Source organism: Toxotes jaculatrix, chromosome 1 (assembly GCF_017976425.1).
Source record: "Toxotes jaculatrix isolate fToxJac2 chromosome 1, fToxJac2.pri, whole genome shotgun sequence".
Classification (NCBI taxonomy): Eukaryota; Metazoa; Chordata; class Actinopteri; family Toxotidae; genus Toxotes; species Toxotes jaculatrix.
The window spans coordinates 12133305-12255200 of NC_054394.1; the positions used below are offsets into that span (position 1 = coordinate 12133305).

At 37.4% G+C, this 121896-nt stretch overlaps 4 protein-coding genes across 9 annotated transcripts; all 4 read right to left on the reverse strand.

Moving 5' to 3' along the window:
- Nucleotides 1–39831: 39831 nt before the first annotated feature.
- isl2b (ISL LIM homeobox 2b) lies at nt 39832–44150 on the reverse strand. 5 transcript variants are annotated; one of them, XM_041038717.1, is made up of 6 exons: nt 44031–44150; nt 43373–43562; nt 42771–43033; nt 41217–41500; nt 40304–40471; nt 39832–40017 (listed from the first exon to the last, which is right to left on the reverse strand). In XM_041038717.1, exons 1-6 carry the CDS (start codon nt 44086–44088, stop codon nt 39901–39903), a joined length of 1080 nt encoding a protein of 359 aa, XP_040894651.1. In that variant the 5' UTR covers nt 44089–44150; the 3' UTR covers nt 39832–39900. The 5 variants fall into 5 exon arrangements, with proteins under 5 accessions (XP_040894651.1, XP_040894635.1, XP_040894642.1 ...); XM_041038701.1 differs by having other exon boundaries at nt 41205–41500; XM_041038708.1 differs by having other exon boundaries at nt 41217–41503.
- Nucleotides 44151–58392: 14242 nt separating this feature from the next.
- On the reverse strand, nt 58393–102430 carry LOC121182334 (transmembrane protein 266-like). Its single transcript, XM_041038787.1, has 11 exons — nt 102298–102430; nt 101224–101358; nt 91966–92157; nt 73103–73257; nt 71351–71424; nt 69842–69898; nt 69175–69313; nt 65696–65811; nt 63609–63804; nt 60377–60439; nt 58393–59813 (listed from the first exon to the last, which is right to left on the reverse strand). Exons 2-11 carry the CDS (start codon nt 101235–101237, stop codon nt 59173–59175), a joined length of 1647 nt encoding a protein of 548 aa, XP_040894721.1. The 5' UTR covers nt 101238–101358; nt 102298–102430; the 3' UTR covers nt 58393–59172.
- A 2487-nt stretch (nt 102431–104917) lies between these two features.
- On the reverse strand, nt 104918–110881 carry fbxo22 (F-box protein 22). The gene is made up of 7 exons (XM_041044340.1): nt 110696–110881; nt 110296–110428; nt 109798–109885; nt 107983–108081; nt 106171–106323; nt 105895–106060; nt 104918–105590 (listed from the first exon to the last, which is right to left on the reverse strand). The coding sequence occupies exons 1-7, from the start codon at nt 110824–110826 to the stop codon at nt 105197–105199; spliced, it is 1164 nt and encodes a 387-aa protein (XP_040900274.1). The 5' UTR covers nt 110827–110881; the 3' UTR covers nt 104918–105196.
- Nucleotides 110882–114671: 3790 nt separating this feature from the next.
- LOC121178797 (tropomyosin alpha-1 chain-like) lies at nt 114672–121388 on the reverse strand. 2 transcript variants are annotated; one of them, XM_041033168.1, is made up of 10 exons: nt 121162–121386; nt 120552–120677; nt 118274–118407; nt 117204–117321; nt 116919–116989; nt 116706–116781; nt 116513–116575; nt 116162–116231; nt 115417–115495; nt 114804–115019 (listed from the first exon to the last, which is right to left on the reverse strand). In XM_041033168.1, the coding sequence occupies exons 1-10, from the start codon at nt 121273–121275 to the stop codon at nt 115016–115018; spliced, it is 855 nt and encodes a 284-aa protein (XP_040889102.1). In that variant the 5' UTR covers nt 121276–121386; the 3' UTR covers nt 114804–115015. The 2 variants fall into 2 exon arrangements, with proteins under 2 accessions (XP_040889111.1, XP_040889102.1); XM_041033177.1 differs by lacking the exon at nt 115417–115495 and having other exon boundaries at nt 114672–115019; nt 121162–121388.
- Between the last annotated feature and the right edge of the window lie 508 nt (nt 121389–121896).

Below are 121896 nucleotides of genomic sequence, written 5' to 3' on the forward strand. Positions count from 1 at the left end.
ACGTCATAGTATAGTAAGGCGTTTTTTTCGGCCAAAAAAAGTCAAAATTTTTTTTGATCTCAAAATGTCATAAAAAACGTCATAGTATAGTAAGGCGTTTTTTTCGGCCAAAAAAAGTCCAAATTTTTTTTGACCTCAAAATGTCATAAACAACGTCATAGTATAGTAAGGCGTCAAAATCGGCCAAAAAAAGTCAAAAAATTTTTGGACCTCAAAATGTCATAAAAAACGTCATAGTATAGTAAGGCGTCAAAATCGGCCAAAAAAAGTCCAAATTTTTTTTGACCTCAAAATGTCATAAAAAACGTCATAGTATAGTAAGGCGTCAAAATCGGCCAAAAAAAGTCACAAATTTTTTTGACCTCAAAATATCATAAAAAACGTCATAGTATAGTAAGGCGTTTTTTTCGGCCAAAAAAAGTCAAAAATTTTTTTGACCTCAAAATGTCATAAAAAACGTCATAGTATAGTAAGGCGTCAAAATCGGCCAAAAAAAGTCAAAAATTTTTTTGACCACAAAATGTCATAAAAAACGTCATAGTATAGTAAGGCGTCAAAATCGGCCAAAAAAAGTCAAAAAATTTTTTGACCTCAAAATGTCATAAAAAACGTCATAGTATAGTAAGGCGTCAAAATCGGCCAAAAAAAGTCAAAAATTTTTTTCACTTAAAAATGTCATAAAAAACGTCATAGTATAGTAAGGCGTTTTTTTCGGCCAAAAAAAGTCAAGATTTTTTTTGACCTCAAAATGTCATAAAAAACGTCATAGTATAGTAAGGCGTCAAAATCGGCCAAAAAAAGTCCAAATTTTTTTTGACCTCAAAATGTCATAAAAAACGTCATAGTATAGTAAGGCGTCAAAATCGGCCAAAAAAAGTCAAAAATTTTTTGGACCTCAAAATGTCATAAAAAACGTCATAGTATAGTAAGGCGTCAAAATCGGCCAAAAAAAGTCCAAATTTTTTTTGACCTCAAAATGTCATAAAAAACGTCATAGTATAGTAAGGCGTCTTTTTCGGCCAAAAAAAGTCAAAAATTTTTTTGACCTCAAAATGTCATAAAAAACGTCATAGTATAGTAAGGCGTTTTTTTCGGCCAAAAAAAGTCAAAAATTTTTTTGACCTCAAAATGTCATAAAAAACGTCATAGTATAGTAAGGCGTTTTTTTCGGCCAAAAAAAGTCAAAATTTTTTTTGACCTCAAAATGTCAAAATTTTTTTTGACCTCAAAATGTCATAAAAAACGTCATAGTATAGTAAGGCGTCAAAATCGGCCAAAGAAAGTCAAAAAAATTTTTGACCTCAAAATATCATAAAAAACGTCATAGTATAGTAAGGCGTCAAAATCGGCCAAAAAAAGTCAAAATTTTTTTTGACCTCAAAATGTCATAAAAAACGTCATAGTATAGTAAGGCGTCAAAATCGGCCAAAAAAAGTCAAAAATTTTTTTGACCTCAAAATGTCATAAAAAACGTCATAGTATAGTAAGGCGTCAAAATCGGCCAAAAAAAGTCAAAAATTTTTTTGACCTCAAAATGTCATAAAAAACGTCATAGTATAGTAAGGCGTCAAAATCGGCCAAAAAAAGTCAAAAATTTTTTTGACCTCAAAATATCATAAAAAACGTCATAGTATAGTAAGGCGTTTTTTTCGGCCAAAAATAGTCAAAAATTTTTTTGACCTCAAAATGTCAAAATTTTTTTTGACCTCAAAATGTCATAAAAAACGTCATAGTATAGTAAGGCGTCAAAATCGGCCAAAGAAAGTCAAAAAAATTTTTGACCTCAAAATATCATAAAAAACGTCATAGTATAGTAAGGCGTCAAAATCGGCCAAAAAAAGTCAAAATTTTTTTTGACCTCAAAATGTCATAAAAAACGTCATAGTATAGTAAGGCGTCAAAATCGGCCAAAAAAAGTCAAAAATTTTTTTGACCTCAAAATGTCATAAAAAACGTCATAGTATAGTAAGGCGTCAAAATCGGCCAAAAAAAGTCAAAAATTTTTTTGACCTCAAAATGTCATAAAAAACATCATAGTATAGTAAGGCGTCAAAATCGGCCAAAAAAAGTCAAAAATTTTTTTGACCTCAAAATATCATAAAAAACGTCATAGTATAGTAAGGCGTTTTTTTCGGCCAAAAATAGTCAAAAATTTTTTTGACCTCAAAATGTCAAAATTTTTTTTGACCTCAAAATGTCATAAAAAACGTCATAGTATAGTAAGGCGTCAAAATCGGCCGAAAAAAGTCAAAAAAATTTTTGACCACAAAATGTCATAAAAAACGTCATAGTATAGTAAGGCGTCTTCTTGGCCAAATAAAGTCAAAATTTTTTTGGACCTCAAAATGTCATAAAAAACGTCATAGTATAGTAAGGCGTTTTTTTCGGCCAAAAAAAGTCAAAATTTTTTTGGACCTCAAAATGTCATAAAAAACGTCATAGTATAGTAAGGCGTCAAAATCGGCCAAAAAAAGTCAACATTTTTTTTGACCTCAAAATATCATGAAAAACGTCATAGTATAGTAAGGCGTTTTTTCGGCCAAAAAAAGTCAACATTTTTTTTGACCTCAAAATGTCATAAAAAATGTCATAGTATAGTAAGGCGTTTTTTTCGGACAAAAAAAATCAAAAATTTTTTTGACCTCAAAATGTCATAAAAAACGTCATAGTATAGTAAGGCGTTTTTTTCGGCCAAAAAAAGTCAAAATTTTTTTTTACCTCAAAATGTCAAAATTTTTTTTGACCTCAAAATGTCATAAAAAACGTCATAGTATAGTAAGGCGTCTTTTTCGGCCAAAAAAAGTCCAAATTTTTTTTGACCTCAAAATGTCATAAAAAACGTCATAGTATAGTAAGGCGTCAAAATCGGCCAAAAAAAGTCAAAATTTTTTTTGACCTCAAAATGTCATAAAAAACGTCATAGTATAGTAAGGCGTCAAAATCGGTCAAAAAAAGTCAAAAAAATTTTTGACCTCAAAATGTCATAAAAAACGTCATAGTATAGTTAAGGCTTCTTTTTGGCCAAAAAGAGTCAAAAATTTTTTTGACCTCAAAATGTCATAAAAAACGTCATAGTATAGTAAGGTGTCTTTTTGGCCAAAAAAAGTCAAAATTTTTTTTGACCTCAAAATGTCATAAAAAACGTCATAGTATAGTAAGGCGTTTTTTTCGGCCAAAAAAAGTCAACATTTTTTTTGACCTCAAAATGTCATAAAAAACGTCATAGTATAGTAAGGCGTTTTTTTTCGGACAAAAAAAATCAAAAATTTTTTTGACCTCAAAATGTCATAAAAAACGTCATAGTATAGTAAGGCGTTTTTTTCGGCCAAAAAAAGTCAAAATTTTTTTGGACCTCAAAATGTCAAAATTTTTTTTGACCTCAAAATGTCATAAAAAACGTCATAGTATAGTAAGGCGTCAAAATCGGCCAAAGAAAGTCAAAAAAATTTTTGACCTCAAAATATCATAAAAAACGTCATAGTATAGTAAGTCGTCAAAATCGGCCAAAAAAAGTCAAAAAATTTTTTCACTTAAAAATGTCATAAAAAACGTCATAGTATAGTAAGGCGTTTTTTTCGGCCAAAAAAAGTCAAAATTTTTTTTGATCTCAAAATGTCATAAAAAACGTCATAGTATAGTAAGGCGTTTTTTTCGGCCAAAAAAAGTCAAAATTTTTTTTGATCTCAAAATGTCATAAAAAACGTCATAGTATAGTAAGGCGTCAAAATCGGTCAAAAAAAGTCAAAAAATTTTTTGACCTCAAAATGTCATAAAAAACGTCATAGTATAGTAAGGCGTTTTTTTCGGCCAAAAAAAGTCAAAATTTTTTTTGACCTCAAAATGTCATAAACAACATCATAATATAGTAAGGCGTCAAAATCGGCCAAAAAAAGTCAAAATTTTTTTGGACCTCAAAATGTCATAAAAAACGTCATAGTATAGTAAGGCGTCAAAATCGGCCAAAAAAAGTCAAAAAATTTTTTGACCTCAAAATGTCATAAAAAACATCATAGTATAGTAAGGCGTTTTTTTCGGCCAAAAAAAGTCAAAATTTTTTTGGACCTCAAAATGTCATAAAAAACGTCATAGTATAGTAAGGCGTCAAAATAAGCCAAAAAAAGTCAAAAAATTTTTTGACCTCAAAATGTCATAAAAAACGTCATAGTATAGTAAGGCGTCAAAATCGGCCAAAAAAAGTCAAAAAATTTTTTGACCTCAAAATGTCATAAAAAACGTCATAGTATAGTAAGGCGTCAAAATCGGCCAAAAAAAGTCAAAATTTTTTTGGACCTCAAAATGTCATAAAAAACGTCATAGTATAGTAAGGCGTCAAAATCGGCCAAAAAAAGTCAAAAAATTTTTTGACCTCAAAATGTCATAAAAAACATCATAGTATAGTAAGGCGTTTTTTTCGGCCAAAAAAAGTCAAAATTTTTTTTGACCTCAAAATGTCATAAAAAACGTCATAGTATAGTAAGGCGTTTTTTTCGGCCAAAAAAAGTCAAAATTTTTTTTGACTTCAAAATGTCATAAAAAACGTCATAGTATAGTAAGGCGTCAAAATCGGCCAAAAAAAGTCAAAATTTTTTTTGACCTCAAAATGTCATAAAAAACGTCATAGTATAGTAAGGCGTCAAAATCGGTCAAAAAAAGTCAAAAAATTTTTTGACCTCAAAATGTCATAAAAAACGTCATAGTATAGTTAAGGCTTCTTTTTGGTCAAAAAGAGTCAAAAATTTTTTTGACCTCAAAATGTCATAAAAAACGTCATAGTATAGTAAGGCGTCTTTTTGGCCAAAAAAAGTCAAAATTTTTTTTGACCTCAAAATGTCATAAAAAACGTCATAGTATAGTAAGGCGTCAAAATCGGCCAAAAAAAGTCAACATTTTTTTTGACCTCAAAATGTCATAAAAAACGTCATAGTATAGTAAGGCGTTTTTTTTCGGACAAAAAAAATCAAAAATTTTTTTGACCTCAAAATGTCATAAAAAACGTCATAGTATAGTAAGGCGTTTTTTTCGGCCAAAAAAAGTCAAAATTTTTTTTGACCTCAAAATGTCAAAAATTTTTTTGACCTCAAAATGTCATAAAAAACGTCATAGTATAGTAAGGCGTTTTTTTCGGCCAAAAAAAGTCCAAATTTTTTTGGACCTCAAAATGTCATAAAAAACGTCATAGTATAGTAAGGCGTCAAAATCGGTCAAAAAAAGTCAAAAAATTTTTTGACCTCAAAATGTCATAAAAAACGTCATAGTATAGTTAAGGCTTCTTTTTGGCCAAAAAAAGTCAAAAAATTTTTTGACCTCAAAATGTCATAAAAAACGTCATAGTATAGTAAGGCGTCTTTTTGGCCAAAAAAAGTCAAAATTTTTTTGGACCTCAAAATGTCATAAAAAACGTCATAGTATAGTAAGGCGTTTTTTTCGGCCAAAAAAAGTCAAAATTTTTTTGGACCTCAAAATGTCATAAAAAACGTCATAGTATAGTAAGGCGTCAAAATCGGCCAAAAAAAGTCAACATTTTTTTTGACCTCAAAATATCATGAAAAACGTCATAGTATAGTAAGGCGTTTTTTTCGGCCAAAAAAAGTCAACATTTTTTTTGACCTCAAAATGTCATAAAAAATGTCATAGTATAGTAAGGCGTTTTTTTCGGACAAAAAAAATCAAAAATTTTTTTGACCTCAAAATGTCATAAAAAACGTCATAGTATAGTAAGGCGTTTTTTTCGGCCAAAAAAAGTCAAAATTTTTTTTTACCTCAAAATGTCAAAATTTTTTTTGACCTCAAAATGTCATAAAAAACGTCATAGTATAGTAAGGCGTCTTTTTCGGCCAAAAAAAGTCCAAATTTTTTTTTACCTCAAAATGTCATAAAAAACGTCATAGTATAGTAAGGCGTCAAAATCGGCCAAAAAAAGTCAAAAATTTTTTTGACCTCAAAATGTCATAAAAAACGTCATAGTATAGTAAGGCGTCAAAATCGGCCAAAAAAAGTCAAAAAATTTTTTGACCTCAAAATGTCATAAAAAACATCATAGTATAGTAAGGCGTCAAAATCGGCCAAAAAAAGTCAAAATTTTTTTTGACCTCAAAATGTCATAAACAACATCATAGTATAGTAAGGCGTCAAAATCGGCCAAAAAAAGTCAAAATTTTTTTTGACCTCAAAATGTCATAAACAACATCATAATATAGTAAGGCGTCAAAATCGGCCAAAAAAAGTCAAAATTTTTTTGGACCTCAAAATGTCATAAAAAACGTCATAGTATAGTAAGGCGTCAAAATCGGCCAAAAAAAGTCAAAAAATTTTTTGACCTCAAAATGTCATAAAAAACATCATAGTATAGTAAGGCGTTTTTTTCGGCCAAAAAAAGTCAAAATTTTTTTTGACCTCAAAATGTCAAAATTTTTTTTGACCTCAAAATGTCATAAAAAACGTCATAGTATAGTAAGGCGTTTTTTTCGGCCAAAAAAAGTCCAAATTTTTTTGGACCTCAAAATGTCATAAAAAACGTCATAGTATAGTAAGGCGTCAAAATCGGCCAAAAAAAGTCAAAAAATTTTTTGACCTCAAAATGTCATAAAAAACATCATAGTATAGTAAGGCGTTTTTTTCGGCCAAAAAAAGTCAACATTTTTTTTGACCTCAAAATGTCATAAAAAACGTCATAGTATAGTAAGGCGTTTTTTTTCGGACAAAAAAAATCAAAAATTTTTTTGACCTCAAAATGTCATAAAAAACGTCATAGTATAGTAAGGCGTTTTTTTCGGCCAAAAAAAGTCAAAATTTTTTTTGACCTCAAAATGTCAAAATTTTTTTTGACCTCAAAATGTCATAAAAAACGTCATAGTATAGTAAGGCGTTTTTTTCGGCCAAAAAAAGTCCAAATTTTTTTGGACCTCAAAATGTCATAAAAAACGTCATAGTATAGTAAGGCGTCAAAATCGGCCAAAAAAAGTCAAAAAATTTTTTGACCTCAAAATGTCATAAAAAACATCATAGTATAGTAAGGCGTTTTTTTCGGCCAAAAAAAGTCAAAATTTTTTTTGACCTCAAAATGTCATAAAAAACGTCATAGTATAGTAAGGCGTTTTTTTCGGCCAAAAAAAGTCCAAATTTTTTTTGACCTCAAAATGTCATAAAAAACGTCATAGTATAGTAAGGCGTCAAAATCGGCCAAAAAAAGTCAAAATTTTTTTTGACCTCAAAATGTCATAAAAAACGTCATAGTATAGTAAGGCGTCAAAATCGGTCAAAAAAAGTCAAAAAAATTTTTGACCTCAAAATGTCATAAAAAACGTCATAGTATAGTTAAGGCTTCTTTTTGGCCAAAAAGAGTCAAAAATTTTTTTGACCTCAAAATGTCATAAAAAACGTCATAGTATAGTAAGGTGTCTTTTTGGCCAAAAAAAGTCAAAATTTTTTTTGACCTCAAAATGTCATAAAAAACGTCATAGTATAGTAAGGCGTTTTTTTCGGCCAAAAAAAGTCAACATTTTTTTTGACCTCAAAATGTCATAAAAAACGTCATAGTATAGTAAGGCGTTTTTTTTTCGGACAAAAAAAATCAAAAATTTTTTTGACCTCAAAATGTCATAAAAAACGTCATAGTATAGTAAGGCGTTTTTTTCGGCCAAAAAAAGTCAAAAATTTTTTTGACCTCAAAATGTCAAAATTTTTTTTGACCTCAAAATGTCATAAAAAACGTCATAGTATAGTAAGGCGTCAAAATCGGCCAAAAAAAGTCAACATTTTTTTTGACCTCAAAATATCATGAAAAACGTCATAGTATAGTAAGGCGTTTTTTTCGGCCAAAAAAAGTCAACATTTTTTTTGACCTCAAAATGTCATAAAAAATGTCATAGTATAGTAAGGCGTTTTTTTCGGACAAAAAAAATCAAAAATTTTTTTGACCTCAAAATGTCATAAAAAACGTCATAGTATAGTAAGGCGTTTTTTTCGGCCAAAAAAAGTCAAAATTTTTTTTTACCTCAAAATGTCAAAATTTTTTTTGACCTCAAAATGTCATAAAAAACGTCATAGTATAGTAAGGCGTCTTTTTCGGCCAAAAAAAGTCCAAATTTTTTTTTACCTCAAAATGTCATAAAAAACGTCATAGTATAGTAAGGCGTCAAAATCGGCCAAAAAAAGTCAAAAATTTTTTTGACCTCAAAATGTCATAAAAAACGTCATAGTATAGTAAGGCGTCAAAATCGGCCAAAAAAAGTCAAAATTTTTTTTGACCTCAAAATGTCATAAAAAACGTCATAGTATAGTAAGGCGTTTTTTTCGGCCAAAAAAAGTCCAAATTTTTTTTGACCTCAAAATGTCATAAAAAACGTCATAGTATAGTAAGGCGTCAAAATCGGCCAAAAAAAGTCAAAATTTTTTTTGACCTCAAAATGTCATAAAAAACGTCATAGTATAGTAAGGCGTCAAAATCGGTCAAAAAAAGTCAAAAAAATTTTTGACCTCAAAATGTCATAAAAAACGTCATAGTATAGTTAAGGCTTCTTTTTGGCCAAAAAGAGTCAAAAATTTTTTTGACCTCAAAATGTCATAAAAAACGTCATAGTATAGTAAGGCGTCTTTTTGGCCAAAAAAAGTCAAAATTTTTTTTGACCTCAAAATGTCATAAAAAACGTCATAGTATAGTAAGGCGTTTTTTTCGGCCAAAAAAAGTCAACATTTTTTTTGACCTCAAAATGTCATAAAAAACGTCATAGTATAGTAAGGCGTTTTTTTTCGGACAAAAAAAATCAAAAATTTTTTTGACCTCAAAATGTCATAAAAAACGTCATAGTATAGTAAGGCGTTTTTTTCGGCCAAAAAAAGTCAAAAATTTTTTTGACCTCAAAATGTCAAAATTTTTTTTGACCTCAAAATGTCATAAAAAACGTCATAGTATAGTAAGGCGTCAAAATCGGCCAAAAAAAGTCAACATTTTTTTTGACCTCAAAATATCATGAAAAACGTCATAGTATAGTAAGGCGTTTTTTTCGGCCAAAAAAAGTCAACATTTTTTTTGACCTCAAAATGTCATAAAAAATGTCATAGTATAGTAAGGCGTTTTTTTCGGACAAAAAAAATCAAAAATTTTTTTGACCTCAAAATGTCATAAAAAACGTCATAGTATAGTAAGGCGTTTTTTTCGGCCAAAAAAAGTCAAAATTTTTTTTTACCTCAAAATGTCAAAATTTTTTTTGACCTCAAAATGTCATAAAAAACGTCATAGTATAGTAAGGCGTCTTTTTCGGCCAAAAAAAGTCCAAATTTTTTTTTACCTCAAAATGTCATAAAAAACGTCATAGTATAGTAAGGCGTCAAAATCGGCCAAAAAAAGTCAAAAATTTTTTTGACCTCAAAATGTCATAAAAAACGTCATAGTATAGTAAGGCGTCAAAATCGGCCAAAAAAAGTCAAAAATTTTTTTGACCTCAAAATGTCATAAAAAACATCATAGTATAGTAAGGCGTCAAAATCGGCCAAAAAAAGTCAAAATTTTTTTTGACCTCAAAATGTCATAAACAACATCATAGTATAGTAAGGCGTCAAAATCGGCCAAAAAAAGTCAAAATTTTTTTGGACCTCAAAATGTCATAAAAAACGTCATAGTATAGTAAGGCGTCAAAATCGGCCAAAAAAAGTCAAAAAATTTTTTGACCTCAAAATGTCATAAAAAACATCATAGTATAGTAAGGCGTTTTTTTCGGCCAAAAAAAGTCAAAATTTTTTTTGACCTCAAAATGTCAAAATTTTTTTTGACCTCAAAATGTCATAAAAAACGTCATAGTATAGTAAGGCGTTTTTTTTCGGCCAAAAAAAGTCCAAATTTTTTTGGACCTCAAAATGTCATAAAAAACGTCATAGTATAGTAAGGCGTCAAAATCGGCCAAAAAAAGTCAAAAAATTTTTTGACCTCAAAATGTCATAAAAAACATCATAGTATAGTAAGGCGTTTTTTTCGGCCAAAAAAAGTCAACATTTTTTTTGACCTCAAAATGTCATAAAAAACGTCATAGTATAGTAAGGCGTTTTTTTTCGGACAAAAAAAATCAAAAATTTTTTTGACCTCAAAATGTCATAAAAAACGTCATAGTATAGTAAGGCGTTTTTTTCGGCCAAAAAAAGTCAAAATTTTTTTTGACCTCAAAATGTCAAAATTTTTTTTGACCTCAAAATGTCATAAAAAACGTCATAGTATAGTAAGGCGTTTTTTTCGGCCAAAAAAAGTCCAAATTTTTTTGGACCTCAAAATGTCATAAAAAACGTCATAGTATAGTAAGGCGTTTTTTTCGGCCAAAAAAAGTCAAAATTTTTTTTGACCTCAAAATGTCAAAATTTTTTTTGACCTCAAAATGTCATAAAAAACGTCATAGTATAGTAAGGCGTTTTTTTCGGCCAAAAAAAGTCCAAATTTTTTTGGACTTTAAAATGTCATAAAAAACGTCATAGTATAGTAAGGCGTCAAAATCGGCCAAAAAAAGTCAAAAAATTTTTTGACCTCAAAATGTCATAAAAAACATCATAGTATAGTAAGGCGTTTTTTTCGGCCAAAAAAAGTCAAAATTTTTTTTGACCTCAAAATGTCATAAAAAACGTCATAGTATAGTAAGGCGTTTTTTTCGGCCAAAAAAAGTCAAAATTTTTTTTGACCTCAAAATGTCATAAAAAACGTCATAGTATAGTAAGGCGTCAAAATCGGCCAAAAAAAGTCAAAATTTTTTTTGACCTCAAAATGTCATAAAAAACGTCATAGTATAGTAAGGCGTCAAAATCGGTCAAAAAAAGTCAAAAAAATTTTTGACCTCAAAATGTCATAAAAAACGTCATAGTATAGTTAAGGCTTCTTTTTGGCCAAAAAGAGTCAAAAATTTTTTTGACCTCAAAATGTCATAAAAAACGTCATAGTATAGTAAGGTGTCTTTTTGGCCAAAAAAAGTCAAAATTTTTTTTGACCTCAAAATGTCATAAAAAACGTCATAGTATAGTAAGGCGTTTTTTTCGGCCAAAAAAAGTCAACATTTTTTTTGACCTCAAAATGTCATAAAAAACGTCATAGTATAGTAAGGCGTTTTTTTTCGGACAAAAAAAATCAAAAATTTTTTTGACCTCAAAATGTCATAAAAAACGTCATAGTATAGTAAGGCGTTTTTTTCGGCCAAAAAAAGTCAAAATTTTTTTTGACCTCAAAATGTCAAAATTTTTTTTGACCTCAAAATGTCATAAAAAACGTCATAGTATAGTAAGGCGTCAAAATCGGCCAAAGAAAGTCAAAAAAATTTTTGACCTCAAAATATCATAAAAAACGTCATAGTATAGTAAGTCGTCAAAATCGGCCAAAAAAAGTCAAAAAATTTTTTCACTTAAAAATGTCATAAAAAACGTCATAGTATAGTAAGGCGTTTTTTTCGGCCAAAAAAAGTCAAAATTTTTTTTGATCTCAAAATGTCATAAAAAACGTCATAGTATAGTAAGGCGTTTTTTTCGGCCAAAAAAAGTCAAAATTTTTTTTGATCTCAAAATGTCATAAAAAACGTCATAGTATAGTAAGGCGTCAAAATCGGTCAAAAAAAGTCAAAAAATTTTTTGACCTCAAAATGTCATAAAAAACGTCATAGTATAGTAAGGCGTTTTTTTCGGCCAAAAAAAGTCAAAATTTTTTTTGACCTCAAAATGTCAAAATTTTTTTTGACCTCAAAATGTCATAAAAAACGTCATAGTATAGTAAGGCGTCAAAATCGGCCAAAGAAAGTCAAAAAAATTTTTGACCTCAAAATATCATAAAAAACGTCATAGTATAGTAAGGCGTCAAAATCGGCCAAAAAAAGTCAAAATTTTTTTTGACCTCAAAATGTCATAAAAAACATCATAGTATAGTAAGGCGTCAAAATCGGCCAAAAAAAGTCAAAAAATTTTTTGACCTCAAAATATCATAAAAAACGTCATAGTATAGTAAGGCGTTTTTTTCGGCCAAAAATAGTCAAAAATTTTTTTGACCTCAAAATGTCAAAATTTTTTTGGACCTCAAAATGTCATAAAAAACGTCATAGTATAGTAAGGCGTCAAAATCGGCCAAAGAAAGTCAAAAAAATTTTTGACCTCAAAATATCATAAAAAACGTCATAGTATAGTAAGGCGTCAAAATCGGCCAAAAAAAGTCAAAAATTTTTTTGACCTCAAAATGTCATAAAAAACGTCATAGTATAGTAAGGCGTCAAAATCGGCCAAAAAAAGTCAAAAAATTTTTTGACCTCAAAATGTCATAAAAAACATCATAGTATAGTAAGGCGTTTTTTTCGGCCAAAAAAAGTCAAAATTTTTTTGGACCTCAAAATGTCATAAAAAACGTCATAGTATAGTAAGGCGTCAAAATCGGCCAAAAAAAGTCAAAAATTTTTTTGACCTCAAAATGTCATAAAAAACGTCATAGTATAGTAAGGCGTTTTTTTCGGCCAAAAAAAGTCAAAAAAATTTTTGACCTCAAAATGTCATAAAAAACGTCATAGTATAGTAAGGCGTTTTTTTCGGCCAAAAAAAGTCACATTTTTTTTTGACCTCAAAATGTCATAAAAAACGTCATAGTATAGTAAGGCGTTTTTTTCGGCCAAAAAAAGTCAAAATTTTTTTTGACCTCAAAATGTCATAAAAAACGTCATAGTATAGTAAGGCGTTTTTTTCGGCCAAAAAAAGTCAAAAATTTTTTGGACCTCAAAATGTCATAAAAAACGTCATAGTATAGTAAGGCGTTTTTTTCGGACAAAAAAAATCAAAAATTTTTTTGACCTCAAAATGTCATAAAAAACGTCATAGTATAGTAAGGCGTTTTTTTCGGACAAAAAAAGTCAAAAATTTTTTTGACCTCAAAATGTCAAAATTTTTTTTGACCTCAAAATGTCATAAAAAACGTCATAGTATAGTAAGGCGTCTTTTTCGGCCAAAAAAAGTCCAAATTTTTTTTTACCTCAAAATGTCATAAAAAACGTCATAGTATAGTAAGGCGTCAAAATCGGCCAAAAAAAGTCAAAAATTTTTTTGACCTCAAAATGTCATAAAAAACATCATAGTATAGTAAGGCGTTTTTTTCGGCCAAAAAAAGTCAAAATTTTTTTTGACCTCAAAATGTCAAAATTTTTTTTGACCTCAAAATGTCATAAAAAACGTCATAGTATAGTAAGGCGTTTTTTTCGGCCAAAAAAAGTCAAAATTTTTTTGGACCTCAAAATGTCATAAAAAACGTCATAGTATAGTAAGGCGTCAAAATCGGCCAAAAAAAGTCAAAAAATTTTTTGACCTCAAAATGTCATAAAAAACATCATAGTATAGTAAGGCGTTTTTTTCGGCCAAAAAAAGTCAACATTTTTTTTGACCTCAAAATGTCATAAAAAACGTCATAGTATAGTAAGGCGTTTTTTTTCGGACAAAAAAAATCAAAAATTTTTTTGACCTCAAAATGTCATAAAAAACGTCATAGTATAGTAAGGCGTTTTTTTCGGCCAAAAAAAGTCAAAATTTTTTTTGACCTCAAAATGTCAAAATTTTTTTTGACCTCAAAATGTCATAAAAAACGTCATAGTATAGTAAGGCGTTTTTTTCGGCCAAAAAAAGTCCAAATTTTTTTGGACCTCAAAATGTCATAAAAAACGTCATAGTATAGTAAGGCGTCAAAATCGGCCAAAAAAAGTCAAAAAATTTTTTGACCTCAAAATGTCATAAAAAACATCATAGTATAGTAAGGCGTTTTTTTCGGCCAAAAAAAGTCAAAATTTTTTTTGACCTCAAAATGTCATAAAAAACGTCATAGTATAGTAAGGCGTTTTTTTCGGCCAAAAAAAGTCAAAATTTTTTTTGACCTCAAAATGTCATAAAAAACGTCATAGTATAGTAAGGCGTCAAAATCGGCCAAAAAAAGTCAAAATTTTTTTTGACCTCAAAATGTCATAAAAAACGTCATAGTATAGTAAGGCGTCAAAATCGGTCAAAAAAAGTCAAAAAATTTTTTGACCTCAAAATGTCATAAAAAACGTCATAGTATAGTTAAGGCTTCTTTTTGGCCAAAAAGAGTCAAAAATTTTTTTGACCTCAAAATGTCATAAAAAACGTCATAGTATAGTAAGGTGTCTTTTTGGCCAAAAAAAGTCAAAATTTTTTTTGACCTCAAAATGTCATAAAAAACGTCATAGTATAGTAAGGCGTTTTTTTCGGCCAAAAAAAGTCAACATTTTTTTTGACCTCAAAATGTCATAAAAAACGTCATAGTATAGTAAGGCGTTTTTTTTTTCGGACAAAAAAAATCAAAAATTTTTTTGACCTCAAAATGTCATAAAAAACGTCATAGTATAGTAAGGCGTTTTTTTCGGCCAAAAAAAGTCAAAATTTTTTTTGACCTCAAAATGTCAAAATTTTTTTGGACCTCAAAATGTCATAAAAAACGTCATAGTATAGTAAGGCGTCAAAATCGGCCAAAAAAAGTCAAAAATTTTTTTGACCTCAAAAAGTCATAAAAAACGTCATAGTATAGTAAGGCGTCAAAATCGGCCAAAAAAAGTCAAAACATTTTTTGACCTCAAAATGTCATAAAAAACGTCATAGTATAGTAAGGCGTTTTTTTCGGCCAAAAAAAGTCAAAAATTTTTTTGACCTCAAAATGTCATAAAAAACGTCATAGTATAGTAAGGCGTTTTTTTTTCGGCCAAAAAAAGTCAAAATTTTTTTGGACCTCAAAATGTCATAAAAAACGTCATAGTATAGTAAGGCGTCAAAATCGGCCAAAAAAAGTCAAAATTTTTTTGGACCTCAAAATGTCATAAAAAACGTCATAGTATAGTAAGGCGTTTTTTTCGGCCAAAAAAAGTCAAAAATTTTTTTGACCTCAAAATGTCATAAAAAACGTCATAGTATAGTAAGGCGTCTTTTTCGGCCAAAAAAAGTCAAAAATTTTTTTGACCTCAAAATGTCATAAAAAACGTCATAGTATAGTAAGGCGTTTTTTTCGGCCAAAAAAAGTCAAAAATTTTTTGGACCTCAAAATGTCATAAAAAACGTCATAGTATAGTAAGGCGTCAAAATCGGCCAAAAAAAGTCAAAAATTTTTTTGACCTCAAAATGTCATAAAAAACGTCATAGTATAGTAAGGCGTTTTTTTCGGCCAAAAAAAGTCAAAAATTTTTTTGACCTCAAAATGTCATAAAAAACGTCATAGTATAGTAAGGCGTTTTTTTCGGCCAAAAAAAGTCAAAATTTTTTTGGACCTCAAAATGTCATAAAAAACGTCATAGTATAGTAAGGCCTCAAAATCGGCCAAAAAAAGTCAAAAATTTTTTTGACCTCAAAATGTCATAAAAAACGTCATAGTATAGTAAGGCGTTTTTTTCGGCCAAAAAAAGTCAAAAAATTTTTTGACCTCAAAATGTCATAAAAGACGTCATAGTATAGTAAGGCGTTTTTTTTTCGGCCAAAAAAAGTCAAAATTTTTTTGGACCTCAAAAAGTCATAAAAAACGTCATAGTATAGTAAGGCGTCAAAATCGGCCAAAAAAAGTCAACATTTTTTTGGACCTCAAAATGTCATAAAAAACGTCATAGTATAGTAAGGCGTTTTTTTCGGCCAAAAAAAGTCAAAATTTTTTTTGACCTCAAAATGTCATAAAAAACGTCATAGTATAGTAAGGCGTCTTTTTCGGCCAAAAAAAGTCAAAAATTTTTTTGACCTCAAAATGTCATAAAAAACGTCATAGTATAGTAAGGCGTCAAAATCGGCCAAAAAAAGTCAAAACATTTTTTGACCTCAAAATGTCATAAAAAACGTCATAGTATAGTAAGGCGTTTTTTTCGGCCAAAAAAAGTCAAAAATTTTTTTGACCTCAAAATGTCATAAAAAACGTCATAGTATAGTAAGGCATTTTTTTCGGCCAAAAAAAGTCAACATTTTTTTTGACCTCAAAATGTCATAAAAAACGTCATAGTATAGTAAGGCGTCTTTTTCGGCCAAAAAAAGTCAAAATTTTTTTGGACCTCAAAATGTCATAAAAAACGTCATAGTATAGTAAGGCGTCAAAATCGGCCAAAAAAAGTCAAAAATTTTTTTGACCTCAAAATGTCATAAAAAACGTCATAGTATAGTAAGGCGTTTTTTTCGGCCAAAAAAAGTCAAAAATTTTTTTGACCTCAAAATGTCATAAAAAACGTCATAGTATAGTAAGGCGTTTTTTTCGGCCAAAAAAAGTCACATTTTTTTTGGACCTCAAAATGTCATAAAAAACGTCATAGTATAGTAAGGCGTTTTTTTCGGCCAAAAAAAGTCAAAATTTTTTTGGACCTCAAAATGTCATAAAAAACGTCATAGTATAGTAAGGCGTTTTTTTCGGCCAAAAAAAGTCAACATTTTTTGGACCTCAAAATGTCATAAAAAACGTCATAGTATAGTAAGGCGTTTTTTTCGGCCAAAAAAAGTCCAAATTTTTTTGGACCTCAAAATGTCATAAAAAACGTCATAGTATAGTAAGGCGTCAAAATCGGCCAAAAAAAGTCAAAAAATTTTTTGACCTCAAAATGTCATAAAAAACATCATAGTATAGTAAGGCGTTTTTTTCGGCCAAAAAAAGTCAAAATTTTTTTTGACCTCAAAATGTCATAAAAAACGTCATAGTATAGTAAGGCGTTTTTTTCGGCCAAAAAAAGTCAAAATTTTTTTTGACCTCAAAATGTCATAAAAAACGTCATAGTATAGTAAGGCGTCAAAATCGGCCAAAAAAAGTCAAAATTTTTTTTGACCTCAAAATGTCATAAAAAACGTCATAGTATAGTAAGGCGTCAAAATCGGTCAAAAAAAGTCAAAAAAATTTTTGACCTCAAAATGTCATAAAAAACGTCATAGTATAGTTAAGGCTTCTTTTTGGCCAAAAAGAGTCAAAAATTTTTTTGACCTCAAAATGTCATAAAAAACGTCATAGTATAGTAAGGTGTCTTTTTGGCCAAAAAAAGTCAAAATTTTTTTTGACCTCAAAATGTCATAAAAAACGTCATAGTATAGTAAGGCGTTTTTTTCGGCCAAAAAAAGTCAACATTTTTTTTGACCTCAAAATGTCATAAAAAACGTCATAGTATAGTAAGGCGTTTTTTTTCGGACAAAAAAAATCAAAAATTTTTTTGACCTCAAAATGTCATAAAAAACGTCATAGTATAGTAAGGCGTTTTTTTCGGCCAAAAAAAGTCAAAATTTTTTTTGACCTCAAAATGTCAAAATTTTTTTTGACCTCAAAATGTCATAAAAAACGTCATAGTATAGTAAGGCGTCAAAATCGGCCAAAGAAAGTCAAAAAAATTTTTGACCTCAAAATATCATAAAAAACGTCATAGTATAGTAAGTCGTCAAAATCGGCCAAAAAAAGTCAAAAAATTTTTTCACTTAAAAATGTCATAAAAAACGTCATAGTATAGTAAGGCGTTTTTTTCGGCCAAAAAAAGTCAAAATTTTTTTTGATCTCAAAATGTCATAAAAAACGTCATAGTATAGTAAGGCGTTTTTTTTCGGCCAAAAAAAGTCAAAATTTTTTTTGATCTCAAAATGTCATAAAAAACGTCATAGTATAGTAAGGCGTCAAAATCGGTCAAAAAAAGTCAAAAAATTTTTTGACCTCAAAATGTCATAAAAAACGTCATAGTATAGTAAGGCGTTTTTTTCGGCCAAAAAAAGTCAAAATTTTTTTTGACCTCAAAATGTCAAAATTTTTTTTGACCTCAAAATGTCATAAAAAACGTCATAGTATAGTAAGGCGTCAAAATCGGCCAAAGAAAGTCAAAAAAATTTTTGACCTCAAAATATCATAAAAAACGTCATAGTATAGTAAGGCGTCAAAATCGGCCAAAAAAAGTCAAAATTTTTTTTGACCTCAAAATGTCATAAAAAACATCATAGTATAGTAAGGCGTCAAAATCGGCCAAAAAAAGTCAAAAAATTTTTTGACCTCAAAATATCATAAAAAACGTCATAGTATAGTAAGGCGTTTTTTTCGGCCAAAAATAGTCAAAAATTTTTTTGACCTCAAAATGTCAAAATTTTTTTGGACCTCAAAATGTCATAAAAAACGTCATAGTATAGTAAGGCGTCAAAATCGGCCGAAAAAAGTCAAAAAAAATTTTGACCACAAAATGTCATAAAAAACGTCATAGTATAGTAAGGCGTTTTTTTCGGCCAAAAAAAGTCAAAAAATTTTTTGACCTCAAAATGTCATAAAAAACGTCATAGTATAGTAAGGCGTCAAAATCGGCCAAAAAAAGTCAAAAATTTTTTTCACTTAAAAATGTTATAAAAAAAGTCATAGTATAGTAAGGCGTTTTTTTCGGCCAAAAAAAGTCAAGATTTTTTTGGACCTCAAAATGTCATAAAAAACGTCATAGTATAGTAAGGCGTCAAAATCGGCCAAAAAAAGTCAAAATTTTTTTTGACCTCAAAATGTCATAAAAAACGTCATAGTATAGTAAGGCGTCAAAATCGGCCAAAAAAAGTCAAAAATTTTTTGGACCTCAAAATGTCATAAAAAACGTCATAGTATAGTAAGGCGTCTTTTTCGGCCAAAAAAAGTCAAACATTTTTTTGACCTCAAAATGTCATAAAAAACGTCATAGTATAGTAAGGCGTTTTTTTTCGGCCAAAAAAAGTCAAAATTTTTTTTGACCTCAAAATGTCAAAATTTTTTTTGACCTCAAAATGTCATAAAAAACGTCATAGTATAGTAAGGCGTCAAAATCGGCCAAAGAAAGTCAAAAAAATTTTTGACCTCAAAATATCATAAAAAACGTCATAGTATAGTAAGGCGTTTTTTTCGGCCAAAAAAAGTCAAAATTTTTTTTGACCTCAAAATGTCATAAAAAACGTCATAGTATAGTAAGGCGTCAAAATCGGCCAAAAAAAGTCAAAAAATTTTTTGACCTCAAAATGTCATAAAAAACGTCATAGTATAGTAAGGCGTCAAAATCGGCCGAAAAAAGTCAAAAAAATTTTTGACCACAAAATGTCATAAAAAACGTCATAGTATAGTAAGGCGTCAAAATCGGCCAAAAAAAGTCAAAATTTTTTTCACTTAAAAATGTCATAAAAAACGTCATAGTATAGTAAGGCATTTTTTTCGGCCAAAAAAAGTCAAAAATTTTTTTGACCTCAAAATGTCATAAAAAACGTCATAGTATAGTAAGGCGTCAAAGTCGGCCAAAGAAAGTCAAAAAAATTTTTGACCTCAAAATATTAAAAAACGTCATAGTATAGTAAGGCGTTTTTTTCGGCCAAAAAAAGTCAAAATTTTTTTGGACCTCAAAATGTCTTAAAAAACGTCATAGTATAGTAAGGCGTCTTTTTCGGCCAAAAAAAGTCCAAATTTTTTTTGACCTCAAAATGTCATAAAAAACGTCATAGTATAGTAAGGCGTCAAAATCGGCCAAAAAAGGTCAAACATTTTTTTGACCTCAAAATGTCATAAAAAACGTCATAGTATAGTAAGGCGTTTTTTTTCGGCCAAAAAAAGTCAAAATTTTTTTGGACCTCAAAATGTCATAAAAAACGTCATAGTATAGTAAGGCGTCAAAGTCGGCCAAAAAAAGTCAAAATTTTTTTTGACCTCAAAATGTCATAAAAAACGTCATAGTATAGTAAGGCGTCAAAATCGGCCAAAGAAAGTCAAAAAAATTTTTGACCTCAAAATATCATAAAAAACGTCATAGTATAGTAAGGCGTCAAAATCGGCCAAAAAAAGTCAAAAATTTTTTTGACCTCAAAATGTCATAAAAAACGTCATAGTATAGTAAGGCGTCAAAATCGGCCAAAAAAAGTCAAAAAATTTTTTGACCTCAAAATGTCATAAAAAACATCATAGTATAGTAAGGCGTTTTTTTCGGCCAAAAAAAGTCAAAATTTTTTTGGACCTCAAAATGTCATAAAAAACGTCATAGTATAGTAAGGCGTCAAAATCGGCCAAAAAAAGTCAAAAATTTTTTTGACCTCAAAATGTCATAAAAAACGTCATAGTATAGTAAGGCGTTTTTTTCGGCCAAAAAAAGTCAAAAAAATTTTTGACCTCAAAATGTCATAAAAAACGTCATAGTATAGTAAGGCGTTTTTTTCGGCCAAAAAAAGTCACATTTTTTTTTGACCTCAAAATGTCATAAAAAACGTCATAGTATAGTAAGGCGTTTTTTTTCGGCCAAAAAAAGTCAAAAATTTTTTTGACCTCAAAATGTCATAAAAAACATCATAGTATAGTAAGGCGTTTTTTTCGGCCAAAAAAAGTCAAAAATTTTTTTGACCTCAAAATGTCAAAATTTTTTTTGACCTCAAAATGTCATAAAAAACGTCATAGTATAGTAAGGCGTTTTTTTCGGCCAAAAAAAGTCAAAATTTTTTTGGACCTCAAAATGTCATAAAAAACGTCATAGTATAGTAAGGCGTCAAAATCGGCCAAAAAAAGTCAAAAAATTTTTTGACCTCAAAATGTCATAAAAAACATCATAGTATAGTAAGGCGTTTTTTTCGGCAAAAAAAAGTCAACATTTTTTTTGACCTCAAAATGTCATAAAAAACGTCATAGTATAGTAAGGCGTTTTTTTTCGGACAAAAAAAATCAAAAATTTTTTTGACCTCAAAATGTCATAAAAAACGTCATAGTATAGTAAGGCGTTTTTTTCGGCCAAAAAAAGTCAAAATTTTTTTTGACCTCAAAATGTCAAAATTTTTTTTGACCTCAAAATGTAATAAAAAACGTCATAGTATAGTAAGGCGTTTTTTTCGGCCAAAAAAAGTCAAACATTTTTTTGACCTCAAAATGTCATAAAAAACGTCATAGTATAGTAAGGCGTCAAAATCGGCCAAAAAAAGTCAAAAATTTTTTTGACCTCAAAAAGTCATAAAAAACGTCATAGTATAGTAAGGCGTCAAAATCGGCCAAAAAAAGTCAAAACATTTTTTGACCTCAAAATGTCATAAAAAACGTCATAGTATAGTAAGGCGTTTTTTTCGGCCAAAAAAAGTCAAAAATTTTTTTGACCTCAAAATGTCATAAAAAACGTCATAGTATAGTAAGGCGTTTTTTTTTCGGCCAAAAAAAGTCAAAATTTTTTTGGACCTCAAAATGTCATAAAAAACGTCATAGTATAGTAAGGCGTCAAAATCGGCCAAAAAAAGTCAAAATTTTTTTGGACCTCAAAATGTCATAAAAAACGTCATAGTATAGTAAGGCGTTTTTTTCGGCCAAAAAAAGTCAAAAATTTTTTTGACCTCAAAATGTCATAAAAAACGTCATAGTATAGTAAGGCGTCTTTTTCGGCCAAAAAAAGTCAAAAATTTTTTTGACCTCAAAATGTCATAAAAAACGTCATAGTATAGTAAGGCGTTTTTTTCGGCCAAAAAAAGTCAAAAATTTTTTGGACCTCAAAATGTCATAAAAAACGTCATAGTATAGTAAGGCGTCAAAATCGGCCAAAAAAAGTCAAAAATTTTTTTGACCTCAAAATGTCATAAAAAACGTCATAGTATAGTAAGGCGTTTTTTTCGGCCAAAAAAAGTCAAACATTTTTTTGACCTCAAAATGTCATAAAAAACGTCATAGTATAGTAAGGCGTTTTTTTCGGCCAAAAAAAGTCAAAATTTTTTTGGACCTCAAAATGTCATAAAAAACGTCATAGTATAGTAAGGCCTCAAAATCGGCCAAAAAAAGTCAAAAATTTTTTTGACCTCAAAATGTCATAAAAAACGTCATAGTATAGTAAGGCGTTTTTTTCGGCCAAAAAAAGTCAAAAATTTTTTTGACCTCAAAATGTCATAAAAAACGTCATAGTATAGTAAGGCGTCAAAATCGGCCAAAAAAAGTCAAACATTTTTTTGACCTCAAAAAGTCATAAAAAACGTCATAGTATAGTAAGGCGTCAAAATCGGCCAAAAAAAGTCAAAACATTTTTTGACCTCAAAATGTCATAAAAAACGTCATAGTATAGTAAGGCGTTTTTTTTCGGCCAAAAAAAGTCAAAAAATTTTTTGACCTCAAAATGTCATAAAAAACGTCATAGTATAGTAAGGCGTTTTTTTTTCGGCCAAAAAAAGTCAAAATTTTTTTGGACCTCAAAAAGTCATAAAAAACGTCATAGTATAGTAAGGCGTCAAAATTGGCCAAAAAAAGTCAACATTTTTTTGGACCTCAAAATGTCATAAAAAACGTCATAGTATAGTAAGGCGTTTTTTTCGGCCAAAAAAAGTCAAAATTTTTTTTGACCTCAAAATGTCATAAAAAACGTCATAGTATAGTAAGGCGTCTTTTTCGGCCAAAAAAAGTCAAAAATTTTTTTGACCTCAAAATGTCATAAAAAACGTCATAGTATAGTAAGGCGTCAAAATCGGCCAAAAAAAGTCAAAACATTTTTTGACCTCAAAATGTCATAAAAAACGTCATAGTATAGTAAGGCGTTTTTTTCGGCCAAAAAAAGTCAAAAATTTTTTTGACCTCAAAATGTCATAAAAAACGTCATAGTATAGTAAGGCATTTTTTTCGGCCAAAAAAAGTCAAAATTTTTTTTGACCTCAAAATGTCATAAAAAACGTCATAGTATAGTAAGGCGTTTTTTTCGGCCAAAAAAAGTCAAAATTTTTTTGGACCTCAAAATGTCATAAAAAACGTCATAGTATAGTAAGGCCTCAAAATCGGCCAAAAAAAGTCAAAAATTTTTTTGACCTCAAAATGTCATAAAAAACGTCATAGTATAGTAAGGCGTTTTTTTCGGCCAAAAAAAGTCAAAAATTTTTTTGACCTCAAAATGTCATAAAAAACGTCATAGTATAGTAAGGCGTCAAAATCGGCCAAAAAAAGTCAAACATTTTTTTGACCTCAAAAAGTCATAAAAAACGTCATAGTATAGTAAGGCGTCAAAATCGGCCAAAAAAAGTCAAAACATTTTTTGACCTCAAAATGTCATAAAAAACGTCATAGTATAGTAAGGCGTTTTTTTTCGGCCAAAAAAAGTCAAAAAATTTTTTGACCTCAAAATGTCATAAAAAACGTCATAGTATAGTAAGGCGTTTTTTTTTCGGCCAAAAAAAGTCAAAATTTTTTTGGACCTCAAAAAGTCATAAAAAACGTCATAGTATAGTAAGGCGTCAAAATCGGCCAAAAAAAGTCAACATTTTTTTGGACCTCAAAATGTCATAAAAAACGTCATAGTATAGTAAGGCGTTTTTTTCGGCCAAAAAAAGTCAAAATTTTTTTTGACCTCAAAATGTCATAAAAAACGTCATAGTATAGTAAGGCGTCTTTTTCGGCCAAAAAAAGTCAAAAATTTTTTTGACCTCAAAATGTCATAAAAAACGTCATAGTATAGTAAGGCGTCAAAATCGGCCAAAAAAAGTCAAAACATTTTTTGACCTCAAAATGTCATAAAAAACGTCATAGTATAGTAAGGCGTTTTTTTCGGCCAAAAAAAGTCAAAAATTTTTTTGACCTCAAAATGTCATAAAAAACGTCATAGTATAGTAAGGCATTTTTTTCGGCCAAAAAAAGTCAAAATTTTTTTTGACCTCAAAATGTCATAAAAAACGTCATAGTATAGTAAGGCGTCTTTTTCGGCCAAAAAAAGTCAAAATTTTTTTGGACCTCAAAATGTCATAAAAAACGTCATAGTATAGTAAGGCGTCAAAATCGGCCAAAAAAAGTCAAAAATTTTTTTGACCTCAAAATGTCATAAAAAACGTCATAGTATAGTAAGGCGTTTTTTTCGGCCAAAAAAAGTCAAAAATTTTTTTGACCTCAAAATGTCATAAAAAACGTCATAGTATAGTAAGGCGTTTTTTTCGGCCAAAAAAAGTCACATTTTTTTTGGACCTCAAAATGTCATAAAAAACGTCATAGTATAGTAAGGCGTTTTTTTCGGCCAAAAAAAGTCAAAATTTTTTTGGACCTCAAAATGTCATAAAAAACGTCATAGTATAGTAAGGCGTCAAAATCGGCCAAAAAAAGTCAAAAATTTTTTGGACCTCAAAATGTCATAAAAAACGTCATAGTATAGTAAGGCGTTTTTTTCGGCCAAAAAAAGTCAAAAATTTTTTTGACCTCAAAATGTCATAAAAAACGTCATAGTATAGTAAGGCGTCAAAATCGGCCAAAAAAAGTCAAAAATTTTTTTGACCTCAAAATGTCATAAAAAACGTCATAGTATAGTAAGGCGTTTTTTTCGGCCAAAAAAAGTCAAACATTTTTTTGACCTCAAAATGTCATAAAAAACGTCATAGTATAGTAAGGCGTTTTTTTCGGCCAAAAAAAGTCAAAATTTTTTTGGACCTCAAAATGTCATAAAAAACGTCATAGTATAGTAAGGCCTCAAAATCGGCCAAAAAAAGTCAAAAATTTTTTTGACCTCAAAATGTCATAAAAAACGTCATAGTATAGTAAGGCGTTTTTTTTCGGCCAAAAAAAGTCAAAAATTTTTTTGACCTCAAAATGTCATAAAAAACGTCATAGTATAGTAAGGCGTCAAAATCGGCCAAAAAAAGTCAAACATTTTTTTGACCTCAAAAAGTCATAAAAAACGTCATAGTATAGTAAGGCGTCAAAATCGGCCAAAAAAAGTCAAAACATTTTTTGACCTCAAAATGTCATAAAAAACGTCATAGTATAGTAAGGCGTTTTTTTCGGCCAAAAAAAGTCAAAAAATTTTTTGACCTCAAAATGTCATAAAAAACGTCATAGTATAGTAAGGCGTTTTTTTTTCGGCCAAAAAAAGTCAAAATTTTTTTGGACCTCAAAAAGTCATAAAAAACGTCATAGTATAGTAAGGCGTCAAAATCGGCCAAAAAAAGTCAACATTTTTTTGGACCTCAAAATGTCATAAAAAACGTCATAGTATAGTAAGGCGTTTTTTTCGGCCAAAAAAAGTCAAAATTTTTTTTGACCTCAAAATGTCATAAAAAACGTCATAGTATAGTAAGGCGTCTTTTTCGGCCAAAAAAAGTCAAAAATTTTTTTGACCTCAAAATGTCATAAAAAACGTCATAGTATAGTAAGGCGTCAAAATCGGCCAAAAAAAGTCAAAACATTTTTTGACCTCAAAATGTCATAAAAAACGTCATAGTATAGTAAGGCGTTTTTTTCGGCCAAAAAAAGTCAAAAATTTTTTTGACCTCAAAATGTCATAAAAAACGTCATAGTATAGTAAGGCATTTTTTTCGGCCAAAAAAAGTCAAAATTTTTTTTGACCTCAAAATGTCATAAAAAACGTCATAGTATAGTAAGGCGTTTTTTTCGGCCAAAAAAAGTCAAAATTTTTTTGGACCTCAAAATGTCATAAAAAACGTCATAGTATAGTAAGGCCTCAAAATCGGCCAAAAAAAGTCAAAAATTTTTTTGACCTCAAAATGTCATAAAAAACGTCATAGTATAGTAAGGCGTTTTTTTCGGCCAAAAAAAGTCAAAAATTTTTTTGACCTCAAAATGTCATAAAAAACGTCATAGTATAGTAAGGCGTCAAAATCGGCCAAAAAAAGTCAAACATTTTTTTGACCTCAAAAAGTCATAAAAAACGTCATAGTATAGTAAGGCGTCAAAATCGGCCAAAAAAAGTCAAAACATTTTTTGACCTCAAAATGTCATAAAAAACGTCATAGTATAGTAAGGCGTTTTTTTCGGCCAAAAAAAGTCAAAAAATTTTTTGACCTCAAAATGTCATAAAAAACGTCATAGTATAGTAAGGCGTTTTTTTTTTTGGCCAAAAAAAGTCAAAATTTTTTTGGACCTCAAAAAGTCATAAAAAACGTCATAGTATAGTAAGGCGTCAAAATCGGCCAAAAAAAGTCAACATTTTTTTGGACCTCAAAATGTCATAAAAAACGTCATAGTATAGTAAGGCGTTTTTTTCGGCCAAAAAAAGTCAACATTTTTTTTGACCTCAAAATGTCATAAAAAACGTCATAGTATAGTAAGGCGTCTTTTTCGGCAAAAAAAAGTCAAAAATTTTTTTGACCTCAAAATGTCATAAAAAACGTCATAGTATAGTAAGGCGTCAAAATCGGCCAAAAAAAGTCAAAACATTTTTTGACCTCAAAATGTCATAAAAAACGTCATAGTATAGTAAGGCGTTTTTTTCGGCCAAAAAAAGTCAAAAATTTTTTTGACCTCAAAATGTCATAAAAAACGTCATAGTATAGTAAGGCATTTTTTTCGGCCAAAAAAAGTCAAAATTTTTTTTGACCTCAAAATGTCATAAAAAACGTCATAGTATAGTAAGGCGTCTTTTTCGGCCAAAAAAAGTCAAAATTTTTTTGGACCTCAAAATGTCATAAAAAACGTCATAGTATAGTAAGGCGTCAAAATCGGCCAAAAAAAGTCAAAAATTTTTTTGACCTCAAAATGTCATAAAAAACGTCATAGTATAGTAAGGCGTTTTTTTCGGCCAAAAAAAGTCAAAAATTTTTTTGACCTCAAAATGTCATAAAAAACGTCATAGTATAGTAAGGCGTTTTTTTCGGCCAAAAAAAGTCACATTTTTTTTGGACCTCAAAATGTCATAAAAAACGTCATAGTATAGTAAGGCGTTTTTTTTCGGCCAAAAAAAGTCAAAATTTTTTTGGACCTCAAAATGTCATAAAAAACGTCATAGTATAGTAAGGCGTCAAAATCGGCCAAAAAAAGTCAAAAATTTTTTGGACCTCAAAATGTCATAAAAAACGTCATAGTATAGTAAGGCGTTTTTTTCGGCCAAAAAAAGTCAAAAATTTTTTTGACCTCAAAATGTCATAAAAAACGTCATAGTATAGTAAGGCGTTTTTTTCGGCCAAAAAAAGTCAAAATTTTTTTTGACCTCAAAATGTCATAAAAAACGTCATAGTATAGTAAGGCGTTTTTTTCGGCCAAAAAAAGTCAACATTTTTTGGACCTCAAAATGTCATAAAAAACGTCATAGTATAGTAAGGCGTCAAAATCGGCCAAAAAAAGTCAAAACATTTTTTGACCTCAAAATGTCATAAAAAACGTCATAGTATAGTAAGGCGTTTTTTTCGGCCAAAAAAAGTCAAAAATTTTTTTGACCTCAAAATGTCATAAAAAACGTCATAGTATAGTAAGGCGTTTTTTTTTCGGCCAAAAAAAGTCAAAATTTTTTTGGACCTCAAAAAGTCATAAAAAACGTCATAGTATAGTAAGGCGTCAAAATCGGCCAAAAAAAGTCAACATTTTTTTGGACCTCAAAATGTCATAAAAAACGTCATAGTATAGTAAGGCGTTTTTTTCGGCCAAAAAAAGTCAAAATTTTTTTTGACCTCAAAATGTCATAAAAAACGTCATAGTATAGTAAGGCGTCTTTTTCGGCCAAAAAAAGTCAAAAATTTTTTTGACCTCAAAATGTCATAAAAAACGTCATAGTATAGTAAGGCGTCAAAATCGGCCAAAAAAAGTCAAAACATTTTTTGACCTCAAAATGTCATAAAAAACGTCATAGTATAGTAAGGCGTTTTTTTCGGCCAAAAAAAGTCAAAAATTTTTTTGACCTCAAAATGTCATAAAAAACGTCATAGTATAGTAAGGCTTTTTTTCGGCCAAAAAAAGTCAAAATTTTTTTTGACCTCAAAATGTCATAAAAAACGTCATAGTATAGTAAGGCGTTTTTTTCGGCCAAAAAAAGTCAAAATTTTTTTGGACCTCAAAATGTCATAAAAAACGTCATAGTATAGTAAGGCCTCAAAATCGGCCAAAAAAAGTCAAAAATTTTTTTGACCTCAAAATGTCATAAAAAACGTCATAGTATAGTAAGGCGTTTTTTTCGGCCAAAAAAAGTCAAAAATTTTTTTGACCTCAAAATGTCATAAAAAACGTCATAGTATAGTAAGGCGTCAAAATCGGCCAAAAAAAGTCAAACATTTTTTTGACCTCAAAAAGTCATAAAAAACGTCATAGTATAGTAAGGCGTCAAAATCGGCCAAAAAAAGTCAAAACATTTTTTGACCTCAAAATGTCATAAAAAACGTCATAGTATAGTAAGGCGTTTTTTTCGGCCAAAAAAAGTCAAAAAATTTTTTGACCTCAAAATGTCATAAAAAACGTCATAGTATAGTAAGGCGTTTTTTTTTTTCGGCCAAAAAAAGTCAAAATTTTTTTGGACCTCAAAAAGTCATAAAAAACGTCATAGTATAGTAAGGCGTCAAAATCGGCCAAAAAAAGTCAACATTTTTTTGGACCTCAAAATGTCATAAAAAACGTCATAGTATAGTAAGGCGTTTTTTTCGGCCAAAAAAAGTCAAAATTTTTTTTGACCTCAAAATGTCATAAAAAACGTCATAGTATAGTAAGGCGTCTTTTTCGGCCAAAAAAAGTCAAAAATTTTTTTGACCTCAAAATGTCATAAAAAACGTCATAGTATAGTAAGGCGTCAAAATCGGCCAAAAAAAGTCAAAACATTTTTTGACCTCAAAATGTCATAAAAAACGTCATAGTATAGTAAGGCGTTTTTTTCGGCCAAAAAAAGTCAAAAATTTTTTTGACCTCAAAATGTCATAAAAAACGTCATAGTATAGTAAGGCATTTTTTTCGGCCAAAAAAAGTCAAAATTTTTTTTGACCTCAAAATGTCATAAAAAACGTCATAGTATAGTAAGGCGTCTTTTTCGGCCAAAAAAAGTCAAAATTTTTTTGGACCTCAAAATGTCATAAAAAACGTCATAGTATAGTAAGGCGTCAAAATCGGCCAAAAAAAGTCAAAAATTTTTTTGACCTCAAAATGTCATAAAAAACGTCATAGTATAGTAAGGCGTTTTTTTCGGCCAAAAAAAGTCAAAAATTTTTTTGACCTCAAAATGTCATAAAAAACGTCATAGTATAGTAAGGCGTTTTTTTCGGCCAAAAAAAGTCACATTTTTTTTGGACCTCAAAATGTCATAAAAAACGTCATAGTATAGTAAGGCGTTTTTTTCGGCCAAAAAAAGTCAAAATTTTTTTGGACCTCAAAATGTCATAAAAAACGTCATAGTATAGTAAGGCGTCAAAATCGGCCAAAAAAAGTCAAAAATTTTTTGGACCTCAAAATGTCATAAAAAACGTCATAGTATAGTAAGGCGTTTTTTTCGGCCAAAAAAAGTCAAAAATTTTTTTGACCTCAAAATGTCATAAAAAACGTCATAGTATAGTAAGGCGTTTTTTTCGGCCAAAAAAAGTCAAAATTTTTTTTGACCTCAAAATGTCATAAAAAACGTCATAGTATAGTAAGGCGTTTTTTTCGGCCAAAAAAAGTCAACATTTTTTGGACCTCAAAATGTCATAAAAAACGTCATAGTATAGTAAGGCGTCAAAATCGGCCAAAAAAAGTCAAAACATTTTTTGACCTCAAAATGTCATAAAAAACGTCATAGTATAGTAAGGCGTTTTTTTCGGCCAAAAAAAGTCAAAAATTTTTTTGACCTCAAAATGTCATAAAAAACGTCATAGTATAGTAAGGCGTTTTTTTTTTCGGCCAAAAAAAGTCAAAATTTTTTTGGACCTCAAAAAGTCATAAAAAACGTCATAGTATAGTAAGGCGTTTTTTTTTCGGCCAAAAAAAGTCAACATTTTTTTGGACCTCAAAATGTCATAAAAAACGTCATAGTATAGTAAGGCGTTTTTTTCGGCCAAAAAAAGTCAAAATTTTTTTTGACCTCAAAATGTCATAAAAAACGTCATAGTATAGTAAGGCGTTTTTTTTCGGCCAAAAAAAGTCAAAAATTTTTTTGGACCTCAAAATGTCATAAAAAACGTCATAGTATAGTAAGGCGTCTTTTTCGGCCAAAAAAAGTCAAAATTTTTTTGGACCTCAAAATGTCATAAAAAACGTCATAGTATAGTAAGGCGTTTTTTTTCGGCCAAAAAAAGTCAAAAATTTTTTTGACCTCAAAATGTCATAAAAAACGTCATAGTATAGTAAGGCGTCAAAATCGGCCAAAAAAAGTCAAAAATTTTTTTGACCTCAAAATGTCATAAAAAACGTCATAGTATAGTAAGGCGTCTTTTTCGGCCAAAAAAAGTCAAAATTTTTTTTGACCTCAAAATGTCATAAAAAACGTCATAGTATAGTAAGGCGTTTTTTTCGGCCAAAAAAAGTCAAAATTTTTTTGGACCTCAAAATGTCATAAAAAACGTCATAGTATAGTAAGGCGTCAAAATCGGCCAAAAAAAGTCAAAAATTTTTTGGACCTCAAAATGTCATAAAAAACGTCATAGTATAGTAAGGCGTTTTTTTCGGCCAAAAAAAGTCAAAAAATTTTTTGACCTCAAAATGTCATAAAAAACGTCATAGTATAGTAAGGCGTCAAAATCGGCCAAAAAAAGTCAAAAAATTTTTTGACCTCAAAATGTCATAAAAAACGTCATAGTATAGTAAGGCGTTTTTTTCGGCCAAAAAAAGTCAAAAAATTTTTTGACCTCAAAATGTCATAAAAAACGTCATAGTATAGTAAGGCGTTTTTTTTTTCGGCCAAAAAAAGTCAAAATTTTTTTGGACCTCAAAAAGTCATAAAAAACGTCATAGTATAGTAAGGCGTTTTTTTTTTTCGGCCAAAAAAAGTCAAAATTTTTTTGGACCTCAAAAAGTCATAAAAAACGTCATAGTATAGTAAGGCGTCTTTTTCGGCCAAAAAAAGTCAAAATTTTTTTTGACCTCAAAATGTCATAAAAAACGTCATAGTATAGTAAGGCGTTTTTTTCGGCCAAAAAAAGTCAAAATTTTTTTGGACCTCAAAATGTCATAAAAAACGTCATAGTATAGTAAGGCGTCAAAATCGGCCAAAAAAAGTCAAAAATTTTTTGGACCTCAAAATGTCATAAAAAACGTCATAGTATAGTAAGGCGTTTTTTTCGGCCAAAAAAAGTCAAAAATTTTTTTGACCTCAAAATGTCATAAAAAACGTCATAGTATAGTAAGGCGTTTTTTTCGGCCAAAAAAAGTCAAAAATTTTTTTGACCTCAAAATGTCATAAAAAACGTCATAGTATAGTAAGGCGTCAAAATCGGCCAAAAAAAGTCAAAAAATTTTTTGACCTCAAAATGTCATAAAAAACGTCATAGGATAGTAAGGCGTTTTTTTCGGCCAAAAAAAGTCAAAAAATTTTTTGACCTCAAAATGTCATAAAAAACGTCATAGTATAGTAAGGCGTTTTTTTTTTTTCGGCCAAAAAAAGTCAAAATTTTTTTGGACCTCAAAAAGTCATAAAAAACGTCATAGTATAGTAAGGCGTCAAAATCGGCCAAAAAAAGTCAACATTTTTTTGGACCTCAAAATGTCATAAAAAACGTCATAGTATAGTAAGGCGTTTTTTTCGGCCAAAAAAAGTCAAAATTTTTTTTGACCTCAAAATATCATAAAAAACGTCATAGTATAGTAAGGCGTTTTTTTCGGCCAAAAAAAGTCAAAATTTTTTTTGACCTCAAAATATCATAAAAAACGTCATAGTATAGTAAGGCGTTTTTTTCGGCCAAAAAAAGTCAAAATTTTTTTGGACCTCAAAATATCATAAAAAACGTCATAGTATAGTAAGGCGTTTTTTTCGGCCAAAAAAAGTCCAAATTTTTTTGGACCTCAAAATGTCATAAAAAACGTCATAGTATAGTAAGGCGTCAAAATCGGCCAAAAAAAGTCAAAAATTTTTTTGACCTCAAAATGTCATACAAAACGTCATAGTATAGTAAGGCGTCAAAATCGGCCAAAAAAAGTCAAAAATTTTTTTGACCTCAAAATGTCATAAGATTTTGGCCAAAAAAAGTCATACTTTGGAACGGCCTCAAAATACTTAAAAACACACACATTTCTCCCACATTCTTACATAGATTATGTTTCCTGTAGTTTGGTGAAGGGTCAATTTCATGGCGGCGCCACAGTCACACCGTGTAACTTTGATAAAAGCTTTTGATAACGTTTACTCATCAGTGTATTCTGAACCATGAGACAACATTTCAAATGTATCATATTATGTCCCTAAGAGGACTTCATTAAAATACAATGTGTGGAATGTGGAAAATAGGGCTAAAAATTATGCATACGGCCAGTAGGTGGCGCTATGACTGTATCATCACTTTAGCATATCAATCTGTTCAGAATCACATGGTCATCATGCCTGTTTTTTTTCATCCACATTGGATGAAGTATGTGGGAGATACATCCACAATTATATCCATTTCCTGTGTGTAGGCGAAGGGTCAAGTTTGTGGCGGCGCCATGGGTAGACCGTTTGGCCACGCCCGGTTTCACGGATAGTGTCAAACAAGAATTTTCGTCGGGGGACAATTTTGGGCAAAGTTTGGTGACTTTTTGAGCATGTTCAGGGGGTCAAATTAGCCGACAAAGCGGCAGAAGAAAAATAAAAGAGGAGAATAATAATAATCCCTTCAGTTACAATAGGGCTTCACATGAATTTTGTGCTCAGGCCCTAAATATTTTTAATGCTTAAGCGGTGACCAGGCCTTGTCTGGGTCCTGCCTAGGGACCAGAAACCTTCTCCAGCCTCTGGGGACTCCTGGGCATAGGCAACAATGGGTCAGAGCTCCTTCTTTGTGCGGTTGCCCTCCTTAATCAAACTAGGCAGAGGAGTGATTGGATTTTAATACTGCTGGGCCCTTCGTAATGGTGTGATGGAAGGGGACTGGTGAATTGGAGCAGGATGTCAGCCCTCGGAGGCCTCCATTAATGATATTGCTTCATTTCTTAAAGTGGCAGGAACGCCTTGGGATGAGGGGATAGCTCCATTTGGCAGACAGAGCCCCCCCCCCCCCCCCCCCCCCCCCCCCCCTTTCTTTACGCTCCTTTTCTTTTTTTTATTTTACTCTCTTTTATCTCTCTGTGACTCGGGACGATTTGTGTCGCTCTGTCTGTCTGTAGTGCTGTGGGTAGTGCTTTGTTTTTCAACCTAAACTTTGTACATGTAACAGACAGAAACAGATTTATAATGTACATGTGGATAAATGCATACGCTCACCTTTTTGACAGTACGTGTTTAAGAGTGCATGACATGTTTCTGACAGCCTACTGATTTCACATGTCCCATCTCGTATGAAGCTTATCGATACAAACTCAAAGCGATGTTCTTTGACTGTGTGAAAAGATGACTCTTGACACACAGTGTTTTCATCTGACAGGAGCAGTATATCAGTAACATTTACATTTCAGTTTCTTCTCTGTATGCTATAATTAAAGTTTGTCTCTGCTCTATCCCAACTCACAAGTCGGAAGGTTAATTGAACTTTAGCACTAAATCTAAAACACAAAGACTTCCTGAAAACATTCTTGAACTCCTGAACTGACACTGATATGACCCTGATAAACGCCAGAGTGTCTCCCTGAAACCTTTTGATGCCATTTCTCATCTTAAGTGACTCACACTCGTTGCTTCATTGTTTGCTTCCAGTGACACGTGTTTGTCTTCTTCGTTCGGCTAATGACAGTTTGGTCTTGTCAAAGTGGGGGAAGTAAGTACAGGTGAACCCTCACTGTGTTTTATAGCAAGTCATTGTCGAGTGGGGCGGCTCCAACCTTCCTCTCTCCTCCTAATGGGCGTTCGTGTGTTGTTTTTGCCGTAGATTTATGCGTGGGTGGGGCACTGTGATTTACAGAGCTCTGACACTGTCTCAGCAGCAGGACCAGAGAGGCTGATTGTGGTTCTCTGTGTGTGTTCCAGGTGAGCCTGAGGTCTGCTCACCATCCCCACACACACACGCACGCACACGCATGCACGCACGCGCACACGCACAGTGTGAGCAACGTGTACCGAGAAACTCTTGTCTGCACAGATGAGAACACTTATACTTTAATGCACATACGCACTCAGCTTTTGTGTCGTAATACAGCAAGCAAGCTGCTACTGTTGCAATTTCCTCCTGAAAGGTTCACCTGAAGTACAGCAGGATAAGAGGGCATGTTTGGCTGTCCTGCAGGTACTGAACACTGAATAAGTTTAAGCACCACATCAGCTGCACAGCTCTGCAACAGGTCTTGCTCTCTTTGTTAAAATCCAGAAAAAATGTGGCTTTAAAAATGTACAAGCTGATGCACAAGTACACCGGATGTCAACACCATACATAACAGAGTCTGGTTTAAAAAAAAAAAAATCAATATTTATTTGTTTGATGCAGCTTTTTAAAATGCCTCTTCCCCTGTTTGCCCCAACGCTTTTAAAAGTTTGAAGGATAATATGTGGATATTTACTCATTGTGTCACTTTCCCATAAAAGCAGCATTCATTCCCCAGGATCGATAGTACACAAGTAGCCTGGTGCTACACATAAATGTTGACGCTGCCCTTTCATTATCAGTGTAACCTAAGAGTAGAGATGATTAAATTCTTGTCACCAGATGTCAAATTGGCCATTACCCATTTGAGATAAATTGGTCCTTAAATTTCCTGTTAAAAACACCTGACAAGAAGTGGAGGAAACACTGCATACACAGTACACAATTTAATGATGTTGACACAGGAATTAAAGCTACATTTGGCTGAGTTGGGTGGGTTATATGTGATACATAAGATTATGGAATAAAGAGATCTTTGTTGTCTCACTCTGGTACTTCGTGTTTTGTAATAAGTAACTGATTTTGTAATTCAGAAATAAATTTAGGTGAGGGACCAGCGTGCAGGGATATGCTAAATCTCCCAGACAGATTTATTTTTCATGTCCGTGTCACATCGCATGATTTAATTTTTACACAAGCTATTGAGACCTTCCGCCCACTCGTTGTTTCACCACTCAAGTGTGATACCTTCTCTCACTCCCCCCTCCCCCTCCCTTTTTCTCTCGCAGAACAAAAAAAAAAGAAAAAAAACCCTCCCAGTTCAGTCTCTGCATTAAGTCAGCCTGTCAGAACGCTTCCCTCGAGAGTTTCGGATTTGAAGTTCGTCCCGGCAGTTTCTCTGCTGGTGGCCCCCACTGGAGGAGCAAGGTCACACTGGGCCTGAGTGTTGAAATTTTCACACAGCCTCAACAGAAATCACACACACTTATTTTTACACAATGTTTGTCAGTAAAGGCTAATTCAATAGTCTAAGGACAATTTCTTCGAGTGAAACAAGGGGGTACAGAAGGGAATGTAGACAAAATGTCAAGTAGACAATAAACCTATTGAAAACATGTTGCTGTTTTTGTTTTTGTAGATTTGTTTCTAATGAAAAATACCTTTGTATAAATAAAAATGAACAAACCCTTTGTCTGGGCATACATTTCCATTTTAGAAAGTCTAAAATAATATAATAAACATGTGGATGAAAGTCAGTGTGAGAGGTTAATAATAATAATGTGAAGTTATTTATGAATGTACACTGTCAGTTGTACACAACATAAACACAGCATGCTGGAAGCCATGGTCTTGACAGGCTGTCTCTCATAATGTCACAGTAATGCAGTTGTGTTTGTGTTGGTTTATTTATGTAAAATTCACTATCAAGATTAAAATATATGATGAATTGTCCCATTTTGAGCCTAGATGACAGAGCTGCAAGATAAGACAAGGTTTCACTATTGTTACCTCAAAATCTGTAAGACATTTATTGATAATTTCCCACGAAGAACCTCTAAACACTAAGAAAAAATAATATGTAGATGTCTTGTCATATTTCCTAACTATGTTGAATGTAGTGTTATCATTAGTTAACTGCAAACCTCACAGCTCCATGGCTCACTTTACCAAAACTGATTTGTGTGGTCGTTTTTTACTTTGCAAAACTTTATGTATATATTCATGTTTGGTGGAGAATGTGGTGGGTGACACTTTAAATAATCTTTGAAACACCAAACAATGAAGCACATATGGAATAGAAAGGTGAAATGGTTGCCATGTAACCACCACACAGCTAAAACTCATTGAGAAAAAAAATGATCTGCCACTCCCAGACTCTGTAAGTTATAAATTTCTTACAGTCACACCTTTGGAAACTACTTTTGAGAAAGTGTATATCTAACCTACTTAATATTTAGTCTGCCATCCTTTCTATGAATGGGGCAGACAAAATAAACAGCTTCTCACAATGCAATAACTAAAAAGCTAAATCAGCTCCTCTCTAAAACTGAACATTATAACCTTCATGAAGGAAGGATTTGTTTGCAGGACTGTTGCGTTAGACTGCACAGTATCCACTTCATCTTTAACACTGAAGGACAGTAGCTATTCATCACACCTTCTATAGCTGCCACCTCGTGTACCACTGTACAGTATTTACTCTTACAAAGGAATTAAGGGTTGAAATGAAAACCTGGGTATGGCCTGAAAAGTATGCACAAGAAACCTGAAAAAGACCCTGAAAAAATATATTATTAAAAAAAAAGTTTTCCAGTTAAATTAAGCTCTGAATACAATTCTGCCCAGCTTCAAGCCCACAAAATGAGTGGACATATAGGCCTATGACTGATATAAAATTATGGAAAACAGTAAAATCCCTGTTTTTGTAAATATATATATATATATATATATATATATATATATTTTTTTTTTTTTTTTTTTTTAAGTACAGCAAGCCCCAGATGTGATAATGTCACTCATATTTTCATGTTTCCCGAAAATTAACACTTTCAGAAAAGAAACTAACAAAAAATAAATCAATAGAAAAACATATATATGTTAAGAAAGAATATATGAAGAATATATGAGTGCTCCTTGTGTGAAAGGTGCCGTTCAGCTGTGTGTGTCTGTCTGTCTGTCACTGACCGTTTAGTGACTCGTGGTGGCATGGGCGGCGCTGAAAGTCCTCCCGAGCACGCCGGGTGATCTAATTACGCCCACATCTCTACCAATTAGAGAATTACATCACACCTCTAAATGGACTCGTCCTCTTAATCATTAATGATACGGTGTCATTCCCTCTGACAGCGTCTGGTTGCATCGTGGCAACTTGACACATGCAGACTCGTTTTCAGTGCTGCAGGACTGACACAGTTGGGACTTAATCAAATAATGTGTGTGTGTGTGTTGGGGATTTGGTGAGGTGTGTGTGTGTGTGTGTGTGTGTGTGTGTGTGTGTGTGTGTGTGTGTGTGTGTGTGTGTGTGTGTGTGGTCAAAATAAACACATTTATTATCATTTAATATTTTCATCTCTGCGTGCGAGTCAGTGGCGCACTATTGTAAATATATTGCACTGTAACGACGGATCCCAATGAGTGGAGAAGATACTGTAAGGGAAGCTGTGTGTGTGTGTGTGTGTATGTGTATGTGAATGTTTATGTGTATGTGTGTGCGCGCGCGCGCTCTGGACAGGGATCACCGGCGTTTATTTTGGTTCTTGTTTAACGCACAGAGGGGAAACGCCCATTGATAGACTCAGTAGAAGATCATATCGCATGGCCTACAGGTACTCAGGCATCATTTTATGGGTGTCAGAGGACGTGATCTCTGATCCGTTTGAGAGCTACACAGACTACCAGGAATGACTGAAGCGGAAAACATAAAACGGAAAATAAACTTTAACTGCGCCGGTTAATGTTGCAGCCTAATGAATTTTTTGGTGAATCTAATTGTGCATTTAAAGTTTCATTTGTCGTTTTTCAGTCAGTCAATTTTATAATACTTACCTCTCACTTTTCACTGAAATAGTGCCAAATTTTGAAACACATTTTAAGATCCTCTGCTGACCCCAAAAAATTTTTACCATATATGTTTGGTTTTTTGTTTGTTTGTTTTTTTTTTTTTGCATGTACAAGAGGAAATTTAAAGTATTTTTTTTCTCTATTTTTAATTTCTAAAAAAATATCCTTTTTTTATTTGACTGGTTAAACGCTGACATTTGGGATAAATTTTATAACGGAATGAGAAAGACATAAGTTCGTTTTCATGGGACCTACTTTATGTGAGCCTTCGGGGATCAATTATGTACAGCATCCATTCTGGAAATGGGCTGTGTTGCGAGGCCCCATGATGGTTTTCTGCTGGAGAAAAGTTAATACGCCTGCATTCTTGTCTGTAAACGCCATTGTTATTCTTCACTTATCTCTGTTATCTTAATCTGCTTGCATTGTTCACCTATCTTGTTTGAAATAGCTCAATTACAAATCTATTATCATTCTTTTGTCATTCAAACTTCCGATGGCGTCCGTGCACGAAGAACGAAAAAAGAATATATATATATATATATATATATATATATATATATATATATAGAGAGAGAGAGAGAGAGAGAGAGAGAGATAGATATAGAAAGCCTTTGAAAATACAATTTCAGAGGATATACATTTTAAGACTAAATTCGGGAAAAATAGGAGTACACACTCTTACCTATACACACTTAAAATCAGACAAAACAGGTTTATCCACAGGGTTTCCGTGCATATTCAGCTTTGTTTTGTTCTGCACACAGTGTAAAGGAGGTCAGTTCATTTAGTCTGAGCTGTCATCTTGGCTGACCCGTGCGCAATAACGCAATTCACTGAAGGAAAATAAACCAAAGAGGAGAAGTGACCCTTTACGAGCTGCTCTCTGCTCCCCTCACTTACTGGGGGCTTTAGGGGGGGTGCGTGCATGCGTGTGTGTGTGTGTGTGTGTGTGTGTGTGTGTTGGGGTGGGGGTGGGGGGGGGGGGGGGGGGGGGTTGGTTAGTTTGTTGTGGCTTCAGTCAGTGTATCGTTTGCAGGTGATGCCAGGACTAGATAAGAGGTCGCCGATCCCTGCGCGCTGTCTAGACCAGCTTGTGACTCAACCAGAGTAACTGGACTGAGCACAATTTACAGCAGATTTTTGCCCCCAAGATAGTAAATGACCACTGGCCGATTCCTGCTACATAACCGAAGGGGAAAACGCCACAAGATGGAGGGGGGCGATAAGACAACAGAGCCTTCAGGCTTCGATTCAGGCAGACCCACTTAATATAGGCTGAACAGGACAAACAACATATTCGGCGCAACTGAAATGGATATTTGTTTTACTTTTTAACGCAGTGAATCTATTCCTCAAATCGAGTACGGCTCTAGAAGCGTTGTATTTGTTGCACATTTCCCAAATCAGAGTTTACTCGCTGTAATGAGGAGTTTGAGTTGACAGTGAATTTGACTTTGTCACCATTACAACATTAAAAAAAAGTAAATTAATAATTAGGTCTGTGCAATCAATTTGCTTCATTACATTTGCGTTACATTTGCAGTGAAATATCGACAGTTGTTTCTAATTTCAGAGCTAAATTTTCAAATAAATAAAATTATTTTGATATTTGTTTGCAAATGCATAAGTGACAGTAGATTGATAGGTTAAAAAAAACTGCGCCTGTGCAAAGATTGGTCACGAAGACACTTTATGTATTCAGCTTTTTATTTTTTTTTTTTATCAGTTAATAATCCCTTTACGAATCGCTTTCCTAACAATAAATAATATAACAATAATTTACTTTTTGTTCGAGAAGCTCAAACAACCTGTATCCTGCCCTTAACATAAAGTATTTTACAACACGAATAATTTGCAGATTATCATGCTCTGACCTTAAGACAAAGAGTCAACTGGACTCGACAACGCAATAAACGTATCAAAAAAAATTCTCATGGTTGAAGAAACAAGACACAATATGATCACAATGAAATGGCAGAATGTTCTTCGGTTTCGATATGGAAATGTTTCCAATTTTTGTTTCTGATGAAAGGGTTGTAGTAGTATATCCATCGGGAGGTCTTCTGTACATCTTCTGTCTCCGTATCAAGTCATGCAACAAATGTTCTGCTTAGTCTTTGTCAATTAAATCTCCAAAAGAAAGAAAGGGAAAAACTCGGAGTCAGTCGGTGGTTTCTTTGTTCCATCTCCTCCATGTCAAAAAACAAAACAAAAACAAAACATTGTCCTCTCTGAAGTTTGGGCGATGTGATGAGATGGTCACATGCAGGGGATCCGGGATCATGCTGCAATTGTCTTTGCAGGAGTTGGGGGGTGGAGGGCGACCGACAGGTCTGAAGGGGCCCCGTTTCACGTCTCCACCGGGCTGGGTACCATACTGTTGGGGGTGTCCGGTAACTGAGAGGACAAAGAAGTCACGTCGCTGCCCGAGGAGTTCCCGAGAGAGCCCGACTCAGAGAAAGACACCTGAAGAGAGGGAAACAAAGCGTCTGAAAGAGCATCATATTCAGACTTTTATTTTGAAACCTTGTGTGTAAAAGCGTGGCACAGAGTTGCCATGCATGTGACTGCAAGTGTGTGTGTGCATGTGAGATTTGTACATGCAACAAATTTCGAATTGCTGTTTGTGTTCATCTTTGTGGAGAGCATCAGTATATGTTTGCAGATCCATGTCTGTATGTCTGTATCATGCTGTCTGCATCATCGTGTCTGTGTGTGCACATCTAACTCCGTCTGTCCTGAACACACACACCAGTTGTTGGAAGGCTGGCTGGTCCAGGTCGCTCTGCAAGGCGAACTCACTCAGGGCCTTCCATGGAGGCTGGTAGGTCTGAACCTCCACTGGGTTTCCCTGCACGGTGCTCTCATGCCGAATAGGACTCCCGGCCACAAGAGGCGTCCCTGTGAGTCCCTGCAAGTTCTGACAAAATAAAATAAAAACAGCATGAACATCATTTATCTCTATCTTTCCCTGCATGGTTTCATTTTCTCATGTCACTTATGATGATTTCTAATTTTGTAATAACTGAGAGAGGAAGTTTTTTTTTTTTCACAAAGTTCCCTTTCTGGGGTGGAGCAGAGATGGATCTATGGTCTAAACAAAGCAAGAGATGTTTCTTAGATGCAGAACAAGCCTGTTTGCAGAGGATACTTTTATCTTTCCGGTCAAGCAACTGAAGCCAAAGCAGTTGATTCATTATTCATTGACTTAAAGTTTGAATACAGATTTCTGTTTCAGTACAGGGACTGGAGAGGTTGTACTGTGTTTCAGTTTAAACAAAGTAAAAAGTAGAAACAAGAGTTAAATCATAGGATTAGTAACTGCTGGTGATTTACACTGCTGGTGAGACACTAATGTGCAGCTAGTGACAATCACAGGGCATCAACTATCTATGTAAACAAAAACAGAATGATATTTCATGAAAACATTATTAAGCAGTGAGGTTATGTTCATATGGTTTGCATCTGTTTCCCTTTTTCTTTTCTTTAGGAAACTGCATTTCAGAGGGATTTATGTCAGCATCAGAGAGACATAAACTGGGTAGAGTGAGTCCACATCAATCATGATTTTAAATAAGTCCTACAACAAAACAGTAAATGAATAAATACATTTTAAAATAAATCGTTGATAGTAATCAAGTGGTCAAACTTACGAAGATGCTTACAGTCTTATCACTGTGCTGCTGCTGCTGGAGCTGCTTCATGAGGATGGATTTCTTTTTGTCTTTGCAGCGCTTGTTCTGGAACCAGACCCGGATCACCCTGGGGCTGAGGCCGGTCATCTCCACCAGCTGCTCCTTCATCAGCGCGTCCGGTCTCGGGTTGGCGTTGTAGCAGGTCCGCAACGTGTGGAGCTGCTTCTCGTTCAGCACCGTCCTGACCCGCGTCGTCTTCTCCGACTGCTTGTGGACGTGATTCCGATGCGGGGCCTGCCGCACAGTGACCGGGTCTGCTGAGGACGGAGGAAGGAGAACGACTGTCAGAAACTGTTTTAGGCCCCAGAAAGCCTTTAAAATTTCTGTACAACTACTCTCCAGCTTATTTTGCCTTTTGCGTCCTCTTTGGTTGTTTTGCCTTATGGCCCAATAATATTTATCTGACAGGGAGTTTTACGTGATGAAATAAATTAAATTAGGGTTAGAACAAGTAGAATAAAGCCTTTTTAAAAAAAATAATAATAATTTTGGGATGCTGATAGCGCTTTGCCTTTAGATGACAAAAAACCTTTTGGTTTGATATTTACATCTTCTTGCATAAAAAAAAAATCTGGTCTATAACAGAGTAATTTTCCCCAATTTTCTTTAGACTATTATTAAATCATTTTAAGGGCTGCACTTTGAAACCTAACCACACGTCTTGCATTATTGTCTGATGTCAGCCTGCAGTAATGCTCAGCCTGAAAGGGGAGTATATTCTTTTCATCAAATCTATTTTCTAAACTCAATCAAACCTGAAAACCCCAGTTGAAATATGAAATCCTGTTGGTGTCACGGTCGGAGGTCTTTGTTATAGGACAGAGCTGTGTGAGCTACTTTTAAAATAAGCGCTGTAAGCTGGAAGTTGAATATTATTCACACATTTGCTTTGTTCTCTTTCTGTTTGGCAGGCGCCGCCAGGATGACAGTTCTACACACACACACACACACACAAACACACAAACACACAAACACACACACACACACACACACACACACACACGCACACACACACACACACGCATACAGCCACAGCCGCGACTCAAATACCAGATTATTCAGATAATGGCAACAGAGCAGGTTAGTGCTAATGAGATCAATTATGAAATTAGCCTAAGGAAAGGTCGCAGCACAAACTTTACACACACAGACACACACACACACACACACACACACACACACTAAGCCCGACCCACAGCCCAATTATCAAGATGTTAAAGAAGGACAAAGGAAAAACACAAATACTTGACAATTTTATATTGATTTTTCAGTTAGTTTTCATGAATTCATGTGGCCAGATTTATTTAATTTTTAAAGGTTTTTATTTCCAAAGTTTACGTCTAATGTGTTTAATTTGATTTAAAATATAAAAAACATGCTTCTCTTTAAAGTGAGAGCCTTTTATTTGGGATAAGTTTTCTATATTTCAATAGCAGGAATTTGTAATAATAATAATAATAATAATAATAATAATAATAATAATAATAATAATAATAATAATAATAATAATAATAATAATCTGACCTGCCAGGTGCAGCGGTCTGTTGGAGTGGATGTGTCCGGGGCTGATGGGACTTCCTGCGGAGCTCCTCTCCAGCAGCAGGCTGTGGTCCGCCCGGCAGAGCAGCTCTTCTTCCCGCAAAGAGAACTCGTCTCCCGGCAGCAGCTGCCTGCTGCACACCGAGCACCGAAAACACTCGATGTGGTACACGTTATCCCGGGCTCTCATCACCAAATCGCTGCTGCTGAATCCCAGGTTGCATTTTGCACATTTTATTCCAAACAATCTGAAAATTTGAATTTTTTTTTAGAGAATTATAAATCTAGAAGATAAGATGTAAGAAATATCACCGAAGAAAACTTTCGGCTGATAAGTCAGAGCTGTGACATGTAGCTCATTAAATACTCTTATGCAGTTTTTAAAAACGGCATTGAAAACAAAATAGTGTGGAGAGTTATTTTTGTGTTAAACTGTATATTAAACTGGGCAGTTAACTTCTGTCACATGCACATTTCTTTTTATGTCAAAAATAGCATTTTATAAAATTAGGTCTGGCCTAACTTTACATTTAAAAAAGACTAAATGATTCAGACAATAAGAAAAATATTTCCGACAAAACTCCTACCTTACATAATCTCTTTTGCAATAGGTTTTTCCGTCCCGGACGAAACAAGTGCAGGTCTCATCCAAGTATTGGCTGCACTCTGCACACTTCAGGCAGGCTGCGTGCCACTCCAGGTCGGGAGAGACTCTCAGTATGTACTGGTCATGGATCTGACTTCCACATCCTACACACATCGCGAATCCTGGCTTCTCTGTAAAAAGCCCACAGCATTGTAACCACAGACTGAAAACGCAGCCAAATAAAATTCAACCACAAGCAAACGCAGCGTTTGTTAAATGTTTAGATTTTTAAGTCCAGCTTGTATGTCTCGGTTTTGCAGTGAATTCCTATTATTTTGCAGACTGGACAACTGTTGATGTTATGTAACAGATGGAGACTTTTGCCAGTGCTCGCAAAGCAAAATCAATGAATTGTTTCATTTCTTTAAAAATAAAAATAAAAAAATAAATAAATGAAATGAAATAAAAAAAAAAAAAACTCCAAACTGGGCAGCCTGAGAAATAATACTACTCTGTGCTGCATTATTGGGAAAATGACTTCAGTAATCGGTGCTGAATATATCATGTAGTCCGTAAAGCCACTGCGACGAAAAAGCAATCTGCCACTTAAAAAAGAAAAAAAAAAAAAAACTCCAACGAGCAGTTAAGCTCATACTTACTTTTGGAATGATCCCCCATATCACCCAAGAAAGAAGAGCTGAAAATAATATCCACCATACAGGAAGGATAAAGGGGATTGTGGTAGATGCAGAAAAGATGTGAGGAGATGACTGGCCCTTCGTTTGCCTCCCTGATAACTTGTGTCTGTCCGGGCTGGAGGGGGGCGAGGAGGCTGCAGGGTCCCATGCGCTGCTCCTCTGACGTCATGACGTCCGCACCAGACTCTCCAATCGCTCCGCTGCATCTCCTTCAACCTGCAGAAAAAAATCTAGTGTGTATTTATGGATGACAGAAGCCTAAAATGCAGATATTTATATTTAGTGTCTTCTAACAAAAATTCAAAAAAAAAAAAAAAAATCCTAAATATTTTTTAACAAAAAACATTTCAATCCAGTTTTTTTCCTGCACATAAATTTCATGATGATAATGAACATCATCAGCAGCATCGGTTTACTTGAAAATGTGGCAAAGCTTCTGCATCTAAAAATATTTTTCTTGGTCACACAGTGAGGCCATGACTTATTATCGATATATACTATTAGGGTACTGTTTTGGTCCATATTACAATTAATTGCATGTAAAGGTCGTTAACCTGTCCTGCACAGATTCACACAGGTAAGAGAGGACTTTTTGCCTTGTTCTCCCTTTCCATATTTCTTCCAGTAAATTTCTGACTATTTTGATTTCAGGAAGTTCGGTATCTCCTGCAAAATCATTTCCCATGTAATGATGACAAAAGATACCGGGGGGTTGGTATTTGACATGGAGACAAAAACAATGTATTTAACTGGCTTGATTTAAAAAAATGTTCTAAAAATGCGAAACAAAACGATAAATTCTTGCAGTAATTTTTTTGGGGGGCGGGGGCATAAATTCAGTGGACAAAATCCTCTGCTCTGTCCGGTTTGCTCATCTACTCGAGAATAAGGCCATCTACTGGAGGAAAACCAGAACTGCATTCCTTAGAGAAGGGTGGATGTGTCCTTAGGAATGCATTGAACACCCTGAACTGATATTAACTCAGTCTATGAATCCATCTGTCTACCTATGTATAGAACATGAAAACTAAAGCTCTGCTCATAAGTAATGTATGTGTTTATATTTTTCCACAGGTCCACATTAGAGAGGCCTTTTAAAACATCCGGTGACACTCAGATGCAAACAAACATTTCAGTCTTTTCGTTTTTATATTCAGGTTTACCTTTTTTCCAAAACAGATTAAAGTAAAACAGCTTTTCACAAATCCAAATATTCTTGAAGTATTTCTGGACATCTGTATTCCACATCACATAGAAAAAAGTGATTGTTATGAAATATAACTGTAACAGCAGATCTTTTTTTTTTACTCAATAATTATATTCACAACCAACCATGGTTTAAAGAAAAAAAATTCGTCGGCGCTTGTGTATTTGAATACTGAAAAGAACATGCAACGCAAACAGTTGCACAATGCCTTTGTTTACCTCTGTACAAATACATGTTTACATCCCCTCTCTGTAGAGCAGAGTTAGTTAAACCAACAAAGGCTGTGGAGTAGAAAAAATCAGACAAAATAGAATTCCAAAATAGATATATTTTTCCAATGGTGGCTCTTATTTTGAAAGCCACACACCAGATGTGCTCCCCTTGTTTGGACACAGTGACTTGGTAAATTCAGGGCAGCTCCTAACGAACTTCGGTGTGCTCACGGGGTGACTCGGCAGTCATGTGCACGTGCATCAGAATCAAACAGGAGAAGTTTGGGTGGAGTGGGAGAAGTTGGTGAGTAGAAATATGTATGTAGTCACTGTCGTGTCTGTTTATGTTAAAGTGTAAAGTGAAGTTAATCACCAGCGTGGCTGCGTCATGGTGCGTCAGGGTCGAATCGTGGTTAGATCAGGACAGATGTTTGAGGAGTTAATCCCTCAGCTTTGTCTTACAGGTGAGTTAGGGAGCAAAATATGGTTATTGTGTATAAAAAAAAACAAAAAAAAAACATGCCATTTGTGGTTATCAGTATTGTAGCCCAATAACAGCAAATTGCATTACTGCCTACTAATATCACTCATAGGTTTTTGATTGGTTTCCTACCTTCACATAGCGGACTTCAGTTTTGTTTTTTGTTATCCATGAGGACATTACTGCAGATCACTGATATATACATTAGTCTACCACGTGTCAAGAATAATTTTAAATAAAACTTTCCTTAACTGATTCACTTCTCTGTTAATTCTATGAACATTTTTTCATCACACACACTCACACTCTTGTTTGTATAATGAACGTTCTTTGGTTACTTTGTTTGGTTTAAGCTAAATCAGCTGTTTTTTTTTTTTTTGTTTTTGTTTTGTTTTTGTTTGTTTGTTTGTTTGTTTGTTTGGTTGGTTTTATTTGTTGCTGTACATGTATGTTTGAGGACAGGACCACTATAAGCAGCTGTTGCACAGCTTGGTATTTCTGCCAGTACATCAGCTATACACACTGCCTTTGGATTTTGACACAGATGGATTTACTGACTCTTAATTGTTGATTAAACCATTTTCACTGACATGAAAGAATGACCAAAGGCTTCAATGTAGGTTGCTGAGTGTCATGCTGACTAGCTCAAGCACTGAAAGTTACTTGCTCAACAACAACAAACTGACCAGAAAGGTGGGAGAAGTACTGCATCATGCCTGATCACTGGTACCAGCTGTGTAAAGGTGGGTTTGCATTATTTTAATAGGATCAAAAACTAACAGCAAAAATTCAAGGACTACCTGCAACTGTCTGCACAAACTGGTCCATGCTTACTCAAGGGCACTGCTGATTTACAGAGAGACACTTGCGGTACATCCTGTGTCTTCTGCACGCGGCAAATTCAGGCTCCTGCATCTTGTGTTTTGTTTCTGATGCCATCAAAAACAGCTTGCAGAGACATCGTATTTATGTGCAGTGTAACCAATCATTGCAAATGCAAAGACACCTAAAAGATAATTCACAAGCACTCTGTGATGTTTGAGCTATTATTAGACCACAGCTGACATGAAGGTAGTGAGTTCAGTTAGGATGCACGAGCTAGCATCACTTCACTGAGGTCAAGGAGTCAAGAAGACACAAGAGGCACAACATGACCTACCAGATAATTTATGTGTTATTCTAAAATTATAATTTATGAAACAAAAACGCATGCTGTCACAGAAACACATTTCATTAGTATCTTTTTGGTATATGATTGAAGATCTCTCTGTTGTGTAAAAGTTTTCATCTGGTTTTGATCCACAACAAATTTACACAACAATTTAGCAGGAAACTGAAAATATGTGTGATTTCATACACGTCTGTGTAGGAGATTGTGCTTTTGGAAGGGTGAGTAAAGTCACATGTGATCTGTGAACCTGTCAGTGACAAAAAAAAAAGTGTTTTCTTTAGTGAGAAAATTCTCTCACTTATGAAACAGAGTACATGCCATGAATAAACTGTTCTTCAGGCCTGGAAAACTAAATATTGCAAATAATATAACAGTGATAACAAACCTTTTAATTATTGTCTTATTATCAGTAGGAAATCAAATTTAAAACTTTAAATACAGCTCTAAATATTGAAAAACTATATATCACAGGTTTACAAAAGAAAGTTGTGAAAGTTGTTAGCTACCGTAATTCATCTGCTCAAACTCAAGTAAGTAAATCTTGCAGTAAAATAATTCTCTGTAATTTATATAGTGAAGTGTTTAGGCATGCAACAAAATCAGATATTGCATTATGCATACTGGATTTTGCAAGTTCAACAATTATGTCTTAATGTTCTAATGCATCTATATGTTTTTTTTTTTCTTTTAATGAGGTACCCCATTTTGTAATCTGTGTTTGCTGAATAGAACTGTCAGCTGGCAGAGCTAATGGTATTTCAATTGAATTAGGATGCATTAACTAAATCTTAGGTATTTCAATAGAGTTCATATTGATCTTTTTTCCAGGCTAGACCTTACTCTATAGAAGATGCCTTACAGTTAATTCATTGTGACTAACTCAGCAGCTTCAGTCAGTTTAAAATGTACTGTAGATATGTTGTTAATCAAACTGCTTTTATTTCTTATTGTAAAACTTGCCCGGATATCATAGAAATTTGTTGCAGATATTTTTAAAACCTGGCTGAACTTTACCTCTGCTATTCTTTCACCTAACCTTTTCACCCTGCCCTGTGCCTGCAAAGATCTGTGACAGCAACTCTAAATATGTTGTGGCTCCGTTTTAAAGACTCTCCTCCTGAGCTGGATGTGGCTTCAGGACACAGTGGATGCTGCTGAGGTTGTGATAAATGCAGTAAGTGGCATAAATGAAAATGTAAAGAGTGTTCATGATGCTGCGGCTTGTTTATGCATGCCCTATATATAGCATAGCATTTCCCATGATGTGTAGCCTTGTGCAGCAAGATAAAGTATGTTATATTGTTAATTAGTATAACTGTTTGGCTAATGCTGCACGCCAAAGGTTGGGTTGACGGTAGTTTTATACACGTTCAATATGCAATGAAATATTGCATGTGGTATCATTGTTTGTGACCTGTTAATGACTGCTAGACCTAACCCAGCCATCCTAGCTGTCACTCTAACATAAAAGCCTCCCAGAAGAATCTCTAATCACAATTTGATGGGGCCCATTAACCTCATGAAATATATATGTGTGATTGAAATCATCCACTTAAACTTTGGCAAGAGCCAAATGTTCTTGTTTGGAATTCAGAGGGGCTTTCCTGGGCTGCATTACTGAACTTTTCACAGTGACTCGTTCTCTCTTGAATGTTTTAGGGTTCTGTGGCACTTTGCCTCTATTGTCAGACCTATAAGTAATTTACAATGGCCACCCCTTCAAAGTCCCCAGGCTGGATTCATTTGAAGTTGTGCCAGTTTGTTTATGTCTGTTTTTCTTTTCACTCAGAAACACAATCCCACCCATGTCAACACAGTGAACACAAGTTTTCTGGCGAGTGTGTGCTTATTAAATGGTTTGCTGTAATTAAAATGAGGGAGATGCATTGTGCGAGATGTCATTGTCATGCTGCAGGGAATGCCTTGTGCACGCTGTGCAATGAGAAGGGTGGCGTTTTTACTGTGAGTGGTACAGTGTTTGAAGCTGTACCTATGGAGGGAGCAAATGCTGCTGTTGAACAGGGTAATACACTCTTGTTTTGTAACTATTCATTTTTCAAACAATTCTCATGTGAAATCAGATCTGTCCCCGAACCTTCTTAAAGATATATAGTTTGCAAAATGTGGTGTAAATTTTTTGTAGTCCATTATTCAAATCTTTTTGGAAAATTACTTGTGGACAAAACAATGAATGAATGGCAGAATTTGAAAGAAACAATGCAGGAATGGTCAGCAGTCTGACCATCAGCTGCAGATAAATGCCCCTTCCTGAAATACAGGCTTTTATTGACCATCATTGTCTAGTCTTTTAAGATATTAAAATCCGCTCTACACAGTACCATATACTGTATGTGGGTCTTTCTCAGAGGCTTGCAACAGAACTGAGTTCACAGTGCTAAAGTGGTGGTGTCTGGGGGTAAGACAGAACTCCTTTACTCCTAACTCTCCTCCATATCCTTGAGGTTTAACAGGCATGCTGAATGTGCTTCCTTCCTCATAAAACATTTGCAAAGCCAATTTTTAAAATATTTTGAAGCATGCATTGTTTGCATCCATGTCTGCTCACGAGCAGTCGTGAGAGTTTTACCAACTGCTCTTCAGCTAAATTGAATCAAATCTGCAGAAGGATGTGAATTTGTCCTGACAATTGCATATGTACGTGCATCATCTTCACTTTATAAAAAAAGAAAGCGAGGACCCATTCAAGAATTCCATGGGGTACCTACATAGTATGTTCATTTTGGGATTTGCTATAAGGTTTAGGATACTAGTGAAAAAAAAATGTGACTTAAACTTACAGTAACAAAATAGAAATCTTTATGTATATATTTTCTCAATCTTGAGCCAAAAAAATTTTTTTGTTACTGTCATTGCATGCATCAAGGCCTGTTGATGGTTTAAAAAACAACAACATTGTAGCAGGTGTAGTTTGGTGTATATTTGTACCTGAAGGACCAAAAGTACGTGCAGTCTTAGTACATGTGCTCTCAGAGGGAATCAGAACTCCAACCCTTATTTCAGCTGGTTAATAAACTGAATTCTGAGGTTTTGTGTTTTTGTCTGTGCTCTGTGTATGTGTATGTGTGTGTGTGTGTGTGACAGTTTTATTATATCACCATCTCCACTGAAATGCAATGGGAGCTTCTAGAGCTGCCATATATGCTGGCTCCCCAGTGACGTACAGGTCTGCCAGATGGGGAAGACTTCTGCTCTTATTCACATTAAGGCTTTGTTTGTTTGTCTTTCACCAAGACACAACAGAGGAATCTATAAATATTGTATATTTTATTCATTTTAAAGACAGAATGATTAATAACTCTTTAAACCTTGAGCTAATTTTTTTTTGTTTAAAGCCTTAAATATTAATAAAAACTTTTGTATTGTTGTTGGCCATTTGTTTATGGATTTAATTCAGAATTAGAGATTTATTTTTATTATATAATTAAGCAATCCAATCTGAAAACTGTTACAATACAGACACAGCTGCCACAATCCAGCACAGTTTGTACTGTAACCAGTGTCTATAGATTTTAATTTGAATGCTTAAATAAGTCAATTTGGACGTTTTTGCTTGATCAACATTTAAACTTCCTGAAATGCAGTTTAGTGGTTTAAAGCTCTAAATGATTTATCAGAACCAATAGTGAGTTTGGCTTTAAGTGCTTTGAGTTCACTCTTATGTCCAGAGTCAGCCAAAAGTGAAATGAATACAAGCACTCAGGTAATAAGATATTAAAAGTGTGTAAATAGATATCTCGTCAAATCGTTTTGTAATGACTTAAAGACAGGAAGGTCAAGTATTACTTTTAAGAAACAATTACGGTATACTGCATTATAAAAACAGTTTTTATATATTCATAACAGTGATGGTATGTCTGCATGCACAGTTATTTACTTTGTGACAGGTGCTCAGAAATGCCTGAGTGAGAAAAAAAAATATAATCACATCCTCATGCAAGCGAGGCCGTTCTGAGAGGGGAACCATGTTGCAGATTTATAATTCATAATTCCTCTGAGTTAATGCAGTATTCACATGATAATTAGTATTAATTTTTGATTGGTGCCTCAGGGAAGCTCTGCATTGTTGGGCTGAAGAACCAGTGCCATTATTACCTTATTAGTGTAACTGTCAGCCGCCTGTTTCATTTTACAAATGCACATTTTGTATTTTATTATCAGCTGCTCTCATTAGCACAGAGCGGCAGCCTTGTTGCTTATCGGTGGCTTTAACAAGAGTGTGTGTCACTTAAATGAGGAAAGAAGCATCTCTGTTTGGACCAGTCAAAACAACGCTATCACTTAGTGTGTGATGCCTCTGCACACACTGAAACAGCTGGTCTGTAAAGAAAATGAAAAATAACCATAAGTCAGTTTTAATGTTAGTAATTGTAAAGAGTAACAAATTTATATTTGAGTAAAAAATTTATATTTGTTACTCTTTACTATAGTTTATGCTATAACTGCAATGTTTCATAATGATTGATGACATTTGTGAGTTTCAGGGGGTGGACAAAATAACAGGAACACCTTACAATGTGATGCATGTTTTACCAACCTATTTGTTAAAGCGTTTATTCTTACCATTTTAACATATGCATTTAAAAAATATATTTTTTAATTAATAAAAAAAATATTTTCATGGTTTTTATTTACTTAAAGTAAGCACTGAAACCATTTGTCGATTAATAGTTTAGTAAACTGAAAAGTAATAGACAATCTTTTGATAGTTGTTTTACCATTTCAATCGTTTTTCAAGCAAAAATTCCAAATATTGTCTGGTTTCAGCTTCTCAAACGCGGGTATTTGCTGCTTTTTGAGTTTTTCACAATTTAATGCCAGTTTACCAACCAAACAATTAACTGATTCATTGAGAAAATAATCTGCAGATAAATTGACAATGAAAATAATTGTTAGTTGCAGCTTTACCCTGAAGTCAAAGCACTGAACATGTACTTGGCTATAACACAAACATGAGCATAATTTAATATAATTCATACATAAGTCCAGGATTTAGTCTTCTACTCTCTGCTGTTCTTCTTACTGACCAACTGATTAACTCTGTTGTGTCACAATCTGCCTGTTTTGTAAAGCACTCATGTTCTCACACCTGAGGGAAGCTTCTGTGTGTGAAGGAAGAGGTTTCAGCATCACTTTGGGGCATTTCATCAACAGGACAGCAGGTGCACGACTCCCTGACCTACTCCCTCCACCAGCTGTGTGTGTGTCAGTGTGAGTGTGTGTGTGAGCATGTGGGGCCCAAATGGCAGACAGCCAGAGCTTGAGGAGAGCTGACCGAGCTTGGCAAATCGACTGGTGACTCTGGTGAACCAAAAGCTGCCTGCTGCCACCTCAGTCGGCTACTTTCCAGAGCAAACTTTGAGAGCTGGATTCTGAAGGCAGAGGGGCGCGCTTTTCTTTTCTTTTTTTTCCTTTTTTTTTCTTTTCCTGTCTCTCAAGTGAAAAAGGGCCCTCTAGATTGACAGCGCCTTTCATACTGTATTATCCGGCCTGGCTTTTAACTCCAGGAGAACTGTGTTCACAAATTGATGCTCTGCTCCTTTGGGGCTGTAGCTGAAACATTAAATTGTACTGAAATATTCATATGTGAGTGCATTTAGCTGAGAGCAATTGATGTGCGACTCCCCTGAGGCCAGATGGAAATGTTGCAAGGCCCCAGCATGCGCTGGCAGACACCCCAAGCTCTGGCCGGGACAGTGATTGTGATTTAACCAAGGCTACTGAGTCAGAGTAAGTTGAAGGCTACCGGATTCAGGGCGGCTGATGTCAGTGTCTGCCTTGGTGGCCAGAGACAGTGCAGGATATCTGGTGTATTGTGCTGCAAACCACTTGGGAAGGAGAGGACGATCTAGGATTTTAGGACAAATACGTATGGGGAAAATAGAAGACAAGTATGGGGAAAATAGAAGTTAATCAGCCTACTATCATGTACTCAGTTTGAATAAAATCACTCACTGGTACCAAAATCAGTGTTATAAGTTGTCAAACTGTTGTGAAACGTTTCAGTGTATGGATGCTTATCAGGTAGGATTTGATAGATAAATTACACATGCAGATATTTTGTGATTTTTTTTTTTCAAATAATATTTTTACATGTTAGTTTACTGAAATGCAGGAGTTCTGCGTCTCAGGACTAATTCAGCGTGTGGCTCGAATAAAAGACATTAAGTCAAATAAAATGGAGCTCACAGTTACTTATATTTTTGTAGTCTACCCACAGTATATACTGTATATTTTAAGTTACCTCATAAATATTGATACAGTTTACTATAAATATAGCATAAGCTTTTCACAGGACTAAACTCAAAAGTCTTATTTAATTCAGAAAGTTTGTGTTTGGAACAATAAAGAGCCTTCATCGGTCAGAGATGGAGAAAAACAGGAATTAATTATTTGTTCACATTTAGTGTTAATCATTCATGTCAACTGAGTCAGTATGCACTTGATTCTTAAAACTATGTATGCAAGTTACTGTAAATGTTATAAAAGGTTCAGGATGTTTATGCATTTGTTCTAGAAGTAAGAGAGTGAATACACATATATATGTGACTTCAGTAGGATTTTAGAAAATGTTGAGTCTGTGGCAGACAATTCCCTGAGGAGTTCTGCTTTTTACTTAAAAATGTTTGCTAATTTAGCTTACATTTAGCAAGTCATGCATAACTACATCTTTACACGTTGGATTGCTGAATTAATTTTGATGTTCTGTAGATTATTTTATTCAGTTGTTTGGAGCACAGAGTGATGTGGTGGCCCATCTCCCAGAGGACCAAGTAAATTATGTCCTCATGTTTATCACATGACAAAGTGGATTACCTCTTCATCTGATTGCTTATAACATACGCAGGAGCAACAAGAAAATTTATCACTATTTTTTTCTATTCTTTTTTTTCCTTTTGAAAAAAAAAACATAAAAGAAAAGAAAAGAACTTAACATTAGGAAACTCTTTGTTAGTGTTCCTACAATTAGCATATTAAAATTTTGATTTACATTTACTACATACTTATTTGATAATTAATATCATATCTCAAGAGGACTGATGTGATTCATCTTGGTCACTCAGTGGGTCTTGTTTCCAGTTCTTCTCTTTTTTTCTGCCATTGACCCACTTTTACCCAAGAAACACAACAAGCAGCTGAGTATAGGGTACAGAAGAAAACCCTTGTATGTAAATTTGAAAAAAAAAAAAAAATCTCCTGTAGCCATGACAACAGTCTCCTGAGTGGATTTCTTCCACCAAACGAACTGCTGGATCCTGTGCACTTAAGAAGTATGTTTCAAAAAGAGAACCTGAGAAGCTTTTTAAAGAATGATGTATAATTTATTTGTATTTTTCTCCTGCTTCAGAGCCTCTTGAAAGAGTGTCCTGTGTGAGACGTGTTCTGAATCTGTCAGACCGCAGCAGTAATGCAGTCGCATTCCCCACATCTATTTGTTCTCAATGAGATTGACCCTTTTTTTTTTAAACATATGCCCAGCTGTTTGGTGCCATAGGGCTGTGTTCAGAATCACTTCCAAGCACTTAAGAAAAAAAAATCTGTTCATAAACAAGACCACTTTGGTGTGGTTAACATAAATCAGTAAATGCCCCTTGCACACAAAAAAAATCATATGATTTATATTAATACCAGCTCATTTTAATGATAAGATCATACTAGGTATTCCTGTTGTTTTATTTGGAATTTTATTTAGCTCGATTTTCACAATCACAATCTTCCAAGCTGCAGACTACGGTTTGATGGCTAATCTTTTCAAGGTGAGGAGGACTGAACTTTATGATAAACTTTGCAGCCATCTTTCAGTTTTCAGTATATTTCAGTAGAACTTAGCTAACACACTGAGTCATACATACAACAAATACCAGCTAACTAAAATGTACAATTTAGAGCTTGACAGCTAACAATAGTTTAACAGAACAGTAATGGGATTGAAACATTAAACCAGTAATAACTACTCTTTGACCACTTGGGGGCAGCAGAAACAGCCCTGACATACGAAATTGTTGCCTTTTAAGTTAATATGGTGAACTCGTTAGCAAAGAGTTGCTTATTTACATATCAAGAAGATATGCAACATAAGCATTTATTTGGAGTCCTGTTTCTGCCCATGAAGTACAATATTTTTGAGGTCTCCAGAAAAAAACGTGACTCTTCCAAGATGCTCGTCAGCTAGATGCTAACTTAGCATGCTGGGGCCAAAAACAGTACTACGAAAGCAGCAAGATCAGACCAAAACAATAAAGTTGCATAGAAGAAAACCAAAACAAGAAGCTAAAAGATGTGATAAAGCCAGTAGAGCTGAGAGGAACCGGTTTCCCTTAATGAGAGTGAAAACAATGATCATGTAATGTTAATGCAGTTAAAGTGACTCCCTCTGTGCCATTATTAAAACATTTCAATTACTAAGTGTCTAATGGTCACTCTTAATTCACTTAGCTTCCTGTGAGTGTGACAGGGACTGCACCTCTGGTTTCAGTGGAGAGGTCCCAGAAGCAATTTACTTCTTAACATGTCTCCTAAAGGTCTGCTCAGTGTCAAAATTCAACACTTAACTCAGACTGACCTGGTATGATACATATTGACAAATTGGGTTCATATTAATAATTTAGGCAAATTTTCATTAACCCTTCAGCTGTAAAGGAAAGGCATTTGGTATCACATGTTTTGTCCAGAGTTATTGTCTAAATTAACTTCCTCACAGATGCCTTGCACCTACAAATTATTTAGCTTCATTACTGAGCGGTGTTGCTCAGGGGAGAGCTGAAAGTTGAACCGTATGAGTTATCCCTTCTTTTACACGGCTGGTTGGGCTGGAAGGGGTTTAGATTAGAGGCACAGCACCTCAACTTGAGACATTAATACCAAGGCAGCCGTGACAGATAGAGGCTGAGCTAGGGTTTGGCACCCATATTCAACAGGATTCCTTTGTGTGTGTTGGAAGCCAAGAAGATCATTATTTATTTACTTGTTCCATGGCATGCAATAGGCATTGTTGTTTTTGTAAACTAGATTGATGTGGTTGGTCCAGTGATTGCAAGATTCAGGTCATCAACTTACACGTCGGTGCATTTCAAATGACCCACAACACAGCCTGAAGATGGTTTTGTTGGAGAACTTAATAACAGAGGAACATTTGCCATCTCAAGCTTTTGGTTTTCCGTTCAGCCTAATTGTTGACAATGAGCAATGAGCTGGCATACCTGGTATATATCAACCTGAAACAGCAAACATGTCTCTGCACTCTGTGGAGTAACTTTGTTCTAGGTTTTAAAATTGAATCTACCCTGTTTTTAGGTTCTAGAGATGACTCTTTGAAGAAGCGATCATTAATCTAACTCAAATTTAACTCATTTAAATATTAACAATATCTTCCTATTAGGAGCACGAACATTTTTAATAAAGCTGTTTGCAGCAACATCTTTGCATTTGCTTTAACAGTTTATCTTATTTATAATGACAAATAGGAAACTGAGACAATGGACCTATACTATTACCAGATTGTTTCCCAAAAAACCCACCTACTCTAATTCATGGTCGTCTCATAGCTTGGGGATCGCACCTCGTTTACTGCTGGTGCCACATGGTTTTAAAACTCACAAGAACAGTAATGAATCACTGATCCGTGTTCAAATCAAATTAAATCTGATTATTATTTCATCAAAGAACATTCTAGACTAGTTCATCTTACTGTCATTCAGCCAAATGTACCCCAGTCTATCTATAAATAAAGCACTAACCAGCATTTTTACCCAAGAGTTCTCCTGTACTAGCTATTTGCTATCAGGATTTACTTGCAATAAGAGAAGCAATGATGGATAAGGGACTAAATACAAGAGTGGTTTGGTGTAGTTTAGACACAATAGTTGGTAGATACTGTGTTTTTATCTCAACATGAGATGAATGCAACAGCAAAAAAAAAGAGATTAAACTTGGAATGTCAATATGCCTGGGAATTGTAATCAAATTGTGTTCATATGTTTTCACCTTTCTTCCCTCATCACCCTTCTTACGGCTTCCTTTCAACATGAAAAAAAACTTTTTTAAAAACCTCTGAATTTCATATTTTGAGTATGTCACCACCCATTAGGTTTCAGATGAGAGAAGAGATTGTCTTGTGCCTTATCAGTGTAAATACGCTGTCCATTCTTTAAATAATAACATCACTGGCGGAAAGTCACTGACACTGACAGACTGCACATTGGCAGGGGGGATTGGGATGCAGTTTTGATGTGTGGTTTGGTGTAATGTCAAGGAGTCAACCTGACAGTCAGTCATCATCACTGGAATTCAGTGTCAAACCTGAAAAAAAGTAATACAGGATGAGTGTTTAGTTTTGTGTCTGCAAAAGCTACACACAAAATTCTTATAGACTTATACTGATATTATTCTGTGTACCACAGCAGTATGTGTAACAGTCCCCTTAGTCCCCTGTTATGTTCTGCGTGATTTACAAATGAATTAAACAAGGTTGTTATTAACAATCCTCAGCAGTTCTGCAAATTAAGTGTTAAGAAAACACCTGCGTCGATAGATGAATTGCAGCTGTAAGAGTAATTAACAATTAAAACATTCTCTGGATACTTGTAAACATTTGACAAGCAACAAAATGGTACAGCAGTTTATCTTCTGAATTAATGATATGAATGGGTAATTGGGGGGGTGGGTGGATTCTTCTCACGACACACGCACAATGACTTGACCAATTAGCAGTTGCTGTGACAGGTCTTCTAATGTTAATAATCTTAAATAATTTAGATTATTCAAAATCATATGCAAATAAGGAGGTGATGACGAAATACTGTTGTACAGTGCACCGTATAACAATGAGCCCAAAGGAAACATATTTATTAAGAGCCCAGCCAGTGTCACTGGATCACATGTTTCAGCGCATGTGTTTGATCCAGCTGAGGCAGCTTTGGTGCAGCTTTAAATCAAATAAAATGACAGTAAACTAAGTAAGTAAAAGTAAAAGTAAGTCAGTAAACTAGGAGCATTTAAGGAAATACTAACTTTTATTTTTGCTATTTTCATTCAAATGACAACACCTGCATTTGGCAATAACTCCCTCCATATCAAGTTTACAAAAGTGTCTGTAAACATTAAAGTGCAAAGAATTTGCTTGCCATTTAGGGCACATATCTTTTAAAGGTTCATGCTACAAGCACTCCAATCTAGTATTATTTGAAGAATTCAGTCACTTACCTTTTCATTTCATCCACACAAATATACCCTACTAAAACAAAAATGCTATTCAGAACATTTTGATGTTCAATGGTTTCAAACGAATAGGTGACAGAAAGGCAAAGGTTTAAAAAAGAAAAAAAAAGGAAAATTGGCTGTTTGAATAGTTAAGCCAGTCTTATATACCCTGTGGCTGTTTGAAGAAAGACAGCATGATTCATGTCTAAAGTTAATAATACAAATGAAAAGAAACAGAATAACAAGAAAAATGCGATTAAAAAAAAAACTCCTTTTAACTGCAGAGAACGGCGTCTTAGTTTGCAACACTGTTCAGCATATAGGTTTTTGTTCAGTATAGGCTTGAATGGTCCCTTGCTGGTTTTAATTCATGTAAAGTTCAGTGCATTTAGGACCTATTCAAAGTGAGAATTCCTGATGAGAAATGTGTCCAAGAACACATTAGACTCCCCATTATAGGGATGTTATTGTCTTTTTTGTGCTATTTCAGGGCATTTCTGATTTTAAAAATCCATCACAGAGGAACGGGGGAGGTTGGACAGTATGGCGAAGGGCCTAAGAGTTCTTATTGTCATTTCTACTACTGACTTCTGAACATGTCAAGTTAAGGAGCATCAGTGTTAGCTGGAAGCAAAGGCTCAAGCTTGCTCTGGATTGGCTAAGACTGGATTTACACAGCAACAGGAAAATCCAATTTTTTAAATCTTATGTGGTCCCTCTCGTGAGGTTTAACCTGCCACAAGAGTTTCGGATATATGCCAAACAGGGTGGCAGTTTAAAGAGAAAAAAACTTTCTGTTTCTGTGTAAATGTAGTTTATGTATCAGGCATGTGCCCCAGAGGTGTGTCAGATGGTCCCAGGAGCCGGTACTTCTCCTCCAGGGATGGCTCAGTGGTGCTGCCCTGCAGGTGGATCAGTGGCTTGGTCTGCAACAGCACACAACCCCTTCCGCGGCCCCGCCTCTCCTCTTGGTTCCTGCGGTTGAAGATGTTTATTCTGTTATCCAGCTCAGGGCTGGCCTTTTCTGAGCCTGTAGGGCTAGGAAGCTTAAGGTTGACAGGGTCCACGGCTAGGCCCTTTTGAGCAAGGCAGGAATCCTCAGAGAGGGAGGAGAGTAGTTCCTGCACCACCATGCTGGGGTCCCTGCAGGGGTCTTGGCCTGAGAAGGAAGGAGGGCAGCAGCGATGAGAGCTGTAGCTCAGACTGAGGTCCTGAGCTGTGCTGCTGCTGCAGTCTGTCAGAGATGAAGCCGGGGTGTGGCTACTCAGGCTGTGGGGCCGGGCCGTCAGGCTGCCACTGGACCGTAATATGCTGGTGGAGGCATCACTTACAGCGCTGCCCACCCGCTCCATAACAAGCATCGGGTTTGACTGAATAGGATTTGTATTGGTGGGGAGGTGAACGTCAATGGCTGCCATGGTGATGGTCCGAGTGCCTAAGCCAGAGGCCCCAGCATCTTCAAAGACATTGTATACATTCAAAACAAGTCGGAGAACACAGATAAAACAAATTAACCCTTTATCTCATACACAACACACTCAAACGGAAAGGACGCAGCAGTGTACTCTGTCAGCCATGGTGACAAACACTGTATAACCTGTGACTGAATTATGCTGCTGTCTCTGGTAAAGTCTAAAATATTTACTCAACAAATTTACTAATTTTGACTAAATGTAACAGTAAATTTAGAGCAACAAATAACATTATAAAAAAGGCCACCACAAGGAAAAAAATAAGATTTTTTTTGGCAAATGCCAGGCTAAATATTTTTTGTTTTTGTTTTGTGTTTACATTTGAATATTTACCAAGATTTTCAAGTTTTGTCAAATCTTTTGCAAGGCTCATACAACAGATATCTGTTTTATATACAGCCAAATCTATGATGAAAACCTGTTAAGTTAGTGTTAAGTCAAAATCTCTCAAAAAGAATAGCTGCTTCACTTACTGCTTTACTCTTATCTATATGCATATGAAGTGGTGTATAATAATGTCTTGTTGATAGTGTTTAAAGTCCCTTACCACTGCTTGCTTCGCTGTAGTACTGGCTGATGTAGTTGTTCATGTCATCATGCACAACTGGATCTGAGTTAATAAATAAATAAATATAAACAAAATGATGAGATGATTATTATTGTAATAATTATTATTGTAATAATTATTTCAGCTAACAAAAAATACTGGTATGTGTTTTTCGTGTCTAAAATCGTCCCCTACATGTTTCTGCAGATTGCTGATTTCACTTCTGGCTACACCCATAAGTTCCATTAATGAATCTTTTCTCCGTCATCAGTCATGTAAAATAAACTTGTCTGCAGCTGATATTCTATTATACATCACAAACCCTTCACTGTCTCTACTAATTATTCAAAATCTGATTAAAACAGGGCTCTTCCAGCTCTGATTCTACTGTGTCTTCTGCGTCACCGCTTTATGACCAAAAACAAACACATCCACACGAGAAAGGTCATATATTAACCGACCCACACTACACAATTTGCGTTGCTATATTTGCTCTTGTCTGTTCTGTCCTGTAATATTTTGGATGCTCTGTTATCCAATTACTTTTTTAAACTGTACAAAAATATGCAAAATGTTGACACATACATAAAGACAAAAAATATATCAAATACTGTTTGGACTTACATGCATATTATTATATATAGTACAAATACAGTATGCACTAGCAACTGTAATTATCAAGAGATGACCATTAGGTGACCAAGAGGTTAAATATAGTGTAACTGATTCGGTCTCTGTAATTGGATTTCACACGGTTTTGACTGTAGGTACTTTGGTCAGTTTCATTGTTAACAGCACAAACTAGTCCAGATGGAAAATATCTCTTATGTTTACAACATAATATTGACAGAGATGACTTCTGCCCCAGGCCACAGGTGATTTATAGGTAAGTGGTTAGGATCACGCATGGCTATGCTGTGCATTAGCTGCACCCTAGTGCACCAGAAATAAACTGGGACAGGGGCAGGGTGGGGTTGGTTTCAGGGATGAGAGAAATGGGGGAGAGTGAGTGAGAGTGGGAGCTCTTTGTTCAGGCTCTGATCCCTCCAGTCTAGCAGGCCTCAGCGTGCGTCGTGACTGGCTGGGATCTACTCTGCTCTTCTGTTCGCTTGATTGGTCTTGAGCTCACTGTCCGCTGGCTGAGTGCGAACCCAGAGTACCCTGAGTGCTAGCCCCCGTCCCTCGGGACATGCTGCAGACTCTGATGGGTAATTTCATTTATTTTTCAGTCTAAAATATTAATCCCTGAGCCACCCCAGGAGAGGAAGCATTGCACTCACTAAAACAAGACTGAGACAATCACTCCCCAATTAATAACACATGAGTCTTAAGAAAAAATAATGGGCTGTCCAGCATACATAAAAGGCTCTCCTCTTCTGTCTGTGACAGTCAAGTTACCAGGCTGTCATCTGTCTGTGGAAAAGGAAAGATGACATGCTGAGGCCCTTTTAGTTCAAATGTAAACTATAACTTTGATGGGTGAGGTATTAGTTCTACCCCACAGATGAAGCAGTATGAGAGCAGACCCCTGGAAGATGAGCAATCACTGCAGCTAATGCTAAAACAGATTATGTGATCCAGGTAATCACTATTTTAGATTTTAAAAAAGAAAAAAATATAATTTGATAACATGACCGCTTTGTGGCTTGGGAGATAGCAGCATGGCTCCATGGATGAAAGTGTCGATATGTTGGTCTACACTGAAAGAGAAAGATGCAGCAGCGTACTCTGTCAGCCATTGTGACAAAAACTTTATAATCTGTGACAGAGTAATGCTGCTGTCTTTAGTAAAGTCTAAGATATTTACTCAACAAATTAATTTGCATTAATTTTGAATAAATGTCTGTCTTCCACTTTGGTCCCAACTGAAACATCTCAACAACTACTGGCTGGATTGGCACACAATTCTGTAACAACTTTATCGTCCACTAAGGAAGAATCCTGGCAACTCTGGTGACTCCCTGACTTTTCATCTAGTGCCATCATCAGGTCAGGCCGTAGACTAGTCTAATATCTTACCATACAAATATCTATCATGTTTGCAAAGCTTTTGTTTAGACAGTTTGGTGGATACAGAGGGGTAATTTGAAACGTTTGTTCCATGTCTTTCTTTCTTTCTTTGTTGCAGCTCCTCAATTGTTACTGTACTGTTGCAGTACTGAGTGCTGGGTTGCTAAAATCCTCCACTGGCTCATTGATTAATGCTGATTGTCACTGGATGTTCTGTAAATTTACATGGTTTGGTACTTTGAGGTGGCAAAACCACCAGTCTCCTGAGACAGTCATTATAGTCATCATAAAAGCCACTGCCTTGATAAGAGCTGTTGATAGTTTAATGGCTCTCTGCAGGTGAGAGAGAGAGACAGGTCCATTGAGACATTTTGTGCAGTACTGGGCCATACAAATATACCTGACTTGATTTGAGTTGACCTAACTTGCCTTAAGCCCCGTGGCCTAAGTGCTCATCCCAGTGACCATGTTTCTGTAAAAAGCCCCACTTGTTTCTAAGAGCCAGATTTCCCACTATGCCCTTGGGGTAATCTTGTGGCCACTGTGGAGCCTCCTGGTGCCCTATTGTGGTTTGCAGGTGAAGGGGAACAGATTTTGACAGGAGCCCACTCATTCCTAACAAGGCCCAATTCACAAAGCACTCTGTACCTGAAATAGCCCAAGTGGTCTGGGCTGGCTTGACCGGCCTCGCCACAAGGGGGGCAGTAAGAGAGATAGTTGGGGCATGACAGAAGCCCCACGGAGGCTGACGTAGTGTCGGCGAACATGCTTGTTTTCTCCAGGATTCACCAGATCCTAAAAGCTTTTTTGCTCTTCATATTGATCCCAGAGCGCCTGCGGTCAGATGGGTGTTGTGTGTGAGCATGGAGGGGCTAAGAGCCTGGCCTCAAAGATGCTCCAGGGCTACTACTTCAGACTAACTGTACACTGCTCTGGCATCCAGTTCACCTGATGTTACACCGTTCATGACTTTTTGTTCCACATAATTATGTACATGCTTTATGCAGCACTTCTCTCCTGGTTTGTCATCCTGCTTTCTCAAGCAAACACTGCACCTGGCATGTTGTGTATTAGCTATATTTTTAATGCCATGGGCTTTTGTCTTAGATGCGCCTATTTTCGATTTGTGAAGTGATCTTTTACAGCCAACTCGTGTGATGTTTCATTCATAGTATCATTCAAACCAGTACACAAAAACACTGCTTTAGAAGCCATACTATACCTGCAGCGGCATGGGACTCTCTTGGGTTTCTCTGGCCGCCCTCATCATCAGACTCCCCAGGAGTCAAACCTTCTACAACCTGAAAACTCCTGCCCTGTTTGCCCCATACGTGGTGGATCTGCATGGCTGCTTCACGTTCTGCTGCAAGGTCCAGGTCCTGCTGGGCCAAATGGGCCCTGAGCTGCCTGATCTCAAACTGGAGATTGAGTTGTACGTGTGTGTGTGTGCATTGAGAAAGAGAGAAGAGCAGACGATCAGGAGTGTGAATGAACAGGGAAAGTAAAAAAAAAGGGATTTGACAGGAAAGAAAAGACAGGCGGGAAGCTCAAAGTGGGGAGGGAAGAGACACAACAGCAAAGGATGGAGTTACAAATAAACATGATGAGGTGAAAAGGTGAGACAAATATGGGGAGAAGGAAAAAAGGGAGGAAAAGAAAGTGATCTGCATAAATTTCAACACAAAACATAGACAGTGATATGCATTTTTCTTTTTCATGGTCAAAATACCAATTTACACAGCCTGAAGAGTAAAACACATTGTATCTGGAGATTCTCAGTTATCGAGATCATGCTCATCCAAGAAGGGTTGAATTAAGGGCAGCTGGACTTGGCTGAAGATACTACTTTGGGGGTTATTCAGTATCAAAGCTCATATAGATTGTTTGAATTGTCCATATCAAAATCAAACTTTATATTGTCTGTTGACTTAACGGGTCTTTTGAAGGTTAATCACTGATAAACTGTTTTTCAGTATTACTCTATGCTTTTCTTGTTGACAGCAGTGATATCACTCTGTATTGATTTCAGGGTTATTGGTTTTTGACACACTGACAAGAAACCATTGTAGTAGTAAATCTAGTAAAAGAAAATGAATAGAAAATAAAGGAAGCACATTTTACAGGCAGGGTTAGGGTATACATTACTCTCGTTCCAACTGAAACCTGTTTTCTTAATATACCCCTCAGTCAAATCGCATTTTAAATGAGGTCATACACAAACCCACAGGATAAGGTATCATCTAAAGTGTACATTAGGTGCACTTGTAACCGGAAATCTACTGCCAGCTATTTGATTAACAAGAATTTTTGGAAGGATCTGATCATTTCCTCTATGATCCTTTATTTAATAATGTATTCATTATCTTTGCCTGGTCTCAGACCTGCACTCAGTCTTTTTATTTCTTAATTTTTTTGTCTTATTTATTTATTTATTTTTTATTCTTGAGTATTTATTTATTGTAGCCTGCATTTTACCCTGGTATGGTATCATAAGTGTGTGTGTGTGCTCTGAGGAATCATGAGGAAATGTGTGGAAAGATTGGACCTGTTCGTGAGGCACTGCTGCCCTCCTCTGGTGGTAGATGAACTGACAATTTCTTAGGTGGACATTACTGTAGAAACCACTTACTAAGACAAATCTACAGACTGTTATGTTATGTTTTGTTATTGTTTTGTTTGTTTGTTTGTTTGTTTGTTTGTTTGTTTCAAAGATGAGATGGTGATATGACTATAAATGAATATTAGATTGAATATAAAGCAGTACTGAGTTGAAACACTTTTGCTAGTGACACACAATAGCCTACAGTGAGTATATGTGACTACGTGTAAGCTGACTTTAAAGTTCTATTCTGTTCAGTTGTATTTTGCATATTATTCACCTATTCCTTTGCTTAAAATGTGGCTTTAAAAGTTTCATAGTAATTTCACCCACCAGGTAGAACTGAGGCTGTGGAGAGTTTGGAGATTCCAACAGTGACCACATCCACAAAGTGGCAAGAAGTGTACCGTGGAAACCAATAAATAGAAACTGGAACAACAGCCTGATCCACTTCCCCTCTTTCCAACCATGTGCTATTTACTGCATGTCACAAACACAGAGGCTTCTGTCCTCTTGCAAAACCACATTAAAGTTGTTTTGTTGTTTTGTGCATCCCGTGCTAGTCTTGAAAAATAACCCTCTTCTTTGACTGCTTGTACTAGCATATTTTTCTCTTCCTTTTACCTTTTACCCTTAAGTTAATTTTGTGGATGCTTATAGGGAAATGCAGTGTGGTTGTAAGTTTAAATCTAAGGTGTTTTGGTACTCACAGCCTGTTCCTGGCAGATCTGAGTGAGACGCTCCAGCTGCTCCTCTCTCACAGCCTTGGTCTTCTCACACTGCTGAATCTCCAGTTCCATCTCAACTTTGACTTGTAGCACATAAGCTAACACAAACAAAGAGGGAGAGACAGAGAGAATCTGAAATAAAAATAATTAATTCATTAAACTAGATTATTAAATCTTAACCCACTGAAAACAGCTGGTTAAGACTCTTGTGGTAAAATACACTGAGGTCAAATCAAGGTCAAAGGTCAGTGTCTGAGGACCATCAGTCCTTTGGTCAACAGATGTTGGTCAGACCTCATCAGTTACTGGTAACTAGTAACTTTATACCTGTGCTGAATGAATTAGAAAGGTGCAGAAAAGAACATGTCAAGTCATTTCACCTCATGCAAAAGTCTCAGCTGGGTTGATGTCTGTGTACAACATCTGGATAAAGTCACTGTCTTGAACCTGTCTTTATGGTGTCATTAGAACAAAAGATGGACAGGACTCAATACAAAGAGAAAACAAATAAAGAGCAAATCTGTGTTTACTAGTTTAACACATTGGAAAGGGACAAACTTATGAAAATATATTCTATAATATAAAAATAAGACATTAAAAGTTTATTTTGAAGTCCAAACACTTGTTTCAGTGATCTTAAGTGTCACTGACCAGAAGTATTTTCTGAGTAGTCTCCTTAGAGCAGTACTTTTGGATGTATGTGATATACTGTGAAAACCAGAGCAAGTGTTTGTTTAGACTGTGGACATGAAGATGGCAATAACATTTTGGCACAGCATGCTGTTTTCAGATGATTCTCAAAGCTACTTTGTTTACCAGCAAGGACATGTCTCTAATTCTAGTTTCTTTGACACTATCTTCACCCTACAGTGATTTATGAGTAGTGTGTCTGACATGACCTCCTTCTTACCACAGTGTTGTCCTGAAGCGTTGCCAGCATACTTTGACCTACCTTGAATCACTCTTGTGTTTTTCCTGTGATCTGTCTCATCAATAGTCTCTTTTTTTCCTCACAAAGCTGCAGCTAGTTAGTTGTTTTGTTTGTTTGTACACATTAAGGGATTTATGTATAAAACAATGCCATGTAAAATATTGAAAATGTGCAAAAATATCAGAAGAGCAGTCGTGCTGGAACTGATGAATCAAACATCAGGATCTCCACCTCTTACGATCTCGCAGCACGTTTTATTTATACATGACACACTTTCTGGAGCAGGATGGGAAGGTGTAACTAAAAAAAGGATACTGAGAGTAAATTTGGATACCTGTTGTCATCACAGTTGGCAGACAATCAGTCCCTCACACCTCTGTCATCACATTTGTCAGTCAGCCACATGATATCACACGTGGTAAAGCTGTGTCCCCTCATGGGGAGTGTTGCTATGAGCAACATAAAGAGGTGAAACATAATCAGTAATCCTATTCCAACATCTCTGTAGTTGTTGTGATTGTGTATCTGAACTATTGTGAGACTCAACTGCCTGCTTCAACACTGAGATGAGAATGAAACAAGGCTTTCTGGTACAGAGGGGTGCGGGTGGTGGGGGTAGAGCAAAGCACACAGCCATCGCCACATGCTCCTCGTACCTATTTATAGTCATGTTGGCACACACACATCGCAAAAGTGGGGACATCAGATGGGCCCAGTCCAGTCAGATTTCAAACAAGCATGAAAAAGCTCAATCAGAGGTTCATTATTTAGCCACACAATGTGCTGTAGTAGTACATTTGTGGAACTGCATACTGTATCTGTGTCAGTGAGTGTTTGCAAGCAAATTGTGTCGATTTTGTGATTATACTCGGCGTGTGTGTTACAGCATTGCTGACAGCTGCTGGCAGCACATGCATAACAGTGTAATTCACACCGCGGCTGATCCCACAACTTCACAGAGGCCAACACAAGGCCCTGCTCCACTCCCTCCTCTCACCAAGAGTCAAGTGTGTCGCTGTTCACGTAAAACCTGCGTCACTTGTACGACACAGCAACCCACAAAATCCCTGTGTCCCCGCGTTCTCATACTGATTGGATCGTTGTGCTTGTTTGTTGTGACATTTTGTGTACCACAATCCTTAAAATAAATTAATTCAGCTTTTACCTTTATGGCAAATACAGCTAATATTGCTACTTATATTGTAAGTTAAAGGGCTTCACTATGTTTTGGTAAACCTGTATTAATAGCAAACCATTTTGCCTAATTCACCGTGCAGAAAATTGTTTTCAAATATACTGAAAATACAGCAGTTCTTTTTGCTGGACCAACTGTTTTCTGATTCTTTTTGAGAGGCTTATATTTCCCATCTGACATATCACATTGCTAATAAATTCATTTCTAGTCCTCACAAATTCTGATGCAGTTCATTCCTCTGTATTTCCACTCCCATCGGTCCAACACTAACATTGTCTCTTCTCACATCAAGCTAATTCTGCGAAGGACTCAATCCCTCTCCTCTGATAACTGAGTCGGTCCCTCAGCTATACATTTATTGGTTTGAGTGAGATTTTTTTTTTCCTTTGAGGTGTGTTGCTGCCTGCCTAACAACGAAACTCAATCACTCACAAAGATCAAACCCAACAGGTCGAGGTGTGTGGAAGGAAAATCACGAGTTCATTCCCTGGGAACCAACACTGCAGCAGCATGTTAAGAAGCACGCTTCTCCTGCTGAAAGTGTTTCACCAGAGTAAACCAGCGATATTGAAAGCTGAATAGTATTTGATCCTGAAATGATTAATCATGTCTTGATGTTGTGTCCTTTGCAGCTCAATACATTTGATCCTTTAAAACAATGTATTCATGTTAGATTAAGAGTCCGAGCTAAAGCCATCCTCCTAAAACCAACCAAGGAAGAAATTTCTATCTAGGACCTTCCTGTATGCACAAACAGTATATAATACTGTCTGTGCCCCTGAAATCAAATATGCTTAAGTCCTAAAATGTCAAACTATTGCTTTAACAGGGAATATTAGGAAAAACAGAGCATTACTCATCCACTGTCTTTCCACTGGACATGAACAAACTGCACACTGAGTTCCTTTGTGGTCTTTATGCTGCTGATCCTGTATGCAGTCGGAGGCCCGTGGCGAGGGTGACCTCCGAATAGATATTGAACCGGTCTGCATTAGCATAGGGGAGAACAACCACTATATTCATTATAGCCTCTCTGAATCTACTTAACCAGCCCCTTACAATCAATACAAGTTACGGTAGCAGAGTGGCAGCAATTTACTCTGAGGGATGATCAATAGCCATATTGCTCTGAATAGTAAATAATTTGTATAATCATGGAGAGAATGGGGTCATTTAGCCCTTTCAAGGCCAGCTGATTCTTATGCATCAGTGTGATCCTTCAGAGTTAAGAAAGATGGGGTGTTTCCTTGAGTTGCTCCACAAAATGAATTGGTCTCACATGCAGGACACTTAATAACACACGTTTGATAAACACATGTTTTTTGCCTGCCTCACCATCAATGATCCTCTTAACCCTCCAGATGCGTAGGGTGATGATGAGGCTGATGGCATCCCAGGGGCTGCTGGGCCCGTTGGCCACCGTAGAGGCCACCATGGGGGCCAGCGACAGCACGATGACAGCACCATCAAACACCTGAGGGGGGTGTCATACACATGAAATTGAAATATGTGTAAATGTTGAGTACCATAAGCCCCTGACAGTACCCTGCCCAGCCCTCCAGCACTGACCTTGACCCTGTGGTGATGTACCTTTAGCTTAGCTTAACTCAAACACAGGAAACGGGGGGAAAACAGTTAACCTGGGTAAGATGGTCCAACTACCTGGACCTCTAAAGCTCACGATGTAAGTCTTTATATCACTTTTATTACAGTGTAAAATAAAGTTTTTTGTGCTAAGCTATTCTAAGCAGCTGCTGGCTTTAGCCTCATCTTTACCATACAGACATGGGGATGGCATCTATCACACCCTATAACTCTTAGCAAGAAAGTAAATAAGTGTACGTCCCAAAATGTTGATTTATTCCCTTAAGTGCAAACACTGGGGGGGGGCATATTAGGCATATAAAATAGGAAGAGGTGGCCAAATTTAAAATAATATTTGACAAAAGATTCAAACCTTGACATCAAGATCTGCCAATAGACAGAGAACAGCAGTACTGACCTCAACTTTGTTTTCTATGTAGTCCCAGATCCCGAGCACTACAATTCTGAAGACAGTCTGAGACAGACAGGAGAGAGATAAATGAAAGCATTAAAATAGATAGGTGAGGGAGTATGCAGATACATATAAAAAGCTCCTGTGATTTGTTCAGTCTTTTGAGTTGTCATCACATCCAGCAACCTTTGTCAAGATGTGTGAACGTAGACTGAAAACTGAGAGAGGGCCTGTGCTGTACAGTTTTCTTCTTTAAATCTCCTTTATTTGCGAATACTGTAAAATAATAACTATGTAAAAATGCCATATTTGAAGTCTGCTAAAGTAGCCAAAAATGAAAGGAGTAACTGTATTTCATTAATGCAAAATATGTTCCAGATAAAAAAAAAAAAACATCCCTCATTTGCCTTTGACACATTTGAAACATCTCAAAGAAGACACAGAACAGGCCGTTCACTGCTAAAGTATTTATAGCTAATTTGCTTCTATATAACAGTCATCCTTGATAAAGCTATATCTGTAGCAAATCTATTTCCTGATATTGATCTTTTGGCCACACTTGCAATCCGATCACCTATAAAATTCTACATTGCGCTCTGTAAATACTGTTGGTTGTGGGATCCTTTGTTGAGCAGGGCCATTGATTTACACTCCAATTAGCGTGGGGTGTCATGTACCATTGTTCCTGCTAATCCATCATCTGGAGCACATGTTGGACAACAGAGCGGGTGTCAAATGAGAAGCGCAAGGGCTCCGCCCACATGCTCGAATCCTGTTTTCTGATTGGTGCAGAGGGACCACCTGGTGATAAGTTACAGCTATGTAACATCATTCCCAGATGGTTCTTCTTCTATGATGTCAGTGGGCGAAGTGTTTGCATGGATCGTATCACTGTAACCCCATCCCCACTGCTCATTAAGCTCAGCTGTAATTATTGCTCCTGCTGGCTCACTGGTAATTAATGTTTGGTTTAGGGCATTGGGGCTGAGGCTGTCAGGGTAATTGGTTTGCACTGGAGTGGAGGCCTGTGGGCCAAATTCTCCCCTCTCCATTTTGTTTTTCACAATTTCAGACTGATGATAAGACATTATTTTATCAAACAATGGCTCAAATTTTATTAAGACTAATTAAAATTAAGGTTCAAACATTTTTCCAGCCATCCAGCCTTGAGGTAGCATTTCTGAGGCTAAAGCTAAATCTTGACAAGATGATAGACTGGAGGATAATGGAAATTAAATGGCAGCCACCTACTCTAGTTCCCTTAGGCCTGTACCTGGTTTGCCATGCTGGAGACCGGATATACTCTATAGTTAAAGAAAGTTTAGTTTGGTTTAATTCAGTCATGCATTAAAAAGAAACCCAATATGTCAGTTCAAAAATCAGGGTATTCTGAGGTATTCTGGTGACTAACACTAACAACATATACAAAAAAAGGAAAACAACAGAAAGACAAGAAAGATTTTTATTAACAGTGCCAGGAATAAGGTTTTATGGGCCCCAGTACACACATCTTACCTCTGAAAAGAAGAGTGACAGGATGATAAGGCTGATCCAGTGGATAATGCTGGCAAACTGGAAAGCATTGGAAACTGTTGAGAGAAGAGAGGGGACATATGTTCAGCTACGCAGTTCTAAAGAGGAGCAAGCAAGAAACGATCCAAGAAATCAAGGTGTTCCCATATCTCTGAGGTGAGCCTGCAAGTGAATTTAGAGGTTTTTTTTTTTTATTAAAATTAAAAATGAATAATAGTTTTTTAGGCTCTGTGGATTAGGGTCCTGGTCCTGTAGAAATACAATTCTTTATATTGTGTTTGTAAGAAGATGTAAAGGGAAGAGAACCCTTTTCCCACCAGGATCACTGCTCTTTCTGCGCCTCTCCTTGACATTCTGTCCATCAGCATTTTAGGTCTTTCCATATCTCGGAGTCCATCCATCAATTTGCAGTGCCTGTGCTTACCCATGTCCTACGCCACTAATCTCTCTGTGCACTCTCTTGGTCACTCCCACCTTATTACCCACACCTCTATTTGTCTTGATCTGATCTGAAGTGACTAGAGTCCCGCAGTCCCCGCAGTGAGACTCAGGTATCAACAGAGCTGGACGCTGGCCAGTAATCGATAGGGATGTGTGCCTGCTGCCATAGACAAGAGACTTGGTTCATTATCACCTCGCTCCATCACTCTCCATCACAACCATTTACCATCCAGCTTTACCAGCTCCTCTGTGACTGGCATAAGTACACACAGCAGTGATGGAAGGAGTGGACACTAAAGGCATACATGATTGTGGCAGCACACACAAGGCCAGTGGTGGAAGAGGTACCCAGATCATTTACTTAAGTAAAAATACCAGTAAAACACTGTAAAAATACAATGTAGAAAAGCTCCCATAAAGCAATGAGTCCTGCATTCAAACCCAACTTAGGTTCAAGAACAGAGGAGTTATCAGCAAAATATATTTAAAGAATCACAAGTAGCAGCACTGATTCTGCAGTAAAATGGCTCCTATGACTGATGTATTATTATATTTAATATTATTAGAGTGATAACACTGATTCATCAGCGGGTAAGTAGGCTCAGTTGTAGCTGGTCAAGCTAGAGGTCATGTTCTTCTGTGGTTTCAAACTTATACAAGTCTCATGGGTCACTATATCATTAATGGAAATGGAAAAGAAAATTTTGCTACAAAAATTTGCACTGATTTTTCTTTATTTAAGCTTCAAACAGTTATTTAAATAAAACAAATAAAAAATCTCAGAATTTTGGAGAGGAAATGTATCTGTATGTATTGTTTTAACTTTGAGTAAATGTACTATAAATAAGTATACTCTAGCACTGGCACAGGGGAATGAAGTAAACTTTGGTAAAATACAGCACAGATTTGAAACCAAGACCTTCTCACCTTGATGTTCCCTTCCTCATATTTGATTATGTTGAGCAAGGTGTAACCTCTCAACTTTGTATCTGTATCATGGATGTACCAGTGTGGATGTACAGTGAACAAGAATAACAATAATGACAACGTGTAGGTCACCAGTGCACTAGTCAAGTTAGCAAGAGATTCAGTTTAATGCTCAAGGACACTACAGCGTGGAAATCCCCACTGCTCCAGAGGAGCTGCTGCTGTGCTGCACTGGATGCCTCCCAGGTGTTGTAAGAGCATCACACAGTGTACCGCTGGAGAAGGATATGCATGCCCAGCAAACATCCCCTTGATAGAAAAAAAAAAAATAGGAGAAATAAATAAGCAGCCATATACGCTATTTACATTGTAGGAGTTTGGTGTCTATGAGCAGCTCCAAAGACAGGAAAAGCACCACCAGGATGACACAGGCCACCAGGATACAGTTGAAGCCAGCGCTGAGCAGACAGACCTGCCACAGGGCCACTCGACGACCGCAGCATGGCTTCAACCAGTTGGACCTAAAGAGAGAGAAGACAAAGAATGAGGTGGATTTGTATTTGTGTGGATTATTACAGACACAAATGGAAAAAAAAGGTCAAACATGTTACAAAAGGAAGCTGGTCTTAAACACAGTAAATAAGATTATTTTGTCAGGATTCTGAACAAGATAATAATTCATCATTTCACTGCACACATTCGTACTTTCTGATTGCTTCAAATGACGTGCTGTATGAGATCAGCGTGTCGCCTTTCAACAAAGCAACACTAACGCTAATAAACTAAGAGGTACAGAGCTGCAACGTGTCCCTTGAATGAATAATTACATCACTGCTCTACATGAATAAACTGACATTGTTGAGTGAAATGCTGAGCAGCGTTCGGATGGTTTGATCTGGATATTTGAACTCCCTGACATGGCCAACAGAGGGTGGTAGTTTACACTTATGAAAGGTGATGTCTGTTAAAATCCAAGCAAAGTTTGGTGGTGATGGCCAGAGCAAAAGGGTAAGTGTGGTCAGAGACAGCATTGACAGAGACAGGGACAGTGAAGCTCTGTGAACTAGTGACTTGACCATCAGCTGGAGGTGTGACTGGAATACTGATGGACTCCTTTTTACATGGCAATGAAGGGAGTCACTGTAGAGGATGCTGCTTAGGATAAAGGATTTCATGTTCAGCAAAATCAGCGGCCTGAGACACCAATGAAAGTGGGAGACATGAAGACACAAATTCTAATTGAATTCACATCTGCGTGTCAATCTAAGAGCTGTTTGTTTATCTGTGCAGTAAGTATTTTCAGTTAAATAAGCACCTTGGTCAGAAAGTCAATGTCCTTCCTTTAACTCCGATAAAGATCCTCCATATTTAAAAGAAAATAGTAGGGGAATATTTTTAAGACTGGAAAAACAAAAGCTTTCTCTTGCCAGGCAGAGTAAAAGAATCCAACATTTAGGCCATTAAAGTGTTTGGCAAGATGGCTCAATGCTATTTTGAAATAGTGGGCTAGTCTTAGAGACCAGCTACTACAAGGGCTGACAGTAGGAGCTGAAAGAAACAATGCCTCTCACCAGCTCTCCAGCTGGAGTGGAAAGTTGGCTCTGCCCACTACCTTTTCCTTCTCCCCATGCACTGGCATGGAGGAGACAGACGTTGGCAGAGCATTTCCCTCCTCTGATCATGTCTTCATTCCTTGGCGTGGCGCTAACACGGTGGCAAAATGGCTCCATTTTCACTGTGGCTGCAAAACTGATTATGCTGCACTCACCACGGAAGAATTTGAATATTTTATCTGTTTTTACACCAGTTACAGCCTATTAAACCACATCACCTTCTCACTTGTAAACCGGTGGATGAGGATAACTCCTGTCCCTGAAATTGAATGGGATAGTACAAATTCAGTATCTATCATTAACTCAAAGAATACTGGAAAAAAAATTAAGCAGCAATAAAAGTATTACAGATTATAAGGATTTTTGATTAAATATCTCAGTTTCCTCCCCCTGCAAATTTTCTACTAAAGTACATGCTATAAGATAATATGGGGTGGAAGATTTCTTGGCTGGCTCCCTTTACAAGCACATGACTACAAAACAGACCTAGAGCATTTACTGTAGTTGATTCGGTGCTATGTTAAAACCCCAGGGGGAGACTGTTTTTTTTTTTTTTTTTACGTGTCATCTCCTCATTTCTGACATATGTGCTCCTGCTCAGTCACTGGAAGAGGCCACACATGTTGTTTTTATTTCATGTGTGGCTCTTTGTTTATTTGATCAAGGAGAAATATTCTCCTATCCTGTATAACAGTTATTTACAGTTGAATAAACCTTCAGTGATCAAATGGGTAAGCCAAAGAAATAACACATAAGTCAGTTTAGTCATGGACTGTAATTGATGGGCTAAAATGGCTACATGACCTGATCGTTACTCAATACAAGGCGCATCACTGAAGAATAAACTGCAAAAGCTCAGTATGGAAACATGCTTGTAAGATTCTCCTCATGATTTTCTCCCACAGTAACACGTTTATGTCGTAATGTTTCAGCAGCTGTCAAGCTGATCACTCCCACCTCCCGTTGGTTTCTCAGAAGGAAGTATTTGTTCAAGGCTGGCATGGGCAGAGCCACAATCCTGTAAACAATGCAAGGCTAATCTAATAAAGGCGTAATCATGCTGATAGCAATCATCTTCTTGGCTTTGGGTGGGGTGGCACAAGTATACGAGCTCCAGATGGTGCAGAATCTGCTCCACCAGAGTCTTGGCGAGACTTTGCGGATGCCAGGTATCTTGCCATCCTGTGTACCAGCCTACATGCCAGGACACCTGGGCACCTTGTCTACAAGAAGCAAAATACTGGTCTATTTATATTGTATTTATTTATTAATTTATTTTGTTGGTGTTTTATTCTGTGCCACTGATGTGGATACCCTTAAGCCCATGTAACTGTCTGTGAGTTATCTCAAATACTTCAGTTTTTTTTTTAACTCAAATTACACTGGAGGTCTGGTACAAAATAGAAAAGTCACATACTGATGAAGTGTTGTCAGACGTTTAAAAGTAAAAGATACCAAAAGCATATTTTATTATATTTTGCATAAACTTATGCCATGGTCCAACACAATCTGAATCATTTACTCTACTGAGCCTTTAAATGTGACAACTGGCTGAAAACTTCCTGGAAAAATCAAAATGTAAACTCTGGATTAAAATCCTAGATGTACAAAACCTACACTTCATCAACCAACCTTAACTTCAGAGTGATGCAGCCTTTTGGCTCATAAGGCAGTTGCAGCTGTATATTGGCAAGACATATGCGCAACTGTCCACTGGTCACAGCCACAATCTTAAAATGACTATTCAATAGAAAGTCACATATTGTCAATATTCATCTCAATAGTACATCTGTCGCAGTTAATTTCTCATGCATGCCAATCACACTGCACAGCATATGCTACCAAACTTAAAGGAGCGAGACGTTAAGCAAACACAAGCTGCTACATTACATCCATGATTTCCCCCAAGGCATTTATGTGCCACAAATAATAGCTGCTGAGATGTGAAGCAGTTGTGAGAATAGCTGGGTTTCAGTCACCTGATCATGTTGACGCACGTAAGCAGCGTGATTTCACATGAAGGGTAGGAAGTAAGTTACATGTCAAAGGCAATGGAGGAAATATTAGCAGAGAGTCCGTATTGTGCGGGTTTATATCCCGTGTCGAGACGGAGATACACACAATTAATCAAACAATATGTTGGACGTGACCCGTAGCTCATGTAGATGAGCGAGTTTTCAACGGACGTTAAAGATTTGCCGACAGTCGAGGCTGTTGAGATCACCAATTATCTCGTACTTCAGACCTCTTATTATACGAAACAGCAAATGAAAGCCTACAAAAGCCTGGAGGCATAAAACTTTTTTTGTGAGCGGGTGTGTCCACAACCTTGGTACCAAACGGCTCCGAGACGATTATCGTTTGGTCTTCGCCACGGCGAGTGTTTATTCTTATACCGGTTATGTATAGCTAGCAGCTAGCAATAGCGGCTATAATGTCAACAAACACATCTTACAGGGATACAAGGGGGTTTATTTGACAATTACATAGAAATACTAATGTATGACATCACAGCACAGACGGCAACTTAATAATTATTACTATGTAAATGAGCATTAAGCGACAACCTAATGATATAAACACAGCCACAAAAACCAAGTTAGCTAGCTAACATACCTTTGAGGAAGTGGTCACTGCAGACACGGGCATTAGCAGACTGCTCCTCCCGACCGCAGACGTAGGTTTAAGATCCACCTTTTACGGCGTTGTTCTGTAAGTTTTTATTATTTCTCACCTTTGTGGGTGACCACTTTTGGTACCCTATAATAGCTTTTTTTCTTTTTACGATTTGACGATTTGAGCACCGGTAAACTACACAAAACATAGGCATTTTTGCACACGGTAGACTCTCAGTGTGTCAGTCAGCTAAACGCTGAAACACTCCCTGCCCTCCATTTGAATTTGGCGCCCTCGCGTCGCTGCGTCGTGACGTCACGTAAAACCCACCTATTAGGAAGATTTTATTGTTCAAACACAAAGTGAATCCGCCAGCGAGAAAATCAATGAAATAATGTAGGCAACAATATTAGAGAACTTAAAACATTATTTCACTAATGCAATATAAGTAATGGGAGGCGTAAAACACCAAAGTTATTGTTGATGGGACTTAAACAGGAAACCCAACTTATTGTTTCTTGATTTTAAACAGGGAGTGATCTCCTTCAGCTTTTAATTCAAATATTCACTGACTGCTACTGATCTGTTCCACCGGTGCAGTTAGAAGTTGGCGCCTTGCTGAAGGCCACCTTGACAGTAGTGGTTTAAGGTGAGGAGTGTTACTCATTCACCCTCTCCACCCACATTTTCCACAAGACTCTGGGGATTTACACCAGGCAACCTCCAGTAATGATCTTCACTAACCTTTACAAATTTGTGGCTACTTCCAACAACATGCAGCATACAGTAGAGTTTCATTTATCCAAACTCATTCCTTTTGATCAAATCAGTTGAAGATAATGAATGCAATATTCAATACTGTGAAAATATAGTCTAAAAATAGCTAATCAGAAATGGTAGTTTCTTCTTCTGCAGGTAGAACTGCAGGGCAGTTTTCGATTATGTTTTTTTACACTAAAAAGTGTGCTCTGGTAATTCCACTCCTTTAAGTCATCCAAACACTTCACTGGTTCAAACAACCTCCATCTCCAGAGGTTATGGTTTAGCAAACTTCCACCATATGATTAGATAGTCCATCAAAGTGCATCTTATATCAAATGATTTCATGCTTCATTCAACTGCTGCAGGGAAGCAAAAAAAAAAAAATTTACCAGAACAATAAAACTCCTTGAGGGGGAGTAGTAAAAAGAGGTGGTAAAAGTGAAATACTCTACTCACAAACTTTATAAAGGTACAGTCTCATCAGGCTTTAATGGCTGCAGGAATCATGTTAAAGCACAGCCAATCACAGTGAACACCACTAAATACAGTCCGTAAAGGGACCCTTATTTTACAGCCAAAGCCATGATTTTAGGTAGACTGAGGTCTTGAGTCAAAGTTCCTCAGGAGTGTCGCTACTTAGCTACAGCTCTGCCCACAAACAAACTGATAAAATAAAATAAAATGCTTTTTAATGCTTCTCAGTACAGTTTGAAAATATGCCAGTTTAGAAATTAGCCTAGCTTGTCTCGATTAAGCAGCATCTCCACTGAAATGCAGGTAAACGCGTCTTTAAAAAGCTTTGGAGATTAATAGTGGGGCTAAATATATTACTCACTATCATCTCTATGTTAATAAAGACATTAATTTCACTAATAACTAGTGAAAATTCATCTTTACATGTATCCACAACCAACTTTTGTGTGGTCAGAAAAATTATTAACACTTAGCTTAAGTACAAAGCATCAACACAACAGCGCAGAACTAGGGTAGCTATTTCCTCCCTGTCTGCAGTCTGTGTGCTAAGCTAAGTTAATAGGATGCTGGCTATATCTTCATATTTAGCATAGACAAATAGCGGTGTTGATCTTCTCATCTAAGTCTCAGCTGAAAAGCAAATAATAGTATTTTCCAAAACGTCATGCTGTTCCTTGAAATCCCTGGTGTAGAAGGTGAGTTTCCCTACTGCTGAGTGGAGCTTACCCAAAGAGCAACCAGTAACTGAGCTAATCTCAACATACAGAATGTCTTTAAAGTCTACACAGACTTGAAAAAGGCATCCATGAGTGTGTCTGTGGTTAAAAAGGGCACTAGTACAATTTCCCCAAAACTTTCCCTTTAACGACAACATCTAGTGCAACAACAGTGCCTGACCAATTCATAGTCTATAGTAGTATCAGATCTATCATCTGAGGATATTAAAATGAGTTAACAAGGCAATAAACCTGTGAGTTACAGTCTGCCCAGCATCGATAGCATGCACCTTCTTTTTACAGGCAAAATGCAGCACACAAGCCAATGCATCACACACACTCACACACACAGACGAATAAGGGATGTGAGTTCACAGCGAAGACTCGGCTTTGATACAGTTAGACAAATAGGCTAGATTCAGTCAATGTGTGTGTCCTTACTTCATGACATGCCAAAACTAGCCCAGCCCAGAGGGGACGCAGTCAGACACTGCTGGTGACACATGCAGTATATTAATGAGTCTTATTAAAGCAAGAGAACAGTAGCAAATGTTGTTTCTCTGACCCACTCGGCCCTGACAGCCTGACAGAACCACCTGGCCCAAGTCACTAGTAGACAAGCACATTTAGTGGACAAGGTCACCTCTCAAACTGGTTGTTTTCAAACTTGTTTTGGCTCCACAGATTTTTACATTGACGTTTTTTGTTTTTTTGATTTTTTACCAAATCACAGTCAAATTGTGAGACTTTTTGATCTGTCCTCATTTGCTGTCCCTCCATATTTCTCTCTCTGTTTCTCTCGCTTTCATTTTCTCGTTTTCTCTGTCCAGCCCTTTGCTTTTTTCTATATTCTTTCCGCTGCAGATGTGTATTGAGCAGGTTGATATAGCTGTCAGTGTTTCCCACTGTTGGTGAGATTGAGTGGAGCTGGACAGGGAAACAGAGGAGGGAGATTAAATCAGGGAAAGTAATCGATACCATCATGTCGAGTGAGCCACCAAACACTGGGACTGTCAGACTCACAGCACCTGATGGTCTCATCAGATAAAGTACTCCACTGGAGTGGAGGAGGAGATATTGCTTAAACATTTATTCATCCTTAGTCCAATAGACAGCAAGAGAGAACAGGTTCTACTTCTCTCAGTTTTTATTCTGCCTTATTCTGCCATGTTGGTGAATTACCAGCAACTCCAAGTCTATTTGAAGACATATGCTTTGCACAGTTGCTTGTCATAAATTAAAATCAGGACTTGAGAAAAGGGCTTGAGAAAAGCTAAATGTTCAGCTGATGCATGTTTTGAATTTTTAAGACCCTTCTCTTACTGAAAGAAGCATTACGAGTGTCTTTTCAAGCTGAATCGCAGTCTGCTGATGGCAAATTCAGCCTCACCTGACAAATATGACAAAGCAGACGCCAGACAGTCAGCATCCTATCCTCCCCTAGAAACAAATGTGACTCCAGCAGACTCCACATTTCAACAACCAATGCACACACTCACAAACACACACTCGCACACACTCACACACGTACACAATGCTTCATGCTAAAGCAAGCGTGGAAAAGGGGGAGTACCAACTAAGCATAAAATACATGCTGACTTTCCCTGATGCTGTCAGATTGCAGGTAATTAATTTTACATTTGAAAGGTTCCCCATTACCAATGCCTGTGCACCATTGATCACAACACATCAGCAGGGAAGAGGCAAGCCCTAAAATTCCCGCAGCACTTTCGCTGGAAACACAGCCAAAAGAATATATGACTGACTCTGGAGTCAAGATATAAATCTCTGAGTTAGCTGACTGACTTCTGCTCAAAGATGGAGCAGCTTTTGTTTTTTGAAACTTTGACTCTGGCAATAGCTAAAAAAGAAAGATGGCAAGTGAATTATTAGCACATTATTTACCTTCTCACATCAACAATATTGTCAGGCAAGCAAATTATTTATTCAAATAGTTCATTTGTTTATGTGCAGCAGTTGCATAACAGCTTCTTAGCCAGCAACGATGGCTGTAACTGTTAGTAAATGTGAAGTGATCTAAAGCTTAACAGTAGCTACTGTTAGTCTGGTTTCAGAGTTTTTCTAACCTCATCAAAATCCTGGTGAGGATGCACTCACCCTGCAGAGGTCCAGGGTGTACCATGAACCAGGGCACATCCCCAAATTTCTCTTTTATTTTAAAGCAGAAGAGTTTATTTGGCATTAATTTATTACACTGAAAAACAAAGTGACTATCAATAATATACATTTTATTGTTGCCAAGAACCAGAGACTTGAATTTGACTCTTAGCACATAAAAGGTAAAAACAGATCTTAAGAAAGATTAAGAAATTGCAGCCTTCCTGCAGCAATGGATGTAAATGAAGCCTTAAAAGTTAATGAAAATAATTCCTACAGGTGCCTCAACTTTTGTTGATGACTTACAAAGCCAATTTTGGAACAAACCACGTTACTATACTGTCTGATGCATTATTAGCACAATACTGTACTGTAGGAAGTAGTACTGTGTATTTGTCTCAAACTTATCTCAAAATAATCTTTATTATTTATTTGTTCCATGCTTCAATTTCAGAAACAATGAGACATTGCACATGTAAATTTCAGCAACAACTGGAAAAATGGAGGTGTTCAAAAACCTTTGAACTATTATGTTTCAGATGTCTCAGACTTTTGGACCCCACTGTATAATAATTTCTAGTACTAACTTTGTGTCACTTCCCACAGCAGCACAGTGAAGCATAAAGGAGTCCTAATGGCCAAAACAGCTTCAAACCTGATGCTGAAAGGCATCACATTTGTTGTTCCACACACACTGCAAGAAAGTTGTGGCTTAGATTATATTTAACATGCGGCTAGAGGCTTAAGTTTACTGTGAGCAGCTCCTCGTGTGCACAACACAATGAACAAGGGCAACGTTCAGCTTTTCCTCGCAGTCCTGTGGGAGTGCTGGGGAACGACTAATTTGTATGTTACAAGGGGACAGGAAGGTCAGTGTTTGTGACTGCATGGGTGTTTTCTGTATTCTGTGTGTGTGTATATTGAATGTGCACATTCATATGCCCGCAGCCAGCCTTGATCAGTATACTCCTACTATAGATGTTCAAATGTTCCTTGGTGAACAGAGCTAAATCGACATAGGCTTCATGGTTTGTCTATAGCAGCTGCTTGGTCACTGATTTACTCTAGCACTGCTGTAACCAACTGCCTTACAGGTATCCACCATACTGTCACCAGTAGTATTGTACATCAGAGTGAAAATTTATTTGCCATTTCATAATGATATCTATATTTCAAAAAGACTGAAAAATCTTGCATTGTCTTTTTTTTTTTGGATGATTTCATGCACCTGGCCTTAATATGCTAAGTATTTTTGGACAAACTGACCTTTTAACACCTACCAAGCCCACATAGTGTGAACACTGTTTGTGTGTATGGGGAGAGAAGGAGGTGTTAGTATACTGTTGTTCTTAGCCAGGAAAATCATCTTTTAAGAAGAAGGTAAACAGAGACAGATCTACTTATATCTGCACCGAGGCCGTCAAGCTGGTCTCCACTAATAGGTTTTTGCTCCTGCACTTGATCCCTCTTCCTCTTTAGCCAGAAAAGCTGCCTCTCACTTTTCATGTATGTGAATATTAACCATTCTGCCACCACTCTGCTCCTTCTCTCCCTCTGATCTCGGGGCTGAGTGTGAGGATCGGAGTAAACTGAGCTACATTTTACTCTTTGTGACTATTAACATATTATCAGTATGCAATTTGTGTGGACAGCAGTGACAGAGAGATGTGTAAAAGCTGGCAAAGCTACTGTCATGACAGGCAAAATATGACAGATGAGATGGATGGGAAAGTGTAAACAGGGACGTGGTGCGTTTTCTATTTAACTGCATGATTGTTTCTGTATTTGGGCATCAAAACTATAAGTCTTTGTGGCATAAATGTTTTATGTCTAATGCCAAATGAACAGGCTAAGTGTTGATGGTGAACCTTGATTTAATCAACTCATTTTAATGGGCTGCATTTGTAGTCGTGGGGTAGGAGGGTAAACTGCAGAATTCATAAAAATTAACACATTTTGTTTTAAATTCTCAAAACAATTTCTGCATGTTTTATATTTTGAAGAATCCCTGACATAAAAGGTTTATCCATGTCCATTGTCCTCAAGATATACAAAAAAACATCTATTTGACAAACAATGAACACTGAGCACCTAAACGACTAAATGGGTCTGCAGCCTTCCCAGAGAAAGGCAGAGGAATTAAGAAGCCTGGGAGAGAGCAGGGAGGCCGGTCACTCCCTGGTCACTGTCTGAAAGAACTTCCTGCACTCTGTAATTAAATCAGGCCAAATTGACTCGACCAGGTGAAAACCTTCAGAGAATGCATTATTCCAAAAAGCAAGACATCAGCATTTGATGTTTTTTTTTCTCTTCCTCTGACAAAGTTGCAGCATGTAAAGTACAAATGCAGGGTTGGACTCAGTAAATGACTGCACAAATCTGTGTTTGTTTTCTGCTTGTTGAGGGAGGTACAGTGTTACAAATCCCACTCTCACATGGCACAAGTGGTCCTCAAATAATGTAGCAAACACTACACAGTTGATCTCACATCCTCAGTTTCTCCGCCAAGCCATTGCAGTAAATGCCCCTGTTATGCAAAACGTCACAGTTTTGTTCAGGTTTAGGTTACAAAGGTCAAGTCTCACAAACATGTTCACCAGAAAATCTTGCCTGTGATTGGTTGCGTCAAAAGGGTCATTCTCCACTGACCACTTTCTAAAATTTGCAAACGGGCAAGTAGTTATTCCCAAAATGGAACATTTGGACCCTCGGCCTAAAGCTGCTGGGTGGCAGAGGGTAGGAACCCTTGTTTTTTTTTTCTTCTTCACCCCACCCCACCCTTGCTCGGTACAGATTTAGATGAACCATCTGGTGTTGGTACCTAACCCTGGACTCCTTGCACATTTGGAACAGCCCTATCAGCAGCATATGCTTCTGTCTCCGCGTCTGGCAACCACATACCCATCACTGGGATGGGAGGTGACATCATTCCAATGCACAGGTGTGCACTTGTAGTGGCAGTGGGGAGGGTTGGGGTGGTATTCTGAGCCAGTCTGGAAACTTGAATCTTTAGATTTTTTTTCTATCCAGGTGTTATACGTTTTCCTCAGGTAGTTGCCAATTCTTCATCACTCTGTCAGCATCACACCCTTCACCTTGCCCTCTTTATTATACTTTTGTATGTATCAGACCTCAGAGGTTGGCCTCAGTATACTTTATCGTCAGTCACTGAGCAGGTATTGCTGCAGCTTTTCTCTTAAAATCTCTGGTGCCTTGTTGAAAAGCACCACAGAGGTATTTTAGCTGAAGGTTAAATTTTACTCCATATTCTATTTCTTCAGAGTCAGAGTTGTCAGCGTAGAGTTTGTACAGGTTGTGTGATGCCTGAGTGGCTTGTGAAGCTGCTGGCTTTCAGTAAGTTTGTCTACCTGCATACTTTTTGTTTTTTTGTTTACAGGGTTAGTGAAATTTGCTAATTCAAAATGTATTTGTCCAATGCTGCAGTATTTTAATGTGATGAAAAATTAAGTTCCATGCTTTTTTTTTAATATAGTAAGGGCTTTAAAATGGTATTTAAAAATGTTGAATCATTTTTGCGATAGGCCCAGATATTATCAGTGACTGTTTAATTGCCAGTTTAAATCATCAGTGCAAGCTGCAGATGAGGCCGGGCCCTCTAAATCTCCCACCCTGACATTCTTTGTTACACCCGGCAATTTTTATTTTTTTTTTTCACCCTGACAAAGTCACACACTACCAGCAGCCTACACAAATCCAAGCTTGAAATGCACCAAAAAAACCCTTCAACCTAAAAAAAATAGTGAGCAAACAAACAAAAGCAGCTTGATGACTAGGGGGAGAGTGGGCGGCCATGAAAGTGCTGAACACAAGCCCATGCCACCTTGGTCCTCCCAGCATTTTTCCTAGACAGGAAGATGGATGGGCCCAACTCTATTAATAACTACACTCCACTTACCATGGCGCCAAAACTGCTAACACTGCAACTGCCCCCTGATGCTAGCTAGAACAACCACCTCCCACAATGTCGCCCACATCTCTCCTGATAGGAACACTGTGTTAGGCAACAATACAGTAAAACGGGTGCTGGAAATCTCCAGGCCCGTCCACCTATCTTCACCTTCACCACAAACCATGAACCTGGAGGCTCCTGAACGCTTGTGAACGGTGCCTCTGGTAGTTTTTTTGCACAGCGTGATGTGCTGACAAGTGTGAGTGGCATGGACTGATTCTTGGCATTTAGTTTAGTTACAGTGCAGATTGGTATTCAGTATGAGAAGGTACACTTTGTGTGAAACCGATGGCAGAAAAAAAAGATGAGATAGTGAGTGTGAAAAAAAGAGTAAGAAACTGAGGGAATAGTAGGAGAAGCAAGAAAAATGAGGAGAGATACAGAAATATGTGGTGAAAGAGGGAGAAAGAAGAGAAGAGGCTTCTAAATGTGCAGAAGCATCAATGAAGAAACACTATTGTTCCTAATGAGGTGTGACAGCCCAGTATAAACTGGAATATGAAGTGAACCATGATTACAGAGGATTAGATAACAACCACTACGCAGTGCAGTGAGAAAGCTTGTCAGGCTTGGCCTTGTTTCCTCTCTCTCTTTCTCAATGTATAAATACTCTATGCGCTGTGTTTCTGAAGTTCATGCATGCACATGTGTGTGTGTGTGTGTGTGTGTGTGATAGAGAGGTTATGTGTGAGTGACTACTTTGCCGTCATGTGTAGTGAGGGCAGCACACTATATATGAGATAGCAGTAAGGTCAGCTCCACCTTCACAATGCTACAGGCTATGATATGCAAACATGGCTGACAGTAGGTGCTTCATCACACAGTGGCAGCTTGACACAGGAGCCTTTTTTCTTGATTAATCCCCTCTGCTTGCTTCCCGCTATGAAACACGCAGCAGCCTCACAGTATCGGCAAACCACGATAGCACAAAGCTCTGTTCGTTAAACACCATTACAGCTTTTTGAGTTGTCTCCTGTTCTCAACATATAAATATATAAAAAAAATCCCTGCAGTTTTGCCTTATCAAAAAAAAAAACAAAAAAAACAAAAACTGATCATTTCACTAAGTTTAAAATATGCTATGAACAGTTACATTAAATTTGATGTTAACATTACAACAGATAAAAATTCCACTTCACTTTGCATATTTTTCATTTACACCCACTTTCTTTCCAGGATGAGTCAATGAGAAAAGTTTTGATGACATCGAGACATTTCCAAACTACCGGTGAAAATAACTTTCCAACCCTCACCCAATGAACTGTCACCATGTTGATGAAACACCTCTGCCGTGGTTGTGACATTCTCAGTTTCAGGAGCGCACGCGTTCTGCCAAACATCACTACAGAGCATGCCTAAATTCTCCCATGCACTTTCTTCGTGACGCTCCTTCACTATCTCAAAAAACCAATGAGCCAGCTAATGCAGGCTGGGAGTAGAGGGGTGTGTGTGTGTGTGTGTGTTGGGGGGGGGCAATCCACTTTCCCAGGTAGAGTCAGCAGAGCAGCCAACAGATTCCTCTCCCACATACATTTTCATGGCTGTGGATTGCCATCCCACTACCACGTCTTGCCTCCACTCAACTTCACTTCATCATTCCACACACCCATAAAAAAAGGTTCATTTTCTCTGCCTCATTTCCCTAAAGGTGAGTTTAGCAATCTGTCTCTCTGCTAGATGCACTCCAGCTTTTCCTATTGGCATTCTGAAAGCGAACAGATATGGGCCTGATGGTGCTTACATACTGTTATGACCCAACAAAGTCAACTCACAGGTAGCTAATGTGAAAGCGCTGATTTAAGAAACCCGCCCACTGCCGCACAAGACCGCTGTAAAACATGATGATGGTGCACGGGCGTGGCGTTCACAAATGTCATTTAAGGAGGCTAATGGCTGCTGTCTGTTTGAGAGGTAGATCGATACGGTAATGAGGAGACGGAGGCACAGGCGTAATCACCGAAAGCCCAGCAGTGCTGAAATCCACAGAATAAAATAGAATTGGGTCCTGGAGGGTAGACTGACTGACACATTCAGTGAGACGCTCTCTCGCTACATCGCCCTGATTCTAATGACGTGGCCTTAATGTCAGAGGAAGGCCTCTTTTTTTCATCTCATGTTCTCAGTTTTTTTTTTTTCGGTGATGAATCTCAGTACTTAACTGTGTTGTGCGTTTTCTCCAAAAATCTCACAGGTTGGTGACACCTATAAACATCAGGGGTTCATGATATTTCACCTCTATTCTCACAAACCAACAGGTAGAGGAACATCCTATTGAAAGTTCCCAATACGAGGGCAGACACAAGGCCTGATAATTGTGATTAATGTGAAGGATTAGTATAGCATTTAAGGTATAGAGGAGATGTAACATTACTGGAGCTCATGCCTGGTGGATTTAAATGGAATTTCATTAAAGCTAAAAGAAAGAATGATGACTTTTACAACTCCCACTGGTAGCATTTTTACAGCCAGACATTTCACACTAATGACTTGAATATGAAATAGTGACCCGAATGCACCAAGCACAGTTTGAGTAAATTGAGCTCACTGGCAAAATAACCTTCACCGCAGTGACTGGTAAATCTGTTGTTAGAGTTTCTTGCAGCAGGGGTGCTCACAGTCTTTTATTCTCTTGCCCTCAGACCAAGGCTCATTTGAAGATATTGGTAGTCTTGTTTTTGTAATTACTCAACAACAGCAGGCCTGTGACCCAGTTATTGTATAAGTCATCATTTCAGCAGGCTTACAGGTATTTCACAAGTTGAGCTACAACAGGAAATGCTGCATGCATAATTCATCACTGTACACCAAAGTATTCCCCAACAACATCAACCGAAGTCTGCGAGCACGTGGCATCAAATCAAAAACTCAGCAAACGTACACGCATCTATTCATTCTGCATACAGGGATGGAAATACATGCTGTCACTAACCCTGATATACAACAGGACGCATGAGGGGTGTTTTGGTTGCGATACAAGCGCGGTGTGAGCGTCAGCATCGCCCACTGTTGACGGTGCGTCTGTGGCATCCATCTGTTTCTGGCCATGACTGGCTAACTGAAGGGAACCAATGGAGTGAGACCTGATTTGGTGTCAAACGGAGGACTTGGATGAGGCACTGTGTATGGCTAAGGTGTGTGTGTGTGTGTGTGTGTGTGTGTTGGAGCCTGTACTACAGCTTATGGTGTTTATGTGCATCCTAGTGAGAGTTAGCACTAAGAGCCAGGTTTGAGTCACAGTTGCTGGACAGAATAGAAAGACTGGACAGGGAGTAGGTTTTGCACAGTGGGGACAAAAAAAAGATCTGTTAATATAGTGACTAATCAAAAGGACAGCTGTGATGTGACCTCATATCCATATGCCATACCAGCATTTCACACAGTCATGTTAAAACAGAAAAAAACAAGAACCATGACCAGCAGTTCATAAGTATGTCATTAACCAAGATTACTACGCAGACACTCATCTCTAAACCTGTGTAACTGTTGCAGCATTTTCTCTTTTTGATCTGGAAGTTCATGGGACCCAAGTGATAAAGCCTTAAGTCCAGTATTGTGCAGTGATCAGTGGAGTCCAAAGTAAAAGTTCCTTGTCATGCACCCAAACAGAAGCAACAGTCAGAGGGGAAAAAATACATAAAATTATAAAATGTAAAAACACAGACTGATGCCTGGCCATGTAATAATCATAAAAAAAAACACGTACAAATTGGTCAAGAACAGTCTGTGACAATTTGTAGAATTAAATGGCTTCCAAGTGTAGACAGTACGATATTAATGATATACTTGGAAGTGTGTTGCAGAGCAACCTTACACAGTCTGCTTTTGATCAAATACGTGTGACCAAATAAAGTAAGTGAATGTGACAGCATGTATAGTTGGATAGTACAAAATACTTACAAGAAATTAAGTGTGTGATATTATTGGCTTCTGGCTCATGCGCTGTAAAATGTCACTTACAATAACGGCTCCTATTGTCAGCAGGCAGGGGGAGGGGGGCAGATATTTAGTCTGAAATGATGAATTGATCTCGGTTAACTTATGGACGCTGGACAACCCAGAGGTTGTCACTTAATGATAAATCGATGTAATACCAAGCAATGGGGACAGCAAGTCAAGGACTTGGGGAGGGAGACTTAACACATGATGGATGATAATCATGCATACAGTGTGGCATTTATGCAACCGTGATGGAGTGTGCGTGTCTTTGTGTGTGTGTGTGTGTGTGTGTGTGTGTGTGTGTGTGAGAGAGAGAGAGAGAGACATTCAGAGAGAGAAAGAGAGAGAGAGAGAGAGAGAGAGAGAGAGAGAGAGAGAGAGAGAGAGGGTGTTTGTGTGGTAAACTCTTTTTTGTAAAAAAAAAAAAAAAAATGTTTGCAGGGAAAAGCTTCAGGTTCTTGTGCCACAACAGCCATCATTAACTTCTTGTCAGGAAAAATATTGTTCATGTCCAGAAAATGTTGGCATCCCACTAAATATGTACTGTAGACATGTGCCGACATACAGCACAGATATAGCAGATATAGTACAAACACCATTGGCCATAAAGTTGGAATAAACTATATTTTACCTCTTCTCATGAAATGATTGTGACAATGTGATATATTCTTGATAAAGTGTGTATCTTCTCAAAACTTTATTAATCAAATACTGATCATGATTACTGATGAGTATAAATAGGAATAAAAAGAGAAATGTGTCTGAAAACAAGGAACTGTCCAAATCAAAGCACCAGAGGCTGAGAAATCCTGACATTTAGTCCCAGGTATGCATCACGCTTTGTAAACACTGGGTCCAGCATTTCCCATAATGCAAGTCTGTAGCATAATCTTTCTGGTAAAATTTTTAAGTCTTGAAATTTTCAAAAACTTCCTTTTATTACTGCATTTTCGATGCGATGCGTGTGGTAGGACTGGTATTGGCACACTCAGTAACAGATGAAAAAGAAATCCCTCCTGGAAGTCGCAGCTCTCCCACATTTCCTAATTGCTCATGACTCCACAGTGACGGCTCCTTGCTGGACACTGGTGAAAATGTTACATAAATTATCTATGGTCAATGTGATATGTCTTTACAATGTCTTCAGAAGAGACAATTGTTCTGTACAACTTTCAAAAACACTCTCGTCTTATGTCGTCTTCTATTTCATTACAATTAAACTCCAACAGAGAGGAGATATTATCATCCACCTGGCTGGACAGCTTCAGCAAATAATCCCATCATAACTAGTCTGCTTTAAAGCTGTCGTGTTCACTGGTATGTATGATGAATGTCCACCTCTTGACCCCTTTCAGCTACTGTCTTTACATTACTTACAAAGATCAATACAAGCTGTGCACCTGTCGACTCTCTGAGCTTCTCCTGAACTCTGTCACTGCTGACAGGGGAAGATCAGCAAAGTTTGCTTTGCATCAGTTAGGTCCTCAATACACTCACTATCAGGAGAAATTGAAAGGTGGACGCCTCCATAGTTGAGCTGTATGTTTTGATACGACAGGTAAGAATGACTGACTTAGCACTGCTGTCACTGGCTTTTAAGGCTGATGTTTTGGTCAATGTAATCACCTCAGGGTGAAAATGATGGGCTCTGAATACTAATTTGTTTCAGTGAGCTGATCCACTCTGAATAATTTTTCTGATTGTGCATATAAGTAGCTGCTCTACAACAACAATCCCTAAGTACACAGTTTTCTTTTTTTACATCAGCCAAAAAAAAAAAAAAAAAGAAATGCACCTTGCAGCTTATTTTCAGTCAGATGATGCTTCAATCATAATGCATTCTCAATTCATTTTGAAATCACCTTGTATAAGTTTTTTTGAGAATTGAGCCAGAATGCAGAGGTAGTACTAATGTCACAGCACTGACAGATCTGGAATATCTTTATTTTTGTTAGCTGAATACCACAGGTGCTATACAGGCAAAGTTAATTTGTTAATTTGAGCAGATCACTAAAGTGGTCACCTCGCTCCATTGACTGTATCATGTAAAAAAGGTAAAATAAAATATTATCCTGGACTGGAGTCAAGACTCCCTGAATATGCAGGTACCAAAGTATCTAGATTTTAAACCTCCAGAAAACAAAAGGCAAACAAACAAGCAAAACTCTGGCCTTCTGTTGTGGTAGTTTGTGTGTGATCAGCGCTAACAATATGAACAGTTTGACTGAGAAACTGACTGAGAAACACAAGCTCTGCCAATCATATCACTTCACAATATTTGTTTTAATCACATTATTTGTTTTTTGTAGAGAAGAGTTTTCCAATATAATATGTCCGACATATGCACTGACTTTATGCTGTTTAGCAAACAGCTAGTTTTAATATGGACATAAGAGCAAGAGTGAACATCAGGAGAATGAGAGGAATCATTTAAAGCTTGTGGACATAAGTGAAGGGGTGATATACAGGTAAGAGCAAAAAAATAAAAATAAAAACAGAATTGAATCATTTACCAAAAACTAGACACTTTTTCTAACAAACATATACATGACAAGCTCACGGCATGAGATTGATAATTACTCACTGGTATTCAAAAAGAAGCCAAATCTCAATGTAGTGAAAACAGGATATGACATGGGAGATTACTTTTCAAAAGAGTGATAAGCTTAGTTGATTTTTGGAGTCTGGGTTTTTTGGGTTCCTTAAACAAACTGCAGGAATTGTTGGCTCAACACTGACTCTGAGTGTGACTGTTCCACTTTTGTGCCACAAAACCACTTCCAAATTATTGCAGAACAGTCAGGAAAAAAAACACCATGTGTCATTCACGCCTCGTTGTTGCCGAATTGTGTAGAGAGGCAAACTGTCGTCTGAATTCCACCAAAAAAAAAGCTGTTTGAAACCAACCCATGACCACACGGAGAGTCACACACAGAGGTAAACCATATTAAAAGCAAATAAAAGAAGTACATTTATCTATCACAAAGAACAAAGTGCTCACATAGTAACTGTGGTTGCACTTACCCTTCTCTGTTTTCATCTTCATCTGCGTTGGAAAGGAGCTGCGAGCCAGCTAGCGAGAGGTCCAGAGCTGCGAGGGGCAGATCTCTGTAGCCAAAACTCACCAGCTGGACTGGAGGAGCCAAGCACTGGTTCTCATCCTCCACCGGCTGGGAGATGATCTCCAAGTCTGACAGACCTGCCTGCTCCACTTCCCTAGTTACATGCCAACACCAGCAACACAGAGACAAAAGACACACACACACACACAAGAACACAGGAGAAACAGGAAAGAGAAAACACTCGTTACTATAAAAGAACAACTATGATTCCTACACCACACCATCCTTTACCTCAAATAATTCATTTAAATAAAGATAGTACAATTTTTCTGGTCCACAATTTAACACTATTCATCAATTATCATAAAAATAACTTATGTTGCAGAGATAACATAGAATATGAAATGTATATGCATGAGCACAAAAGCAGCACAGATAATAAAACACTTCAATTATTCAGCCCAGCAACTTCACTAAGAACATTATCCAGTTTTAAATAAGCTCTATTTATAACCTAGGATGACTATACAACATTTTGTTAACAAACGGAAAACACAATTCCTTCATGAATAACTTGAATATGAAATATGAAAATTGCACAAGAACCAAAAAGAAAAAAAAAACAACAACAATGCTCAGAGTTAACTAAATGATTACAGTAAATTTTATACAACAACAACACAACAGTATAAATTCAGTCACAATCAAACAGTTCACCTAATAAAAATCATGCTTCCACCTTCCTCAGTGTTGTTATCAGCAAACTTCCACCCCACACCCTCACCCAGCTAGTCTTTAAACTGTAATATCTAAACACATCGAGGCTGCTCAGTTGTGGGCCAGCAGCATGTAACCCAGCGTGCCCACAAGCCCCAGTTGTGTAAAAGCTGGGCCATCTCAGTAGAGCGTGGAGGTGGAAACAAATGCTGAGTGCAGCTGCAGACTGACTGTGTGTGCCCTGTGGTGTGTATTTTTAGACCAGAGCAGATGCTGGTGTATCATGTCTGCTGTGACGTCATCGCCTCTCCCTTTGTCAGCTGAGTGGATCCCCACTCTCCTTCAAACGTCAAAGGAAGTCAGGAAAAAAAGGTGGATGGGGAGGGGAAGCTAGAGGAGGAGTGGGAGGAAAGGGGGGCTGGATATCAGGGATTATACAAGAAGGACATGGGAGGGCAATAAAGACAAAAGAAGCTGTGGACAATAAAAGGAAGAGGAGATGGGCCACAGATACGAGCCTGAAGCCAGAAAGAGGCGCAAGGAGAAGTGACAGTGGGGGAAAGAGGAGTAAGGGAAAGTGAGATGTGGAGGTAACATGTAAAAGTAAGAGAGCGAAGGAAAAATAGAAAGAGGAGGAGAGAAAAAAGGAAAGTGGTAATGTAGAGGTGATAAGAAAGAGGAAATAAGGTGGTGAAAGGGAAGAGAGGGTGCCTCCATTTTCTCTTTTACCAAAGGAGAAGGAGAGTATGCAGGAGGAGGATAACGCCAGTAAAGCTTTGCTCCACCTTTTCAGACAGTAGCAAGTCTTGTGTTACACAAGGAAGTTTTTCAACTAACCACAGAACAAGTGCAAATGCCAAACTCTAACTTCCCATCAAAACCAGATGATACTGTTTAACAGTCAGTCGGATCGTAACAGATCAGCTTTCATTTTCCTCCCATGATATTGCAGGTTATTCTCTATTTTGCCTCATGGCTGACACACTCATAGAAAAACCTCTGAAGTGATTGTAGTAATGGCTGTGTGGAGAAAGAATATCAAGCAGTAGACATTTTCCACATACAGAATGCACTTCTACCTCCGACAGTCATCTTCAAAACTGCCGTGACAGACAGCACTGACTGACCTAAAACATTCAGAGGAGAGACACGCAATCTGACAGATGAGCATACCTTTAGGAGAGGACAGGCATGCAGGCAGATAACCGATAACCCCATCAACACACACACACATTCCATGACCCCATCCCACGCCACAACCATGGTTTATTAAAATATACAGTGATAATGTCAACGCTAAAAGACCTTAGATCCAATCTGGAGTGACCTGAGCTGTTGGAGGGCATCCTAATCTCGGTGAATGAGTGTATACTGTGTGTGAGTGTATGTGAATGAGTGCATGTGTGGGGGAATCATGATGAAATCAATAAAGCCACCAAGGCTGATCAGATCTAAACTCTGAATCAGTGTGACCTTAACACTGGGAAGTAAGGCAGGAACCAGCCAAATACAAATTCCCAACTGACGCACATCTAAAATATTAACAAACATAAAACATGACATTTTTTCCACATTCATCTAGGGGGAACAAAAAAAAAACAGCGCATATCTTAAAATTGAAAAACAAGCCCTGAAGACCACGTTTGAAAAGGAAAAAAAAAATCTGGGGGTGTGGAGTTAGAATGGAGTTTTAATGTTGGCATTCAGCTCTACAACCAGTAAACCGCAGCTGCATTAAAGAGCTGACTTGTTTTCCCAGGCCGTCTAAGAAATAGGCAGACATAATGATGTAACATAAGGCTTCTTTAGAAATGTAGAGGTGGTACGGTGGCAGTTCCTGAGCACAGTCTCTCATCACTGCACGCATAGCATAGAACAGCATTGGTTTTTGTTTTTCATTAATAAAATCCCTCTGCTTTCAGGAAAAAGTGTTATTGCAGTCTAGTCTCGAGAGCAGCTGCCCTCTTCCCAATTTGATGGGATTATTTCCCTCGGCAAGACAGCCTTAAATTTCTTTGAAGACATATATACTCAATATAGTCAAAGGTATAGTCACCAGAGGCTATGATGCTACTAACTCATGTACAGTGCAATATGTATTATTGAGAAACACACGTGAGCAAAGAAAATGGATATTAAATCAAAAACCAGACTATTGCTTTTGAGTTTCTGTAGACACCAGCCCTTAGTCTGTGTCTAAGTGTGTCTAAATAAAATTAAACAAAATAAAATGAGAAAATAACATAGCAGTGAAGAGGATAATGTTAAATACTAGCAAAGACTAGTAAAAACTACATTATTTAATCACCTGTTGATACTTACCTGTTTCTGTTTTCTTATTTAAAACTCTTATTGAGTAGTTTCCAATGCAACTTCTCTGTTGCTGTTTGAGTTCTGCAACCAATCCTACGTTAAAAAATGTATTATTATTATGTGTCACAACTACAGTAAGTGTATGACAGGATGGACTAGTGTGCTGTTGTATTGTGAAAGCTGTCAAAGTGCCTCCATGACGAAGTTCTGCAGACATGTTTTAGTTGACAAAGAATTGATTCCCACTCTGAAACTGTGGATGTTCAGTATGATGCCACGGTGGGTTGGTCTGATAGATGTTGTTTTCTCCAACGCTTCTCCTACACGCAACATCTCATCCATACCACCTCTCATCTACAGCACAGCAGCAGCAGCAGCAGGTTTGGCTCTCATCCCAAACAATCAGGACTGTACACATAACTACTCATGACAGACACAAGCTGTCCAGAGGCCCACTGCCTCACAGCTTACAATGATGTACCTGGTGTGCTGCCTGGCTGCCAGTCGAGCTATCAAGAAAAGGTGCTGACCCAGCCTGTGGATTTCTACAATGTTCAGCAAAGTTAGCAGGAGGGTTGGTCACGCATTTTGAGATATTTCAGATATTTCTGTGAAAGCCTGTTTTGCTTTAGCAAGGTAATCCATTACAGTGTACTGTATGTATCCATTTTACTTCTGTCAAAGTTACATTGATGTTGCATGGAGATAGGAAATTTCAGACGCTTACAAAGTAAATTGTTCATCATAGCCCCTCACACTGAGGAATAAAATTAAATCCAAAAGGTGATCTGAATTCCAGCTCCTTGCCTTAAAATGGTGCTGTTCAATTCAATAATTAAATAATGATTTAATGCACTACGATCCAAACAAAGTCAATGAAAAAAAAACCCAAAAGACAAACCAGCCTCTCTTTCTATCCAAGTACAAATATAAATACAACATATTTTGTGTCTTAAATACAAATACTGACCTTTCTGAGTACCCTCGATGTTCTTATCCAACAGAAAGTGGCAATTGCAAAATTCTCAAAAACATTATTTCATGGAAAGACTAACAAGACTGAAACTGCACAGAAGAGCACCCACAGGAGAGAAGTGATATTCAGGGGAGCAGGATTCCCCCGGGGGTGGCAGATAAAATTAAATAGTGGACTGTAGAGTTGTGGGCCAGGTAGGAAAGGTCATTATGTGACAAAAGTTGCTCAAGGGATTTCAGTCACCAAAGCAGAAGGTCACGTAAGTAACTGGGGGCCAGTGGCACCAAAGAATGTTCTTCCTCAGACAACTGGAAGTGTCTTGTTTATGACCTTCGTGACCCCTACGCAACAAGACAGACTTGCAAGCAGCAACGGGAAAAAGAGAAAGGAATAAATTGGCTTTGTTTGCTAATTAGCAAATGTTAATATGCTAATACACTAAACTAAGATGGTGAATATGGTAAACATCATACCTGCTAAACATCAGCATGTTAGCATTGTCACTGTGAGCATAAGAGCATGCTGATGTTTGCATTTTGCTCAAAGCACTGTTGTGCATAATTACAGCTTAAAAGAGCTGCTAGCATGGCTGTAAAAAAAAAAAAAAACTATGGTGGCCTAGGGGTCATCTCTTGGAGGTCACCTCTCAACTGCTGGCTAACTGATAAAGGTATAAAATGACAGGGAAATATATATTTAAAAACTATCTATTAAAGTCTAAATACAGAGGAAGAAAATCCTGACAAAAACTATTTGGACTTTGAAGACTTGAAGTTGACTTCAAAGTGCCTTAAAATGAACTCAGTGTGTTTATATCCTGTTTAAAGTTTTATTCAATATTGTTCATAAATCATAAATTCCACCTACATTCTGAATTGTGACAACAAGATCTACTATCTAAATATGATCCCCCACATAATAGTCATATTAGCAGTCAGAGTGTTGGAATACAGTGGGTACTAGATGTGGTATGTGTACATCAGGTAATATTTTAGTATAGTTGAAAATGGGCTATGAAATGGAAAAATGTGGAAGTGAGAAATAAAAACCTGACCTGCTCTTGTGTGTGTGTGTGTGTGTGTGTGTGTATATATTTTTTTTTTGTGTGTGTGTGTGTGTGTGTTTGTACCTGCTCACACTATATATATAGTGTAAGCAGGTACATCTATCAAGAAAATGGAACCATTATTCCCTAAATAACATTATACATAGGTGTTGCACTGCCTATCACCTCCCAATGGCAGCTTTGAAAATACGCTTTGTGAAGGGAAGTAGAGAAAATTTATTTATCCAGGTACATTTTATCCGGAACCACACTCTGCTGTGTCCAAGGCCTCAGTGGACTGCAAGATCAACACACACACACACACACACACACACACACACACACACACACACACACACACACACACACACACACACACACATACGCATGTTAGATTAGGCTGCCTGAGCATTATGCCTGAGGATCTAAAACACACCCAAACTTGGCCAGAACACTGAACACAAAGCAGATGTTCCATGCTCCCACCAGCTGCTGTGGAGAACTTTGGAGGAGCTGAACATCATTGTGTATTAGTGTTGCAGACTCATTGCATATGAGTATGTGCAAACTAACTTCTAATCTATAGTATATAGAAAATATTTGAGTCAGTTGGTGACAGCAGCATATAGATATGTCACGCTTCACATCATACAGTCCAGTGTTTGTGTGTTTGTTGAGGCACCATGAGCGGGATAAATTTCTTTTTCTTGCTGTTAAGACAGTAAAGTAATGACAGTGAGTAATGTTTGTCTTTGCTGCTGACTCACATACGACGTAATATGGATTTCACATCAAAAGATGAAGATGAGGCGAAAAGAAAGACTGTCAGCTTTTACCTAAGGGACTTCATCGGCGTCAAGATCAAACCATGCTGAGACAACGATACCAGCAGAGCATTTTGGTCCTCACTCCATTCACCTCCCAGTCTTTTCGAGGCAGTAACTCGGGGAAACAAAACTTGGTGTTCGGCACAGTGTAACACATGTTGTAGGACTAAACAGCCATCACTTCTACAGAATTTACAAATTGCTCCAGGTAATTTCTTAGAACACCCAACTCAACTTCCAGAGAAACTTTCATAATTTCATGCCAGTGGATATTAATGAAGTCTGCCAGGCACATTAGCTCATGAATAATATTACAGATTAAACTATGATGAATTGGTGAACTGCACAATGGACTGTTCTGGCCCTGGTGTGACCAGTCTCTTATCTGACCTTTACAGATACAAGCTGTAGAAGACACAGGAGACACAGAGACCCTCGTGGGGCAGGGCTAAGACAGCAGATGTACAGAAGCCTTCTTCATAATGGAGAGGTCCATGGACCTTTTTACACTGTGTCGGTATCCAATAATAGATTATTTTAATTTCTACAGACACTAAAGGGAATACGGGTCTTGAAAGACTTAATGACTGAAAAGACAGATTTCTGTAGACTTGTGAAACTGACTTTACTGACTGGCCTGTTTCTTCTGCACTGTATTTTTGCATATGGGGCAAACATAGGAGATATACAGTATATTCTATACATCCCGATTTGAGATGTTGCCTGTTGCATCTCAAGCATTGTGCAGAATTTGTAGCAATAGTTGTTATCTTATTAAATTTTAAATGTTTAATTCAGCAAAGAGTGAATGAATAATTATAAATTATAATGGTATTTCCAGGAACAATTTACTGGAGGGAGATTTTTCCCACAGATAAGTGTGATTAGTTTGAAAATGACAATATTATGGTGATTTATGAAGGAAACTGTAATGATATGGGTGCTCATTCATCCAAAAAAAAAAAAAAAAGAAAAAGAAAAAGTCAGGCAAAGAACGTTGCTGAATGCATGATCACACACTATGAGCAGCAACAAACCTACTGTGTCTTACAACTTTGCTGCATGTGTGAAAAGTTTGCAGTAAAAATAAGACAGCAAATAATACACACGCTCATGACTTGATGTGACACAATGACTGATAGATGTTACTGATGTTTTTCCAGTCAAATTAGGAAACACTTGCTCAAAAACATTTTAAAATCTATTTTTCCCTATTTAAAACCAGGACAGGTCTAATGCACGTCACGGAGATCTCCATAGCTACTTTCGTTATTATCCATGGCTAATAAATTGCGTACATTATGCCAGATTACTTATGAAAAGAGCCAATTAGGCAGAATATCGGGCCACTCGTAGACAGCATTTCTCCCAACAGGCAGAAAGACACCATGCGCTTGTCAGCTCCCACCCTCTGAACAAAGGAGGCAAAGCCGTGCAACCTCTCCACCTCCCCACTGTTGCTGAATAAACAACAGGGTAAACAGCGACGTGGGGAGAAAGATGAATGGTCCCGTCCAGCACCAAGGAGCCTTCAGAATCTTAAAGGAAAATCCACACTAAAATGCAAGTTGTAGAATATAATATTTTTATGAAGTTGCACACTTCAGATTAGATTTTTTTTCTCTAAAGCTTGAGACAGGCTGCAAACCTCAGGCATGGTCAGGAGACACAATGCAGGACTGATCAGCTAAAAATAAGCAGTGATGGAAGGTTAACTCTGTGCATTTAATCAAGTATTGTACATTTTTGAATTACTCGAGTATTTCCATGTTCTGCGGCAGTCCACTTCTACTCCACAACATCGTAACTAAAGCTGCTGGTTACTTTTCAGATTTAGATTTAACATGAAAAAAACATGTAAGCTTACATAGCTGGGCTAAAATACAACAACGGCTCTCAGCCATAGAGTACCTAGGTGGGGCCCTATTTGAGACATGAAAAGGTTAAATATTTCACTACAAAGAAAAGATTAGAAATATGTCCAAACAAATCTCCAAACCAGAACTTTGTTTTGTCATCTTTCCTACCCCATTTAATCATTTCGTGAACCATCAGATTTGTCTTGTGACCATTTCCTGACCCTCTAGGCTGGGAACCAATGAACTAATCTAGCAAACTGTATCAGTATTAACAATTTAATAATCCATCCCTCCATTCATGTGCAATACCACCTATCCTTCAGGGTTGGGGTGGAAATGGAGCCAAACCCAGCATACACTGTTTTACTAAAATGAACTAATATAGAATCAGACTGGATAATTTGTACAAAGCAAAAAGGTTTCCCTAATGCAGTTTAAAAGATGTACATAAATCCAGTGCTACTTCACTGTTAAGCTAAATTTTTAAGCAAAACTTCAATATTAAGCAAATGTGAGAAGCAGTCATCTGTTCTAGGATGCATTCCACCTTAAAAGCAGCATGATGTGGCATTGCTACTGAGACCCACTGAGCTGAGCTCTGTATGGGACTAAGAGTAGAACTGGTTCTCTTATAAAAGCACAAATGGAGCAATGATTTAGGGCTATTCATCTAGGTCAAGAGAATAAATGCAGCTAGTTAAGGATGAGACAAATTAAAGAGTCATGCTACGCCAGCAGAATCATGAGTTGACAGAGAATAATGATTTTCGGTGTTCTCCCTTACCTCTTACTTCGTCTTCACACACTCTCACAAACATACACACAGGCTACAGCATGTTCCCCTCAGTAATGCATCAGCTGTTCTCAGTACACACATGCAGGGTGCAGATTAAAAATGGAAAGCTGGTAGAAAACTGGAGGCGGGGAGGGAAAAGGTGTTAAGTTTGTAATGGCTATGGATAATAATAATCAATACACTGTATTCCACAGGAACTGTTAACATAGCAACCTGTGCTTACGGCTGCAGAAAGGAAGCTCTGTGGTCAGGACTGTGCATGTGTCTTTGCATGAATCTGCATCTCGGTGTGTGTCTGTGTTTAGCATTCAGAGTGACGAGGGTCAGCGGCACCTCAACTGTGGCAGTGTCTGAGTGAATAAAGGTCATTATTGTAGAAAGAGAGGCGCAGAAACCTGGGAAACTGCAAAATAAAGGTGACTTACTAAAGAGAAACATGATCAGAAGATCAAAAAAGGAAAGGCATGCTGGGAAAATAAGTATAATCCATAATAATATGGCTTGCGTCCTACAGATCCTATGCGGCTCTTGACTGATTTTCCCAACAGACAACTCTGTATTTCTGACATTTGACACCACATTTTCATTGGTTATACTTAAATGTATTTTTTCTATACGTGCTTTGGAATATGTAGAGACAGCGAGCAAGAGAAGGAGAAAGGAACACAATGTGTGCACTGTACTTACTCAGCATTAGCCATGACGCTGGGTGATGGAGAGAGGAGTGATGTGGTGGTTATCACAAGGTTTCCACTCAGTTCTGCCTGTTTTAGTGCTGCAGTTCACCTTTTTCACCTGATAGATGCTGCTATCATTTTGAACCTGCAGGAAACAAGATCATTGATGCCAGTGAAAAAGCTAGTTTTAAATAGTGGTACAAATACGCTCATTGGTGAGATTATTAGGAACACCTAGCTAAAACTAATGCAGACAAATGCACCAGCCTGGCATTAAATTTTTCCTTCTTTGAGACTGTTTTAGTAAGGTGTCGATTCCACTTGGGTATTTTGGAAGCTGTAGTTGAATTGTATTGCCTGATTTATATCAGGGAGGGTAGAACAAAGATGGTTTTAGATACTGTGTTCGTAGCATTTTAACATCAATCAAAGCAGTGTGCTGACTCTTTGAAATACGACAGTTAATGCAACATTGCAACTTAGTTTTAAGAAACTTGGTTAGCCGAGTGAGGCCGTTCACAAGTGTGTACTGCCACAACAAAAGATTTTCTTTTATCTGTTGAAGAAAAATATGGGTTAAAATTGCTTTTATCCCACACTTTGCAACAAGTCCACATTAACTGTGTTCTCAGGCGACTACCATTGGGATACTGTCTAAGGTCTTGTCCTTGGGTAAGTTTTCAGTTCACAGTGATAAATTTCAGACAAAATCAGTTATAAATGCTTTTGAAAAGTTGGTTTCAAATAAAAATGACACACAATGTTAACAAGCTTCTAGATTAAAGAACAAGACTAAGTATAGAGCCTATACTTCAAGGAGCCACCAAAAGACTGTTGGAACTCCAAACATAACTTTTCTTCTTTTATTACCCCCTAAAGCATTTATCCACAAACTGAGTTGTTGTACATGTCAGACTCTCCTGTCACCAAAGCAATAATAGCACCTGTGATAAAAAACTGCACGGATTTTATCTTGCTGCTATCAGATTCCAGAGAGGAGAAACTAAATGAGAGTAGTGTGGACAAGTGCTGAGAGCTGATCGCTTTACATAAATGAATTATTTATTTGAAGCAAAGGACCTACCTGTGTGAGATTTACATTGTTGGCGGGTAATTGTGCCTCCCGCTGCCCCCTTGCTGATAGTAATGTCTCCCTCGGTGGTGATCAGAGCGAGTGAAGCAGCAGCAGGCTCGCAGTGTGTGTAGGCTGCAGCTATCCTTAGCACTTTTGCATTGGACGAGCACCGCTGCTGCCGCTGCTGCCGCTGCTCCCACTTGCGCCGCTCGGGTTTCAGTGCAAAACCAAAGAGGGGCTGAAGCTCAAATGCAAGAAGCATCGTCACTCGGCAAGATCATATTAGCTTCTAAGTGTTGTCAGAGCCATCAAACAGCGACCCTTTAGAGCGCAATGTCCTCCTGGCTGGGATCGTCGGAGGGCTGCGTGTGCTCCAGATCCAGATCCAGGTTCCGCTCCTCAGTCGAGGGTTTCCCCCGGCGAGCGCAGCGGGGAACCCTGCGAAAGGAGCTGTCCAGGTGCTGAAGCGAGTCCGTACGAAGCCTCGGCTCTCTACCGACCCCCTTCCACAGCAGCAGCAGCAGCAGTACCAGCAGCAGCAGCAGCAGCAGCAGCTGGGCAACACAGGGCGATTTTCATCCAAACGCCATCAAAACATTGACGTTTCGGAGCCGGAGACTGACAGTAGCCAATGAATCGTGTGACATTTGCATCGCTCCGGTCACGACATAGCTGTCTAAAAATGTTGGTCGTAGGGTGGACGTGCGTGCGCGCGTGTGTGTTTGTGTGTGTGTAAGAGTGAGTGTGTGTGTGTGTGTGTGTGTGTGTGTGTGAGAGAGAGAGAGAGAGAGAGAGAGAGAGAGAGAGAAATAAAAGCCTGTGAGTAGATTTTCCCCCAGTTCCCGATCGAGGCCAATTTGAGAGCGGATTATCGCCACAGATGATTTTATTAGCTTTACGCCTGGTAGGTCGTCCCTCTCCGTGTCATGAGCGGGTTTTTTTTTTTTTTTTTATGGTTTCCCAAAATAAAGATACTATGGGAATATAAATTGCCTTTACAGCAATTGGCTTAACCGTTTGTCATTCATCGGGATTAGCCAGTCGATGGTTAAAGCGCACATCAATCAATCTGAAGCGTCTCTTCCTTTATTTAAACACGCCTGGACGTGGGCTGCTGGGGATGTTATAGGCTGAGGCTCAGATTTCAGGGTGTGCGCGCAAATCAGGAAAAGCGGTGATCTGAATTAACTGTAGTAGGCCTGTAGTTACAACCGAGGAAGGATGCGTAACGCCCAGTGGACTCAGGGACTGCCTGGGCTTTAAAGCTGCTGCTGTGGTGGCTTCAACAGTGGGGGTTAAGGAAACATAAAGGGGAAACAAGCGATTGTCTACATACTGAATGTTTGTAATTTATTGAGGAAAACGAGTAGAGCAGATATGATTTGGCACATGTAGAAAAGTGCATCAACACCAAAACTATTCTGTTCAATGGTCCATAAGCACTAACTTAAGATGTGTACATTATGATACAAAGAAGGAAGATTTGCTCTGCTGTTGACTTCTAACTCTTTTTTAAGTAAAATATTGGAACTTCCTTGAAAACTTCTTGCAACAGTCATTGTTGCAGCATTTACAGAAAAGCTAAACTTAACATCAGCTATTTAACAGCAACTACTGGACCCACAAAAAAAAAAAAAAAAAAAAGAGTGGAAATTGCACCTTAATGTCGCCAAGAGTTTCTTCTTAGTGAGGCAAAAACAAGACATCCATCGATGACAGGGCCATCTAGAAAGAAATCTAGAGATGAAATGCGCAGCATTCAATGGATTTTACAGAGAGCAGTATTCTCTTGTGTACAGCTTTTTCAAACGTACAGCTAGGTAGTCTCACACTATACTATCAAGATTTCAAAAAGAACCTTTACCATTCATGACTTAAGCGAAGAATACCAAATACTCATTTTTTAATATCTAATGATCCCAAAATATTATTCATGTTTTTCTGACCACCACCAACTGTCTCCTAAAGCCAGAAGTTGTAGAAGCTGAGCTGAGACTAAAATGAGATGAAATTGAGAGTTTCTGCCAGTCAGTGTCACTTACACAGACAACAGGGCACCCATTCTGCCCTGCTGAATTTTTCTTTTAGGCTGCAGAAGCTGGGGAGACGAAGCGACCAATAAGCCCCACCATTAACAGTTGGAAGTAGGTAGTAGGAGATATGACCTGACATGTGGACAAAAAAAAAAGACACTAGGATTCTGACTGTATTCCCTATGCCCAGCTGAACCACAGGGGATAGATATCTTGCGTAAGAGTATTAATTTGTAGGCTAACACAGTTTGATTTTTCCATTGGTAAGAGAAAAGTGTACAAATCTTAAGTGTAAAAGTTTAAGGAGGGGGAAGAGCATTCAAATCAAGACTACCTTGATTTTGTGGAAGAAAGACCACTCTACTCTTATTTACATGAATAACAAAAAAGTGCCTTTGCTGAATCAACAACTTTAACAATAGCTCGGGACACACAAGTGTGTATAATTTCCTCACCTGCAAAGCAAACAAACCACGAGGTTCATGTCAGAGGGTGAGAGAGATATGCCATTAATGTGTGAAATTTGGGAATAATATATACACCTATATTTTACAAGAGTGCTATATCACAGCTGAATGGTAACAGAAATGATGGACTAGGGTCCTATTTGTGAAACTCGCCAGTTTTAACATGAAGCTGTGTTTACACACAGTCTCCAAGGGACAAAATTTCCCAAATGATGCCAATGCATTGATGGCTAAAGGGATAATTTTTCCGCTTTATGAGCTAGAAATGGTGACAGTGTTATTCTGAGTCGTAATGTGAGTAACATTTTGTACAGAATGTTTTGTTGTTCCTGACTGCTGTAGCAAACAGGAGCGTGATGGGTCATCTGTTTTCCTGTTTGTCCCGTTTTGTTACTGCAGACCAGTCAGTCAGCCTAGATGGACCAGGGTCATGACTGTAGTGTACTCGTGCTGCAGACTGTCCGTGTCAGTGTCGCACAGCGTGTAGTCGTCTTTGACGATTCGGTCGCAGCCGATCTCGCCGTTGCCAAACAGGCCGAAGAGAGGGGTGTTGGGGAACACCTTGTGAAAGGCGTCGGCTTCTACATTGGTCTGGTTGTTGTAGTAGTTTTGGCCTCTCCCCACACAGGCAAACATGAATCCTAGGGTGTTCCTCTCGGGAATTTTGGCCGCCTTCAACCGCCGGATTGTGGCTTCAGCTGCCTTTGGATTGCTGATGTCTTGGTCCAAGAGCACCGATGCCCCCTGCACCTTAGGGCCACTCAGGGCCAGGCCCACCACACCGTACGCACCCTGGCTACAGCTACAGAATGAGAGATGAGGGAGGGAAAGTGTGAACATTGCAAAGGGTGGGCAGCAAAAATGCTGCTGATAATTTAGCTCCAACACTGCCACTGTTTATCTAATTCAATCTGGACCTGCTGGCAGAGAGACAAAGGGGACGAGTGAGGGAGAAACACAAATATCAAGCTTCGAAATGAGGTGAGGTTGTATTCTCTGGTGGCGTGGATGACTAGAGTTCCGCTGGCACTTCTTATGTTTTTGTATTAAACTGTTACTTGTTTTCCCAGAAACGGTCTTGATATCAGAGCAGAGCACTAACTCACCAGTGTCTGGGAGGAGAGAAGACATTTTCTACCAGTCCTCCAGCGATGAGAGCTTTGCTCTTGGCCAGCGGCTCCAGCAGCTGGTTGAGGAAGCGCACTACTCCAGATTTATATGCCTCATAGACAAACATCAGTACCACACGGAGCTCAGGGTTGTCAACTAGTCCTGAAGAGAAAGTACAACAAATACAGGAGTAATACGAAAACAAGTTCTGAAAGACTTTATAAGCGTTTGTATTTCTCAGTTTGGGTGACTGAACAACTCCGTACACTCACCTGCTTCTTTCAGTGCAGTTGGAGAGATGGACTTCTTGCAGAAGTGAAAGGGCTTGATGTGGACACCTTCCATGCTGGGGAACATGACTGCAAAGCCTGCCTCCCCTTCTTGGTACTCCTGAGGAGGGTTGGAGCAAGAGCCGGTGGGAGTCACTGCACAGAGGAACCATAAAGAAATGTCACTGACACATGTAATGTGGCATGGGGGAACACAAACTGCAGACTCTTGGACCATACTGACATATGACCAAAAAGACTCACAAGAATGCAGATGGACATGCACACACTTGATGGACATCACTTGATTAGTCTAATGTAATACAATGTATGGGAGCCTAGAGGCTACTAGAAAATAAGAAAAAAAAAGGGAATATAGAGAGACATGGCCAGTGTTTATTCTATTTTTGCACTGATTACTTAGAGAACCTTAATCCAAGTGCCTGTCATTGCGGCACTGGCGGTGAAAGACTGTAGAGAAAAATGGACATAGAACCCATAGTTCCTGAAAGGATGACTGGAACAGGAGAATTCAAATTTTAGAAGAAAAGGAGGAAAAAATCTGGACAGAGCTGAGCAAGAGGAAACCACAGACACCAATAAGCCAGCATCTAGTGGCCATTAGAGGAACTGAAGCTCAACGAACTTTGGCACTGGATTCACCAGTCAAATGTAGTTTTGCTGGGTTAAGACTTTCTTTTTTTCTTTTCTTTTAAATAGCGAGACTGCATAAATACACAGAAACTTTAGCAAACAACAACTTGCTGGTCCTCAGCAAAGACCAGTAAGTTACATAAACATCACAAAAAATCAACACACAAACTACTGTGCACACACTCAGAGAGTTTAGCAGACGGATGAGCTACCATGCAAATGAGAAAACATCAGGTTGTAATGTCATAAATCTACAGGATCATAAGACTGACAGCCTCATTCACCACTCAACACTAGTTTTTAGGGTTTAAAATTGTGCTGAGGTAAATCCCTGGTGTGCAATTGAATTTGTACACCACAGAAAACCTTTCATTGCATCCAAAATGAGCAAATGCTGCACTTTATTATGCCATTTATCCACATTCTCCACTGTTTTACAGGTTATGGAATTTATAAAGGATTATGCAGAAATACTATGTCTGGGTGTTTCATCTTTTTAATACTGTGCAGCCACAGTACCAAAAATGCATAAATGATTAGAAGTACTCTAGGCTATTTGGCAAACCTATTACAAGAAGTCTATAGGTTCAACTTTATCCAATCAAAAGATTTAATTCAATTGAATCAGATGTGCGTGGTGACCCCGCACTGACCCTAGGCGGCAATATCACAAAATGAGTGTTATCACAAACAGCCGAGGCTGCCATTAAACCTGATAGACGATGGGAGCCAGATAAGCCATCATCTTGAGGAACGAGAACGTGGCTGATGGAGAGTCACTTCTCCGGAGGGTTGTGATTATATGGAGAAATGGGGAGCACAGCACCGGGCAGACTAGACAATCTATCAGAGGGAAAGGCAGGGAGGTGCCAGCCACCAGTGGTGCTTTCCAACTAGGCAGCAGCAGTGGGGATTAATGCTGCTAGTGGGGATTACTGAGAGGTGAACTATTCCTCTTAGATAAGCTCAAGACACCTGGTTAGGTTTCATTTTCTCTAGAGTATCTTAGTTGTTGAGCCACATATTTGCACCATCTTTGCTTTGAAGATCATTAAGGAAACATTCAAATAGTTTCCCGTCTGTGGTTTCATTTGGGGTGAGGAGGAACTTTTCTTATTTATGAATAAGGAAATATGAGATACAGAAAAGAGGAACACTTACAGACTATGCCGGGTGTAGCAATGCCCATGATGTCACAACCTTTGGGGAAGAGCAGGTTCAGTTCTTCAATTGTGTCTGGGCTGTGGCGACTCTTTTTTGCTTGAGAGGAGGTGATAAAATAAAAACATGTTAATGAGAAAGGTCACTGTTTCATATTCCTGTCATTTCAATCATAAATTAAGCATAAACTTTTAGAAATTGAAAAGATGTCTTGGCAGCAATTTTATATTCGGGGGAACTTACACCAGCCAAGCACCTGTGTATCAGCAATGAGACTGTAAATCTACAAAACACTCTAGATAGAAGTTTCCAATAAATACCTACATGGTATATATTTTTTAAAAAGATCATTAAGATCTATATGAAACCCATATTTCAAGTTGATTAAAAAAAAAAAGCCACTGTGTGTACACACTCAAACACACCTCTCAATTACTTAAACTGATGACAAACAAATGCTGAATAAGAACTTCACTCCACTGCACCTTGTTTTTAATGTACTGCAAGTGAGAGGTCATGTTTAAAGTGCCATAATACTCTGTGTGCTGAGATTTCCTGATATTAAAAAATGGGCCCCCTGTGCTAGATGCTCAGTCAAAACAAAAACGGCAGAATTATTAAATATGCCAAGAACAAGACGACAAGACATACCAGTGAAACTGCGATGACAAAGAAAAAGGAACACAAGTCACATGCTGACAGGAACCAACAGGGAACAGATACATGACCTGAACTAAAAACTATCAGTAACAGGCCAGGATCTTAATATTCAGTGTTCAGTGATTAAAGTTCCTGTAGCTATGCAGCCCTTGTTAATTGCTTACTGATTAATTTTTCAAGCCCATGTGAATGGAACTGTGTAAACATCAGCCAAAGTGTATGTGTGCTTCTATAGCCTATGTTCTTTTATTTTGCACACATAACTAGAGCGACATCTGTAACTACACCTTGGTGATCAGCACTCACTACTGTAAATGGATGCATCCTGTGTAAACATAAACAGGGCTCTGAAGCTGATGCTGCTGTGCTGCTGAGAGTAGCAGGTAGTCTAACCCATCAGTGCTACACATTTTGGTACCATGAATGGACCTTAGAAAACATCCCTTGCTTTGAAACTGCCTGATGTGATCCCTCTGGTTTACTTACAAAAATGGCCAAAGACCAATAGAACTATTACGACAAGCATGTCTTGAAAAGCATCCTTTCACTAAATACCCAAGTCCAATAAAATTAGAATTTTTTGATTCAAGTCTCTCTAAATCATCTTGGATATCAAGCTATGCAAGACCTTCCTCTGTCCTGTTTCTATCTGTGTGTGTGGCCTCTGTAAAAATGTGTGTAATGCATAAATATTGCAAGGTTCTCTACGCCTTCGAAATGATTTGCAAGGTCAATGCAAAGCTTTCTAATACACAGATCTGATGCTATCCTTATGGATATATCTAAATTAGTATTTGGCAAAAATGTTACAGGAAAGCACAAGGCATTAAAATGTTTGCTCAAAAGAGAGGTCACCTAATTTAATTAATTTAAGTGTTTACAGTTATTTTACACACAAAATAATTCAAACAACTGGTATTGATGCCAATGGCTGCCCTTGTTTGAGATATTTTGACATTTTACACTACTAAACAATAATTTTGAAAAGATAGTCGCCCTTAAATAATACTTTTCCTGAAGGATGGTGTTACACCACTTATTAGCACAACCCAAATGATAATTTATGATACAGATGTGCTCTAATTGGACACATTCTGTTTAATGAACACAACAAATGAAGTACTGAAGCACTATATTACATCATTTGACACCAACCTTTATTCTGTCTGTAACAATAAGCTTGTCCAGTGAAGGCCTCACAGTCTACCATTGCCAAAACTGTTTTAGGCAGGAGAAACACTTTCTGTAAATAAGCAAATTCAAAGGACTAGTGTTAAAACAGTGCAAAAACAACAGGGTGATTTCTGAACATGTCTATATAACATGGCTGCAACAATATACCACATCACAATTAAATTACCATCACTGTGTCTGAGTGGCTCGTGATTCAAAACATGTGAAACCATCATTAGATAAACTCAAAAATACATGCTGTTCTTTGATGACATTTTAAGGTTTTCACCCAAGGACTGTACAAGAAAAAACAGTGATTCAGTCATGTTAAACAGCATTACTACCAAGAAAGTCTTCACCATACTTTGGCATATTGTTGCTCTTGCCAAACAAGGTCCCCCTGCAGGTTGTTTTTTGTACAGTTTACTATCCTAAACAGCCTCCCTTTAGTGTTCAGTGAATGTGAGCGTAGCGATTTACCTCCACCTCCTCAGCCAAAATGCTGCAGAGGGCATGAGCCTCTGTGTTGGACGGTCCACAGGCTGACACCCAGGTCAGCTGCTGCTGAGTCCTCAGCACTCTGCGGGCACAGTTTCTCCACAGCCTGCACACACTGAGGAGAACCACAAACACACTCAGCTTCACCTGTTAGCCGAGCAGAAACTTAGCAAGAGAGTTAGTCTGTTCATATTTCTCTCAAACAACAAACCACAAACAACCAAAACACGACTGAGCACCTGAAAACAATTACACACCAGGTGCGGTGTCTCACTATCTTCCCGTCTCTTCCGCCTGTGTCTGAAAAAATACTTTCACTTCCAATCGACATCCATTAACGTTAGCTAAGTTTGCTGTTTAGCATATAAACATTTCCCGTTACCTTGCGATGCGGAGGAGCGATTTGGTCGGTACGAAGGTCAGAATTCGTTCAACCACTTCGGCCACATTGCTAAGCACATATGCGGCCTTGCTGTCCTGGAAAGAAACGGCAAACTCTTGATTTTCACCCATATTTCTCTCTCAAGTCGTTGGATCCGCAGCACGGCTGCCCAGCTACGAACTTTCACCTCTGCTTTTCAACCGCTGACGAGGCTCACGGAGGTGGCACACCGCCCCCTGTGGCGAGGAGGTGCTGCTGCAGTTTGAGTTTTCCCCTTACTTTGACAATTTCATATTCAATTCGATAAAGAAACTTTTAAATAATGTATCTCGCAACAGGTATTTATACAAGAAAGAGCCATATATTTCTGTTACACACAGTTAGCCTACATGTATTTCTACTTTTTGCTTCTTTTTTTTTCAACTCTAATTCTTTAAACAAATCTAGGGGAAAGTCACTCTCGGCTAAACTGCACACAACTCATTTCCACACTGAGGCCGTAATAAAAGGTCATAAGTAGACACTTTTATTTTAAGGCCTGGAACCACAGCCTAATAATACTTTCCTAAGAACTGACCTTCCACAGGTTTGGGTTCACATATCAGTCACATTTGACTGCAGTGGTGATGAACTGCAGTTAACTGGTTAAAGGGCACAATACTACACTGCGTGATCCTTTACATTAACTGTAAAAGTTTAGCAGTGTTTTTGTGTATTGCAATAGCCACAGTAATGGCAGTATTGGAGAAAAAAAAAAAAACACAGAAGAAACAGATGCAATAACTAACCAGACTTAAAGTAAATTATATTTCAACCATTTATTCAGGATCTTTACATTTCCAAGATAAAATGAGAAAGACAAAATCAAACATTTCAGTTAATGAACAGCAAAGTGAGTACAGTGCGCACACATTTCTTTTGCTTAGCTGTAACAAAACATTACATTCAAACAACTGTGCTAAGAATTCCTTCCTTGCTAAACTGGAAGTGTACAACATCACTGACACTGAATAAATGTTTACAATACAGAAGAAACAAAGACACAAGCAACTTTACATAAGTACACATAATAAAAGTCCCTTTCATGTAACCTTGGCTTAACTTATGGCTTTGTTCATGATGGTTATGTGCAGTACTGTTCCCCCCAAAAAGTGCAAATTCTCCCAAAATATACATATAAGCTTTGACCTGTGTTTACAGTGTCTAACGGAAACAGTGTAGTTTGACTGTAGCTCACCAAAGCTGTTTGTGCTACCTTATGCAGAGCTTGTTTCTTCAAGATGACAAGGTCAGAGGAGACAAACACAACTCCCCACATTATCTGTAGCAGCCATATATGGGAGCCAGCCATATTCAGAGCAGATGAGGCAAAGTGGGGAGAGGAACAGAGCTGGGTCAAATGTTAACCATCTCCATTAGAGTCTGATCCAGCATCTGTTTTACGCTCAGGCCCTCTTCTTTAGCTCGTGTGAGTTTATCTGTTAACACAGCATTGCATCAGTTAAAACTCATAAAACAGCGCAAAGATGCACAGAACATAAACAGACAAAGCTCTAGTTCAGGTTAATAAACAGTGTTACACATTGGCTGGATCTTTTTATAAACCTTAGGAGTGTGAGAAATTCCTCTGCTGCAGTTCCCCCAAATAACAGAAGTTAGCATTCACTAAGCAAATATATATATATATATATATATATATGAAATTTTTTTTCATATATATATGAAAAAAAAAAAACCCTGGTACTCTGAACCTCAACTTCTATTTTGATATGTAAGATCAAAAGCATATTGTAAATATTATACTCAAGCTATAGACAGGGCTGTAGTCATGACTGCATGGGCTGTGTTCAAGACTAAAGAATGACCAAAATAAGGTTTTATTTGTTTGTTTTCCAAATCTGATTGGCAGTGGATTTAAATGATGCTGATGATCTAAGTATCAAGTTTCAGGTAAATCAAAATCAACTTTAAAAAAAAAAATAATAAAATAAAATAAAATATGAGCATGACAAATCTGAGCATGAATTACAAACCTCCATGGAAAATTCTCCCTCTTTATCTTATTTGTACTCTAAAGCTTTAGTTGTACTGTTGCTGCCCTTACTTAGCCTTGAGGCTGGCAGCCCTGTTATGTAAGAAGAACACGGTCCATATGACTTCCAGCCGTATGAGACCACAGCGTACTTCTAAAAACAAGTTGCCTCATAGAAACAGATTTGGTGAAAATGCACAAATGGTCAGTACTCCATGCTGCTACACAGCAAATTACACTCCCTCCGCCTTAGTTGAGTTTAGTTTATACATTTATTTAAACTGGGACATATTAATTACATTTCTGAAAATAACGTGTCAACCTGTGTTACTACTTTGATTAAGTGAATTCAGAAGGTTTGTTCGTTTAAAGAGTTTATGCTTGTTCAAACGCTATACATCACAGGGTTCAGAACCACATCACCATAATCAAATGTGTTCTTAATGCAAAACCTTGTCAAAACACTGATGTGTGTCCTGATTAAGAGCTACTGTAGATAAAAAGATAAAAAAAAAAAAAAAAGGAAAATAAGTCACTCCAACTGCAACAAAGCAGAGAGTCAAATCTGCAATAAAACCAAAATAAAGAAGTTTGGTTCTCAGTACCATTGGGCCCACTACAGCTTAAGATTTTGAGTTGATACTTGATTATGCCTGTTGAAAACTTGTCCTACTTTTTAGAGGTGGACTCAGGGATGCAGAAGGAATTCCAGACCCCTTGCAGTATTTTAAGCCTTTCCCAACTGTGGGCCTCAAGGATTGTCACCAGCCTTCACCCCATGAGCAGCAGTATCACATGGATTTCAACTGGATTCATGCGCTACAGCCCTGACGATAACTGAGAAAATTTATCAAATCCATTCCGTAACTGTTCATAACCTGAGGTCATCTGACCTCTCAACCTGTTGTTTGAGCATGCATAATGTGAAAAACGTCCATTTGTATTCCCATTTGTTAAAAGCATTGCTTGGTTTAAGTTTTGCGTCGTAGACACAGTTGTCTATGCTCTTTTTATATATAGAACAGCAATCGACAATATGTCTGGACATTTAGGTTTCAGAAAAATTAAAGCATACAAGAGCCCATTTCCAGTTTACGCCTCATTTAAGGCTACTCTCAGTTCATTGGTCAGAAGACGGTTTTTCTCAAGCTGCTTGTACAGTTGGTCTTGACAGTCAGAAAGCAGGTAAGAGAAAAAGGGAAAGAGACAGAAGGCAGGTTAGTGCAGACGACAAAGAGAGTTGATTTGAAGCTCGTCACAAAACAATACCAGTTTGTATTTAAGCAGCTGAACCTGCCAACCTCGTGAAAATATCAGCCTAAATCAACAACACACTCTATTTGTTATTCTTATTTCTAACTGGTCTCACAAGCCGTCACTAAGCTGCTGTCCTGGTTACCTAAGCATTACTCACTCTGACTGATACATCTGTTTTCTTTTCACCCAGAGACACCGAGGACAGCCTGGAGCAATTCTACAAGTTGGTGACCATTGAATATCCCACATTCAGAATCGATTACTTTTGGTGCAGGGATACAAAACAAGCTCATCACACTGTAAACAAATTCCCCATGTACGCATTCCCGCAATGACAGTTTGGTTGGCTGCACTGAGAAGTAGCTGCTCAAGGAGGGTTTGCTATATTAAACCACACCTGCTGTTGCTATGTTAACCACAGGTGTCACCAAAAGATCTTTCTTAAGATGTTCGTCTCATTAAATTCAAAATCCCTGGTGACGCAGCTGATCCTCAGAAACAGGAGCACAAATGACTGAATAAACTAACTATCAAAGCAGATAACCTGTCATAACTTTTGGTTACTTGGCTGTAGTCTTTGAGAGGACACCCACTGTATTTCATGTGAACACTAGTCTGCAGAATTAATACTGCAATTGTACCAAGTAACAGTCCTCTCGAAGAGAAAAAGGAACAGTGAATGGGAGAGGAGCTTCAGAGTTTATTCAAAAGCTACTCGACAAAATAAATTAATCACATAGAAGACAAAAATCAAAAAAGAAAAAGATGGGACAAATGGAAACAAAGAAACATGGCAGGAGAAAAGGGGAAGGGCTGACATAGATGGAAGAATGTTTATTTTACAGAAAGCAACACGGCTCAAAGGTCTGTATGAGAGATGTACAGATGGACGATGGCAGCGACGGCCCACTGTGCAGTGGTGATGGGGCAGTAAAGAAATACAGAGACAAGGAAGACAGAAAGTTGGGCTGCGCTGCACAGGAGAGAGATGACGACAGTCAACCGGCTTCTGGAGTGAAGGGTGTGAAAATTTAGCTGTGAAAAAAGGAAAACAACAAAAGTGTTGGAGGGAGAAATAAAAGGAATGGAAGATAAATGACATGCAGAACCAAGGGAGGAAAAAAGATGCAGGATTAAGCCAGAAAAGCTACAGAAAATGAGTGAAACTAATGAAGAAAAATGGCTATGTCAAAGAAACTGTAAGGGAAGGTGAGAAATCTAGCCTAAGAATCTAACCATAAACATCTTTAGTTCACAGGCAAAACAATATTATAGCAGCAGTTAAGGAGGATTTAGAGAAAAAGAAACGTATTCCCAAAAATATCACTGCACTCAAACATGCCACAAGAGGGAGCTACTGTATGTCAGTAAAAGTTGTTAGAGGTGTCGACAGCTAAGGCACAGAGCAGAAAACAAGCACGTGGTGAATTACATGGAAGTCATGTCGTTGAGGGCGTGGTCCAGCTCCTCGCTGATGGCCTTGTACTTCAGTTTCTGGGCATACAGCTCATCTATTGTGTGATGATTATTATGAAGTGGCAGTGAAGGATTTGCAATAAAACAAGAAGACAAAAGAATAGTAACAGAGGAATCAGAGAACAGATGTCAAAGGAAAACACAAATAAAGAAACTGGAAAGAAAAAAAAAAAAGCAGGACAGAAATAGGAAGGGTGCATGGAACAGCTGCTGATGGTGTCTAAGATTCTTGAGGAGTCACCGAGAAACTGCCTCACATGTTCCATGACCCTGTGAGGACTGCTCGCAACGAGCTGGCCTTGAACAGTCACTATACCAGAATGCCAAACAGCACTGCGGTGAGAAATGCTGTTGCCAACGTGAATAATATCACGCCGGCCTCTGTGGATCACTGCTTTGTTTTTGTCCCTCCCGCAGTAAACAACTGAAAATGCAGATATTTAGCCAGAGGACTATTTAACAACCTGCTAACCAAATAAATAACCTCACACTGCACCAATGTTTACAAAAAAGATGAACTTTTTTTCTCTTTTATAAATGTCCCTTTGAGAAAGTTGAGAAAACTTGTGTTTATTTTATGATTCTACCAGGTTGCATCCTTTGTGTTGACTGGCGGTAACAAACACTGTGGAAAACATTGTGTGGAAAACATGGAAATAAACTCTGCAAGTGCCTAAAAACCAAGTGGAAAAGATTCATACCCTCAAGGTCATCAATGGTCTTCTCAAGCTTGGCGACTGATCTCTCAGCAAACTCAGCACGGGTCTCAGCCTGAGTGGAGGAAGTCGGTCAGTCAAACATTAGCAATTCCCATTAAGAGGTTTGCATTAATAGCCACAGCCTAACAGGACACTTAGGAACTTTAAGTGCTGTAAAAGAAAACTAAGCATTACTCATAATAAAAAAAAAAAATAGTCCGCATAGATACTTAATTCAAGTAACTCACGAGTCAACATCCAATCACAGCAGCTTTAAAAAAGCTCTACAAAATATAGTACTGATAAAACTATATTTTAAATATGGTAATTTTCTGATAATTCCTGTTAACTCACCTCCTTCAGCTTGTCTGTGAGAACCTTGATCTCCTCCTCGTACTTGTCCTCCTTCTGTGAGTACTGTGGTTACATACAAAGGGCGGCGTTAGTCGAACATCATCACAATGTCGATACAAGACTGTTTCACACAGATGTCAGGAGTTTATACTGTGAATCATCTGCCATGAGTCTCCTCTGTTAGCCATCTCACCTTCTCGGCCTGGGCCTCCAGAGACTTCAGGTTGTTCTGCACGGTTTTCAGCTCCTCCTCAAGCTCAGAGCATTTGCTATCGATTTACGGTGAGGTTGAAAAAGCGGGAAGATGCCACAGTCAGAAAGAGAATTGTGAGAAAAACAAAACAAAAAATTCACAAAGTTGTGACCTGGAGGTACAGATAGAGGTGAAAAGGAAGGAAATCGTTACCTCTCAGACAGCTCAGCACGCTCCTCTGTACGTTCCAAATCGCTCTCAATGATCACCAGCTTACGGGCAACCTGAAGTCACAACATGCAAATGTTCAGTCCCACACATTAAAAGTCACACAAAATTTAATTCCTGTATTTCAATGTGTATTTACTGTCATTCTAATGGCGATAACATACATCTGACAGGGGACAGCTATAGATGTCAGCTGTTACATTAAAGTGGAAGAATGTGGAAAATGCTAAGCTCAAAGTTCAGAGTGCTGTGAACAGCTGAGAAACTCGCCTCCTCGTATTTGCGGTCAGCCTCCTCAGCAATGTGTTTGGCCTCCTTCAGCTGGATCTCCTGCAGCTCCATCTTCTCCTCGTCCTTCATTGCCCTGTTCTCAATAACCTTCATGCCTCTGAGGGGAAGAAAATAGTATGGCGGGTAAGCACAACAGCAGACCAGTGTGTTTAATAGTCGCATAGAGAACACAGTTCCCTATGTATGACTAACAAGAGACCAGTGGTCTGTCTCTGGAAACATATTTCTTAAAGAAAAGAAAAAAGAAAGCTTCCAGTGTGCAGTGCTCCTTGTTATGTCCCATATTGGTTAAGGAAATAAAATGAGGACTACACCGGCCTCCACTTTAAGTTTAACTTACTATCTGGACAAGGTGCACGGCTATTTCACATGTAATGGACACTACACAGAACATCATACACTCTTGTCAAGGAGTGTGACTGTATTGTCCACTTGATGGGCTAAAAGGACATACTTACACTCAACATGCCACAGGTGTGCCACTTATTTAATCATACTATTATGTATCATTAAGAAAACTACTTTTCTGGCATCTAACTACTTTACATTAACTACATTAATGCAATATAACTTCCAGCCACTGGCAGCAGCACCGAGCCAAATGTCAATTATAGTAGCACTTTAGCAGTATGTATTGTATGCAGTCTCTGATTTTTAACACACTGGGGTTCAGCAGAATCTGATATTTTACTGCTTATTACATGAAATGTGTTTTTTTATCTGTCTTAAAGGAGCTCAGCACCAGCATGGCCACTGTGCTCCGAAAGGTTTGCAACAGCATGGGACCCATTAATTAATTACAATGGTGTTTGACTTTTAAAATTCAGTCACCGTGTCTCAGACCTGCCACATCACCCTTCTTCATTAAGAGTAGATTTCACCTTAACAAATGAGATGACGGGGAACTAAACATTTCTCAAAATGTGGAGTCCTGTGCACATCACAGACAGTACACCTATGATTTTTGATACCAAGGACAACAAGAAGGACCTATGAGTGGAGTGTGATGACCAAGCGGTTGTCTGTTTTTCCATCTGCAAGATACCCACCTCTCACTCTCATCAGCAGCCTTCTCAGCCTCCTCCAGCTTGGTCAGGGCTGTGGCCAGACGCTCCTGAGCACGGTCCAACTCCTCCTCAACCAGCTGGATACGTCTGTTCAGGGAAGCTACATCACCCTCAGCCTAGGAGAGCACAACACCACAATCATATAGATTCAAATCAAGTTTATCTGTGTATGCTTCAACTGTGTAGGCTTATGACATCCCCAACCCATCACAGGCTCTCCACCAACAGCATGGGCTGGGTCAGGAGACAGCCCCTAGGGAGGGAGGCAGGCTCTCATATTCACAATTTACACAGGAAAATAAGAGGTGGGTGGTTTTTCTCTCCTTTTAACGCAAAATTTAATCCTAACAGAAGTTAGCAGCGTATTTACATAAAATTCTATATTAGTTTGTCCAACCTTGCTCCTCTCCCTTTCCTTTCAAACCTGCAATGTCCCGTCTCACAGTGATTTTAGCCATACTGTCCCATAAACAAATTAGCTACAAAACATGGCTACACTTCAGTATTTCGGGAGGGAGACAAATGCAGCCCCCGCTGTGCTTCAACAAAGCTAATGACCTGCTGGAGTTTTAACACAAGGGAGGGTTTTATCCCAGAGGACCTGTGGTGCTGCTGTAACGCTAGCCTACTTGTTACAGGGCGGTTTGTTTATTCGGGATGTACCGGGTGGTGTCCCTTTCATCTACCCGTCCCTCACTCCTCGCATCCTGCGGTGGGCTAATTTCAAGCGGGTCTACCTGATACCTTAAGACTGTACTGGAGCATACGCCGTCGCTGTCTGGGGCCTAGCAGCCACGCTTTTTGGCCAGATTTACGCCTAATGCCGTCGGCAGCCTAAGGACTAATTGCCTCAAATCATTAGCAGCGGCTTACTGCTTCCCTCGCACTCCGCTCCTGGTTCAGTTCCCGCTGTAGTAACGCCGCCCGTTCCTCCGCCACATCGGCCTGCTCCTGCAGCGACTTGATTTTCTTCTTCACAGCTTCCAGAGAGCTCCCACCGGCCATTTTTTTATTTGCTCTGTTTTTGTCTTCAGCTAAGCTAGTTTTCCCTCCGCTGGTTGCGGGCTGACCCAACGCAGACACGCACGCACACACATACACACACTTGGAGATGCGGCGCGTTTGATCCCTGCCCCCACCGCCTTTAATCAACCGCTGATGAGGATTGGGACGTGCCACCAGCCCCGGAAGTACCTGACTTCACACGCAAATAGATGCATTTATCTAACAAATTAAAAATATATATATACCTATAAAATATGCAGATGTCAGCTGCTCTTTCAAATTAATTTTATGTCATTTTTGATACTTTTTTTTTTGTCAGTTATACAACTATCTAATCCATGATCTGTTTTGAGTGCATCCCCTGCTGGTAACTTGAGCTCACCCATCAAAAAACAGCTCCACACATCACACACTGATTCAGGAATCAGCATCATTATAACTAACTTACATTGTGTATACGGAATTAATAGTCTAATTAATTAACACGAGATACATTATTATTATTATTATTATTATTATTATTATTATTATTTCTTTTCACGCTGCTAACAGCTGTCTGCAAACCCAAGACACTTTCGCCACCACCATATTCCATCCCTTTCTTTTGTTTTGTATTTGTTTGTTTATGTGTTCATTTACTCCTGATTTAGTGGAATTGAACAAGCAATCACACTAAATCACAAATCTTTGGTGTACATCTGCTTTCGTTCTTCTTTGGCTTCACTTTAAGGATCAGTAAAGTTCACCTTATGTTATGTTGTTGTTGGCGTCGTTGTTGCTGTGTGTGACGTAATTAACGCAATCAATTAGGCGTAATTGGCGTAACATTAAGCGCAGCCAATAAAGCGGTAATTAAATCAGGGCTGGACATATCTCCAGAGTGCCAATTGAAACCAGTACCACCACAAATCTGTCAAGGATTTTACAGGCCAAAATATGCTTGTAAAATGCGCGACTGAAATCTTACACTGGCCCTCAGATTCGTCCAAATGGCTGTGGAATGCACTGGTAAGCCAGTTAGCTGTGACCTTACCATATACAGCACAAGAGCTAAATTTAACCATCCATATATTAATCCTATACAGCCTCCAGGGCTCTTTGATTAATTGATTATTGCATAACTTAATCATTAGAGTAAATCTTCATGGGGGATGGTAATCTTAGTTTCCTGGGGGGAACCAAGGGGTGTTTCAAGGTCAAACTATTAGTCAATGGTCGCTCAAACGGAGCTTCTCCACTGTCACCCCAAACTCACATCTGTGGCTTTCTTCTCAGCAAGCTCCAGTTTCTCTTGGGCATCCTTCAGGGCTTCAGAGTACTTGTCCAACTCATCCTCAGTTGCCTTCAGCTTCTTCTGCAGTGCTACCAGGTCATCCTCAAGCTGGGACACACAGGAACAAGAAGAGATTTACTGACATGTAGAAGACAGACATCACTGCCATTTATCATTTTCAATCACAGAACCAAATAGGCCACATCTCACAGTGTCTGTAAATAATCTAAATAATACATTATAAACCTCATGTTAGCCTTTTTTAAAGACATTTATTCTGGGCTGTTAGAGTAGATTTATCATTAGACATTAGAGCTAAATCATGTGTAATGCAATAGTAAATGTAAAACGTAATCCGTTGTTGCCAGCTTCATGCATTCCAAATATGAAATACAATAGCGGAATAAATGAAAATGATTTATTTTATAGTATTAAACATCTACTTAATCCTATTAAAAATTATTCCAATCCTATATGTTAATCTTCAGTGACAGTACACTGGACACGCAGGAGCCATGCAGCGCTGATGCGCATCGTGCCATTAACACCCGTGCGTAAAAGCACCAGAGCGGGTTTCACAGTGGATGCCGACCTGTTTGCTCCTATCCTCGGCTGCCTTCTTGTCTGACTCGGCCTGCTCAGCTCTGTCCAAGGCATTCTCCTTGTCGAGCTTGAGCATCTGCATCTTCTTCTTGATGGCATCCATGGCTGCTTAGTGTCGGTGGTGTCCGCACAAACCAAAAACAAAAGAAACTGTAAGAAAGGATCGGAGCGTCTGAACCACACTGAACGCCAAGCTGGAGTGCGAGCTCGCTCAGGCTGTAGTGAGTCAAATATGTATTTTGGCTGGGCAGTTACTGGACACCCAATACTTTTTTGGAAACAACTGCAGCTGTTTGCCAACGCGGGACCTGTCTTTTTTCTGAATCTCTTCACTGATTCGCTCTTCCAAGACATTTGACCACTTCTATGACTATACATGGGGTATGGACGTCAGGAGGTCACTCCCCCCTCACACCAAGACGTCCACTCCTATTTCTAACACCCTCCAAGTGACAGGGAGGAAGTAGAGTGTCAAAACTCAAAGAGGTAGTAGGTCCTCTGAGGGGGTTATTTGGGAGAAACATGGTGATAATAATGACCTAATTATCACCCAAGAAGACAACCCAGAATCTACCTGTAAGCAAAAATCAAATGAGACGTAATTTGACCGTAGTCTTAGAATTATTTTATACTTTTTTTTCACATTTAGTTGCCAATATCAAGGATTTCAGACATTGTTTAGTGAAACATGTCTCATCATGTATTCACTACAAAGCACAACATT

What these genes read in the sequence shown, in the direction of transcription:
- isl2b (XM_041038691.1), bottom strand. Translation starts at nt 44,088, where the DNA reads ATGGTGGATATTATTTTCAGCTCTTCTTTCTTGGGTGATATGGGGGAT. An exon ending in TGCAAAAGAGATTATGTAAG is followed by an intron (nt 43,034 to 43,372) that starts GTAGGAGTTTTG and finishes TCAAATTTTCAG; the next exon opens with ATTGTTTGGAATAAAATGTG. An exon ending in AGCCAGCCTTCCAACAACTG is followed by an intron (nt 40,018 to 40,303) that starts GTGTGTGTGTTC and finishes CCCTCTCTTCAG; the next exon opens with GTGTCTTTCTCTGAGTCGGG.
- LOC121182334 (XM_041038787.1), bottom strand. An exon ending in GAAGATGAAAACAGAGAAGG is followed by an intron (nt 73,258 to 91,965) that starts GTAAGTGCAACC and finishes CTCTCTCTTTAG; the next exon opens with GTCCAACTGGTTGAAGCCAT. An exon ending in CTACAGCGAAGCAAGCAGTG is followed by an intron (nt 59,814 to 60,376) that starts GTAAGGGACTTT and finishes ATGTCTTTGAAG; the next exon opens with ATGCTGGGGCCTCTGGCTTA.
- fbxo22 (XM_041044340.1), bottom strand. Translation starts at nt 110,826, where the DNA reads ATGGGTGAAAATCAAGAGTTTGCCGTTTCTTTCCAGGACAGCAAGGCC. An exon ending in TTGTTACAGACAGAATAAAG is followed by an intron (nt 108,082 to 109,797) that starts GTTGGTGTCAAA and finishes CCTCCTCTCAAG; the next exon opens with CAAAAAAGAGTCGCCACAGC. An exon ending in TTCTCTCCTCCCAGACACTG is followed by an intron (nt 105,591 to 105,894) that starts GTGAGTTAGTGC and finishes CTCATTCTGTAG; the next exon opens with CTGTAGCCAGGGTGCGTACG.
- LOC121178797 (XM_041033177.1), bottom strand. Translation starts at nt 121,275, where the DNA reads ATGGATGCCATCAAGAAGAAGATGCAGATGCTCAAGCTCGACAAGGAG. An exon ending in CCGAGGATAGGAGCAAACAG is followed by an intron (nt 120,678 to 121,161) that starts GTCGGCATCCAC and finishes TGTGTGTCCCAG; the next exon opens with CTTGAGGATGACCTGGTAGC. An exon ending in TCACAGACAAGCTGAAGGAG is followed by an intron (nt 116,232 to 116,512) that starts GTGAGTTAACAG and finishes TCCTCCACTCAG; the next exon opens with GCTGAGACCCGTGCTGAGTT.